Source organism: Rattus norvegicus, chromosome 2, assembly GCF_021556685.1.
Source record: "Rattus norvegicus strain SHRSP/BbbUtx chromosome 2, alternate assembly SHRSP_T2T, whole genome shotgun sequence".
Taxonomy (NCBI): domain Eukaryota; kingdom Metazoa; phylum Chordata; class Mammalia; order Rodentia; family Muridae; genus Rattus; species Rattus norvegicus.
The window spans coordinates 92874659-93018837 of record NC_141535.1 but is presented as its reverse complement, the minus strand read 5'-3'; the positions used below and the strand labels follow the sequence as shown (position 1 = coordinate 93018837).

Sequence of the window (144179 nt, the reverse complement as noted above, 5' to 3'; positions counted from 1 at the left end):
CATTACCTTTTAATCTAAAATAGCACTTATCTATCACAACACTTCTTCACTAAAGATTTCAGTCAAGAAAGTGCTTCCTAACCACAAAATGCCTGACATATTTAAGGAACACTTTTGCATACCACATGGAATGCATAGGAATAGTTCATTGAACACGAGCAAATTACTGGGAAAACAAGTTCATTCTGAGCCCAACTCCATGATAAAGGCTGAAGGCGGGTGCCTCTTTCCTGCTTCCCTGTCCCCATGACTTGCTGTACCTAACACAGCAGGTCCCAGTTCTGCTCCATAATCTCTCTGCTGTTTATGTTGTGATGTAGTGCTTAAGTATCACATATTGATACTGTGTGCCACTCAAGGATGCAACATTGCAAAAACACAATTATTCATTTACATACATTAGCATAATGCCAGTGTACAGACAAAAAAAAGTCTTAAGTCTACATCGCCACTGCAGATAAATAAATAAACCAGAGGAGAGATCTCTGAGAGGATCAGGAGGGGTTGGATAGCCACCCCATGTGGCATTGGCCAGGGAGGGAGCAACCCAGCCAAGCACTGGAAGACAAGTCCAGTGGGCTCTCTTGGTCAGTTTCCTTCCTTTGTTCACAGATAAAAATATTTTTTTAGAATTTCAGAAATCTATTCTTTAATGTTGATTTTCCCTTTAGCTCCCCTCTTTGTCGATGTGAAGAAGTTACTGCAGCCCCTGGCTGTGGAGAGGGGATAGAAAGCCCTGGGACTGAAATCTGAAGCTCCTTGCCCTGGCTGAGGAGCTCTTATTAGCTACCCCAGTGCCAGTTATATGGCTAAGTTCTTCAGAGGGGCCTCTTTAAATCCCAGCTCAAAACTCAGCCTGGCTGGATTCATTTCTCCAGTGCTAACCATGTGTCTGTACGTGTCTGTCTTAGTTAAGTTTCCACTGCTGTGACCTGTCTAAAACCACTGGGGCAGGAAAGGGGCTTATTGACCTTACACTTTCACAATACAGCACATCATCAAAAGGAGTTAGGTAGGAACTCAAGGTAGGGACTGGAGGCCGGAACTGAGGTGGTAGCCATGAGGAATGCTGCTTACTGGCTTGCTCAGTTTGCTTTCTTGAATACCCCAGGACCACCTGCCCAGAGTTGGCACTGCCCCTAGTGGGCTGGACCATCCCACATCAATCATCAAAATGCTTCCCCAGACTTGCCTACATCTTAGGGAGGCACTTTCCTCTCCTCTTCCCTGATAACTCTTAGCTTTTGCACAGATAACAAAGCTAAACAACACAGCCCATGGATTTGTCCAATCAGGGATGACCCAGACATGTCCATGGCTAAATAAAAACTAGTTCTCTACCACAGTTGACACCTTAATACCTGGGAGATGTTCCATCAATAGGTATTAAATATAGTTAAGGCAGAGGCTCCCATGTGCTTACTTAATTGAAATTTTATCTTCTTAGATCTAGAGAGTCTAAATTCTGATCCTGGAACCATAGAACAGCACCTCAATATTAGCACATGAAGTTTGGCTAAGGGGCGCGTCTACACATAGATGCTGGCCTGAAGAGCCGCTGGGCCTGGCTACAGTTTCCCAAGTTTCAGGAAGGGTATTATCTCAGACTTATAGACACTGGAGTCCAAGGACAAGATAGTGGCATTTCTTCCTTTCAAAGCATAATGAGGAAGAAAAGACTGGATTTTTCTGTCTGTTTAACAGGGAGCCTATGGGATGCTCTAACAGAGCTGTGACAGTGGGTGACAAACTCTCCTCTTTATTCAACAGGGCTCTGAATGCTTTTCAATCACATTTTTGTTGGTAATTACAAATTCCTCTTTGTATTCATCAGCAGCTTGTTTTCTGCTTGGGATGTTGTTGTTGTTGTTGCTGTTGTCGATGCTGCTGCTGCTGCTGCTGCTGCTGCTGCTGCTGCTGCTGCTGCTGCTGCTGCTGCTGTTCTGTTAACCAGGGCTGGGGGATTGGCCTGGGGCAGGAGAGAGGACACAGAGTCACAGTCTTTCCAAGGAACAGAAATGCCTAGCAAAGGGTTCTCATAGTTCATAGTTCAACATAGCCACACTATGTTGGGACTTGATGTGATTCAGCCTCATGCATGTTGTACACAGTCACCGTGTCCCTGTCGTGAACTTTCCGTTTTCACAAAGGCCCTACTGTGAAGTAATTTGGTTAGAGCCCACGTCTTAGCCAGGGCTACTAGAAGTAGTCCTGCAGAGTTTCTGCAGCATTCAGATGGGTGGGTATCTTCGGTTTCTATTGCTGTGATAAAACATGACCATAAATAAACTGGGATGTTAAGGATTTATTTCATCTTTAACACTCAAGTCTCTCCATTGTTGAGGGAAATCAGGACAGCACCCTGGAGACCAGAGCTGATGCACAGACCGTGGAGGGATGTTACTTACTAGCTTGCTCTGTATGGCTTGCTCAGCCTGCTCTCTTGTAGCACCCAGGACCTCTAGCCAGGGCTGGCACTCCCCATAGTTAGCTGGTCTCTCTCATATCAATCACCAATCAAGAAAATGTCCCTCAGGCTTTGCCACTGGCCATTCTGGTGGGGACATTTTCGCAGCTGAGGTTTCCTTTTCCAAAACCACACTAACTAATTTCATGTTGATGGAGGAAGATCATTCCAGTAGACACATTTTTGGCATCCACACTGTGAATGATAGGTAGGTCCGAGATATTAGAGCAAAGTTGGTGGAGTTTACCTCCCCCCCTTTTAATTGGGTATTTTATGTATTTACATATCTAATGCTATCCCCGTTACCAGTTTCCCCTCCAGAAGCCCCCTCTCCCATGCCCCTCCCCCTGCTTCTATGAGGGTGCTCCCCCTACCACCCACCCACCCACTCCCACCTTAATGCCCTGGCATTCCCCTACACTGGGGAGTGAAGCCTTCACAGAACCAAGGGCTTTCCCTCCTACTGATGCCCAACAAGGCCATCCTCTGCTACATATGCAGCTGGACCCATGGGTCACTCCATGTGTATACTTTTGTTGGTAGTTTAGTCCCTGGGAACTCTGGGGTGGGGGATCTGGTTGGTTGATATTGTTGTTCTTGCTATGGGGTTGCAGACCTCTTCAGATCCTTCATTCCTTTATCTAACTCTTCCATTGGGGTCTCCTTGCTTAGTTTGATGGTTAGCGGTGCACATCCTCATCTGTATCAGTAAGCCTCTGGCAGAGCCTCTCAGGAGACAACGATATCAGGCTCCTGTCAGCAAGCACTTCTTGGCATCAGCAATAGTGACTGGGTTTGGTGGCTGCATATGAGATGGATCCCCAGATGGGACAGTCTTTGGATGGCCTTTGCTTCAGTCCCTGCTCCACTCTTTGTCCCTATATTTTGTTTAGACAGGAGCAATTCTGGGTTAAAATTTTGAGAAGGGTGGGTGGCTCCATCCCCCAAGCAGGGACCTTGCCTAACCTGTGGATATGGTCTCTACAGATTCTCCCTCCCCTTTGTTGGGCATTTCAGCTAATGCCATCTCTGTTCCGTGCTGGGAGCCCCTTGCTTTCCTGGCGTCTGGGACTTGCTAGTGGCTATCCCCAGTTCCCTAACCCCCATTGCTACACACCTCTGTTCAAATTCCTGACCCTTTGTATATCATACCCATATTCTCTCATACCTGATCCTGTTCCCCCTTCCCCCCTTCTCTCTCCTCTCATTATCCAAAGTTCCCCCACCCTCTACCTCCTGTGAGTATTTTGTCCCCCCTTCTAAGAAGGACTGAAGGATCCACATTTTGGTCTTCCTTCTTGAGCTTCATAAGGTCTGTGGATTGCATCTTGGGTAATTCGAGCTTTTTTGGCTAATATCCACTAATCGATGAGTGCATACCAAGTGTGTTTTTCTGTGATTGAGTTACCTCACTCAGGATATTTTCTAGTTCCATGCATTTGCCTAAGAATTTCATGAGGTCATTGTTTTTGATAGCTGAGTAATATTCCATTGTGTAAATGTACCACATTTTCTGTATCCATTCCTCTGTTGAAGGACATCTGGGTTCTTTACAGCTTCTGACTATTATAAATAAGACTGCTATAAACATAGTGAAACATGTGTCCTTGTTACATGTTGGAGCATCTTTTGGGTCTATGCCTAGGAATGATATAGCTGGGCCCTCAGGCAGTGCAGTATCTGAGGATAATTTTCTGAGGAACTGGCAAACTGATTTCCACAGCTTGCAATCTCACCAACAGTGGAGGAGGGTGTGTTTCTCCTCACCCCGGCCAGCATCTGCTGTCACCTGAGTTTTTGATCTTAGCCGTCCTGACTGGTGTGAGGTGGAATCTCAGGGTTGTTTTGATTTGCATTTCCCTGATGACTAAGGATGTTGAACATTTCTTTGGGTGTTTCTCGGCCATTTGAGATTCCTTGGTTGAGAATTCTCTGTTTAACTCTGTACTCTACTTTTTAATAGGATTATTTGGTTCTCTGTAGCCTACCTTCTTGAGTTCTTTGTATATATTGTATATTAGCCATCTATTGGATGTAGGATCTTTTCCCAATCGGTTGGTTGCCATTTTGTCCTATTGACAGTGTCCTTTGCCTTAAAGAAGCTTTGCAATTTTATGAGGTCCCATTTGTTGATTCTTGATCTTAGAGCATAAGCCGTTGTTCTTTTCAGGAAAATTTCCCCAGTGCCCCATATGTTCCAGGTTCTTCCCTACTTTCTCTTCTATTAGTTTCAATGTATCTGATTTTAAGTGGAGGTCCTTAATCCACTTGGACTTGAGCTTTGTACAAGGAGGTAAGAATGGATCTATTTGTATTCTTCTATATGCTGACAACCAGTTGAACCAGCATCATTTGTTGAAAATGCTATCTTTTTTCCATTGGACGATTTTAGTGCATTTGTCAAAGATCAAGTGATCATAGGTGTGTGGGTTCATTTTTGGGTTTTCAGTTCTCTTCCCATGATCAACCTGCCTGTCTCTGCGTCAATACCATGCAGTTTTTTATCACTATTGCTCTGTACTATAGCTTGAGGTCAGGGATGGTGATTCCCCCAGAAGTTCTTTTATTGTTGAGAATAGGTTTCGCTATCCTGGGTTTTTAGTTATTCCAGATGAATTTTCAAATTGCTATTTCTAACTCCATGAAGAATTGATTGGGACTTTTGATGGTAATTGCATTGATTCTGTAAATTGCTTTAAAAAAGATGGTCATTTTTACTATATTAATCCTGCCAATGCATGAGCATGGGAGATCTTTCCATTTTCTGAGATCTTCTTTATTTCTTCAGAGACATGAAATTCTTGACACACAGATCTTTCACTGGCTTGGTTAGAGTCACACTGAGGTATTTTATATTACTTGACTATTGTGAAGGGTGTTGTTTCCTTAATTACTTTCTCAGCCTGTTTATCCTTTGAGTAGAGAAAGGATATTGATTTGTTTGAATTAATTTTATATTCAGCCATTTTGCTGAAGTTGTTTATCAGGTTTAGGAGTTCTTTGGTAGAATTTTTGAGGTCATTTAACTATACTGTTATGTCCTCTGCAAATTGTGATATTTTGACTTCTTCCTTTCCAATTTGTATCAATTTGTATCCCTTTCGCCTCCTTTTGTTGTCTAATTGCTCTGTCTAGGACTTTGAGTCCTATAATAAATAGGTAGGGAGAGAGTGGGCAGCCATGTCTAGTCCCTGATTTTAGTGAGATTGTTTCAAGTTTCTCTCCATTTGGTTTGATGTTAGCTACCGGTTTGCTGTATATGGCTTTTCCTATGTTTAGGTATGGGCCTTAAATTCTTGAACTTTCCAAGACTTTTACCATGAAGGGGTGTTCAATTTTGTCAAATGCTTTCTCAGCATTTCTTTAGGGATTTGGGGACTGTTTAGATGATTTATCTGATTCTGATTTAACTTTCATTCCTGGTATCTGTCTACAAAATTGTCCATTTCATCCAGATTTTCTAGTTTTGTTGAATATAGACTTTTGTAGTAGAATCTGATGAATTTTTGAATGTCCCTAGTTTCTTTCGTTATATCTCCCTTTTCATTTCTGGTTTTGTTAATTTGTATGTTGTCTCCGTGTCCTCTGGTTAGTCTGGCAAAGGGGCATCTCCTGGTTTTGTTGATTCTTTGTATATTTCTTTTTGTTTCTAATTGGCTGATTTCAGCCCCGAGTTTGGTTATTTCCTGCCATCTACTACTCTTGGGTATATTTGCTTCTTTTTGATCTTGAGATTTCAGGTGTGCTGTCAAGCTGCTAATGTATGCTGTGTCCAGTTTCTTTCTGGAGGCACTCAGAGCTATGTCATTTCCTCTTAGCACTGCTTTTATTGTGTCCCATAAGTTTGGGTATGTTGTGCCTTCACTGTCTTTAAATTTTAAAAAGTCTTAGCTTTCTTTCTTTATTTATTTCTTGACCAAGTTATCATTGAGTAGAGCATTGTTCAGCTTCCATGTGTATGTGGGCTTTCTTTTTATTTTTTTTCATTGTTGTTATTGAAGACCAGTCTTAGTCCATGGTGATCTGATAAGATGCATGCATTTATTTTTATTTTCTTGTATCTCTTGAGGCCTGTTTTGTGACCGATTACATGGTCAATCTTGGAGAAGGTATCATGAGGTGCTGAGAAGAAGGTATATTCTTTTGTTTTAGGATGAAATGTTCTATAGATATCTGTTAAATCCATTTGGTTCATAATTTCTGTTAGTTTCACTGTGTCTCTGTTTAGTTTCTGTTTTCATGATCTGTCCATTGATGAAAATGGAGTGCCGCACTCTTCCACTATTATTGTGTGTGGTACAATGCCTGCTTTGAACTCTAGTAAAGTTTCTTTTATGAATGTGGGTGCCTTGTATTTGAAGCACAGATGTTCAGAATTTTTTAAGGGATGGATTTCTATAGGTCAATATATCTTATCTACGTGGGCTGTTTATATCTTTATCTGAGTTTATGGTGTGGATGTTCTGTGAGGAGTGTAATTTGCTAAGTAAATCTGAGATAAAGTCATTGTTAAATTACAAGTTTCTGGAGTTTTGAATTTGTTACATGTGTCAGATTGTGGGCAGAGTTCATGGCTAGCAAAGAGGCAGCTGAGAGAGATACTAACCAGAGATAAATTGAGGTTAGCTCCATATGGTCCTCCAGTGCTGGAACTAACTGTAGGGAGCAGCGTGGCAAGGTGCCATGCTGAAACAGCTCGCAGACCACCTGGTCAAGAGAGGACTTGGAAGCAGCGTGGAGCCTCTGAGATAAATTATAATTTGTTCTATATGGCCCTACAGTGCTGGAGCTATCGCCTGAGATTACCGGGTGGCCAGTGTGGAGTGGTGACCTGCTGGAGCTGGGTGCCGCTGAAATGAAGGTACCCTGCAGATGCCATGTGGCCCTATGGTGTGGGCACTAGCGAGGAATAAAAGGTACCAATATTTAATAATTACTATAACATCTTTCCTTATCTTTTTTGATAACTTTTGGTTGAATATTGGTTTTATTAAGTATTAGAATGGCTACTCCAGCTTGTTTCTTGGGACCATTTGCTTGGAAAATTTTTCTAGCCTTTTACTCTGTGGTAGTGTCTGTCTGTGTCACTGAGGTGTGTTTCCTGTATGCAGCAAAATGCTGGGTCCTCTTTATGTATCCAATCTGTTAGTCGATGTCTTTTTGTTGGGGAGTTGAGTCCATTGATGTTAAGAGATATTAAGGAAGAGTGATTGTTGTTTCATGTTATTTTTGTTGTTAGAGGTGGAATTACGTTTGTGTGTCTCTCTTCTATTGGGTTTGTTTCTTGCTTTTTCTAGGGTGTAGTTATCCTCCTTGTGTTGGAGTTTTCCATCTATTATTCTTTGTAGGGCTGGATTTGTGGAAAGATATTGTGTAAATTTGCTTTTGTCATGGAATATCTTGGTTTCTTGATCTATGTTAATTGAGAGTTTTGCTGGATTCAGTAGCCTGGGCTGGCATTTGAGTTCTCTTAGGGTCTGTATGACATCTGTCTGGGATCTTCTAGCTTTCATAGTCTGTTGAGAAGTCTGGTGTAATTCTGACAGGTCTGCCTTTATATGTTACTTGACCTTTGTCCCTTACTGCTTTTAATATTCTTTCTTTGTTTTGTGCATTTGGTATTTCTACTATTATGTGATGGGAGGAGTTTCTTTTCTGGTCCAATCTGTTGGAGTTCTGTAGGCTTCTTGTATGTTCATGGGCATCTCTTTAGGTTTGGGAAGTTTTCTTCTATAATTTTGTTGAAGGTATTTACTGCCCTTTAACATGGGAATCTTCACTCTCTTCTATACCTGTTATCCTTAGTTTTGGTCTTCTCATTGTGTCCCGGATTTCCTGGATATTTTGGATTATGAGTTTTTTCGCATTTTGTATTTTCTTTGACTGTTGTGTCAATGTTTTCTATGGTATCTTATGCCACTGAGATTCGCTCTTCTCTCTTGTATTCTGTTGGTGATGCTTGCGTCTTTGACTCCTGATCTCTTTCCTAGATTTCTATTTCCAGGGTTGTCTCTCTTTGTGATTTCTTTATTGTTTTTATTCCCATTTTTAGGTCCTGGATGGTTTTGTTTAATTTCTTCACCTGTTTGGTTGTGTTTTCCTGTAATTCTTTAAGGGATTTTTGTGTTTCCTCTTTAAGGGCTTTCTACTTGTTTACCTGTGTTCTCCTGTATTTCTTTAAGGGGGTGATTTTTATCCTTCTTAAAGTACTCTAATGTCATCATGAGATGCAATTTTAAATCTGAATCTTGCTTTTTTGGTGTGTTGGGGTATCCAGGGCTTGCTGTGGTGGGAGAACTGAGTTCTGAAGATACCAAGTAGCCTTGGTTTCTGTTGCTTGGGTTCTTGCATTTGCCTCTCACTATCTGGTTATCTCTGGTGTTAATTGGTGTTGCTGTCTCCAACTGGAGCTTGTCCCTCCTGTGGGCCTGTGAGTCTGTGATCTTATGAGTGAGAACGCTCCTGTAGACCAGCTCTCTCCAGTTGAGATTTGGGTATGGAGGACTGTGGACAGCCTTAGCTTTGGGGCATAGATGGAGACTGGAAGCTGGTGAGTTTTACCTTTAACTTACTTGAAGAACTAAATCACAAGACTACAGGGCAAAATTAGGCCCCACACAGAAGTGTGTCTTCCTGTAAGGTATTTGTACTAATTTAGTCTAATTTAAGTACACTATTTGTAGATCGAACACGATAAGGAGCATGGTCAAAGTCAAGACTACCAAAAAGACACATGGTGCTAAGACAAGCCTTATGTGAGGTAAATTTCTCTTGTCCCATGGTGAGTGTCTATTCCCTAGATCACATGGACCATCCCAGATTTCCTGGAGCAGATGGAATAGAGAGCAGTATGGCCACTAGAGACCAGAGATATCTTTTGTTTCCTGTGCTAGAGTTACAACCCTCCCTCTGAAGAGCATAATGAAGATCCAATTCCTTCCATTTTCTTTCATGGACAATTACTTTGAATGCATGTAAGGCTTGATGTCATAGAATAAAAAAATATTTCTATACAAAATTTAATTACTTAAGGAAGGATGTTATTTCAGACTTGACCTACTAAACTTGAAAGTGATAGCCATTTGTAGCATTGCTCAGTGCCATGGCCACACCCAGGCAAAGTTCTCTCCAAATTGGACTGGTTCTGCCATCTAGTGGAACAGCTGGTGAACTACACTAGATGAGGCTCTTTATGGCCTGGCCTGCCCAAGGGGTGAGAATTAATTCTGCATTTAATGTTGTGGGATTAGTTTCTGCCTTCCCGTCCTTTTGTTCCATCTACTCACATGTGCGACTTTGGAGAAACTGTAGACTATCTCTCCATGCTGGTTAGCTGAACTGTAAAATGAGGATCAGGAGCTAACTGTATGGTTTTCATGAGGCACCTATGATATACACACGGGAAACAGCACTTCCTGACAGTTACATGGTTACACTTATAATTTTTATTCTCAAAATGCAAGTCTTGGGCTTATAAAAATCTTCTAAGGCATGAGAAATCAAGCTATGAAAATATGAATATTTTTGAATAGATGAAGTCCATAATACTGAATGCTTGGATAAAAATCAAGTTACTTAGGCTCTCTATGGACAGTGCCAACAAATGCATTATCTCCACTACGCTTGCCTCCAGTCAAGCCTTCCCTCCCCATCGAGAGTACCTGCACCCTGGGAAAACACTTACTATGTGTGTGCTAATGCACGTCTTCTTTCTATGCCTTCTGTCTCCCATTTAAAGAAGCTCGCTCAGTCTTTGTGTCTAACTAGGTGTTGGCTTCCTATACACACTCTCCAGTGCTGTCAAGCAGACTTTAATCCCGTGTAGTCCTTTACTCCAATATGGGTGAGAGCATTTGACACAGACAGGCTGTCAGTGAGGCTTGGGGGGGAAGTAGACTGGTGCAGAACTAGAGTGTGAAATGCCTGTCACGAGGCATTGAGTGTTACCCTCGTATATTCTCTCTGTCACCACAATGCCTGACGCAAAGACTTCATACAACAAAGGTGCCATCAAAGCTGAGAGGAGAGAAATGACTGTTGAGACAGGGCCTCACTGTGTAGCTGAACCTGGTCTTGAGTTTGCAGCCCTCCTGCCACAGCGCATCATGAGAAGGACGGATGTCTTCTCACAGAGCACTGGACTAGATTGGCCTGCTAGGCTGAATTGGCTGATTTGATTCCTAGAAGTAATGTTTTTAATAATAATAATAATAATAATAATAATAATAATAACAATAATAATAACAATAATAATACATTCTCCTAAGAAACATCCAAAGATTACTAAAACATAAAGGAAAGCCATTCCCCTACTCAAGTGACATTAAAATTTGATACATTTTAAAACTTTGATGAAGTTGCATATTCTTGATAACTGCTTCCAAGCAAACCTGTACCCTGACACCTTTCCTTTGTTGTTTAACTGCTTGGGGTCACATGGGTTACATAACTGAGTTTTATCCCCAGTCCCTCTCAATTTGAAGTATTGCTAAAATTTCCCCCATGTACTATAGGACAGAGATTATGGCTCTAGAGGCCCAGACTCTGCAGAGGGTGGGTGCCGTGCTTATCTCTACAGAGCCCATCTTCGGCCATAACTATTTCTTTCAGCTAGAAATATCTGCGTTCCCAACCTAGAGTACAACGTCTCCTGCCATCTTACCAGAGCGATGTAATGCTACATTTTTCTATAGGGAATGTTGTAATAAACACAGTGTCCTGCCATCTGAAAGGGCACGAGAGAATGGCTTTTGACTTTCAGTGGCTCTCCGCTGCCTTTATGAATTTGGTGCAGAAGTTACTGTAAGCAGCGGGGAAAGGCTTGGAAGATGACGTCAACGCCCTGTGCGGGCTGCTCTGAGAGCGCATTCTAAAATGTGCACATTCAATACACTTTATCTGACTTCATACTTTTCTCCAGAAACAGTAATTTCTACGGCCCACAGATTTATTCACTTACACGCTACATTTTCAAATCTTACACATGTTGATGGACATTTACTCTGACAATAATAAGGCACTTTCACTTCTTTATTTGAGACAAGGTTTTGCTTTATAGCCTAGGTGGGCCTGGAGCTCGCCACAAGGTCCTCGCCTCCACCTCTGAGTGCCAGGATTGCAGATGAGTATCGCCACGACTGACTACAGAATCCATTTTTTTTAATTGGGATTCTTTTTTTTTTTTTTATTAACTTGAGTATTTCTTATATACATTTCGAGTGTTATTCCTTTTCCCGGTATCCGGGCAAACATCCCCCTCCCCCTCCCCTTCCTTATGGGTGTTCCCCTCCCAACCCTCCCCCATTGCCGCCCTCCCCCCCATAGACTAGTTCACTGGGGGTTCAGTCTTAGCAGGACCCAGGGCTTCCCCTTCCACTGGTGCTCTTACTAGGATATTCATTGCTACTTATGGGGTCAGAGTCCAGGGTCAGTCCATGTATAGTCTTTAGGTAGTGGCTTAGTCCCTGGAAGCTCTGGTTGCTTGGCATTGTTGTACTTTTGGGGTCTCGAGCCCCTTCAAGCTCTTCCAGTTCTTTCTCTGATTCCTTCAACGGGGGTTCTATTCTCAGTTCAGTGGTTTGCTGCTGGTATTCGCCTCTGTATTTGCTGTATTCTGGCTGTGTCTCTCAGGAGCGATCTACATCCGGCTCCTGTAGGCCTGCACTTCTTTGCTTCGTCCATCTTGTCTAATTGGGTGGCTGTATATGTATGGGCCACATGTGGGGCAGGCTCTGAATGGGTGTTCCTTCAGTCTCTGTTTTAATCTTTGCCTCTCCCTTCCCTGCCAAGGGTATTCTTTTTCCTCATTTAAAAAAGGAGTGAAGCATTCACGTTTTGATCATCCGTCTTGAGTTTCTTTGGTCTAGGGATCTAGGGTAATTCAAGCATTTGGGCTAATAGCCACTTATCAATGAGTGCATACCATGTATGTCTTTCTGTGATTGGGTTACCTCACTCAGGATGATATTTTCCAGTTCCAACAATTTGCCTACGAATTTCATAAACTCATTGTTTTTGATAGCTGAGTAATATTCCATTGTGTAGATGTACCACATTTTCTGTATCCATTCCTCTGTTGAAGGGCATCTGGGTTCTTTCCATTTTCTGGCTATTATAAATAAGGCTGCGATGAACATAGTGGAGCACGTGTCTCTTTTATATGTTGAGGCATCTTTTGGGTATATGCCCAAGAGAGGTATAGCTGGATCCTCAGGCAGTTCAATGTCCAATTTTCTGAGGAACCTCCAGACTGATTTCCAGAATGGTTTTACCAGTCTGCAATCCCACCAACAATGGAGGAGTGTTCCTCTTTCTCCACATCCTCGCCAGCATCTGCTGTCACCTGAGTTTTTGATCTTAGCCATACTCACTGGTGTGAGGTGAAATCTCAGGGTTGTTTTGATTTGCATTTCCCTTATGACTAAAGATGTTGAACATTTCTTTAGGTGTTTCTCAGCCATTCGGCATTCCTCAGCTGTGAATTCTTTGTTTAGCTCTGAACCCCATTTTTTAATAGGGTTATTTGTCTCCCTGCGGTCTAACTTCTTGAGTTCTTTGTATATTTTGGATATAAGGCCTCTATCTGTTGTAGGATTGGTAAAGATCTTTTCCCAATCTGTTGGTTGCCGATTTGTCCTAACCACAGTGTCCTTTGCCTTACAGAAGCTTTGCAGTTTTATGAGATCCCATTTGTCGATTCTTGATCTTAGAGCGTAAGCCATTGGTGTTTTGTTCAGGAAATTTTTTCCAGTGCCCATGTGTTCCAGATGCTTCCCTAGTTTTTCTTCTATTAGTTTGAGTGTGTCTGGTTTGATGTGGAGGTCCTTGATCCACTTGGACTTAAGCTTTGTACAGGGTGATAAGCATGGATCGATCTGCATTCTTCTACATGTTGACCTCCAGTTGAGCCAGCACCATTTGCTGAAAATGCTATCTTTTTTCCATTGGATGGTTTTGGCTCCTTTGTCAAAAATCAAGTGACCATAGGTGTGTGGGTTCATTTCTGGGTCTTCAATTCTATTCCATTGGTCTATCTGTCTGTCTCTGTACCAATACCATGCAGTTTTTATCACTATTGCTCTGTAATACTGCTTGAGTTCAGGGATAGTGATTCCCCCTGAAGTCCTTTTATTGTTGAGGATAGCTTTAGCAATCCTGGGTTTTTTGTTATTCCAGGTGAATTTGCAAATTGTTCTGTCTAACTCTTTGAAGAATTGGATTGGTATTTTGATGGGGATTGCATTGAATCTGTAGATTGCTTTTGGTAAAATGGCCATTTTTACTATATTAATCCTGCCAATCCATGAGCATGGGAGATCTTTCCATCTTCTGAGGTCTTCTTCAATTTCTTTCCTCAGTGTCTTGAAGTTCTTATTGTACAGATCTTTTACTTGCTTGGTTAAAGTCACACCGAGGTACTTTATATTATTTGGGTCTATTATGAAGGGTGTCGTTTCCCTAATTTCTTTCTCGGCTTGTTTCTCTTTTGTGTAGAGGAAGGCTACTGATTTATTTGAGTTAATTTTATACCCAGCCACTTTGCTGAAGTTGTTTATCAGCTTTAGTAGTTCTCTGGTGGAACTTTTGGGATCACTTAAATATACTATCATATCATCTGCAAATAGTGATATTTTGACCTCTTCTTTTCCGATCTGTATCCCCTTGATCTCCTTTTGTTGTCTGATTGCTCTGGCTAGAACTTCAAGAACTATATTGAATAAGTAGGGAGAGAGTGGGCAGCCTTGTCTAGTCCCTGATTTTAGTGGGATTGCTTCAAGTTTCTCTCCATTTAGTTTAATGTTAGCAACTGGTTTGCTGTATATGGCTTTTACTATGTTTAGGTATGGGCCTTGAATTCCTATTCTTTCCAGGACTTTTATCATGAAGGGGTGTTGAATTTTGTCAAATGCTTTCTCAGCATCTAATGAAATGATCATGTGGTTCTGTTCTTTCAGTTTGTTTATATAATGGATCACGTTGATGGTTTTCCGTATATTAAACCATCCCTGCATGCCTGGGATGAAGCCTACTTGATCAGGGTGGATGATTGTTTTGATGTGCTCTTGGATGCGGTTTGCCAGAATTTTATTGAGTATTTTTGCGTCGATATTCATAAGGGAAATTGGTCTGAAGTTCTCTTTCTTTGTTGTGTCTTTGTGTGGTTTAGGTATAAGAGTAATTGTGGCTTCGTAGAAGGTATTCGGTAGTGCTCCATCTGTTTCAATTTTGTGGAATAGTTTGGATAATATTGGTATGAGGTCTTCTATGAAGGTCTGATAGAATTCTGCACTAAACCCGTCTGGACCTGGGCTCTTTTTGGTTGGGAGACCTTTAATGACTGCTTCTATTTCCTTAGGAGTTATGGGGTTGTTTAACTGGTTTATCTGTTCCTGATTTAACTTCGATACCTGGTATCTGTCTAGGAAATTGTCCATTTCCTGAAGATTTTCAAGTTTTGTTGAATATAGGTTTTTATAGTAAGATCTGATGATTTTTTTAATTTCCTCTGAATCTGTAATTATGTCTCCCTTTTCATTTCTGATTTTGTTAATTTGGACACACTCTCTGTGTCCTCTCCTTAGTCTGGCTAAGGGTTTATCTATCTTGTTGATTTTCTCAAAGAACCAACTTTTGGTTCTGTTGATTCTTTCTATGGTCCTTTTTGTTTCTACTTGGTTGATTTCAGCTCTGAGTTTGATTATTTCCTGCCTTCTACTCCTCCTGGGTGTATGTGCTTCTTTTTGTTCTAGAGCTTTTAGGTGTGCTGTCAAGCTGCTGACATATGCTCTTTCCTGTTTCTTTCTGCAGGCACTCAGCGCTATGAGTTTTCCTCTTAGCACAGCTTTCATTGTGTCCCATAAGTTTGGGTATGTTGTACCTTCATTTTCATTAAATTCTAAAAAGTTTTTAATTTCTTTCTTTATTTCTTCCTTGACCAGGTTATCATTGAGTAGAGCATTGTTCAATTTCCACGTATATGTGGGCATTCTTCCCTTATTGTTATTGAAGACCAGTTTTAGGCCGTGGTGGTCTGATAGCACGCATGGGATTATTTCTATCTTTCTGTACCTGTTGAGGCCCGTTCTTTGACCAATTATATGGTCAATTTTGGAGAAAGTACCATGAGGAGCTGAGAAGAAGGTATATCCTTTTGCTTTAGGATAGAATGTTCTATAAATATCTGTTAAGTCCATTTGGCTCATGACTTCTCTTAGTCTGTCGACATCACTGTTTAATTTCTGTTTCCATGATCTGTCCATTGATGAGAGTGGGGTGTTGAAATCTCCCACTATTATTGTGTGAGGTGCAATGTGTGTTTTGAGCTTTAGTAAGGTTTCTTTTACGTATGTAGGTGCCCTTGTATTTGGGGCATAGATATTTAGGATTGAGAGTTCATCTTGGTGGATTTTTCCTTTGATGAATATGAAGTGTCCTTCCTTATCTTTTTTGATGACTTTTAGTTGAAAATTGATTTTATTTGATATTAGAATGGCTACTCCAGCTTGCTTCTTCTGACCATTTGCTTGGAAAGTTGTTTTCCAGCCTTTCACTCTGAGGTAGTGTCTGTCTTTGTCTCTGAGGTGTGTTTCCTGTAGGCAGCAGAATGCAGGGTCCTCGTTGCGTATCCAGTTTGTTAATCTATTTCTTTTTATTGTGGAATTGAGGCCATTGATGTTGAGAGATATTAAGGAATAGTGATTATTGCTTCCCGTTATGTTCATATTTGGATGTGAGGTTATGTTTGTGTGCTTTCATTCTCTTTGTTTTGTTGCCAAGACGATTAGTTTCTTGCTTCTTCTAGGGTATAGCTTGCCTCCTTATGTTGGGCTTTACCATTTATTATCCTTTGTAGTGCTGGATTTGTAGAAAGATATTGTGTAAATTTGGTTTTGTCATGGAATATCTTGGTTTCTCCATCTATGTTAATTGAGAGTTTTGCAGGATACAGTAACCTGGGCTGGCATTTGTGTTCTCTTAGGGTCTGTATGACATCAGTCCAGGATCTTCTGGCCTTCATAGTTTCTGGCGAGAAGTCTGGTGTGATTCTGATAGGTCTGCCTTTATATGTTACTTGACCTTTGTCCCTTACTGCTTTTAATATTCTTTCTTTATTTTGTGCGTTTGGTGTTTTGACAATTATGTGACGGGAGGTGTTTCTTTTCTGGTCCAATCTATTTGGAGTTCTGTAGGCTTCTTGTATGCCTATGGGTATCTCTTTTTTTAGGTTAGGGAAGTTTTCTTCTACGATTTTGTTGAAGATATTTACTGGTCCTTTGAGCTGGGAGTCTTCACTCTCTTCTATACCTATTATCCTTAGGTTTGATCTTCTCATTGAGTCCTGGATTTCCTGTATGTTTTGGACCAGTAGCTTTTTCCGCTTTACATTGTCTTTGACAGTTGAGTCAATGATTTCTATGGAATCTTCTGCTCCTGAGATTCTCTCTTCCATCTCTTGTATTCTGTTGGTGAAGCTTGTATCTACAGCTCCTTGTCTCTTCTTTTGGTTTTCTATATCCAGGGTTGTTTCCATGTGTTCTTTCTTGATTGCTTCTATTTCCATTTTTAATTCCTTCAACTGTTTGATTGTGTTTTCCTGGAATTCTTTCAGGGATTTTTGTGTCTCCTCTCTATGGGCTTCTACTTGTTTATTTATGTTTTCCTGGAATTCTTTCAGGGATTTTTGTGTCTCCTCTCTATGGGCTTCTACTTGTTTATTTATGTTTTCCTGGAATTCTTTCAGGCATTTTTGCGATTCCTCTCTGTAGGCTTCTACTTGTTCTCTAAGGGAGTTCTTCATGTCTTTCTTGAAGTCCTCCAGCATCATGATCAAAAATGATTTTGAAACTAGATCTTGCTTTTCTGGTGTGTTTGGATATTCCATGTTTGTTTTGATGGGAGAATTGGGCTCCGATGGTGCCATGTAGTCTTGGTTTCTTTTGCTTGGGTTCCTGCGCTTGCCTCCTGCCATCAGATTATCTCTAGTGTTACTTTGTTCTGCTATTTCTGACAGTGGCTAGACTGTCCTATAAGCCTGTGTGTCAGGAGTGCTGTAGACCTGTTTTCCTCTCTTTCAGTCAGTTATGGGGACAGAGTGTTCTGCTTTCGGGCATGTAGTTTTTCCTCTCTACAGGTCTTCAGCTGTTCCTGTGGGCCTGTGTCTTGAGTTCACCAGGTAGGTCACTTGCAGCAGAAAAGTTGGTCTTACCTGTGGTCCTGAGGCTCAAGTTCGCTCGCGGGTGCTGCCCACGGGCTCTCTGCAGCGGCAGCAACCAGGAAGACCTGTGCCGCCCCTTCCGGGAGCTTCAGTGCACCAGGGTTCTAGATGGCCTTTGGTGTTTTCCTCTGGTGTCCGAGATGTGTGTGCAGAGAGCAGTCTCTTCTGGTTTCCCAGGTGTGTCTGCCTCTCTGAACGTTTAGCTCTCCCTCCCACGGGATTTGGGTGCAGAGAACTGTTTATCTGGTCTCTTTCCTTCAGGTCCCGGCGGTGTCTCAGGCAGGGGTCCTGCCGCTCCTGGGCCCTCCCCCACGGGAGCCCAGAGGCCTTATACAGTTTCCTCTTGGGCCAGGGATGTGGGCAGGGGTGGGCAGTGTTGGTGGTCTCTTCCGCTCTGCAGCCTCAGGAGTGCCCACCTGACCAGGCGGTTGGGTCTCTCCCAGAATCCATTCTTAACATGATCTTGTAACTTAAGGGAATAGCAACGCTGCTGAGGGAAATGTCTTTTCTCAGATGTAAGATCTGCTTCATTTGGGGGAAGAGAGTTCAGTCTGTCAGGTGGCCAGGCAGGCACCACAGAGCAGCTTATGATGGAATCTTGAACGATGATCAGAGTTTAGCAGATGAGCGTCAGAGGATGGCAGAGGCCAACACATCCATGGGTGTGAGGGGGTTGAGTGGAACATGGGGAAGCTGAAAATCTACAGGAAAGCTAAGGAAGGTCTTTCATGGAGGAGAGATAGAGCGAGGCTAGATTTTGAAGGCCCTAATATTTACACAAGCCACGTAAGATGTGTGTATTTTATACAGGAACCCACAGGAGCCATTTAGGGCATTTGTGCTATCTCTTTCTTTACTCCCAGAGGAATGGCCCCGAGCCATTAGCATTCAGTAACTGAGACATGTAGACATTGAGACGTGTTACTTGAGCATTTATCTGGGGGGTTGGAATCACAGTGAGACAATAGACGTGCTTCCCTACATCAAAAGAGGAACATGAGGCTTCTAGTGTGGTAACTTGTCTTGGCCACACTGTTAGTCAGTTGCCAGGCAGAAAGAAAACAATCCCTGAGCATCTAAGACAGTTGGTCTTGCCAGTTTTATGTGGTTTAGAGTTACCCAGGAGACACACATCCTGGATGCTTGTAGGGACATTTCCACAGAGCTTTAACTGAGAAAGGAGAGCCAAGTATGGGTAGTACTATTCCATAAGCTGGGGTCCTGGACTGAATAAGAAGTTTTTCCTTCTTATTATTAGGAATTTGGCAGAACATTGCATTCCTGCTTTCTGCGCTCTGAACACACTCCTGCCACATAAACCTGTTTGCTCCCATGCTTTTCCTCCACGGTGAACTGTGTTCCCTCAGTCCGTGAGCCAAAATAATCTTCAGTCTCTATTAGCTTGCTCTCTCCTTCTGTGTTAAAATACCATGGCCAGAGAAACCTGGGAAGGAAAGGGTTTCTTTGACTTGTAGGTTAGAGCCCCTCTCCAGAGGAAACCACGGCAGAAGCTCAAGGCAAGAACTTGGAGACAAGAACTGAAGCAGTGACCATGAAGGAGCATAGCTTGCTGGCTTGCTTTACATGGCTTGCTCAGTCTGCTTTCTTGTACCACCTGCCTAGGGACAGCCCCACCCACAGTGGGCTGGGCACTCCTACACCAATTGTTAATGAAGACAAAACCCCACAGATTTAACCCATAGGTAAATTTTTATCAAGATATTTTATCAACCAAGATGCCTTTGTTCAAGTTGACAAAACCCAGCCAGCAGCCTTGTCTTGAGTTGCTTCTTGTCAAGTATTTGGTTACAGCATTGAGAAAAGGGATCTAAACCAGTCTCACTGACAGCCCAGCTTATTGGTCCAATTGCTCCTTTGGAGAAATATTTTAGAATAGTTAGTCTCAGGGCGGGGTCACAGTAGGAAAGTTTGACAGCAAGCTCAAGAGGCTCATATCCAAGACAGGAAGCAAGAATATGAGCTAGGAGGAGGGAACAGAAGGCCAGAGTAAGAAAAAATACTAGTTCTTGGTACGTTTGCCCCCCTCCCAAATCACTGAAAATCTTAACAAGATGGGTAAGTTTCAGGAAGGAGACTGATAATGTCCCAATTAGCGGCACCTGCCCATTACGTCCAGCCATAATGTTCCACAGGGAGGTCTCCTGTCTCTGCTTGTTCCTGGGTAATGACATTCTTCCTTAAAATTGGGATAGTTTAGCTTTAAGTGGTAGGGTTTTCCACAGCGTGAAGAGTCTGTTGCAGGTAAGAGCGTCCACCCAGAACTAAACATGTTATCATATTTTAGGATGCAGAAAGACTGAATCAGGAAAGATCAGTAAGACCAGAATGAAGTGATTATAACTGATAGGCACACAGAAGTGTCTCCAGAAGTGAGGACAAACCTCCCGAAAGTTGTAAAGTGGGGAGGAGGGCTTTTCACAGCATGTGGGTGAAGGAGGAAGATGGGCGTGGGGCGGAAGCCTGCATTTCATCTGGACATGAAGGACTTGGGTGAGAGAGGTGGCTGCTGGGTACCCACAAGAGGTGGGGGCAGGGGATCTGTTTACACAAGGAGCCCGAGGCATGAGTGCATTGTTGAGGAGCCACCAAGCAGGACATCCCTCGCTACACTGGCAACCTACACGGAGCGTGAAAACCTACACCGAGCGTGAAAACCTACACGGAGCCAGAAAGGCAACTCTGGAGAACCAGGTGCTCATTTACTTACTAAGAGATTTCAGTTTTGCTGAAAATCACTGTGTTTCTGGAATATAGTGGCTCATGTTTGGAATCCTAAGATGTGGGAGACAGTCAAGAGGACTGCTTTGAGTCTGGGCACAGCCTGGGCTAATAATACAGCAAGGACTAGGGTAGCCAGGGCAACACATGGAGGCCCCACATCTTAACGTAGGATGCATTACCAAGCAGTTTCTCTCTTTGGACCACCATTTCTTTCTTTATAAATCAGAACAAGGCTGAGGAGGTGGCTCTGTTGAAGTGCTCCCTGTCTGAGCTTGAGGGCCCAGAGTTTAATCTCCAGAACCCACGTAAAGAAGCCAGGCTGGTGAGGTGGCAACAGAGGGGTTCTTGTGACTCATTGGCCAGCCATTCTAGCTGATTGGCAAGCTCCAGACCAATGAGGGTCCCTGTCTCAAAACAAACAAGCCAACAACAATAACAACAACAAAAAACTACATAAATAAAAACACATAGACACAGCTTGATAAAAGACATGCTACGCAAATGTACATGCGCACCCATGTACAACATGTCTACACACACACACACACACACACACACACACACACGCTGGAATGAAAGGATGAGAATCTGTCTCCAAAGCTAGGGCATTTGAAAACCATGCAAAGAAAACCCTGTACCAACATGAGCTGCTTTCTGGGCTCAGCCCGCGGAGCTCTTGGCTCAGGCTTCTGGCACCAGCAGCCTTATCTCAAGAGCTTACCCTACCTTCCCCTGCATCTGTCCTCCTGCCTTTTAATTTCGCTTTTTGAAACACACAAACTAAAGAATCATAACCACGGAAATCGTCCTTTCCTCTGGTCTAATTGATTGGAAGGCTTGTCTGCTGGCAGGCTTCTACTGGTGAATGCCGAGACCGCCTGCTGGCCGTCAGCTCGCACTGCATGCTGCTCAGGGCCATCTGCTGCTCCACGTGGGCCATATGGAAAGGGGCCCACACTTTCGAAAAGCCAAATTCTTTTCTTCTGTGTGTTCTCTTCTTTGCTGTACTTGCCAAATCTATGGATCAAACATGGGTGTGATTACAGCGTCTTAATCTGTTCTCTTTGAAAGCTAGCGACTCCAGTTTTATGATGAGGGCCTTTAAGAAGCACTCATTCGCTCACGAAATAGTGACCGCGTCACCTTCTGATATCAGTGGCACAGAAGAAATTAAGACATTACTTCTGTGGTCCAATTCCACAATGGTTCCTGTTCTCTACGAAGGGGATAAAGTCACACGCCATTAATCCCTACATTCGGGGCTCAGAGGCTGGTGGATCTCTATGAGTTCGAGCCTCCCCCAACCCTTCTACAGAGCATGTTCCAGGACAGCAGGGCTGTACAGAGAAACCCAGTCTCAAAAACAAAACCAAGAAACAAAACAAAACAAAAATCGCATTTTCTTCCCTCTAGACCTCTAAGCTGCCATCACGTCTCCCAGCCTACAGCAGCAGGCTCGGCCACACTGTAGTGCTGCTCAGTTCTTCACTGTTACAGCTTATTAGCAGCTCAGAAAATGACTGCAAAGTCCCAGGGTGGAGCTGGGCTCCTACTGTGAGTCTCAGCGGAAGTTTACAAATCTGATTCCCAAGCTGTCCTTGAAACTCCACAGTGGGGGCTTGAGTGAGGTCTTAATCAGTTCTGGAAAGTAAACTTTGGACAGTTTTGACTAAATAAAGGGGAGCACAGAACTGCTTGTTTAAAGATCTTAACAATCACGATTCTGAGCTTTTTTTAAGGACCCGGAAGGAGAGGAGGATGTGTCTCAGGTGACTTAGTGGAAATGGGATGAGTACATGCAGCTGCAGAGTAACAGCGCTTCTGCCCGCTCAGCTAATGCTGCACTATGGATCGCAGACCCTTCAAATCCTGTTTTAGCACCCTCTCTCCTGTGTGTGCGGAACCCAAATCAACCCACTAGCATGGTACTATAAATTAATTAAAAAGTGTCAGGCCCCTGAAGATAAAATATTAACAAGCATTACAATGCATCCCAGGGGAAGAAATAAGCAATTAATTTTCATTCTCACCATGTTGTGATTTCCGTCTTCCCTTCTCTTCCTTGGGTACTGATTGCTTCTATTACCATTTTTTGGTTTTGTTTTCCTTTATTGGATTTTTAAAATTTACATTTCAAATGTTATCTCCTTTCCCAGCTTCCCCTCCAGAAACCCGTTATCTCCCCCTGCTTCTATGAGGGTGCTCCCTCCTCCACCCACTCCCTCCCACCTCTGCACCCTGACATTCCCCTACACTGGCACATCGAGCCTTCACAGGACCAAAGGCCTCTCCTCCCATTGATGTTCAACAAGGCCATCCTCTGCTACATATGCAGCTGGAGCCATAGGTCTATCCCTGTGTACTCTTGGGATGGTGGTTTAGTCTCTAGGAGCTCTGGGGGTGGGTGGGTGGGTCTGGTTGGTTGATATTGTTGTTCTTGTTATGGGTTTACAAACCCCTTCGGCTCCTTCAGGCCTTTCTCTAACTCCTCCTTTGGAGACCCGGTACTCAGTTCAATGATTGGCGGTGAGCATTCGCCTCTGTATTTGTCAGGATTTGGCAGAGCCTCTCAGGTGACAGCTATATCAGGCTCTTGTCAGCAAGTACTTCTTGTCATCCACCATATTGTCTGGGTTTGGTGCCTGCATATGGGATGGATCCCAAAGTGGGGACTCTTATTTCCTTCAGTTTCTGCTCCACACTTTGTCTCCGTATTTCCTCCTGTGAGTATTTTTGTTCCCCCTTCTAAGAAGGACTGAGGCATCCACACTTCTGTCTTCCTTCTTGAGCTTTATGTGGTTTGTGGATTGTATCTTGGGTATTCTGAGTTTTGGGGCTAATATTCACTTATTAGTGAGTACATACCATGTGTGTTCTTTTGTGACTGGGTTACCTCACTCAGGATGATATTTTCTAGTTTCATCCATTTGCCTAAGAATTTCATGAAGTCATTGTTTTTAATAGATGAGTAGAACTCCATTGTGTAAATGTACCATATTTTCTGTATCCATTCCTCTGTTGGAGGACATCTGGGTTTTTTCCAGCTTCTGGGTATCATAAATAAGGCTGCTATGAACATAGTGCAACCTGTGTCCTTGTTATATGTTGGAGCATCTTTTGGGTATATGCCCAGGAAAGGTATAGCTGGGTCTTCTGGTAGTACTATGTCCAATTTTCTGAGGAACCTCCAGACTGATTTCCAGAATGGTTGTACCAGTTTGCAATACTACTAACAATGGAGTTCCTCCTTTTCCACATCCATGTCAGCATCTGCTGTTACTCGAAGTTTTGATCTTAGCCATTCTGACTGGTGTGAGGTGGGTTGTTTTGATTTGAGTTTCCATGATGACTAAGGATGTTGAACATTTCTTTAGGCGCTTCTCGGCCATTCAATATTCCTCATTTGAGAATTCTTTGATTAGCTTTGTACTCCATTTTAAATAGTGTTATTTGATTCTCTGGGGTCTACCTTCTTGAGTTCTTTGTATATATTGGATATTAGCCCTATATTGGTCATAGGATTGGTAAAGATCTTTTCCCAATCTGTTGGTTGCTGTTTTGTCCTGATTACAGTATCCTTTGCCCTACAGAAGCTTTGCAATTTTATGAGGTTCCATTTGTTGATTCTTGATCTTACAGCATAAGCCATTGGTGTTCTGTTCAGGAAAATTTCCCCTATGCCCATGTGTTTGAGGCTCTTGTCCACTTTCTCTTCTATTAGTTTGAGTGTATCTGGTTTTATGTGGAGGTCCTTGATCCACTTGGACTTGAGCTTTGAACAGGGTGATAAGAATGGGTTGATTTGTATTCTTCTACATGCTGACCTCCAGTTGAACCAGAACCATTTGTTGAAAATGCTGTCTTTTTTCTATTGGATGGTTTTAGCACTTTTATCAAAGATCAAGTGACCATAGGTGTGTGGGTTCATTTCTGGGTCTTCAAATCTATTCCATTGATCTACCTGCCTGTCTCTGTACCAATATCATACCATCTTTTTATATTTTTGGTTGTGAGCCTAGCCTTTAACGGCTGAGCCATCTCTCCAGCCCCATACCGTCTTTTTATCATGATTGCTCTGTAATACAGCTGAAGATTAGGGATGGTGATTACCCCAAAAATTCTTTTATTGTTGAGGATAATTTTTGCTATTCTGGGTTTTTGGTAATTCCAAATGAATTTTCAAATTGCTCTTTCTAACTCTGTGAAGAATTGAGTAGGAATCTTGATGGGGACTACATTGAATCTGTAGATTATTTTCAATAAGATGGCCATTTTTACTATATTAATCCTACCAATCCATGAGCATGGGAGATATGTCCAACTTCTGAGATCTTGTCATACAGATCTTTCACTTGCTTGGTTAAAGTCACACCGAGGTATTTTATATTACTTGTGACTATTGAGAGGGGTGTCATTTCCCTAATTTCTTTTTAAGCCTGTTTATCCTTTGAGTAGAGAAAGGCTTCTGATTTGTTTGAGTTAATTTTATATCCAGCCACTTTGCTGAAGTTGTTTATCAGCTGTAGAAGTTCTCTGGTGGAACTTTTGTGGTCACTTAAGTATATTATCATATCATCTGCAAATAGTGATATTTTGACTCCTTCCTTTCCAATTTGTATCCCTTTGGCCTCCTTTTGTTGTCTAATTACTTGGTCTAGGACCTCGAGTACTATACTGAATAGGTAGGGAAACAGTAGACAGCCTTGTCTAGTCACTGATTTTAGTGGGATTGCTTCAAGCTTTTCTTCATTTAGTTTGATGTTGGCTACTGGTTTGCTGTATATTGCTTTTACTATGTTTAGGTATGGGCCTTGAGTTCCTGATCTTTCCAAGACTTTTATCATGAAGGGGTGCTGAATTTTGTCAAATGCTTTCTCAGCATCTAATGAGATGATCATGTGGTTTTTTTTTCTTTGAGTATGCTTATATATAATGAATTATTTCATGGATTTACATGTATTGAACCATCCCTGTATCCCTGGGATGAAGCCTACTTGATCATGATTGATGATCCTTTTGAGGTGCTCTTGGATTTGGTTTGTGACAGTTTTATAGAGTATTTTAGCACTGATATTCATGAGGGAAATTGGTCTGAAGTTTTCTTTCTTTGTTGGGTCTTTGTGTGGTTTAGGTATAAGCATGGTTGTGGCTTCATAGAATGAATTGGGTAGTGTTCCTTCTTTTTCTATTTTGTGGAATAGTTTGGACAGTATTGGTATTAGGTCTTCTATGAGGGTCTTACAGAATTCTGAACTAAACCCATCTGTTCCTGGGCTTTTCCAGGTTGGGAGACTTTAAATGACACCTTCTATTTCTTTAGGGGTTATGAGACTGTTTAGATGGTTTATCTGATTCTGATTTAACTTTGGTGCCTGGTATCTGTCTAGAAAATTGTCTATTTCATCCAGATTTTCCAGTTTTGTTGAGTATAGGCTTTTGTAGTAGGATCTAATGAACTTTGAATTTCCTCATTTTCTCATTTTCTGTTGTTATGTCTCCCTTTTCATTTCTGATTTTGTTAATTTGGACGCACTCTCTGTGTCTTCTGGTTGGTCTGGCAAAGGGTTTATCTACCTTGTTGATTTTCTCAAAGAACCAGTTCCTGGTTTTGTTGATTCTTTGTATAGTTCGTTTTTGTTTCTACTTGGTTGATTTCAACTCTGAGTTTGATTATTTCCTGCCTTCTACTCCTCCTGGGTGTATTTGCTTCTTTTTGTTCTAGAGCTTTTAGGTGTGCTGTCAAGCTGCTGATATATGCTCTCTCCTATTTGTTTCTGCAGGCACTCAGAGCTATGAGTTTTCCTCTTAGCACAGCTTTCATTGTGTCCCATAAGTTTGGGTATGTTGTGCCTTCATCTTCATTAAATTCTAAGAAGACTTTAATTTCTTTTTTGACCAAGTTATCATTGAGTAGAACATTGTTCAGCATCTATGTGTATGTGGGATTTCTGCCATTATTGTTGTTATTGAAAACCAGCCTTAGTCTGTAGTGATCTGATAGGATGCATGGGATTATTTTGATCTTCTTCTGTCTGTTGAAGATTATATGGTCAATTTTGGAGAAATTACCATGAGGTGCTAAGATGAAGGTATATTTTTTTTTTGTTTTAGGATGAAATGTTCTATAGATATCTATTAAATCAATTTGGTTCATAACTTCTGTTAGTTTCATTGTGTCTCTGTTTAGTTTCTCTTTCCATGATCTGTCCATTGATGAGAGTGGGATGTTGAAGTCTCCCACTATTATTGTATGAGGTGCAATGTGTGCTTTGAGCTTTATTAAAGTTTCTTTTACGAATATTGGTACCCTTGCATCTAGAGCATACAAATTCAGAATTCATCTTGGTGGATTTTTCTTTCACGAGTATGAAGTTTTCTTCCTTATCTTTTTGATAACTTTTGGTTGAAAGTATTTTATTCTATATTAGAATGGCTACTTCAGCTTGTTTATTGGGACCATTTGCTAGGAAAACTTTTCCCCAGACTTTTACTCTGCAGAAGTGTCTGTTGTTGTCACTGAGGTGTGTTTCCTGTATGCAGCAAAATGCTGGGTCCTATTTACGTATCCAGTCTTTTAGACTATGTCTTTTATTGTTGAATTGAGTCCATTGATTTTGATAAATATTAGGGATAATTGTTGTTTCCTTTTACTTTTGTTGTTACAGGTAGAATTATGTTTGTGTGGCTATCTTCTTTTTGGTTTGTTGTAGGAAGATTACTTTCTTGCTTTTCATAGGGTGTAGTTTCTCCTCCTTGTGTTGGTGTTTTCAATCTATTTTCCTTTGTAGGGCTGGATTTGTGGAAAGATATTGTGTAAATTTGGTTTTGTCATGGAATATCTTGGTTTCTTGATCTATGTTAATTGAGAGTTTTGCTGGATATAGTAACCTAGACTGACATTTGTGTTCTCTTAGGGTCTGTATGACATGACATCTGCTCAGGATCTTCTGACTTTCATAGTCTTTGTTGAGAAGTCTGGTGTAATTCTGATAGGTCTGCCTTTATATGTCACTTGATCTTTGTCCCTTACTGCTTTTTAACATTCTTTCTTTGTTTTGTGCATTTGGTGTTTCTACTATTATGTGATGGGAGGAATTTGTTTTCTGGTCCAATCTATTTGGAGTTCTGTAGGTTTTGTTTTTGTTTTTGTTTTTGTTTTTTTTTTTGTTTTTTTTTGTATTTCATGGGCATCTATTTCTTTAGGTTAGGGAAGTTTCTTCTATAATTTTGTTGAAGATATTTACTCATCCTTTAAGTTGGGAATCTTTCTTCTATATCTATTATCCTTAGATTTGGTCTTCTCATTGTGTTCTGGATTTCTTGGATGTTTTGGGTTAGGAGTGTTTGCATTTTGCATTTTCTTCGACAGTTCTGTCAATGTATTCTATGGAATCTTTGCAACTGAGATTCTTTCTTCTATCTCTTGTATTCTGTTGGTGATGCTTGCAACTATGAGTCCTGTTCTCCTTCCTAGATTTTCTATTTCCAGGTTTGTCTCCCTTTGTGATTTCTTTATATTTTTATTTCCATTTTTAGGTCCTGGATGGTTTTGTTTAATTTCTTCACCTGTTTGGTTGTGTTTTCCTGTAATTCTTTAAAGGATTTTTGTGTTTACTCTTTAAGGGCTTCTACTTGTTTATCCGTGTTCTCCTGTATTTCTTTAAGGGAGTTATTTATGTCCTCCTTAAATTCTTCTAACATCATCCTGAGATACGACTTGCTGTGGTGGGAGAACTGGGTTCTAATGATGCCAGCTGGCTTTGGTTTCTGTTGCTTGGGTTCTTGTACTTGCCTCTCACCATTTGGTTATCTCTGGTGTTAGCTGGTCTTCCTGTCTCTGGAAGTGGCTTGACCGTCTTGTATGCCTGTGTGTCAGCACTGCTGGTAGACCAGCTTCCTCCCGGTGGGACTTGGGTACAGATTGCTGTGGCACAGCATCAGCTCCAGTGCCAATGGAAACAGGAAGGATCCTGTCCCAGACTGCTCCTCTGCTCCTGTGTCCTGAGGGCTCCAGGCATGTCCCTCCGAGTAGAAGTTGAGGTCTTAGCTGTGCTCTCAGGTGTGCCAATATTCTTGGGAGTCCAGCTCTCTTCCAGCAGGATCTGGATACAGTGAACTGTGGCCCAGGGTCAGCTCCTGTGCTCTCAGGTGTGCCAGGACCCCTAGGAGTCCAGTTCTCTCCCTTCGGGATCCAGGCACAGAGAGCTGTGGCACAGGATCAGCTCCAGGCACTGTTTTATTTTATTTTATTTTTTTTTAAGTGAGCCCGTTTTCCTCTGTGCCTTTCCAGATCAGAAGCATCATGTTTACCTTCTTTCTATTAGCCTTGTTCCTCCCAAAGCATTTTTCATATACTGTATATTAGAGAGCATTTGGGCTGTGTCAGTGACTTGTGCCTTGTTTTGTATGAGCTGGAGGTGCGGGGCCCCCACATGCACGTGCTGGTGTTTGCTGAAAGAGTTGTGTTCTACCATGTAAGGTGTGTGACTTACTACAGAAGGAACAGGGACTTCCATAAACCAAAGCCACCTCTGGAGACAGTGCTGCAAACAGATTTGCAATCTGTATTTGATATCCGAAGATTCCCTTTTAGTTTCATGGGCTGTTGCGTTTATGTACAGTTTAATGTTCTTAAGTTCCTTTTGAAGAACTAAGAAAGCAAGGGAGAAATGATTCATCAGTATATCCAGCATGTGTGCCATTCTTAGCAGAAAGGTGTCAACAGGCTGGGACGCCCATTCTTACGTTAGTGTTCCTATTGTCTTCGCAGCTGCAAGCCACCCCAAATGCCACATTGTACAATGAACGCTGCCCTGTGTATGCAAACTCAGCTCACACAGAAACCCACTGCAGTTTCAGAGCCATGCGTGTACTTCCCAAGCTGAGCACGGTGCTGCTCTGTCCTACTCAGGTGAGAAGTTCTCCTTGCAGCTCACTATTGCCTCTCCTGGATCCTTAGTGCTGTGCTAGCCCTGAACTTGCAGCCAACATCACTCCTACCGCACTGTGCTGCGAGCCTAGTGCAGTACTCAGGGTTTGCCAGTTGCCATCGCAATGTGAATAGCAAATACAAAGAAAAAAATAGAGAACCAGAGAAGGGCCACAATCATACACTGTCCCCAAGACACAGTCTCAGTGGGCAGGTGTGCCCAGAATCAGCTGGCACTGGGGAGTCTCCTTAGCATGGGAGAGCCATGATTTTTTTCCTTTTTATTCCTTCAGTAGTTTTTCTTTTTTTTTTTTTTTGAGATTACAATTACATAATTTCCCTCTTCCCTCTCTTCCCTGAAAACCCTTCTATATATCCTTCCTTGTTCTCTTTTGAATTCCTGGCTTCTTTTTTATGATTATTATTTGCTGTTACATGCATATATGTATATGTTCCTAATATGACCTGTTCATATTACCTACATCTATATTTTCAGGGCTGACCATTTGGCATTCGAGAGCTGGTTGGTGAGCTCTTCCTGGGGAAAACGACCTCTGAGTCATTTTCTCCTTTTGACCCATCCACTCTACCCGGGACCAGATTCAGATCTGGAAAACTTGACTCACAATGCAGACACTCTTCCCTGTGAAAAACAATAAAACTTACACATTCTACAGTGGCATCCACCAACTAAGTGTTTAGACTAGTAAAAGCCAATACAGTGTAAAATGTTTAAGACAGACGTGTATTTCCCAGATCACAAATGCAAAACTGTTACAGACTTCCCAGTTAATCAGTCCCTTCATTCAGTGCTGCAGAACTGTCCTAGTAGTTTTGGATGTGGAGTCAGAAGGCTTTTATAAGTAACAAATGTGTAAGATCTGAGATAACTGCCCAACAATGGCCAACTCCAGTGGGCAAGCCCAGCTCTCACGCACACTGCCAGCAAGGCCATCACAGGGCAGATCGGGTGTCATTTTATCTGAAGCAGTGTCGTGCTGTCTGTCACCTCAGCAGACATGTTTTAAATCTTGTATGCTTACATAACTGACTCCTTTATATTAACTTACCAAACAACTTAAAACCTCATTTGCTATTTCTTTTCAAAATGTTCCATTTTCTTTTAATTAACTATGGCTCTTCGAGTTATTTTATTTTATTATTTATTTATTTGTTCACTTGGAAAGGAGTTCTCCATTTGCATGTACACCTGCAAGCCAGAGGAGGGCATCAGATCTCATTACAGATGGTTGTGAGCCACCATGTGGTTGCTGGGAATTGAACTCAGGACCTCTGGAAGACCAAACTGCTCTTAACCACAGAGCCATCTCTCCAGCCCCTCTTGGAGTTATTTTAAGTTTTAAAAATTATAGCTTCAGATGTCAGAATAATACCACATTCTTACTACCCTGCTTCATATCCCATTAACTTTATATGACATTTTACTTCTTATTACATTTCTAATTTATATTATTTATTAATAAGTAAATATGAGTCTAATAAAAACTATTCTTCACATTCATCTAATTTAGAACTGTGGCATTTTACTACTTTAATGAAATGTTGTCCCACACTTCAGCTAAAATGGCACGTGCAAGCTTCATTGCTGTTTCTTGGAATTATTCTTCTAACTCTTTAAAGCTGCACCTTTTATCTGTGACGGCTGTTGTTCTGTCTCTCATCTCTACCAACTTTATGATGAGTGCATTGCCCCCCATTCGGCCTCACTAAAGGAACATTGTAAGAGAAAATCCTCGTCACATATCTTGAGAATGCTCATCTACAAAGAGGATAAACAGATTTAAAAGTTCTGAGATATTTAAAGTAGTCCATAATTTTGTGGAGTGTGGACAGACACACTGCCGTTTATCAGCGCTTCAAAGAGGGCTCACATCATTGGCCTTCCCCTTTGTCTGCTCCATACTGAGAAGTTTACATAGCTCTCACACACACATGCTGCGGAGGTCAGCATTCTTGCTCTTCTTATACCGATGAAAAAGTGAGTCCCAACTGTGTGTGTTGCTGGAAAATGGTCGAGTAGGATTCAGGCCCAGTGACTTTGAATCTAATTATTGGGTTCTTAATTACTACAAAAGAGTGCTCTCATTGATTTCAGTATTGAGAAGAGGATTTTAAAGGAGGAAATACTCAGCTTGGAGTACTTGAAATATTGACCTGGCCTTCACCTGTGGATACGTTTAACAAGAAAAATGCCTTCAGCAGACCAGAAGGGGCCCACCCCTGCCAAGCGCACTAAACCAGTGAGTTCTGCCACAGCCAGCAGAGGGGGCTATAGACTTTGAATGCTCACATTGTTCTGCTTGTTACAGGTTTAGACTACAGTACTGGTGACTTGGACCCTATTGTCACTGAGCAATTGTGACCTCTGCTGAACCGGATTCCCCTCTTGGTGGTGTGCTACTCCTCATCTGTCACCGGTTGCATTTTCCGGTCTCTGAGGTTCTTCTTTACTATGACCTGAGAAGTTCAGCTGTAGGGCCAGCTTACACAGCAGAATGAGCTCCACTCAGAACCCACAGCACCAGTTCATCTCTGGATGCTGAAGTGGTAACGGGGAAGTTACTGCTCTAGGAGGGACGGACAGTGAGAAGGAGCTCAAGCAAAGCGAGAGGAAGAAAGTCAGTATCTGTGTTTATATTCATATACATGTCGCCAGGTATAATGAACTCCATAAATCTAATTTACAAATCCCTCCATTGCCGAGAGTTGCTTACAAATAAATGTTCCTGACATAGTATTATAAAACATCAATAAGCTGTGAAAAAGTATTCACATTATCAAGAATGAAGGAAGTGGAAAATAAAGGGAAGAAATACAAGTTTTTCTCTCTTGTTCTCATAAGAATTGAAGGAAAGTATGACTTGGCATTTTTTAGAAAACATTCATGTATTTACTGCATGTGTGTATGTGTGTGCACGCTTGTGCCACAGAGTGTGCAGCGGTCAGAGATGATGTATGGAAATTGGCTCTCTTCTTCTGCTGCATAGATCCTAGGGATCAAACTCAGGTTGTCAGGCTAGAAATAAGTGTCTTTCCTCAGTGAGCCATTGCTCTAGACCCTGGGAAATTTGATGGGAAAATATTGGTTATATATTGAAGCTCTTGTACTCTTTGGTCCAATATTCTGATCTCCAGAAATTTATTTTATACAAATAATCACAGTGAATATAACAAGACATTTCTCCAGATGAGAAGAAAGCCTACATAAGAATAAATACGTTCATTACCCACCAACTGAGTACCCCAATACTAACGTCCACAATAGCTGGGAAATCTGTGCATTCAACACAACTCTTAACAAACGCCAGTGGTTATTTTGTCAAAATTAAAAACTTTATCCTTTAGCTCCTATGTGTGCCAGTTGTCAGGAGCTGTGGGAAAAGAAACTGGGGAGAAACTGTTCAATGGGTTAGAGATTTTCATTTGAATTCTGAAAGTTTCCTATTAAACAGAGGGCACGAGCTTTATGGGTACGCATAAAGCTCATGAACTATCTGTTCCATAGTTACCTCATGTTTCCAAAATTTTCCTTCTGAAAGGCAGTGGAGTTTTATGTGTGGTGAAGTTGTGCATGGCTTCTTCTGTTCTTTGTCAGCTTTTCTGGTGCCAATGAGCAGTATTATCCTAATTAATTAGAAAAGAATTATAAACAAATAAACCAACAAGAGAGTTACACTTCAAATTTTAGGGACACTGGAAAGAAAAATGCTTAAGTAAAAGGTCTAAGTCTAGAGAACTCCCAGAAGCAGGGAGGCTTGCCTAGGTTCTCCAAGACCATGGGATCCATCCTAGTTACTAGGGGGTGGGGAAGAGAAAAGAAGAGAAGAGAAGGAAAGAAGGAAGGGTGAAAAGACAAAAGGAGAAGGAGAAAAGAAAAGGTGACCTAGACACGCTTTGAACAGGTCAAGAACACCGTATTCCAAACAGATAATTCTTACGAGTAGGGATTTGTGTTCAATCACTATTACACATCTTGCTGTGCACTATTTTCCAGGACTACAGCAATCTAAAGGCTGTGGAGGGAAAGCGTTGTGGACTCATGCCTGGGGAAGAGAGACTGGCTGGTGAAAGTCACCAGTACTGTCCAGAGGAGAATTTAACTCTCACCTGTGTGGGAGAAACAACTTACGCCTAAAGAATGAGGGCCTCTTCCCAGCTCCTGTCCCCATCCCTCTCTCTGTCTGATAAAGACTTGAGAGAAAGAAATGAACAACACTAGCTTCTTTCCCCCACTGACCAAAAGCCGTTGCCTGAAGAGTACAGCTGCAGTAGAACTCAGGGTGTTTTTGTTTGTTTGTTTCTCTGTTTTGGGCTTGTTTTGGTGGGGGTGGGGTAGAACTCAGAGTGTTTTGGTTTTGTATTTGTTTTGGTGAGGTGTGGGTTAGAACTCAGGGTGTTTTGGTCTGTTTTGGTGGAGGAATTAGCAAGGTAACAGAGGACCAAGCTCTTACTTCTTGTTCCTCATTTTCCCCTGTGATTGATGAGTTTTTGCCTTATATGTGTGCAGTCTGATCTGGCCCTGTAGGAAAAAATGCAGCCAGTGGTGGCTGCTTTTCTTAGCCATATTTCCTGTGGTGTTCAGTTTTGTTTGTTGATAATGACCACCATGTGTCCTTTGGAGTGCCATAGTCATGATAGGATAGTATCTGGAAGATGAGGAGAGAGGTGTTGCTGAAAAAAAAAAAGTAGAGATTTTTAAGCTTTTCTTCCTATGCACTATTTAACAGGAAAGCATTAGCATCTAGTAAAACAATTAGATGTTGCCAAGAAGGACTGAAGTGGAAACGTAAGGGTTCTTTGGAGAGTCAGTCATGTTCGATGGTGTTTTGCTGGGACAAACATGTGAAGGAGTGTTTTCCTGAAGTGACACAGGGGAAAGACTAAGGCGGAGTCAGAAGGAAAGTTTCACTGAAGCAGACACAGGAGAGAGGATTTCTGCTAAAGCAAACACGTGAAAGGACACGTGATGAAGGCTTCTTTGCTAACAACACACATGTATTGATCTGCCGTGTATTGACTAGTTGAGTTCCATTTGTAGTGACTTTGAGGACTCAGGCTAATTGGATGCATGTGCTAAGGCAAGACCCGTGCTGAGGCAAGGCATGTGGAGGACTTGTGATGTTTGGAGGGTATAATAGGACAGCGGAGGGACAGAGACAGAGCTTGGCTTGCTGGTACAGATAGCTGCTGTGTAACGCTTGTGGGTCTTTTCGTCTTTGCTGATCTTCACTTCCCTGAGAGAGGCACAACTGAGAACTTCTGATGTCCCTGCTGGTCCCTCCAGCTGACTCGAGTCCAGGCTGAGGCCTGGCTGTCTCTGCTAGGTCAAGTCACCATTGTTGCTAACCTGACTCTACCAAACTGGGCCGCTGGCGTATCCATGAGGTGTTTGCCAGTGGACTGAGCTGCCTCTGCCTGCTGACCTGTGAACGGAACTGCCGATTTCCAGACAACGCAGATAGGAGTTGCTCCAAAGATTGTTTCTAAACAGGTCCGCTCCCTCCCAACCCCTCGCCCCACCCCATCCTTTCTTCTCCACTACCTCTGGTGGATGGTGGGATACAAGGGAAGTTAAAGCGTAAACTATCATTAAAAATAAGTTTTGAAAATATTAAAGTTACAAGGGAGAGTGGTTCAAGCAGGCATGGCCAGCTCACAGCTGCACAGCTGCACACAGCCTTCATACATGTATGCATGCAGCCCAACACAAACTTGTAAATGTATTCAAAATATTATCTTTAAAAAAAGGAAAACTAGATTTACCCATTTTCCCTCGTGAACTTTACAGACCGCAATGTCTTGTTGTAGTGTCAAGCAGGTTGGCCACACCTGGGAGTGTTTCTCTGACAGGCTCTAAATGTCCCCAAATGTTTGCTGAAGGTATAAATATGCGGGTGCAATCCTAGGCAGACTGGAAAGAGCTCCAGTAGGAGGCGAGGTAAGACTAAGATACACATAAGCGCACACACATCCTAAGCCAAAGGCGAAGTGGGAATTTCCGTTTGTGTCTTGCGTCAGCCAAACACCATGTGAGTCTGTCTTAGCAAAGCATCACGTGAGTCTGCATCACATGATGCACCCTTTTTGTTTAAAAAGTGTCTTTCCCCCTCACGTTGACAGTCTACATAAAACTAGGACTTTATACATCATATTTTAAATCAAGAACTTATGTATAATATAGTCTAACAAACTGCCTTAGTTTCTATTAATGTACAACAATTTAAACCCACCACCTTAGATGATAACAACAATAGCACATCAAACAACCAAAACCATCCATCCCACCTTATGGGGTCGGAGATGACAGTCTTCTTACAATTGCTTCATGCTAAATTGGGGCAAAGAACTCCTGTTTAGGGCCCAAATGAAGAAAATAGTTAATCTGAAAACACACACACACACACACACATACACACACACAAACACACACACAGACACACACCCTTAGATGTAGTATTTGTTGCTCAGTCTCTGTTTTTATCCAGTCTTTGTATCATTTGTCTGGTCTATGTGTTGTCTGCAAGTCTTTGTGTGGTCCATCCTTTGGGCTGGCCCCTTTGGTGTGTGTGCATAATTTGGAGAAGTCAGTACCTGAGACAATCTGCGAGAGTGAATCACCCGGGCTATTTGTTTTGTGAAGACATTCAGGTTTCAGGTGATAACAGGTTTTCCGTGGTCAGATCTAAGCTTTATAAGTTTTGTAGTAACCATAATTTTTCATCCCCTGTAGATGCATAAGCATAACCACATCTGGACCTTAAAACTATTGCAGGTTTCTATTCTAATGTCAACACTGCCTTATAGTGTATTGCTTGACCCAGTTCCTCAGTTTTTGCAATAACCCAGTGTCTCTCAGCTGCTACGGTTCCCTTCTCACCAACATTAAGAATATTTAGAGTTAACAAAGCATTATTTAGTCAGTCCCTGGGGCTTTTTATTCTCCATTTTTGTTTAATAAGCGTCTCTTTTAAGGCATGATTGGCTTTTTCCGTAGCTGCTTGCCCGGTGGGATTATATGGTAGACCAGTAACATACTGTGTATTGTGATATGAAGATAACAGTTTCATCTTATTGAATGCATATGTGGAGTCACTATCAGTTTTAATTTGTGCAAGCACCCCAATAATTGCCATTATGTCCAATAAGTGTGTAATACACAGTCTGCCTTTTCAGAACTTAGAGCAGTTACCCATTGAAACCCTGAGTACATGTCAATGGTATGGTGTATATACCTTTGTTTTCCAAATTCTGAAAAAAACGGAAAACATCCATTTGCCAGACAAAGGTCCGTGCATTTTTGTGTGTCAACTCTAGCTCGGGACTTGTTTCTGTAAATAAAGTTTTATTGGGGCAGAGCCACATTTGTCCTCTGGTCCTGTTGAGCCACCCTCCCAGAAGTCAGCAGTTGTGATGGTGACCGAGAGCCTTTGAAGCCTAAAGCACTCATTATCTGGTCACATTCCAGGAGAGCTGGCCCCCAACCTTGCAGTTTGTCCCTAGGTGTCATGAAAGAAGCCGATTCTGACTCATCGGCTCTGTGTCGAGTCAAGCATTTACCGCCTCTCAGGCCAAGCTGCCACCTTCGTCTTAGGGTCATGTGGGTGTTGACTGTCTAGCAAGGCGGTTCTCAGTGGATGAGAAATGTACATTTTCAGGTAGAACATATACTTATTAGATCAGAAACAACCTGCGTCTTCATGGAGGCTTCCAGTGATTCTTATGCAGGCCAAATCTTGAGAGCTACTATCTTTAGAGAGGTTGGAATTACACGTTCATGTAAGACTCTGCCATTGCTGATTCTCCTCTACAAGGTGTGCGTCCCTGGGCAGCATAACGAACAGGAACAGCAAGAAACTATGTCAGGGTTCGCTGAAAACCCATAGTCTTCACTCCTATACAACAAACTGTCCTCAAAGTTACAGAATTTCAAATGTTCCTTCGTTGATGTAATCTGTTTTAATTAATACTCCCTTTTGAAAAAAGATAATCTGACTTTTATGGCAGCTCAAGATCTGACATGCTCACACAGACATACACGCAGGCAAAAAACATCAACGCTCATAAAATAAAAGAAAAGGAAAAAATAGAAATAAATAAATAAAGCCTTGAGGGCCTTGCACGTTTGTGAAATGGCCAGCAGGAGGAGCTGCGTATTCAACCGACCCTTAAGTCTGCCTTTGGGTTCTCACTGGGAGAATAAAGAAGGAATGGATGCTGGACTCGTCCTTGAATAAAATTGTAGTTTTGATCCTAATTCCTCCTGCCTGTTTTATATAAAAAAGACCTCGGCTTCAGCCAGCGGAATATTCCAGTGAGTTTTTTGCATGTGATTGCTCTCCCAGTCACGTGTTCAAACTGACTCCAACCTGTCAGTTCCCCCATCCGACCGCCTCATGTCCTCAAACAATGATAAGGCGCTAGCAATTGCTAGGATATAAATTTTTATTGGACGTTTGAACAGATCACGTAACTAGATTATATATTGTGGAAATCCCTAAACCAGGACAAGAGAGAAACTGAGCCCAGCAGACAGGGGTTTGAGTGCTTTTCCTGGAAGTGGCATTTGGAGTCCTGCTATGTGCAGGCATGTGGTATTGGAGAAACTGTGCCCTGCAATGCTCAGGAGATGGTATCCCCTACCAGGGACATCAGAAGGAGAGCAAACTTCTGCGCATAACGGTTTGACTTGTCAGCAGGTGGTGTAGTGTTTATGAAATTCAAGGGGTGATATTTCCAGGGGTGAAGGACCAGCACAGACCTTCCTTTAGCCCTAGGAAGATTGAAATAGTTTGTGTGGGGTCCGGATTTGCCTTTGTGTATCTTACAAACTACGCTGCTAACCCAGTTAAAATGCTGAACAAAGCTCACTGTCTGTTTGGCCTTCCAAGGGAGACATCTTTTAATAAAGGAAAGCATTTATGAACCATTCTGAGCCATACGGGCTCATTTATGTGCTGTCTTTGCTTGCTACACAGAAGAGAGAGACACAGAATGTAATTGGAAGAATAAAGATGTGGCGGAGGCCCAAGGTGACGGTGTCTATGGAAATGAAAGTAGAGAAATATTAGTCACTAATCTGTCCAGGTGGGATAATTTTTGGCATTCAAAGATAGAGGAATCAGTGAGGGCAAAAGCAAATAGCGTCAAAAAGATGATGATATCTTGAGATTTAATAAAATAATTGGAAAGCGCCTTGAGCTCAGGAGAGATGAGCATCAAGACATGGACTTTACTTAGACTAAGTTGGTGTGAGACCAGCATGCAGGTGGAGACACACCAGAGACTGTCGTGTTTGCAGTGTTAACGCTGGGGATAGAAGTAGATGTTTTTGTGGAGATCTTAGGATAGTGTTTTATATAAATAATTAAGACTACTTGCTTCATTATTGATTAGTCCATTCCATGGGTGTTTTTAAGGCCCTCATTGCATCAGTCACTTGCTTCAGGCATTTTTTGACCACTTTTCTAGTACCATTGCATTGACGCTGATAATGACTCAGAGAACGGAGATGAAACTTAGATCCTAGTGGTGACAACAAAGGATAAAGCCAATAGATGGAATGGATGTGGTTAGATGGCATGATGTTACCCTTGAAGGTCAGTGGGACTGGACGTTTTTAATGTTATGTAAGCGCATCTGTAAGTGTGTGGCATTCTGTGGGTTTATGTCATGAAACTGGAAAGGGGAGAGACAGGGTTCTAGAGAGGGGTAGGGAGAGGATAAGAGAATATATGTGATGTTAAAAGAGAAGGAAGGTTTCCGGGGAGAAGGGAGGGCTTAGCAGGAGGTGCAGAGTGATTCAGGAAGTGAGGAGAGAGGAAGGTTTGCAAAAACAAAATATGTGTGGAAATGCCAAGACAAAACTCACTACTTTGTTAATTTAATCTTTTTTTATGTTTGTGTGTGTGTGTGTGTGTGTGTGTGTGTGTGTGTGTGTGTGTGCGCGTGTGTGTTCAGGTTTGTGCCTATAAGTCCAGTGTGTGTGCTGTGAATTTGGTTTGTTGCATATATTATGTTAACTGGGTCCCCAAATTACACGAGAATTCTCACATCTGTGTGATGCTGACAGTCCCTGCCCCCAGCTGGTTCTACTTGGTAAATAAAGTTGCCAGTGGCCATGGCTGGGCAGGGAGATAGAGGTGGGACTTTGAGGTTCCTAGGCAAGATATGGGAGGGAAGAGATCACCATCACTGGGGAGGAGAGGGTTCCAGCCTAATGAGTGTAGGACAGAGAGACAGAGACACTGTCAAGATGTAAGGGTCAGGGGCCATGGCCCACTAGGACTGCAGGCCTGGGTCTGTGGCAGCCAGGATGGAAAATGGGTTTTAGTAAGTAATACTTCAGGAATATTGGAGTGGAGAGTGTATTAGCTGTGGGGAGGTTTGGAAGTGCCCAGCCATTGTGTTGTTTAGGACATGTGAAAATAGAAGGTGGCATGTGTGTGCCTTTCATTCATGGATCCAAAATATTTAGATGGATAGCAAGGAGCACGTGCATACCTGCTGGGGAGTTTAGAATGGATTAACATCACACTGCTTCGTGTGTGTGTGTGTGTGTGTGTGTGTGTGTGTGTGTGTGTGTGTGTGTAGAGGCCAGATGAGGGTGACAGATCTCCTGGATCTGAGCTGGAGTTGCACATGATTATGCGCTGCTTATGGTGCAATGCCATATGGGTGTTGAGAATGGAGCTCATGTTCTCTTCTAGAGCAGCACATGCAGTTAACCACAACACCATTGATGTAGCTCCTTTTAAAACAATAAAGCAACAATAAACAAAAGAAACACCTAGGAGATTAGTGGCGTACACCTCCAGGTGTGTCGGTAAGAGCTTTGGAGCTCAGTGACCATTTAGGGGTCTGGAGAACAAACAGCTTAATCTCTTTATAAGCTCATGTTTGGTGACATTATTGGGGTGGGTTAGAGAGAAGTGGGGGCTAGGTGGATGAGGTGGGGCTATCTGTCACCCTGGCCTCTTCTCTCTGCTTTCTGTTGCTGTATGTATGCTGATGTGCCACAGTGAACTGACGTCTCTGGAACCGTGGGCTGAGCTACAATTCCTTTAAGCTCCTTGCTCAGGTATTTTGGTCACAATGCTAAAAGTTTTCTGACTGAAAAAAGATGGTATAACAGAAAACAAAGCTAGGAAGTAGCTTGGAGAGAAACAGAGTCACAGCCTTAGGGGCTTTGATTTTTAAACTATTTTTGCTAATTAGCCTGTAAAGGTGTGAGTTTTACTAATGTATTTTTCATGCATGTGTGGCATTATAGTTTCATTGTATACATGCAACACACCATGAAAGCAATAATTTGAACAAAGACTGATTTAGATAGAGGGGCAGGGCTGTCCAGGTACCACATGTTCTAGCTAGGGCAACAGGCACCAATGGAGACACTAAATCCCAAGCCTTGTGGTAGGATGTGCCTGAGCCTTAGCGGTATGGTAAGGCCAAGGCTTCTGTAGGAGTGAGGGAATAGGATGAGTGGAGGTGAGAGGGGCAGCCAGCTAGAACTAGCACCTGCAGAACTTATGGTGGCTGAAATGATTTGGACTTGTGTGATTTTAGAAGGGTGGTATGATGTCACATAGCCTAATTTTTTCATCCTTGTTGGCCTTTCATAGCACAAAACAAAAGAGGAGGAATAGATGGCATGGCAAGTCACATGTGGGGAGGAAATGATGGTGTTTGAGACCAGGTCAATAGCAGTGGCATGGGAAAGGGTCCTGTGTTTTGGAATTGTGGATACACTCTGCAGGCAGAGGCAGAGGCAGAGGCAGAGGCAGAGGCAGAGGCAGAGGCAGAGGCAGAGGCAGAGGCAGAGGCAGAGGCAGAGGCAGAGGCAGAGGCAGAGGCAGAGGCAGAGGCAGAGGCAGAGGCAGAGGCAGAGGCAGAGGCAGAGGCAGAGGCAGAGGCAGAGGCAGAGAGAGAGAAGCAGAGGCAGAGAGAGAGAAGCAGAGGCAGAGGCAGAGGCAGAGGCAGAGAGAGAGAAGCAGAGGCAGAGAGAGAGAAGCAGAGGCAGAGGCAGAGGCAGAGGCAGAGGCAGAGGCAGAGGCAGAGGCAGAGGCAGGGGCAGGGGCAGAGGCAGAGGCAGAGGCAGAGGCAGAGGCAGAGGCAGAGGCAGTGGCAGTGGCAGAGGCAGAGGCAGAGGCAGTGGCAGTGGCAGAGGCAGAGGCAGAGGCAGTGGCAGTGGCAGTGACAGTGTCCTGGGTGCTGGGTTATGGATATATTTTGAGAAATGGAATAGACTTATGAGTGGGTTGTGGGCCACAGGAGAAAAAGAAAGAATTTCTGAGCATTTTGCTGTGAGTTGTTAGAGGGTGACACAGAGACTGAGAGACTGAGCGGCAGCAAGGAAAGACATACTTAATTTGAGGAGTGATGGTTTGGAGGCTCCTGTAGGATTCTGGCTGGGGGAAGCTCATGAATGTCTGCGATCTCAGAAGAGGTCCCAGGACCTTGCTGGGCATGGAGATTCAGAAGTCCTTCTTGTGGACGACACTGTAAAAGTCATGTGATGTTACTGATGTTGGAAGATTGACCGGAATGAGAAACCCAAGTGTGAACCTGTAAATCTCAACCCTAGGAGACAAGGAGGCTAAGGAGACAAAAGTAATGTGGAAGTAGAAGATGCCACGAAAAGTGGGTTCTAAGGAGAATGGCTGGGGTATTTCCCATGGCTCCGCACTTACCCAGCATGCATAGGACCCTGGGTTCAATCATGAGAATGGGGTGGGGGGGGCTGGGGGGCAGAGAGAACAGAGCATTAGAGATTATAAGTTTCCAGCCATACACAAAGGTCACAGAGAGTGAGAACAGGGGGTGGGTAGCTTATTAGGCCTGCTAGTGAGCACAGTGCGCTCATAAATTTACTGAAGGAGTGAGAGCAAGCTGCTAATCACCGTGAGCCCCTGGCATGGCCTATGGCCATGGTGCCCTCCCTCTGGCACTGACTATCTGGGACCTGCTAATGGCTTTCAACATAAGCGGCTGCTCCTTTCCTTGTGGGATCTATCATTAGGAGGAGCTGGCTAAATGTGTTGGGAATTAGACACCCTCCTCCCATCAGCCTTCTGGAATTTAGGAGACTGCTGATTGCTAAACCTCCTGTTGTCCCAACCGTGAGATGGAAAATTGTAAGACAGCTTCCCTAAGGTGTCAATCAGACTCACTGCTCAGGCCCTTGAAGTCCCACGGTCTCCTGCCCATCCTTCCCAGGGCTCTCACCTCTTTCTCTTATCCTCTGTGTGAACTACTCATGTCTGCTTCATATCTGTCTGTCTGGGATGCCCAGGTTAAGATGCTAAGTGAGTCATACAAAAGAAACGGTGATGGAAATAGGATATTTAAGATTGCTTATGGGTGAGAGGTGATAGCTTTCATTTTGGGGAGCTAGTAGAACAATGTCCTTGGACAAGTGGAGGTCAGGTAACAAAACAAGGACAAGTTATAGCGGAAGAGGGACTTCCTTCCCTGAGTCGGGAGGAGAGAGAAAATGTAGAATCACACGAATGTGTTTCTGCGTGTGGGTGATCAGGGAGCACGGCCATTCCTGCAGAGGCCAAGCACAGTCTTCTGAGCAAGGAGGGTGACAAACCTTGCAGAAAGAAGCCTTCATCCTTGGTGATGCTTAACAGAGGAGGGCTCCGAGCACTGAAGTCACACGTAAGCACTGTTTCAAAACGGCAACTGAGAAGGGACAATTTTAAGGAGAGTGTGATCGACTGTAATTTCTGGATAGGAGGAGTTTCAATTGGGTCAAAGGATCGGAGACACTCACTAGGATAAACAGTAGAGTATTTGACAGAGAAGTCTGGGTCACAGGTAGTTCCAAATATATACTTATATCACTTTGGTGTGGAGGGAGACCACATGCCATTTCCAGACATGATCGTTAGATATTTGATTAAACCACCAGAAAGTGCTATTTAACCAACAAAAATGTTCAGTCTGTCTGATTCAGTTAGATATTTTAAAACATCGTGGAGAAGCTTGTGTGATTTCTGACCAGGTTCAGGTACTTGTCACTCAGTGCAGCCTGACAGCCTGAAATTTGTCCCTGGACCTCCCACCCCAAATAAATTAAAAAGTGAAAATGTTTTCAAACTTCATGGATCAAACGTCTTACTGAGTCTCAGGCCCTCTGTGAACCATCAACTCTAAGGCTATGAAAAGTTGGTGCCTAGAACCAGCAAGAAGCTGAGCGTTTCCTAAGACTTTGCTGAGGGATGGTAAGAAAACCAATGAAGTAGTCAACTTTTACTATTCCTATCAGCATGTGCTGTACCAAACGAGTAGCGATTCCTATGAGGGAATACCACAACTGAGCCACTGTTTAACTTCTCACAAATACCATGAAAATAGAAGCCTTTAGCTCCTTCGATCTTTAACCTAAGTGGGGTTTGTTTGTTTGTTGTTTGTTTGTTTGTTTTGGCACATGAAGCAGCCCTAGGAGATGACAACTAGGAATAGTGATCTTTATCTGCTAGAGACATCCTGAGCCAAAGTAACTTTATTACTTGGACCTTACGTCAGTGAAATACTTTTTTCTAAAATGTAATTGCTTTGAGGTCAGGGATGAAGGGCGTGTAAAATGCAATTAAAAGATGAGAACTGCCGCTTGTGATTTGCTATTGAGCAGGAGTGACAGAGTGTGACATTAAAGATGCCATCAGGAGCGCCCGCTCTGCATCTCACTTTAATTACATCAATTTCAGACTTTGGAACACAACAATTTCACACATGCTTAATTAAATTAGGCCAATGCCAATACTTTCGGCTGAAAAAATAGAGGATGACTGGGTAAGACAGGGGTAGTGGTTCCTTGGCTTTTCCAGTATAAGATTGGAGTTGAATCTTAGCGCCCCTCTCACCTGGGAAAATCTGCTGCTGAAACAGGCCTTGATCTAAGCAGAACCCCATGTGGCAGTCTTGAGTGTCTTTCCGGTCTGTGGGAGGGAAAGGGTCTGTGTGGGTCTCCAGCTCTCCAGTCTCCATAAACAGGTTCAAGTGAATGGAATTTTCTCAAGCAGTTTTTTCAAAAATATTGCAGTCCCTTCCTTCCCTTTCTTTCCCCTTCCATCCATCCTCCCTTCCTTCCCTCTTTCTTTCCTTCCTTTCCTCTCTCCCTGTTTCTCTTCCTCCCTTTTTTATTCCTTCTATTTCTTTTTTAGACAAGGTCTGGTTATGTGGCCTTATTATACTTGGACCTCATTATGTAGCTCAGGCTGGCCTCATACCCATAGTAATCCTCCTGCTTCAACTCCTGACTGAAGATATTACAAGTATGAGCCACAACACCTGGCACGATTTCCTTAAAAACAACAACAACAAAACCCAAAATGTTTTTCAATGAAAAAATGTCAAAAGTTCTACTTACACCTTTAATAGACTATTACAAGTATCTGTCTCACATAATATCTTTATACATCTCTTCATATAAATGTTTACCTTAGTGGATAGCACCAAGCAGAGTTCCAATTATAATATCACCCAGTCATGAGTGAAGGTTCCTCTTCTCTATCTGTCCCAGAAGGAAGCCACCTGTCTAACCAGCTCAGCATCAGATGCCAGATGCTTTAGTCAGAGTGACTCAGCTGTCTTCCTGTCACAAGGAGCTACCTGAAGCAATGTTAAACCCTCGCTCCAAGTGTCACTTGGGTCATGCTGTGACTGGAAGGACTTTAATTAAGTGAGTCAGGTGCTTGCTGTGATGACCACTTTAAAAATCAGTTTGTAACTGCGATTGACGTTGATGGCCTGTGTGTGAGGAACACTGTCACCAGAAGCCATTCTGACTGCCGGGTGTCTCGCTGTCACCTCGGTGAACATGATCACTGGGATTGTCCCTGTCTTTCTGTCATAACATCTCCTGTATAGACGATTTAGAGTTTGTGGTTCTAGAAAGTACTATTGATGGAACTCAAAACACCTGCCAGAAACACCTGTCTTTTTTCTTTTCTTTTCTTTTCTTTTTTTTTCAGAGCTGGGGACCGAACCCAGGGCCTTGCGCTTGCTAGGCAAACCATTGAGCTAAATCCCCAACCCCAAAGGACATCGGATCTCATTATAGATGTTTGTGAGCCACCATGTGGTTGCTGGGATTTGAACTCAGGACCTCTGGAAGAGCAGTCAGTGTTCTTAACCACTGAGCCATCTCTTCTGCCCCTCATTTCTTTTAAGTATGTCCAAAGGTCAGAATCATTCTTAAAGGTTCCCTTTAACGCCTGGTATTCTTTCTTTGGTTTTTGTTGTTCGTTCAGTTGTTTTTATTTTTGAAAGTCCATTTTACTTTGCAGCTCTGGCTGGCCTGGCACTTGATATGTAGATAAGGCTGCCCTGCAATTTATCGAGGTCTGCTTGCCTCTGCCTCCTGAGTGTTGGGATTAAAGGCATGTGCCACCCCCATTCACTGGGCTACCGGGCTTCTATTTCAGAACTTTGTATAAACTATTCCTACACTGCACTTGGTTAACAGAAATGGAGAGTGATGGCATTGTGTCGGGTAATCCTGGGCCAGTCCTGGAAATGTTTATAAAGTGAAATAGTTTACAACTCTGTAAAAAAAAGAGGGGGATGGAGATGCTATGAACCAGAAGAGAAGAAAATGGTGTCCCTGAATTTGACTCATAGAGATAATGCTCATGAGCCCTGCTCCCCTTCTGGGCTCTCTCTGCTGGATAGAAGCTTTCTCTGAATTGAGATATCTCTTCCAGGAAGGAGGGAAGGGCTCCTTCGATCCAGCAATAAACAGTCACATGCCTGGGAAAACTACATCTCACAAGATTCCAGAGAGTCTCTTCTTGGAGTTACAGACACTGCTAACAACTGCTGGGGGAGGCTACGTATCCCAGTGACTAACGGAGCTGCCAAGGGGAGGTTCTTGGTCCTGTCAAGCCTTCTGCAAGCTATGCAGAGCTCCAGAGATGCAGTTCTTATGCCCTGGCTTTTGTATGGGGTTGGCTTTTGCACAGTGTAGCTGTTTTTGTGCCATCCCTGCTGGTGCGAGTAACTCCTCACCCGTGCTTATCAAGTAACCGCAGAAACTCCCTGCTTCACAAAGGTGGATTTAGGTGCTGTCATTACTTCGGTCTGTTATTGGCTCCTAGCTGAGGGGAGTAGATGTTTGTTCACTTCTTCAAAGGAAAATTGTCACATATACCACAACACATTCCCGCGTGTGCGCGCACGCGCACACACACACACACACACACACACCACGCACACAAACATGTACTCACACACAAACATACATTCACACACACACACAGAGACATACCTTGATATTTTGATATTACTTTGATATCAACACTTTGATATTATGAAACATGTTCAAGGGGAAAGTGATAAGTGACATTATTTTATGGTTCTAGAAGCTGACTCATTCTAGGGCAGTATAAATAGCAGAATAGAAACTGAAGTTTAGTTTCAGGATTTCTTGTAAAACTGGCTTGCGTCTTTGTCATCTCAGAGGGTTTATTGTGATGTTTCCGTCTGTCTTTCTTGACTGACTGGAATTTTTACTTCCCTCTGTGATGTCCTGATAATATAGATGCAGAAATGACATCATTTTGTATTGTGAAACCTAACGCAAAACTTGTCACCACAGAACTTTGGTTGAAAAATAAGGGAAACTCTCCTGGGATCCAACTGCTAGATAAAGAACTACAGGCCAGGAATGGCTGCTGAGAAAGAGTGAGTTAGCCTTTTCTAGGAAAGAGCCCCCAATTGTTTATCCAATACAACATGGTCAGCCCTGAAATCATATACAAGCAAACAACAGAAACAGACTTGATGGTCGTGTTTACACACACACACACACACACACACACACACACACACACACACACACACACTCACTCCTAACAACAATAATCTAAAGGAAAGAGGATTACCAATTTGAGAAGAGGGAGACATGGGAGAGGGAAAAAAGAAATGGGGAAAGTAATATAATCATATCTCAATTAAAAATGTAAAAAAACACGCCTAAAATGACAAAAGAAACATCCAATTAGTAGCTCCGTGACTCTTGATCCTTTAGATCCCACCCATTCTGAATAGCATTGTGATTTTGATTTAATATCTTAGTTTTCATTTTCCTTTTTTTGCCTTTTTTTAAATGTATGTGCCTGTTTTCATAGACTGTTTTAAAATTTTTTATTCTAAGTTATCACAAATTCTTTGGGAAAAAGAGAAGGAATAGTGGTAGATCAGTGAATGCATTAATTGAAATCCAGTAAATGATACCATCAGTGCTAGAAATAATAATTAGCTTTGTTGAGTAGTTTATGCAAACGAATAGTAAGCACTTTCAAAAATGTGCCTAGGTGACTTGCTCCTATAGTAACCCTGCAAAGCCATGATCATTGTCTCCCTTATGTAAATAATGGAGCCTAATTTGAAAGGTTCCAAGCACCTTGCCCAAGACCTCCCAACTCTTAGGTAACCAAGCTGACCCACACATCATGAACTTGTAACACTAATTTTCTATGGTGCAAGTACTCTTAGTATGACCAATTTCAAATCAATTACAGTTTAAAACCAGAGAGAGAGAGAGAGAGAGAGAGAGAGAGAGAGAGAGAGAGAGAAAATCCCTGAATATAGGCTTAGATTTTTTTTCAAAACCTGCTTTAATAAAGGTTCTTGAATGCTTTAACTTCCTTCTAGTCCACACCCACCAGAGCTAGTCGAAAGGACAAGCTAATAGGGCAAAGGGGGAGGTGGACCTGTTTATTGTTCCTTGGGATGGTTCCCGTCTTCATCGTCAGGATATTAGCGGTTCAGTTCATTTGAATCGGCAGCGGTAGCCCCATCCACTCGCAAACACCCTTCCCAAATCAGCAACAGCAGTTCTATCCAGAGGAGCTGAGAGGCCAATCATCCTGCCAATCATCCTGAGTCCATGTGGTTAGAAGCCACCCAAATATCACACATTTCTTTCTATGAAGTCAGCAAGAAGGCAAGGCAAATCAATGCTGCAGTGACCTCAGCAAAGTCTAGCATCAGCAAAGCCCACTGAAGAGCAGCAAAGAGTGGCAAGGCGAACCAGTGACACACAGCATCATCCAGTGTCTGTTGGGTTCTACTTTAACCCTTTCCAAACAACACAGGTTCTCCTAAGCGTCTGCTCTGGCAAAACACCACATGCCCCTTTTCCAGGCAGCTTCCAGAAAAACACCACACGTCTGCCCTCAGCAAAATGTCCTCTCATAAAACAGCTTCCAGAAAATGTCTTCAGTAGAACATTACATGACACAACTGAGTCTCTGAAGAAACCAGAAATTTCCACTTCACCCGAATATTTAACAATTCACTCCTGCAAGCTCACAGGAGACAGTCTAGCATATTGCAGAGAGAAGTTACATTGACTGCCTCTGGGAACACTGTCTCCATGAGTCATATGGATCATAGACTGGTGTCAGATGATAGAAAAGAAATCGGAAAGGTGAGAGAATCACAGACAGAGAAAGAAAGAATAGAGCAAATCCACACGTGTATCAATTTATTTATGCTTGGTGTGTATTTTTCCACAAAGGCCTAGTGAGTCCCTGCTACTTCCCAGGGCTGTGATATGTACTCAGGATATGGAGTAGAAAGGACAAGTATCCAAGCAGGGAAAAAATAAAGAAATGAGAGAGAGAGAGAGAGAGAGAGAGAGAGAGAGAGAGAGAGAGAGAGAGAGAGAGGGAGAGAGAGAGAGAAGGAAGGAAGGAAGGAAGGAAGGAAGGAAGGAAGGAAGGAAGGAAGGAAGATGGGAGAATGATGTTTGGTAGAACTAATTACATTTGATTTGTGTTCTTCTCTTGAAAGAGGCTGTAATGCTATCAGAAAGGCAGTATGGCAGGGTTTTCTGGTCCTTGTTCAGTAAGTTTGCTGCGGTGGCAGGCGATTTCGGCTTTGACTTGTAACCTGACAGAGTTTACCATCCATGTTGCATATGCGAGTGTGCACCACAGCGGTAGGGAGAGTTGTTTTGTTCCCGTGTTGATGTCGTGCTGATACACTGGGGCTGAAGCACAGGAGAGGTGGGTGGTGACCTGGTTTCTTTTCAGACAAGGTCTTTCTTATCCAGGCAAAGATGACTTCAGATGGCTCGGTGATATTTGGCACACTGATGTTAAGTGGAATGTGTCCGTTTAGTAAGGCCATTTCACTTCGTAAGATAGATGACCTTTTGAGTTTTCCACTGGAGCCAACTAAGGGGAGCTTTATTAGGCTGTGCTTGGGCAGGTGGCCCTGTGCTTTGCTTGTCCTTGAGTAGACGTGTGGGTGTGGCTGGCAGTGCAGGGTGTAGGCCTGCTAGCATTTTAAGCAGATTGTCTTGTCTCATTTATGCTTGTAGGCGGTCTGGCACAAGGACAGCTCTGTAACGCCAATACGCAAGCATAGCACCAGGTAGACTGTTGCTGGGTGTTGTAGCTGGATGGAGTGTTGCCATGCTCCATCTGTTTGCCTCCAAATGTCAGCCACTGCTGGTTGGGCAGGGAGTCTTCCTTGTCTTGGATCTTGGCCTTCATATTCTCTGCAGTAACACTGGGCTTAGAAGGCATCAAGGTGATGGGATTGCCCATTGGAACCTTCATGAACACCTTCAGTCTGGTTTCTGCTGTTCAGTGCCTCCTTGAACTTTAAAGAGAAACACCATGACCATATATGTATATTAGAAGATATATATATATATCAGAATATATAGAGAGCATAGAGAATATATAGATAATATATTAGAAGTATTGTACATACATAAGCATACATTATATATATTATATATAATGCTCCTATGGCATTTCCAAGGAGTGGAGAACTCATGTGGAGAACACAAGGCTAAGTTGTGCTCCCAGACTAGCACTATCAAGCTCTCTCAATATAATTTCTAGATTCTGTTCATTGTTATCCAAAGTGTTTGAATGCTCTATGTTCTCTGTCTTATAGTAAATATATTCAATAATATATGCATCATTAACAAATGTATATCTGGGCACAGCATAACATGTAGAAAAGAGAAGAAAGGCTAAATCTTAGGAGATGAGGAAAGACTGGATGAAGGTAACAGATACAAGTTATAGAAAGATATAAAGCTAACTGTTCTTGTAGTTCTAACTGTGTTTTTGGTTTTGAAGGTGGATTAATCCTTAAAGTTATATTGAATAGTGAAATATAAATCCAACATGAAGCTCCAAAAGTTTATTCTGAATGGCTGTTGTCACTGTGTAGAAGTTCATTGAGGTTATCTGTGATTAGCACTGGAAAATTAAAATCCAGCTTTCAATTAAAGGCGATTTTCATGGCATATTGGTAGCTATATAAGCAGGAGGAAGTGGTCATTACGGGGAAGTGGCGGGGGGGAGAGTCTCTAAGTACTCAAGACTGGGATTATTCTGTCTGGTTTCATTTCTGTTGCTTTGATAAGTTATATTAACCCAATATAACTTAAAGGAGTGTGTGTAGTGGTTTGAATATGTTTGGCCCAGGGAGTGGCACTATTAGGAAGTGTGGCCTTGGAGGAAGTGTGTCACTGTGGGGGTAGGCTTTGAGGCTCCTTTGCTTAGGTTCTACTTAAGAGAAAGAGACCTCCTCTTGTTTGCCTTCTGAAGCCAGTCCATTTCTGGCTGCAGTTGGATCAAGATGTAGAACCCTCAGCTCATTCTCCAGCACTGTGTCTACCTGGATGCCTCCACGCTTCCTGGCATGATGATAATGGACTGAAACTCTGAAACTGTAAGCCAGCTCCAATTAAATGTTGTCCTTTATAAGAAAAAAAAAGAAGTTCATTGAGTTATATAGTGTTTGGGTCTGGTTAATTTCAATGTATGGTTTGTTTGTGGAATTTTTATTACAAAGTTCTTTAAAGAAAAATGTTATTAATATTTATATATCTTTCCAGGTGTGTGTCTGTGTGTGGTTGTACATGCGTACTGTGTGTGTGTGTGTGTGTGTGTGTGTGTGTGTGTGATTTAAATTAAGCTGCCCTCAAACTCAGTTTGTCAGGGTGGAAGAGGATGATCTTGAATTTCCAATCCTCCTGAGTGCTAGAGGCACAGGTCCACGTGTCACACTATTCCCAGGATCGTGCAACACTGGGCATGAAAGCCCTGGCTCCCTGTGTAGTAGGCAAGCATTTTATCCACTAGACTATGTCTTCAGTGATTTGCATTCACACTGTGCCATTTTGATTATCATGGCTTTGTAGTTTATTTTGAAAGAAAGGAATTAAGTGTCTCTAGCTTGATTCTTTTTGCCTAAGACTGTCGTAATCATTCAAGGTCTTTTCTAACTCCCCATGAAGGCTGGGGTTGTTTGTTCTTTTTGTGATAAATGCTACTGGAAATTTCATAAGGATTTTGAATCTATGGACTTTTTTGGCCATCATAGGCATGTTAACTATATTAATGCTTTTGGCCTATGAATGTAGGACATTTTCCCATTTGTTGATATTTTCTTTATAAATATTATATAGGTTTTTATTTTGTGTTTTGTGATTCTTCAAGCTATTCTTGCCTGTAGAAACCCACCCCCTCCTGTAACTGGTCATGTATCTCCTTGAGTTTCTTCCTGAATAGGCGAAGCATTATTTCTGAGACTCTTTTAGAAATACAGGTTTCAAAATTGTATCAGAGTTTATATCTACACAGGGTTGCTTCAACGCTGAGTAACTGGCTAACAATCATAGCTCATTCATAAAGTGATTAATGAAACTCATCCATCATGGCTACTGCCTGTGAGACTTGTTCTTCTTATTCTTCCACCTTAGGTACTGTCAGAAATAATTAACTTGTAGAAACATTAAAATCAAATAATAAAAAGCTAATATTGTAAAAATGGAAAGACAAGGCATGAGATTTTAAAATAACAAATGGTGACTTAAAATTTCCCATAAAAATGATGCACTTGAGTCTGCACGTTTGTGTGTGTGTGTGTGTGTGTGTGTGTGTGTGCGTGTGTGTGTGTGTGTGTGTGTGAAGGTCAGAGGTCAACATTAGAGATCTTCCTCAATCTCTCTTTATTTCCTGAGACAGGGTCTTGAATTGAACCTAGAATTTGCTGATTCCCCTAGATGGGCTAGTCTATAAACTCCAAGAATCCTCCTGTAGCTGCCTGCTAGCACTGAACTTACAAGTGTGCTGCTACACCCACGTTCAATACGTTCATCCTGGTAGATCAAGCTCAGCTCCTCGTGCTTTACAAACGGAGCATCACTCCAGCTCCAAAATGACGACCTTTCTTAAGGAAAACTAAGAAAGTGAATGGTAGCAAGCCTGAGGTCTTCTGTTTCACCTGGTATTTTTTAAGGCTTTTAATACTTGGGAATTTCAGATAAAACAATTTAAAATGATAGATTTAAAAGTTCAGTTTTTCATCTGGTGTAAGCGATACAAAACTCTGAGGACAAGTTATTATCCATGTGATTATTTGGTGATCTTAAAGCAGACTGACTTCAATTTAAGGAATCTATTGTGTAGAGTACCTTGTGGTACTTCATCTATGAACGCACAGAGAAGTCTACACATGCCGATGCTGTCTGTATGATGCTGTGTGTCAGTGAAGCATGAGTTAACATGTCCTTTCTTTTCCCTGTAATACAGCCTTTATAATCTTTATGGCATCCCACTGTTGAGGGAGAAGACATAGGGAAAAGGTTAGCAGCATGGAACTTGACTTGGATTGACTGCATATTATCCTTTCTCTGAAAAGTGTGCCTAAAAGGTGTTAGCAAGCTAGGTCTCCCACATGTCCCCAACTGTACACACTTCACTCAGAACAATGGATTAAGTTTTCCCTCCCCTAATGACCATCAAACCTGGACTGTTTCTCTTCAAATATATTTAGGTACAAGAGAATGAAGGCTGTTTGGGTCTAGATTGGTTCGGGGAACATGTTGATAAGGGAAAAATGGTTTCAGGCAAACTTTCAGAATCTATTATTTTCCACATTATGCCTATACATAATTGGGCATGCATATTATTAACATTAGGTACATTGTGGAAGAAACACAGTAAGGAAAGGATTATATAATTTAATCTGTCAATCAAAAAAGTGAATCACCCAAACAATACACCTTAGCAGTCAAACTCCTACTTTTCTTGCACCCCATAAAAATAGCCTTAAATGATAATTAGGGCCCTTGAGTAGCCTCACTCTGTATCCTGTTGTCAATCTTGACAGTGTATTTTGACAGCGTATTTCTAGTCTGTACTATTTCTGTGCTTTGAATCAAATTTCCTTGCTGTGTTTGCAAATCTCCATATGTGTAATTTTGGTCCTTTGAACAAGTGTCCAAGAAGCTGTAATCATCTGGCCAAAACCCAACTACAGACAGCAACTTCATATCTCATTAGGAATTTAGAGTTTGGGGTTATCTGATAGGTGAGAATTAATTGTCCAGTTTCTTATGTTTTTAATCCTTTTTTTCCCCGATTCATGGACTGGAAATGGGCTCTTCCCATAATTCACTGTCATAAAAATATTTTTACTATAAAATATTATAAAATTATACAAATAACTGAGAACTGCCTCAGCCAAGCCAGAGGGTAGCCACTATATCTTTCGATAATGCAAAAAACAGAAAATAGACCAGGGTACATGGATTCTTAGGAGCCCTTCTGCTGACTTTGGTTGATCTTAGACTTAATATTGTCACTATGATGTAGTATATAATATCTGGATGGGGGACAAGTTGAAGATAAAAACCACGTGACAGTTTTTGTGGTACTCTTACAATTAGACGATTTGCCTAGGTCTTGTGAAGGCGGGCACCTAGACGCCATTCTCTTGCAAGGGTAACTCTGGATTGGAAGAATTGGTCAGAACACCACTATCATCTACCCCATGTAGTCAAGCCCGACTCCAGTCCTCTAGCTCCCAGGTCTCAGCAGCTCCCCTTGATTCCCTGTTACCCTCAGATCGTGACCCACATTAGCTCAAGTGCCTGTGGATTAGATAGGGTGAGTGATATGACACCCTTTCCTCAGCCAAAAGGGTCAATCCGATAGAATGTGAAGAAAGAAAAAGACGTAGGAAGGGGGAAAAGGGACCAAAGATTGAAGGGATTACAGACATATAGCGAAGATTATTTCAACTTTTGAAGTCATTTTACCGATTTGTTGACTAAACTATGTAACAGAGAACAACTTAAGGAAGTCTCAATGTAAATCTCCATTCTATAAAGACACTGGAAGCTCACTCAAGCAGTAAGTGCTGATCAGAAGTGGCTGATCAGAGATTTCGGGCTGCAGTTAGGAGCCGTTTAAGAACTCTCCTTTCTGGCCCTGAGCATTGAAAAGGAAGGTGAACGTAAGTCTTGGTACTTGATACCCCTGCAAAGAAGTAGCAAGATTCCATGATACCATTATCATGGTCTGGAGGTGTAGATAAGAGTACAGTGCTTGCCTCACATGCTCAAGACTTTGACCCCAAGAAATGTACAAAAATTTATCCATTGAGCCAGGCTGCACATACGGCCAACTTTCTGCAGCAGTGGTTTCTCAAATAAGTGACCCACTGTGAATCACACAAAACCAATTTGAATATTTAATGAATCATATTTGCTTTCTAAGTAGACTGATATCTATAGTCTCATGTTTAAGGCAGAAATGGTTGTTACCACTGAGAAAGTTTTAAGTCTATTTAAGTCTAATTTGGAAGGGAGGATAAAAATATCTGTCTCCAAATTCAAACGCTGTCTTCTCTCTCTCTCTCTCTCTCTCTCTCTCTCTCTCTCTCTCTCTCTCTCTCTCTCTCTCTCTTTCTCTCCCGTGTGTGCGTGTGTGTGTGAGTGCATACATGTGCATGCTATTCTGAGACAGGTTCTTGCTATGTTTCCTTGGCTGAGCTTGATACTGATTACATAGCCCAGGAAGATTCTGAATGCTAAGCTGTCTTCCTGTCTCACTCTCAAGAGTGATGTGATTACAGGTGTGTGTAGGAATAGAAGAGTTGAGTTGACCTAGGTAATGCAGAGGAGAGCCAAGCATACCTGTTTCCAAGTCCTGATGAATATGTATCTGTGGGTTTGGTAGAGGTGAACAGGAGACTAAGAAGTATCTTGGAATATGCATGCCGAAGGAAAGAAAAAGATCTACCAATCTCCTGGTTTGTTCAGAGGAGCACAGAATCATCTTATGTATTGGTTATGTAGCTCTGAGCATGCCTCTAAGAGCTTATGGGATAGTCATCCCACTGCCAATTTAAAAAGATTAGAGATAGGACTTAAGTAAGTTATGAAGTATTCATGACTCTTCCTTCACTAATAAAATAAAAAGGGAACAGTGGGCCTGACCCATCAGGATTAATACTAGGAGCAAGAAGACTTCTGGGTATAGTGGATCTGATTTGAGAAATTATTAGTTATTATAGAGATCTATCAAAGCAATTATTTAATAGTGTATCTGGGTAATAAGTTTTCTGGGTAAAATCAGTAGCTCATAGGATAATAGACAGGTGGTGGTGCTGAAATATGGGGAAGGTGTAATTGGCAAGAAAAGACTTGGCTTCTTCTGATACAGAAATACTATAGAGGGTGTGTGTGTGTGTGTGTGTGTATGTGTGTGTATATGTGTGTGTGTGGTGTGTGTGTATGTGTATGTGTATACGTGTGTGTATACGTGTGTGTATATGTGTGTGGTGTATGTGTGTGTATATGTGTGTGTATGTTTGTGTGTATATGTGTGTGCATGTGTGTATGTGTGTGTGGTGTGTGTATACATGTGTGTGTATGTGTATACATGTGTGTGTATGTGTGTGTGGTGTGTGTATACATGTGTGTGTATGTGTTTGTGTGGTGTGTGTATACATGTGTGTATGTGTGTGTGTGTGGTATGTGTATATGTGTGTGTATGTGTGTGTATATGTGTGGTGTGTGTGTGTGTGTGTGTGTGTGTGTGTGTGTGTGTGTATTTGCAAGTTTTAAAGAGCAAAGGTGTCCCGCATAGGTCATATATACCAAGGTTTAGAATTGGTGATTTAGTTGGAAGCTGGGGTGAGGGAGTTAGAGGTGTTGGAGAGATTGAGATGAAGTTATCTTGCTTGGTTGCACTGTTTTTAACACTTTGAACACTGTCCATATGGAATGAAACAATTATCAGGACTATGTATTTTTTGCAATCCAGAGCCATGAGCAAGTAATAAATGTAATATCCACGAATACACATGTCTTGTTTATATGGGTTTATGTGTAAGTGAGGGAGTGTATTCATCTCATGCAGAAAGCTTTCATTCGGGACTGTTATGGCATCTGCGTTGTCTTGAAACCACTCATCCTTTGCTATCCTGACCCTTGCAACGCTTCCCTTTCCTTCTGGCCACTGCCCAGTCCAGTTCATTTAGCAACCATTTGTTCATGACCTATTATTTAAGCAATTGGTAAGTTTTAATGAGGAGCCATGCTAGCCATGTGGTAAAGGAGTAAGACTGCTTTATGGAAAACGAGAGAAGTTCTTATGTCTATTATTTTTAAAGTTCCTTAAATAGGAACAACCTTCTGACAATTAAATCAAGAGTCTTTGTTTGATGAATGGTGGTTTGTCAGGGGTCTTGGACGTGATACATTGACACACATGGGGTTTGATGTTTTGGGTGTGCCTGAGGCTGTCTGATTTCCGAACCTTGGTCTCAGCCAAGGATCTCTGCTGCTAAAGACAACTGCAGGTCTATCATCTGTCTGCCCCTAGTATTTCCCTCTGGAAGCAGCTCTAGTGGTTTTTCTTAGGGAAGCCCTGGCTGGAAGCTAGGTAAACAAAGCAAGTCAACAGCAGAACACGCCAGACTTAGGAGAGTTCACAGACTTGCTATCAAACTTCAGGAAGGCTTTAAGCTTCAACAAACACAAGCTCCAACCTTCTCACCTCCACCTTCTACTCGAAGCTTTGCTCGTGCTTTCTGGAAAGCAGGCAGATGGACAACTGCCTCTGGCAGATCAGAAAAAGTCCAATGATTAAATCAGGTAAATTTAGTGAACTTGATTCATTTCTTGCTTGTCTCCTGGACTCTTCAAAGGATGAGTTACACAAACAGATAGACGGACAGACAGAGGGACAGACCCAATCAGCTGATACTCAGTTCTCATACATGAGGTAGTATTTGAATATGACCCATGGATAAGCCCTCATAGACTCTGTCTCTAAGTTAAAGACCCAACACAATGCAAACCCAATGTGAAGATTTACATATAATATCACCATGAAGTTTGCAGGAAAATGGTGCACCTGGAAAGTGTAACATTGATCGAGGTGACCCAAACTCAGAAAGAAAAATCTCAAGTTTTCTTCCTCATATGCAGGTTCCTAGCCTATAATGTATACATGAACGTATAGAAACAGTAGTAAGTGAAGTGCAGTATTAAAATGAGGAAGGGGACAAAAAGAAGCTCATGATGAAGAAGGTACAAAGCAGGCGTGTCCGCGAGGCATCAAGGAAGAGAGGAAGCTAACTGAATTTTATAGTTTTGACTCCACCATGTTTTTTTATTTTTTAATTTGTGGTGGATATTGAAATTCAGCTTTCTGGGTATTAAAGTAGTAAGAGCTGTTGTTACACTCTGAAAGCATCCAACGTGTGTTATCAGAACTGGGATTTCAGTTCTGTTGATTGTGTGTACTGTGGGAATCAGTCATAATTAGCTAGCTGTTGAGTATGTGTGTCCCATTGACCCACTTAGAAAAGGCAACTTTTAAAAATTTGGTTTAGGGGATGGATTTTTGTAATCTGAAAATTCTCCCTTTCCCCACCTATTTAAAACTCTTCAAATCATTCTGTTATAGTGCTATTTAAAGTGTAAACTATGTTGTTATACCTAAAATAAAGTATGATGTTTAAATATAAACACAAGAATTATACTGTGTTGTTTAGGGAATAGTAAAAAGAGAAAAATCTATATATAAAGCCACCAAAACTAGATAAGATGGATGAGCTAAGAAGTGGATGCTGACAGGAACTGGATGTAGATTTCTCCTGAGAGACACAGCCAGAACATGTCAAATACAGAGGCGAATGCCAGTAGCAAACCACTGATCTCAGAACGGGACCCCCGTTGGAGGAATTAGAGAAAGGACTGAAAGAGCTGAAGGGGCTTGAGACCCCATATGAACAACAATGCCAAGCAACCAGAGCTTCCAGGGACTAAGCCACTACCCAAAGACTGTACATGGACTGACCCTGCATAGGTAGCAATGAATAGCCTAGTAAGAGCACCAGTGGAAGGGGAAGCCCTTGGTTCTGCCAAGGCTGAACCCCCAGTGTAGGGGATTGTTGGGGGTGGTGGTAAGGAGGGCAGATGGGGAGGGGAACACCCTTATAGAAGGGGAGAGAGAGGGGTTAGGGGACTGATAGACAGGAAACCAGGCAAGGGAATAACATTTGAAATGTAAATAAGAAATACCCAATTAATAAAAATGGGAAAAAAGAAGATATTTATTTTGATTATTATAGTTTAATACATCAAATTGGTCATGAACTTTGGCATCTTGTAAATAATGATATGTTACATCATGATAAACAGTTTTGAGAATTGTAAATACCCGTGAATAAAATTTCTTCTTTATTTTGTATGATTAAAAAAAAGAAAAAATCATTATAAATTGACTAGAGACTCATTTTTCCTCAAATGCTTTTTATCTACAGTCGGTCAAATATCTACATGTAGAATGCAGAGATGGAGAGAGCTAATACTGTTCTCACATAAGGATACAATCAGAAACCATTGTAAGAATAGTACAAAAATATTGAATGTGCTGAAATGAGAGTGGCCTCTTGTGGAAAGGTCACGTGTGTGGATTTGGGCATCTATCTGAAGCATGGTCCTTGGACTAGTAGTATTAACACCAGGAAGGAATTCGTAGATGAGAGTAACCGCAGGCCCTGTTCTGCACCTACTGGAGCTGAATATGCAGTCTTACAACTGTAGACTTGTCCAGACACTAAAACATGAGAAGTGTCTCTTTAGACAGATCCCACTTTACACTTAGCTCTTCTGCCTTTTAAATTTACCTTGCCGGGTACTTAGAGAATACTTAGCTATCTAAACCTGAATTACTTTGGGTGTTCTGTGCCATGATTTCTTCAATGTGGCATTCCTTCTTTTTTCTTACCAGCTGCTTTCCTGGGCCACTGATACTTACTGCCCTTAGGAGTGGTTATGGAGGAGGAGGGATCGTATGAGAGGTGCATCTGCCTACACCACAGTCACTAGGGTGTCGGAAATGAAATCACACGCTGTCTTCTAAAGCTACCTACTTGTGTCCATGAATGAGAATACCACAGGCCATCCGTGATAGTCAAATAAGGCCCAGGAGAAATATTTCACTACCACCACTAGGTGGAAATAGAGTGACTTTGAGCCTCTCGGATCAGGGCCATGAGCTATGTCTGAGTAGTCTAAGGGCTCAGAAACTTGGCACCACCATCCTCATCTGTTCCCAGGTGGGGAGAGGAAAAGCTGCAAGGAATTCTTGAGCCTTCGTTTCTTTCTACCCATAGAGATCTGAAAGTTGAAGGTCAGTCTGGGCAACTTGGTGAAACTCTCTCAAAATTGAAACAGTCAAAAGAGGGGCCATGGCTATAGCTCTGTACAGAGTCCTTCCTCACCTAGTGTATATGAGGCCCCAAATTAAGTCCCCAGGACTGCAAAAAGGAGAAAAGTTAGGTTTTAAGTAACACCCGAGGATTCAAACTATTTTTAACTACTGCCTCCCTGCTTTTTCTGTGACTTGGTTTATTATGAGAATCTAAGAATTAATATATTGGTACTGAGTCTTGGCTATCATCACCACGTTGGATCCAACACTGTATAAAACGTATCGAGACAGCACTTGGTGAGGGGGAGTCTAGACACACAGGAGGTGACCTGACTGGGACTGCTAATCTATGTGCTCTATGTCTTTCAGAACACCCTTGCTTTCTGAGATTGGAGTCTCAGGTGTGGGCATGCAGGCCTTTCCTGGGACAGTCACATGGCTAAGTCAGTGTGTAAATGGTACTGTGGGAACACTGGGGTTCCAGCCCAAAATGTGTAGTAGAAACTTGTAATAAAGGAGATACAGGCTGTGGGTCTGCTTCTCGGATTTTAATTGTGTGAGGGATTATACAATAATTAGTGTCTTGGCAGAGCGGTTGTGGCCTCTGCTCTCGCCTCCCTTACAAGCATCACGAACAAAGAACAGGCAGGTGCGGTCCTGTTTCACAAGTTATTTCGTGAGAAAGTTCTCGGTGCAGATTCCAGTTCTACTACTCGACAGCACCACCTTTCCCTAGCCTCGTTTCCTCTCCTCAGAAACTGGGATAACCTCCTCGGTAACTGCCAGGCATTAAAGTTCATTGGCATAAAGGAAGGAGCCACGTAGTGCATAGTGGAAACTCGGTAAACTGACGTTGTCTCCATGGTAATAGCCCGTCTGGGTGGTGACATTTTTCATTTCAGCCCCTGTTACCTCCAATGAGGAGTAAGATTCTGTAAAAATGACGCTTTGAGAAGCCATTCCACACAGAAGAGAACCGATGGGTTCAGTCAGTGGGATGTCAGAGCTCAGGACACATCAATAGATGACCTTAGTAGATGAAACTACGGCACCCTCTTGTATGTCTGGTATATTTGGAGCTGGTCTGAGAAGCTGCTGGTCTTTGGATAGCTTTGAAAAGATGTTCTTAAGCCAAAAAAATTTTTTAAGTATAAATTGTCGTGTGTGTGTGTGTGTATGTGTGTGTGTGTGTGTGTGTGTGTTTTCACAGGCTTGCATGCACGCAAATGTATGTGGACTGGAGGTTGACATCTTGTCTGCCACCTTGCCTTTTTAAACCACAGGGTCTCTGACTGAACGTGAAGCTTGCCCAATGGCTGGCCTGGCTGCACCAGTGAGCTCCGGTGATCTGCCCATCTATCCCTCAGTTCTAGGGTTGCAGACACTTGCACCCAGCCTTTGTGTGGGTGCTGGGGATCTGAAGTAACTTTTCACTCCTGGGGTCATTTCCTCAGCTCGGAGTTCAGCAGTACTGAAGTAAGATGCCCCTCTATTAAGAGGAGCTTGTGTGTGAATAAATTCATCTGGAGTCATTGCATATACCCAAGCGAGAGATATGGCTCAGCTGCCCTCAGACTCAGGACATTTACATGAGCCTGTAGTTGGGCGAAATTACCTAATACGTACCTGAGCCCTAACGACGCACAGGTAACTTTTTAAAAGTGACACTGAAAGTGAGAATCAGTAACTATGCGATAGGCCTTCACTCCTGGTGGATATTTTATTCTTGACTCTCACTGTGTTTTTTTTTTTTTTTTTTTTTTGGTTCTTTTTTTTTTTTTTTTTCCCCGGAGCTGGAGACCGAACCCAGGGCCTTGCGCTTCCTAGGCAAGCGCTCTGCCACTGAGCCAAATCCCCAACCTACATTTTTTTTTTTTTTTTGGTTTTTTTTTTTTTTTTTTTTTTTTTTTTTTTGGTTGACTCTCACTGTGTAATGACAACTTCAGCAGGGCATTTTGGCCACACCTGTAATGCCAGCCATTGGTAGCTGGAGACTGATGAGCAGGAGCTCAAGGTCCCTTTTGCTACATGAAGTTTGAGACTAGCCTGGGCTATATGAATTAAGTCCAGGCTTAATTCTGCCTCTCCATAACCTGTACTCACCGTACAATTCCTTGTCTCACTCTCTCATAAAATATGGCCCCTTTGTCTCCCTGTATCCGCCCCACACACCCACACTCAGGTTCTGTGGCTGGGAATGCCATCTGTCAGTGCCAGTCACCTGACTATCCTTGGAGCCTTATGTGTTGTAGGACATAAGTGCATATTGAAGTGATAAAATATGATTTTTATAGTCAATGTATTATTCTAGGCAATTTACTAATTCATAGCTGGGCCAGAAATCCTCAAAGGATGGAGGGAAATAATAGCTTTGATCCCTAACTGGGGAATTTAGTAAGGTTTTTCAGGAAATGGCAGTTACCTAAGCTCAAACTTGCTAGTTTAGTGGAGAAGACGAATTCGTAGAGCTATCTAATCTCACCTACAGGCAGACAACCAAGAGGCCCTGGTGAGGCCCTAGGAGGCGGGAGGGTGGGGTCAGAAGGTTCTTTCATGAGGGAGTTGGATGTAGGGTTGTCAAGGTTAAGGAGATTGCAGTTTATTAATTAACTCAGTAACCAGCCATTCAATTCCTATAGCGCCAGGCGATGGCTAATTAGTTCCTCCCAGGTACTTAGCAAAAGCAAAGGGGAGGCGGCAGGACGGTTGGACCACGCACGCAGGCTGTCCGCGATGGCGGTAGGGGAGGATTCCTGGGCCCGCAGGACTGTCACTAAGGGAGGCATAGGGCGCGCCAGGCGAGTCGCAGCTTGCAGGAGCTGCGGGAGACACGTGGCGTCTCAGTCCGGCGCAGACAGGGTGGCACCATCAGACCCCCGGCACAGCCCGAGGCGCAGGAGTCGGGGCGTGGCGAGAGGCGGGACCAGGCTGAGGCGCGCCTCCTATTGGCTGCCCTACACCACCCCCACAGCAAGGACGATATAAGAGCAGATGGCGCCAGGAGCCGAACAGCGCCCCCGCCACCGCGTCTCCTTGCTGCTTTTGTGCTCTCCCGCTCGCCATGGCCAGCCTTAAGGACCTGGAAGGGAAGTGGCGTCTGGTGGAAAGCCACGGGTTTGAGGACTACATGAAGGAACTAGGTGAGACTTTATCGCCGAACCCCTCCCTGGATCCTCATCCTTCTGGGGATTCGTTGGTTCCCTTTCACCACGCGGCCCCGGGAGCTGCGCGGAGCACCACGCGGTGGGTAGGATGGAGTGCCCGCCTTTGCCGCCGGCTCTGGACCTGGTGGGTCACCGCGCTTCTCTTCTTTTCTGCTTCTTGCCTCCAAGGCAGCATCTCATTGCTTCTGGTCCTTCACCGGTGCGTGCTAGCTGTACTGCTGTGAACCCCCTACAAACAGCCTCTCAGTTGCTCCTTAATATTATCCCCACTCCTTTTCCTATCTTCACCTGGTGTCAGCGTCCTGCCCCATCACCCTCTTCCGTAGTGGCAGCACTCACTCCTCTTTCCCACCTTGCCGCATCTTTTGTTCCTCGATGGATGGCGCCAGTCCCCTTCCCCCAGTCTCTGAGAGGACACGGCGTGGTAGGGCGTGGTTTCTGCAGAAGCTCTTTAGAGGCTATGAATGAGGATGCTGCTTGGATCTCATTCGCCGCAGCATCTCTCAGGTTCTCTGCTAGCCGCTGGCTGGGCGTGGCGCCCGCGGAGCTGGACAGGCGACAGCTGGTTTCATGTGGGCAAAGCGAGGAGACACCAGTCTCGAGACCGTTCTGTTCTGGTTCTTTCTCTTGATTCTGGAGGGTGAGGAGCAAGGAGAGTTGGGCTTGGCTGGAAAACTATAATCCAACTGACACAAGATGGGTGTGGCTTTGCAGCAGGCACTTGCTCCTTAAAGCCTAACCAGAGAGTGGGCAAGGTTCAAGTTCCCCCCGCACTGGAAATAGTGCTTCGTTTTTCTGTTGCCAGACGTGGACCTTTGTCATAGATGCTAGGGTTAACTGAGCAGGGATTCTCTCTGAAGAGGTACTGCTGGTAGTAAGAGGCGGCCTCAGGGGTTGCTGTTCCCAGTCTCTCTTTGACTCTGCTGATAACTCCCATGATGTTCAGAACCAGCCTTCATTCTTTCAAACATCCAACATACTATGCGGCTAAGTCTGGCTCCTGATGAACCATGTTTGGGTTTATACGATTGTCAGAATGTGAGTGTATCGGGTTTTTTGTCTTTCCTTGTCCACACTGGAAGACTAAATCATGATGAGTCTGGAAAGTGCTATTTGCTGGCCTCACCCCAGACCCGTGTGTGTGTGTGTGTGTGTGTGTGTGTGTGTGTGTGTGTGTGTGTGTGTGTGTGTGTCTGTGTGTGTGTCTGAAAGCAGCTGGGTGCTTGTGCTTGAGTGGCTAGTTCTGAGTGAGTGGCTAGTCCTTTGGATTCTGGAGTTAGGAAGGTTGTAGGCCTTACCCATAGATATTGGGCAACATGGGAAGGAGCACAGCAGGAAACTCCATGGGGACACGGAAGCCAGGCTGAGCATCCTGATAAGTTGTTCTGCTTGGGTCAGAGTCTCCTTTCTTGTGAAAATATCCTATGAATGTTACCCCTAACGACAAGTACATTAACGACTGCACAACTCAGTAATGTGGAATTTCATACCTTTGTAGCTACTGCGAATAGACAAAGTACACAAAGTCAAAATCAACTAGATAGTCAGATAGTACAGCACAGTCAGGTTCCTAATGCACAGAAAGAAAAGAACCTTACCATGGAAAATGTTGCACTGTCACACAGCTTTGAAATGGTCTTTCCCAGGGTGCATTGCCCCCTACTTACTAGCATCAGAGCCATGTTACTCACTTAAAATACTGTGCTGTCTGAACTGAAAGCTTATTTTTAAAACAGCAACTGTTTTTGTACTTATATTGTTTTGGGAACGTGGTCTCTAAGCAGCTTAGGCTGACCTTGAACTCTTGGCCCTCTTACCTCCATGCCTTGAATGCTGGAATTATATGTATGTGTCACCCTGCTGGGCCTATGTCAGCTGCCTTAGTTAAAGTTAAGGAGTAAAGTCTTGCCTGGCTTTCTGAGGACCAGTAGCTCAGTGGCTGGTAGCCGAGATTTCAAGTCATGTTGTCAGTACTGTTGACTTCGAGTTCTGTCACTTCTGGCTAAAGGTGCTTGCCCGTCTCCCGTCTGTCCAGTGGAGACGTCACCTCTGCTCGCCCCCATGAGCTCAGGGTCCCATGTGGCTCACCTGTGTGATGTGAGCAACACAGTAGATATGGACATGTCGGTGAGGGAGTGAGAACAGGCCGGCAGGTGAAGTGATTGGGAATGAGTCCTGGCTGATACTGTGCAAATGATAACCGACCCTTATGCTTTCTCCCGTCCTGCAGGAGTAGGGCTGGCTCTTAGGAAGATGGGTGCCATGGCCAAACCAGACTGCATCATTACCCTCGACGGCAACAACCTCACCGTCAAAACTGAGAGCACGGTGAAGACGACCGTGTTTTCTTGCACCTTGGGAGAGAAGTTTGATGAAACCACAGCTGATGGCAGGAAAACTGAGGTCAGCTACAACATAACTGTGAAATGACAGAGCTTCTAGAATTACAGATTACGTTGCATTAACCATGTCTGTACTTATTGCTGAGGGCTGAGGGAAAGAAAGTACTTTATGGAGTTGAATTTTGATAAATCAGTAAAAGTCCCAGGACTATGAAATGAAGACATGAGTCTCTAGATCGGAAAGTTGTATTGTGAATTAAGTCAGTATAGGGGATGGAGTACAGTGAGGGCCAGGTGAAGACATGTTGGGGTGGTGTGGGTGGTAAGGCTCCTGCACTTTGGAGATTATAAATACCTTGCATTTTTGCAGACGGTCTGCACCTTCACAGACGGTGCCCTGGTCCAGCACCAGAAGTGGGAAGGGAAAGAAAGCACGATAACGAGAAAACTGAAGGACGGGAAGATGGTGGTGGTAAGTGTTGAAGTGTTTATCATGCTGGCATTCTGGCTTGCAGCCACTTGTCACAACCATGAGAAGGAGACTTAGGAAGAAAGTATTTGAGACGCGATGTGATTCCCAGGATGTGGCTGGAGCAGTGTCTTCCTGGGCTGTGGCAGTGCTGTGAGAGCTGGCAGGCTATCAAGCAGCCCTCTCCTGGTACATATGTTTTCCCCCGTTTATCTAAAGGAAGGGCTATTTGCCAAAACCACATGAGTAATTTAGGGATCATTTCCAGTGCTGTAGTCTCCAGGATAGCAAACGTTCGTATAAACAAAACAGCAGCTCTCAGGTTGTTTCCAGTCCAGAAATCCTGATGTGTGTTCTTTCTGTTAGCAAGGTCCGCCACAAGATTTTATAGGATTCTGCCCATAACACAGGCTCTGACACCAGCCTGAGTCTGTATCTTTCTTCTTGCAGGAGTGCGTCATGAACAATGCCATCTGTACTCGGGTCTATGAGAAGGTACAATGAGGACTGGCTAACTCGTCATCCTGGACAGCAGTCAGCTGGCTGAGGGAATAAGCTCAATTCAATGAGCAGGTCGTACAGAACCACACTGCTTCACTTCTTTGGTTTTATTTTTCATGACTTTTCATCATAGACACTTTACCCGAAACCCATGTCAGACCGTTGGTTTACCCAGGATCATTCCTTTGGTTAGTAAATAAATGCGTTTGTGCTAATTCATGATATGTGCGTGGGTTCTTCCAGGAACTGGAAATTGGTGATACATTATAACAATTAGGAGTTAAAAAACTCTCCAATGTTCTTCAGGGTCATTATGGCTGATTCCTAACAGACTGTAGGTGTGGCCAACTTCTTTCTCGCAGTGAATACATGCCCAGTCATTTAAGCTTGCCCTATATCATTTGAGCTTTGTCAGCTCAAGAATTTGAGACTATTCCTATGGAAAGATAGCTACATAGATTTTATAGAATAAAAAAAGATCCAAGCTTGTATGGTGCGATTATAACATCCATAAACCCCAATGGAACTTTGATTTAGACTGTGGAGGACGTGCTGTGTTCTTGAGATCTGCTGGGTTGAGAAGATCTGAACCCTGGACAAGTGCAACACTCCCAGCTTTGCAGCGTGATGTACCACTCGTCACGAGTTATTCAGGCCCTTCAGCTCTCTGCCTGTCTGTGTGCATTTCCATTCGGAGGGACATAATGCACTACTATGTAGAGTTGAGTTTTAGTGAAACTCTCTCGCATTTACCGGTCTCAAACACGAAATACCCACAATCGACAGTTGAGAAATAGGTTATAGGTACAGATCTTTGTGTACACATTCCCCAGCACAGCATCAGAGGGTCTTGACACTGTTATCTGCATTCTGCAAATATGGGGAAGGGTGTTTGACTAGCTAACTTATTCAAGGACACAGGAAGTAGAGCTGGGTTGCAAAACTCACTTTGCTATGTGCACTTAATGTATTTGGTCACTCTCAGCATGACCTCTTCCTGGAGTTTCAGTGACCCTGAGGTTAAAAAGTCTCTTAGTGAATTCGGATTTTTCTGTGACCACCTCCCATGTGCTGGCATCTCAGATATTGCCTAAAGCTAGTCAGTCCTGTATTCCCAGTACTCAGCAGCTGGACCATGAGCTTCAGGTTAACCTGGGCTACATAACAGGACCCAGTCTCAAAAAGAAGTCCTTGCAGCTAGTTGGTAGTGTAAGTGATTTCTTGGTCACCTTAGCCCCATGCCGGCCAGTTTGGGCCCATGAGTCATAGGCACCTAGTGGGCTCTAGAAATGTGGCAACTCCGAGTTCAGCTGTACGTAATGGGATTGCAGAACTTTGGAATGAAAAGTAGACTGTCTCAATGGCTTTTCTTTGGAACAAGGGAGATAGACTTTCACCTGGGAACCAGCAACCCAGCCTCATTCTGAACGCTGGAATTGCAGTGTGCTACCACATCCAGAGCATAGGTATTTGTTTTCGATTGGACGATGCTTTGTGTCTGTGTCCCTACATTTTCCCGTTTTCTGATAACCAGGCATTTGACATTCACCCTGACCCAAACACTGGGCTAAGCCCTTGAAGTATTTGCGATTCTCACACGCAGCTGAACTGAGTTATACGGAATTGGTGTTCAGTGTTAAAGATGAGCAAACACAGGGTTTGAGTTTGAAGTCAGAATGGTGAGGAGTGGGTGCATGTCACAGACTGCCACCCCGCCCTGTGTTTTAGCACCCATGCTGATGTCCACAGCTGTAGTGTCACCCCAGGCCCACATTTCAAATGTGGTGGAACAGTTGGGAACTTAGGGGTACAGCTACACAATGCCCGAGGCACCTACCCACGTGACCCAAGCACTCCATCTGTTTCTAGATGCCTTCTAAGGCTCCATTTACCAAGCTGCAGATCACAAAGAAAAACATATCTCAGCTTTAGGGGACCTCTGTTGTGTTTCTCCATTAGTTGGGAAACTAAAAACCAAAGGCTCATCCATGGCGTTGAGTTCTTTAAATGACTGAGTGCTCACTACACTAGGTTTAGTCTCAGAACATGGGGACCCTCTTGGGAGACGTGCTTCCACCCCTGCTCCACCAGACCTGATGTCCTTGCTACCTTCAGTGCTTCACTGATAGTAATTGTATAAACAGTGTCTCATTCCACACTGGTCTAGCGTTTCTCAATTACAGTGTGGTGGGGAAAGTGCTTGGGCAGATAGTCCTGGAGTCCAGCTCTTTGGTTTACCCCTTAGCAATCTTGTGACTTAAGGCAAATGACTTAACTCCTGTTACATTCTGCATCGAAGGAGGAAACACTCTCCGGCTCACGCAACGTTCTTAAACATTAGAACACAGTGTGCATGAAGCTACACAGGATCTGGAATGATGATAAAGGCTTAAAGCCCTACCTATACTTCCCCATAGGATTTCCTATAATGGTGATGGCAAAAATGCTCTCTAAGGTCTTTTCTGGCCACGATGGCAGGTGGATACCACATCTGGAAGAGTAAGCACAGTGGAACTGAGCAGTACCTTAATAATCGAAAGACAAATTTAAATGCCTGCATGTGGCTAGTGGTTCTGATCTGGACAACACAAGATGCTAGCCTGATATAGTTCCAAAGTCAAATTTGTATTTATTCCAAACTCGTTTTTCTTGCAGCGTTCTCCATCAAAATCCTTAGGAATGCAACCTTTAGAGTTCCTGGGTAAAACTCTTTGAGGTTCTCTTTATTTTTGTCTTTAAAACTGCCTATTTAATAACCTTATCTGTTTCACCTTCAACATATACTTCAATAGACTTCAATTACTTCTCAGTGTCTCCACATACTCTACTGTGGGTAAGACCCTACCTGCATCTCTCTACTTCTCTGTCTTCTTGTCTTTGTCCTCCCGGTCACCATTTGAAAAACAGATGTTCACCAGCTGTAACAGGCCTGTATCTCCATAGCCCAGCACGAGTCATCAGTAAGAACGAATTTGATGGCTCGAGGAGGTGGTCCGGTGTGTAAGACTGTTCACTCTGATACGGTATAAGGACCAGCCAGACACAGCTGAGCATGCCTGTAATTTCAACACCAGGATCAGAGATGGGTGACTGCACCTCCATCCAAAGCAGGGGTCTTCTGACTCAGTGACTGTGTCTAGAGAGATTAAGGTGGAGGATGGCAGAAGACACTTGATGTTCAGCTTTGACCCTGCATGGGCATTCATAGTAACATGCACCCGTCAATCATTTTTGTGAACTGTACACGTGTGCATGCATGCATGCACAAGCATTTGTGCACACATGCTCACACATAGCCACACACAGACACAAGCACAAACACAGGAAACACACACACACACACACACACACACACACACACACACACACACACACTCTACCCTGGGAACTGGGGAGAATGTTCAGTGTATAAAAATGCTTACAGTGCAAGCATGAGTGCCGGAGTTCAAATCCCCAGCAACTTTATAAAGGATGGGGAGGTTCACACATGTGCTTGTCATGCCCCTGTTTTGTGGATTCAAGTGGGCAGTCGATGCAGGAGAATTACTGGGGTTTTCTAATTACCAGCCTAGCTTCAGACTCAGTGATAGACTCCCTGTCTCAAGGAAATAGGCAAAGAATGATCAAGAAAGACATTCAATGTTTTGCTTTTGACTCTGCTTGGGCACACATATAAACCACATATATACACCACATACACACAAATAAAAGGAGAGCAAAATTAAAACTGCATACAATACACTTGAACTGCAGACTCCACAGAGAACAGCACAGAGCACTGCAAGGTCTGCCTCAAAGAGAGCAGAGCTCACACTGCAGGGTCTGACCCCACAGGGAGCAGAGCACAGTGCAGGGTCTGACCCCACAGAGAACAGAGCTCACACTGCAGGGTCTGACCCCACAGAGAGCAGAGCACAGTGCAGGGTCTGACCCCACAGAGAGCAGAGCTCACACTGCAGGGTCTGACCCCACAGAGAGCAGAGCTCACACTGCAGGGTCTGACCCCACAGAGAGCAGAGCTCACACTGCAGGGTCTGACCCCACAGAGAGCAGAGCTCACACTGCAGGGTCTGACCCCACAGAGAGCAGAGCTCACACTGCAGGGTCTGACCCCACAGAGAGCAGAGCACAGTGCAGGGTCTGACCCCACAGAGAGCAGAGCTCACACTGCAGGGTCTGACCCCACAGGGAGCAGAGCACACACTGCAGGGTCTGACCCCACAGGGAGCAGAGATCACACTGCAGGGTCTGACCCCACAGGGAGCAGAGCTCACACTGCAGGGTCTGACCCCACAGGGAGCAGAGCTCACACTGCAGGGTCTGACCTCACAGAGAGCAGAGCTCACAGTGCAGGGTCTGACCCCACAGAGAGCAGAGCTCACAGTGCAGGGTCTGACCCCACAGAGAGCAGAGCACAGTGCAGGGTCTGACCCCACAGGGAGCAGAGCTCACACTGCAGGGTCTGACCCCACAGAGAGCAGAGCTCACACTGCAGGGTCTGACCCCACAGAGAGCAGAGCACAGTGCAGGGTCTGACCCCACAGAGAGCAGAGCACACACTGCAGGGTCTGACCCCACAGGGAGCAGAGCTCACACTGCAGGGTCTGACCCCACAGAGAGCAACACACTGCAGGTTTCTCTCTGGATCACCAGGCTGACCAGGAGATTTCACTTTCTGCCCTGCCCAGCATCATGAGAACTGGGAGAACGTCAAGATTCTAGTGTGACATATGCTCTGAACTGGAGATGGAATGATACCGTTATTATATAAAACAATAAGGTATCTCCAGGGACTACCCAACACCACTTCTCTGATGATCACTCTCTGACCTTGGCTTTCACTTAGGCGTCGAGCCGAGATCTTTATAGTGTTACATCTGATTTGCTGTGTCAACTTCCTGGTTCACCTACTGTCATCCACATGTCAACCTCCCCTCTCAGCCCTCTGGCCACCAATGGAAACAACTATGTCTCTGACTCAAGGCCTTCGGCGGCGTTTATCCCCACAGCCTTCCCCGATTTACTATTTATTTTCTGGGTTAGTTGTGAGATTGTTTTTGCTATTATCTATCTCCCCAGCTGTGCAAAGTAAGCTTCACAGAGAAGGGGCTGTTTTTACAGCACACTTTCCTCACACTCAACGACAGGGAAGTCTGAACCTAGAAGGCACAGAAGTTATTGCAAAAAAAAAACCAAAAAAAAAAAAAAACCAAAAAAAAAAAACACCAAAAAACAAAACAAAACAAAGAACAAAACAAAAACAAAAAAACAAAACAAAACAAAAAACCCCAAAAAACCAAAACCAGTCCAATAATAAACCAATTGCTTCTCGTCTCTTAAGTGCTTATTTAACACATTTTAGTGTCATTTATGACCATTCATGATGTTGTTTAATTCATTTTTAAAAATCAGAGTTGTACCTTTATGTAAATTTTCTGAGGTCCTTTACCTACCCAGAGGTGTACTTGCTGACTAGGCTACACATGTCTGAAACAAGAAGCAAGGAACTCCACCTTGGCCTTTGCTCGTGAGCTGGTATGTGGCAGCCATCAGCGTAGGCTAGCCATCGGTAGCCTGCTCTGTGTGGAAACAGGCTGTCCTGGGCCTGTGTGAGAGGTGAGTACCTCTAACACAGTGTCTGCTCACACGAATGGAGCCCAGGTTGTCTGTGGGGCACAGAGCCACTTCGATGTGGATCATCACCAGGAAGATGGCATAGCATGCTAACACTTCACCCCCAAAGGGAATGTGTAAGGGATTAGGTAACTGCATAACGTTTGGATTGTACCTTTCTTCCCTTGAGCCTTGCTATAGAAAATAGGATGAGCGTGGCCTCCTGCTCCTCCGTCCCATCTCAAGTGCCACAGTTATGAGACATGCACCACCACACGCCCGGCGTGGTGTGGTGACCGAGTCAGGGCTTCCTGCAAGCCGGGCGAGTATTGCGTCAGTTAAACCACACCCTGAGCTCTTTTTGGCTTTGCTTTACTATTAGCATTTTCAGTCAATAATAGAGTGCATAGAGTGCCTGCTGACCTGGTGGGCTTTGTTACAGTCTCTCATCGGTGCACACTCTTACTCTTTGTGATGACCACCCCTCTCCCTTCTCTTGTCTTCCCTTTCTGGGCCCCTTCATTCTCCCCCTTTTTGCTTTTATGTCTGTATTTAACTATAGACTCCACACAGAAGAAAAAACATGCAATATTTGTCTTCCCTTTAACCTCTGATTACCCTGCCTTGCTCCCTCCCGTCCCTTCCATACCTTTGGACCCCTTTGTCCCCTCACATAGTTCCTCGTTTACTTTTGTGTCACATACACAGAGACACACAGGCACACCACACACACACACACACACACACACACACACACACACATACCACACCACATACACACAGACATACACACATACCCACACATACATATATATACACATACACACACATACAAACATACACACCACACACACACAGACACACCATACACATACACCACACACACACACACAAACATATACATACAAACATACACACACACCACAGACACACCACACACATATATACACACACATACACATACACACATACACACACAAACACACACATACAAACATACACACCACACACACAGACACACACACCACACATACACACACCATACCACACACACACATAGACATATACACACACAATACACACATACCCACACACACATATATACACACATACACACACATACACACAGACACCACACACACACACCACACACACACACACACACACACCACACACACACACACACACACACACACATCTCAATGATAACTTTCTTCATCTGGCTTCTTTTGCTTAACTTCAGTCCCACTCCCCTCCCCACCCCCCCACCCCCCGCAGATTGGATTATGCCCTTGAACATTGACAGTATCCATCTGAAAGTGAATGTAGATGCCCAAGGAGACGGAGACATGGCGAATCATGACAGTGAAACCCTTGCGGGATTGGAAACACTGTTGTATTTATATACAGAGTTCTATTTCATTCATTGCTAACAAGCTTTCTTGATTCTTAAAGTCATCAGCTGTTTTCTCAAAAGCCCGGTGCTTGCTGTTTTAAAATCAGTGACTGCCTCTTGCACTGTGGGTTGATCTAGGAGAATAATTACAGCTTTCTCCTAGGTTTTTTCCTTTCGTTCTCTCTCAGCCTCGTCCTCTTGGAGTTGACTGCTGCTCAGACGCTCTTGTGTGCTGGGCCGATGAGGCTGACAAACTGGTTTAGAGAGCTGAGTGACGTGTCTCTGCAAGGTTGTGAAAGGCAGGGTGGTATGACTGGCCGCTGGTCACACCACTGCCACACCAGGCTGGAAAATAACTGGAGTCTTATGACATCTGCTCTGTCGGGCTGTGTCACCAGATCACAAGGAATCATTTTCTTACAGTCCGGTCTCTTCTTCCTCCCAGTCTCATCCTGCACTGCACACTTTGAAAATTTCTGGAAAGAAGAGTCTTTGGAAATGATTCTTTTTTTAAAAGGCACAGCCGCGTATAACACAAAGAGCAGGTTAAAGGCGCTTGGAAGCAGAGCAGGAAAGGGGTGGAGCCTTTCTCCTGGAGCTGCCGCCCGAGTGAAGAGGTAGCACATACACAGGTCAAAGGACCAGCCCAGAGGGGTGCACACAGCAGGGAACAAGCAAACCCAAGCCGCGCGACTGACTCAGGAAGAGGGCATAGGGAAGAAGCCACCTAATGCGGTGGTTAGGGAAGGCTCCCTCAAAGGTTATATTTGAGCCAGCCCTGAACATAGGACTCTAATGATGAACAGGGAGTCAGGCAAATATCTGGGTCCCGTGTATTGCAGGTGAAAAGACACGAAGGGCAGGAGCCCCAGATGGGGACAGGGAGCCACAGATGATAAATTTGGAAGGGGCCTGGAGGGAGGGGAGGAGAGGGGAGAGGGAGGGACAGGGAGAAGAGAAAGGAGGAGAAGCTTCATTCGGATGTAAAGTAGTAAATAAATTAATGGGGAAAAAAGAGAAAGCCATGCAGGGCAAACTGTGTAAGACTTGAGCAGGGAGCACAGCACGTGGTGCTCTGTACTTGCTCAGGAGAAACATGGATGAATCTGAAGGTCACTGACACCACCGGGATATCAAAGTGAGAGGTGCCTGACCAAATAAAATAAAATAAAATAAAATAATATAAAATAAAATAAAATAAAATAAAATAAAATAGAGCCTGGTTTCATTTTCAGTGGTGACAGTTGACAGACTGATATTTGGAATAACTTCCTAGAAACGTTCTTTGAAAGTAACTGGACAGAGTAGTTTTTAAGCTCTCCTCAAAGTACCGGTGCTTTAACAACACTGGGCTGTCCCTTGGCTCACATCTGGGAACTGAGAGCAGCAAGCCCAGCTCCTAGGTTCTCCATGGACAGTCACTTGTGGAGGTGGGCGGGGCTGAGAGAGGCTCCACTGACTTCCTGCAACACAGGAAGCAATTGGGCCTTTAATGGCAGACAAACAACAAATGTCTCTATCCTCAGTGTATGTCTCAGAGACAGGTCTCCCAGCGGGCGGTGAGCACTGCAGAGAATTAGAAAACACAACGGACATCCTAGAAAGGGGATTGGTTACATAATAAAGTTCTGTGTATACAGTAAAACTCCAGCAGGCATTAAAAAGATAACAACACTAATCATAAATACTAACAGTAGTGGAAAAATCACCCCCAAAAGAATATGTTATAAAGTGAAAAAAACTTGACTATCAAATACCATATATACCATTGGCCCATTTGTATATCAATACAGGCATATATGTAGAAGACTACAGAACATGTATGTAGGAGACTTTAAACAATGTTGATATTGCTTGTCTCTTGAGGATGGGGTGATACTGAATTTCTTGCTTTTCTTATGTACTTAGAAAATGCACATATTGTAATGTAAAAAGCTTGATTCATATTTTAATAATACATTATACTAGGAAATACTGCAGAAAAATACAGAGAATGAAATACGCATCCTTGGAAGTCTTGTGCCAATAGAATATTCATGTCAATCCTTTACTCTGAGGTTCTAGAACAGTTCTGTATGCACTAATATGAAAGCACAGCTAAACATTTTATACCTGAGATTACCATGCCATTGTCTTGGCATTTCTTGCTTTCTTTTAAACTCATGAAAGTGTGTGTAGACTCTGTGTTCCTCTCACTTCAGACCACTTAATCCATGCCCACTCAGTGCTTGCTCAGTTTCCCACTGACAGATGTTTAAGATTCTGGCATGGATTCAGAATACTCACTGGTTTGAAGAACATCCAATAACAATGTTGCAATGAAATCGTTCTAGGTCACTTAGAGTTTTTACTTTTCAGTTAGACCCCCTAAAACGCTTACTCGGTGTTTTACACACAGTGGCGGCAGTGGCAGCAGACAGAGGTGGCCTCGTGACACCGAACGTATTGGTCACCTAGTTAGGGAAGCGTCTGTGCTGCACAATGTTTGCCCCAGCAGGCAGTTTAACTACAGTCACAGGGGTCACAGCTTTCCCTCTTTGCATTAAATATCTGAATCAGGGACTCATTCGTTCTACGATGAAAGAACTGGTGTGTGATTTACAGTGGAGACCTGCTTTCTTTCTCGTTGATAGTTACGTAAAGCCTTGAATTTGCTTAGGCACAAAGCCAGTGCCTTCTTCTCTGTCTTCCACATGCACAGCCATGCCAGGTTGTGGGTACCCACATGTGTAGGTCTCTAAAACCCTGGCACTTCGTTTTGTGGTTATTGTTTGTTTTCTATTCTGTTTTGTGGTTTCTTGATTTTTTTAAACTAGACTATTACTGAAAGAAAAAAAAATACAAGGAAGAAAATTCCTGAGATGTGTTTCATAGCTTCAAACTAGTAGTAACGAAAATGGCATTCATGCAGAAGTTTGGGAAAGCACCATAGGAGACCAAAGGCTTCTCTTATGACAAACAGCTGGTTTGACCACAATTTCAGTAAGTTACACAGCCAAATACAGAAGTGAAGCTTGCTAATTCAGTCTGCCCTACTCAGTTCCTCCCTCAGCGATGCAGGGCAAACACCCAGCAAATGCTGCCTTTTCTGGAATAGGCAGCTTCCTGGAAATTGGCCAGTTCTGGAAGCTGCCCTGTACAACTCATCATTTTACCAGGTGAGAGGCACACCCAGGCACCTTGGAGTGATTAGCATGATAGAAATGAGGTCATCTCAAACCTTGATATTCCACTCGCCAATGAAAGGCTCTTATGGGGAACTGAATGCTTTATTCTTATTTTAAAAATATCTTACTTAGTTTCTTCCTGCCCCCATATCTACGAATGACTCTAAAGAAACTAGAGAGACTTCTTATTAACCCAGTAACTATAGTAAATTAGCACAGCTCTGTGCATTTACTAACCACCCCCCCCAATTGACTACAAGTCATCACGTACCCGCTTATGCAGGCCTAATGTTGTTTGCCCTCAAATGCATTTCCCATTGTTGCTACTGATATCAGTTATGGGAACAATGGATATTATGATACTGTCGTCTCTCTGTTATAGCACATTGGGATTATATCCACCTCCTGGTTCCCTTTCCCATCCCCCCCCCCAATCTGATCTCCTCTCTCTCCCTTTCAACTTCACGCCTCTTTTTTCCCCAAACATATGATGGATGACTCAAAGCATTTATCTTTCTGGTTTATCTTATTTCACTCAATACGATGATCCTTAATTTCATCCATTTCTGGGGGGCGGTGGGGGTGATGTGAGTTGCTCTTCTGTGTGGATGAATCACACTCAGCTGTGAATGTACACTTCTGCTATTCATTCGTCTTGATGAGCTCTCAGCCTGAGGCCACGGCTTAGCTACTGTGAGTAGCCCTGTGATGAATAGGGCCATGCAAAGGTCTCTGCAGCTTTACTGATTCGGATTGTTTCATATGTGAGTCCAGAAGTGTCATAGCTGGATCACACGGTAGCTCAATATTTGGTTCTGAGGACCTTCCACAGTGATTTCCATACAATAGGCTGTAATTTACATCCCCCCAAAAGGTAAAAAGAATGGGCCTCCAATGGCCTCACCAGCGTTTGTGATTTTCGTGATGTCACTGTTGGTGGGGATGAGGTGGAATCTCATTTTACTTTTGATTTGTATCTCCCTGGTGGCCAAGGCTCTTGGCTCTTCTCTCTCTTGTTTTCTTTGCCAGGCAGGAATATTTAATTTCATGCAGTTCCGCTGGTAAATGATGAATATTATTTCATGAGCTACTGGTGTCCTTAGGAGAAAGTCATTTCCATCTGGGTTGATGGTACATCCCTGTGATCACAGCACTCAGAAAGCCGATGCAGGAAGTTCACAAGTTCAAGACTTACCTGGGACACATAGTGAGGCTGTCTCAAAAAACAAAAGTTAGAGGGACAGAGAGGTTAAGAGCCTCAGAGATCAAGAACATACACTACTCTTGCAGAGGACGCAAGTTCAATTCCTACCACTGGGCAGCTCACAATTGCTTGTCCCTCTAGCTCCAAGGGGATCCAATGTGTCTGGACTTTCTGGACACCTGCATTCATGTACACATGCTTTTACACACATACATGGAATACTTCTGCCCATGCTGATGTAGAAGATGAATTCTTTCTGGGATCAACCCCTGCATGAAGAGCTCCAAGCCACTATCAGCTGCTGGGAGAGGAGAAGAGGAATTAGCCATTTCCAGAGATGAGAACTCTGGCTGCTCAGCACCAAGTGGGCGGTCCTAAATCATGTTTCTACAGGCACCACTAAGCAGGCTCAGCACGTTGTATTCACGTGTGTGTGTGTGTGTGTGTGTGTGTGTGTGTGTGTGTGTGTAAAACAATTACAATTAAAGGAAAAGAGGCCATAGCTCCAGGAGAAATGATCCAATTAAATCTTAATTCAATTTAATTAAATAAATCAGAAAAATGCAAAAACAAATCCAAATTTAAAGGCTGGAATTGCCTCAGTCTATTTCATCATTTCCCCTAGCAGCTTTGGAGTTTCAGCTCTTAGGTTAAGCGTTTTGGTTGATTTTGGACTGGCTTTTGTTGAGGAGGAAAGCCAAGGATCTGATTTCATTCTTCTGAGGCATAAATTCTTCTTATACATAAATCGTCCTTCCTAGCACTATCTCTTGAAGAGGCCGTCCTTTCTCCAACTAATGCTTTCGGCTCTTCGCTGAGACTCAGGTTGGTATCCAGTGTGGGCTTATTTCTGGCTCCTCTATTCCACTGCATTGATCTCCATGTCTGTTTTTGTGAAAGTACAATGCTATTTTGTTACTGCGGCTGTACAGTCTGGAGTCTTACTCTTTCTGTTCAGGATGGTGTTGGCTTGTAGGAGTCTATCGTGCTTCCATACGAGTTTTAGTGTTGTTTTCTCTCTCTATGGAGAATGCTGCTGGGATTTAGATTCAAATGGCATTGAACTTATAGATGGTTTAGGCAACATGGCCTCCTTCACAGCATCAATTTGGCTGGCCTATGGACAGAGGAACAGTTTTTCATCTTTTGGTATGCTCGACTTCTTTGATGCTTTGTGCGTTTACTTGCATAGATTTTTTTCCTCCTTTTTATTCTGCCTACATATTTTTTGAGACTTGTATTAGTTACTTTTGTGTTCCTGTGACCAGAAATACCTGACGGGATAACTCAAGATGGAGAAGGACCCATTCGGTTCATGGTTTCAGAACAGTCAGTCAGTTGCTTGGAGCCACGCATCAGGACACAGCATCATGGAAGGATCTTGTGGCATAATAGGTTTGTTTGTTTGTTTATTGTTCTCATGGCAAATATAAAGAAAAAGAAGGTTGAAGGGGGAGGGGGAGAGAGGGGAGGGGGAGGGGAGGGGAGGGGGGAGGTGTGTGGAGGGGGTGAGAATAGTAAAGTCTGAGCCCAAGGCCCCCCTTAGCGGCCTACTTCCTCCAACCTCTTAAAATTTTCAGGTCTTCCCAAAATAGCTCCAGCAGCGGGGGACAAAGCTCTCAATATAGGAACCTTTTGGAAGTTACACTCTAAATCCAAACCATAGCATTCTGCTTTCGATGCCCCTCGCCCCTCAGCCATGATGATTTTGGCAAAAAATACTTTATTGTTTGAGAATTCCAGGCATTTGTGTAATCTGGGGTGATAAAGTCCACATTCCATCCTTTCCCTCCAATTGTTTCCCACCCCATCATGTTTTCTCTCAGTTTTATGTCCTTCTTAAAAAAACCCACTGAATCTATGTAGTGCTGTGCATATGTGCATGGGTGAACCACCATTTCCTAGGTCAGAGATAGCCTTTTATGGGCTACATCTACGAAGGAGACCTACTCCTGCACCCCAACAGCAGGCACTTGCCAACAGTCTCACTGCTACCAGTGGAACTCTGTAGGCCCTCCTCTCTGCCCATGGTTGACTTCATCTTGTACATGTGCACATAGGATGTGTGCATGCAGTCACAGCTGCTGTGAGCTCTTATGTGTAACAGCCCTGTTGTAGTCAGCAAACGTTTCACTGTAGACGTCTGCTACTTCTATCCCTTACAGTCCTTCTAGTCCTCTCTTCTGGAATGGTCCTTGAGCCTTGGAGTGAGGGGTTCCATGATACAGGTGTTCTGTTTAGAGCTGAGCATTCCAAACTCTCTTACTCCCTGCATGACGAGGCTTCTGCCTGATGAGGGTTCAGAAATGCACTAATCTATTAGCATAAAGATTAGAACATAAGGTTAATGCTCATTGGGCAGAAGAATATAGTATTAGATTCTTCTATGACCTAACCAGTCTCAGGTTAACAGTGATGGGATGAGGTCCATCTCCTCCAAGGATAGGTTTTAAATCCAATTAAAAAGATTGGTTGCTCCCATAACACTTGTGACAATATTGTATTGCACCATATCTCGCCATGCTAGTCGCTATTGTAGCTCACAGGGTTCACAGCTGGTGTGACTGTTAACTACTTTCTCATCCAGCGACACACATAGAGTATGGGGGGGCATTTGTCCCTCCAATATATGGTACTCTTCCATTTAATCTCTCTCTCTCTCTCTCTCTCTCTCTCTCTCTCTCTCTCTCTCCCCCCCTCCCTCTCTCTTTTCCTCTCCTCCCCCTCTCTCATACACACATTTTTAGCGTCAGTTACCTTTCTCTAGACTCTCCCCTACTCAAGGGATCTCCCATCCCTTGTCCTGGCCCCTGTTAACCCTTTTGTTCCATTTTTCTCCTTTCTCCACTTCTGACCACCTGTGTTTTATCTGCCTTCCCTTCATGGTTTCTTACTAGTTTTCTAGCCTCTATGTATACTCCAATTTAAACACTCACATAGCTAAACATTCAAATATATTGTCCACATAGTAGAGAATACCTATGTTTGTCTTTCTGGGTCCTGGTTACCTCACTCAAAAAATATTTTTTTCTAGGTCCATTTGTTTACATATGAACTTTGTAATTTCATTTTTCTTTACAGCTGAATAATATCCAGTATCCATTTATCAGTTAATGACCATGTAGGTTGTTTCTGTTTTCTGGCTTTACGTACAGAATCACAGTGTGTTCAAATACGGCCACTTTAATTAGTTTTCCTCCTTTCTGTACTCCCTTTATCCCCTCTTGTCTAACTGCACTGCTAAGACTTTAAGCACTAAACTGAACAAGAGTGGAAAGAGTGGACACCATTGTCTTATTCCTGGTTGTAGAGGAAGTATTTGGAGTTTCTCTCCATTTGATATAATGTTGACCGTGGGCCTCTGCATGTTTCCTTTGTTATTTTGAGATATGTTCCTGCCATCCTTAGTCTCTCCAAGATTTTAATCACAGGGGTTGCTGGATGTTGTCAAAGGCTTTTCTGCATCTGATGAGATGATCGTGAGGTTTCTATCCTTTGATTAATTTATACAGTAGGTTGCATTGATTTACATCTGTGGCGTCATATCACATCTATGAGATGAAGCCAACTTGATCCTGGTAGACTGACTTGATCTTTTTGGTGCATTGCTTCATTCCCTTTGCTAGACTTTTACTGAGAATTTTTGCATCTATATCCATCAGAGAGTAGTTCCCAACCTCAAGCATTTTTATAGTGACAATGAATTCATTTTGTGTAAAAAGTCAGTTTATCGGGATAAAAACTGAAGTTATAAAACACTTCATAGTGATTCTCTGGATTTTGTTGTTATTTGTTATAATGCTCTTCCTTTCTCCAAATTTCAATTTTGTTAATTTGTGGTTTGGGCTGGGAGGTGTTGGGAGAATCTCAACAATAGGATTATTCTTTATCTATATTCTCCAAATTCTCATGTAGATCTTTTTCCTTGTTTATATTTAATGTATTTTTTCTTATTAACTTTACATCCTGCTCACTGCTCCCCTCCCGGTCACCCCCTCCCACAGTCCTTCCCCCTTCCCCCCCATCCTCTTTTTCTCTGAGCAGTGGGCCTCCCTGAGTATCCCTGCATCCTGGCACTTCAAGTCTCTGTGAGGCTCAGTGCAACCTCTCCCACTGAGGCCAGGCCAGGTAGCCCAGCTAAAAGAACATGCCCCATGGACAGGCAACAGCTTTTGGGATAGCCTTTGCTCCAGTTGTTCAGGACCCACATGAAGACCAAGCTGCACATCTGCTACATATGTGCAGGGAGGCCTAGGTCCAGCCCCTGTATGTTCTTTGGTTGGTGGTTCAAAACTTAGAAAATTTCAGACATGTTTGTTTATTGTTTGAGACAGTCTTCCCACTAGCCATGCCCGTGGTTCAGATGCTTACGTCCTGAGAGAAGATTGGGAGCATCCAGACTCACACTGGCTTCGTCTCTGTGGTGTTCTTTATGGTGTACAATCCTCCTTTCTCTCCTTCTCAGTTTGGATACGAGTTTGTCAGTTTCGATTATCATTTAAAAGAATAGATTTCTTGCTTCATTGGTTCTGTAAGTGCTTTCAGTTTTCATTAATTTCCACTTTGGTCCTTATTATGTTTTCCTGAGTACTGATTTTATGATTGGCGGTTTTTCTTAGACCTTGAGGTACATCGTTAAATTGTTTATTTTAGTTCCCTCTCTCCCTCTCCTCTTCCCCCTCCCTCCGTCTCTGTCTCTCTCCTGGGGTTATTTTATTACTAGATGATGTTGATGTTAATGATGATAACAGTAGTATTCAGCCACTCTGGGTCCCTTGGCTATTTAGTCTCCGGTTGTTGGATCCCTAAGCAATGTATGGTATGGGTTATATCTAGTGAAGTAGGCCTTAGGTCAAATCAGATCTTGTTTGGTTACTCCCATAAGCTTTGTGCCATCATTGTCCTAGCGTGTCTCTCAAGCAAGACACCATTGAAGATCCAGTATTTTGTGGACAGTTTGGCTTTATGCTTCTCTTTTGGTAGCCTGCGGAGTACCTTTCTTCACCAAAGACCCTAGAACATGGGAGTGAAGGCTCCGTGTAGGCACCAACTCGACTTCTCCATGTTTATTATGTTTTAGGGGTGTTGTCTTCTGCAGTGGGGCTTGGCTGTCTGTTTGTGAAGAGCAACCTTTTAGTCTTTCCAACAGTCTGGGTTGTTTGGGGCTTTCCACTGGTCCCTTTGGCTGACAACTCAATTAGTTGTATCCAAGTTCCAGAATTAGAAGTGTTATTTGTTGATAAGAGATGCCCAGTTGGGGCCCCCTCCTCTCTCTCTCTCTCTCTCTCTCTATATATATATATATATATATATATATGTATATATATATATATATATATATATATATATATATGATGGTGATGCCTCTACTGTATTAGGTTTCTAGACTACTCCTCAAATGGTCCTTAATTTTAGCTGTCTCTTCCTATATTCCCTCTTTTGTCCTTTTCTTTCCCCCACTTTATTATCTTGTTCCAGCCACTCTCATCCATCCATAACTAAATATTCCATTTCCTTCCCAAGTGATATCTGTCACCCCTAGTCCTTTACTCTATGCCCACCCTCTGTGGTTCTATAGAGTACATCTTGGTTACTATTGACCTAACAGCTAATATGCACATGTAAGGACATATACATTGTTTGTCTTTCTGTATCGGAGATTACTCTCCCAGGATTCTTTTCCTAGTTACATCCATTTACCTCCAATTTTATGATTTCCTGTTTTAACATATGAATAATACTCCATTGTGTAAAAGTACCACATTTTTTTAACCACTTCATCTAGGTTGTTTCCAATTTCTGGCTATAATGAACAGAGCAGCAATGAACATGGTTGAGTAAGTGTCTTTGTGGATGGAACATCTGTTGGATGTATGCCCGAGGGTAGTATGACTCGATTGTGAGATAGACTATTTTCCATTTTCCAGAGGAACCACCACACTGATTCCTATAGTGGTTGTATAAGTTTGTACTCCCGCCAGCAATGGGGGAGTGCTCCCCTTACTCCAAATCTTCACCAGCAGGAGATGTCACTTGTGTTGTTGATCTTAACTATTCTGACAAGTGGAAGATGGAATCTCAAAGTAGATTTGATTATTTCCCTGATGGCTAAGGATGTTTCATTAAGTGTTTCTCAGCCATTTGAGATTCTTCTGTTGGGAATTCTGTTCAGATCTGTACCCCATTTTTAACTGGGTTGTTTTCATGATACCTAGCTTATATTATTATTAATTATTATTGTTATTATCATTATTAATAAGATATTTTTGATAGTAGTCCTTTATCAGATGTGTAGTTGCTAAAAATCTTTTGCAACTTTGTCCAAATGACAGTGTCCTTTGCCATTCAGAAGCTTTTCAGTTTCGTGAGGTTCCATTTCTTAGTTGTTGATCTTAGTGCCCATGCTATAGGCATTCTGTTTAGAAATTCATCTCCTGTGCCAATGTATTCTCAGGTTCAGTGGACCTGGTTTTCTGTTGAGGTTTTGTATCCACCTGGACTTGAGTTTTGTGTAGGGTAATAAATACGGATCATTTTATAGTCTTCTTCATACACACATCCAGTTTGACCAGCACCATTTGTTGAAGATGCTGTATTATTTCCCCATGTGTATTTCTAGCTTCTTTATAAAAATATCATTTGTCCACTTATAGATATGTGGACTTATACCTGGGTCTCTGATTCTATGACATTAATCAATGCATCCTTTTTAATGCCAATACCGTGCTGTTTTTATTATTGCCCTGTAGTACTACTTGAAACTGGGGATGATGACTCCTCCAGCATTCTTTTATTATCCCGGGTTTATTGTGTTTTGATACAAATTTGCCCTTTCAAGATCTGTGAAAATTTGTGGTAGAATTTTGATGGTGATTGCATTAAACCTGTAAATTGTTTTTGGTATGATGGCCATTTATATTATGTTTATCCTACTGATACATGAGCATGAGAGATCTTTCCATCTTCTGAAAACGTTTTCAGTTGCTTTCTTCAAAGTCTTAAAGTTTTTATCATATAATTTTTTCACTTGCTTGGTTAAGCTTACCTCCAAGATATTTTATATTATTTGAGGCTATTATGAAATGTATTGTTCCACTAATTTCCTTCTCGGTCCATTTCTTCTATTGTGTCTTTAATGCCTGAGATTCTTTTCTTCCATATCTTGGATTCTGGTGAGGTTTGCCTCTGAGGCGACTGTTCAATTTACTAAGGTTTGGATTTCCAGATTTTCTGTAAGGTACTTTTTGCTACCTTCCTTTCGGATCCATGGAAAACACACACACACACACACACACACACACACACACATTGCTCAATTTCAACCTGCTTTCTTGACTCAATTCTCAATTGCTGGACTCTACTAATCTCTAGTGGCTACTGTGCCCTTCTCAATAGCTCAACACCTCTCAGTCTGCCCTCAGCTTCAGTTGATCAGTTACCTTTAGTCCCAGCTTGACATCCTAACCTCCTGTCTGGAGAAGTGGCCTATATCCACTCTACCTGAAATCTCACATGGCTGGTCACCTTTTGACCCTCTGAAGACTGGCAAAAGATCCTTTCTTCCTCTGTGTCTCCTTGCCTCCCCTGTGGGGACCTGGAAGTCCCACCTGTTTACTTTCACCCAACAATTGAGTTTTTATGCTGGCATCTAAGTTTGAGATGTTGTAATCCTAGGTGCTGGTACCCGCTCTTGTCTTTGTTGGTTGGGTGTTTTGTTCCTTGGTTTCTCGTGCCCTCTCTGGTCTGTAGGAGCATGTGGTCTCTGTGTAGCCTGCTAGCAAATTCTTCTGAAATCCTGCCAGCTGTAGCTACTGCTTCCTGGCTGGAATGCTTTTTCATTTTTTAAGTGTAGTCACTCAGAGCTATAGACATCTGCCTTTGATTTGCTTTTCTATAAAGGTTAAGGAATTGTTAAATTTCCTGTCCGATTCTTTGTGGATCCCCTGATCACTCAAATGTTCATTGTTCACCTTTGTATCTTTAAATAGCTTTTTTTGTACTACTATTTTCTGCTTTCATTCTATTGTTGATATGATTTTTTGATACTTGATTAACGACCTAGGATGACCTAAAATGGTGATTTATTTTGGAGAAAGTTTCAACGGCTAACGAAAAGCATGTATATATTGATCATTGGATGGAATATTCTGTAGAAGTCTGTAAAGTCCATTTGATGTATTGTCCAAGTTACTACTTATTATGAAGATAATCTATTCCCTTTAATATGTAGTGGCCCCTCCTTTAGCTCTTCTGACTAATTTTGATTTAATCTCTGCTTGGTCAGGTAAATGCCTTTCACTTGCTAAGTACATCGTATTCCTTTCTTTTCATCTCTGCATGTCTTTGCTCATGAGGCGAGAATCTGCAAAGAACATGGAATTGTATCTTGTTTTTTAATCCAATCAGTTAGTCTGCATTTTTTATTGCTGAGCTAAGGCCATTTGTACTTAGGGTTGTAATGAATAGATATTTGTTGATTTCTGTAATGTCTTCTTTTGGCTACAATACTATTTCTTCTTTTCCCCTGTTCCCTATTCATTGTAAGGGGTTTGCTGGATTTACTGAGTCGGGTTTCCTGGAGCCTTCCCTGATTCTCATTGTTTGTTCTTCTCATGAAATTCATCCTGTCGTGAGCACTCATATTTGCAAAGTCTTTCTTCTTCTGTGTGTTGGATTTTTTTCTTTTACTGTTTAGAAAAAAATAATTTAATTTTTCTCTCTGGTCTTCCTGTCTGTCTGCCTGCCTGTTTCTCTCACATGTGGGGTGTGTGTGTGTGTGTGTGTGTGTGTGTGTGTGTGTGTGTGTGTGTGTAATCATGCATGTGTAAGTTCTCATGGATGTCTTTGGAGCTGGATTTACACGTTGTCAGTCAGCTGACTGGGTGCTAACAATCAAATTAGGGTCTTCTGCAAGAACAACAAGCTTGTTTTACTACAGAGTCAGTCCCATGTGTGCGGGACTTTTGAAGGTACCTTCATCAACCCTGGCTTACTAGTCGTGGATTGCTTTGGTTTGTGCTTACGTTAGAGCATCTTTATTTTTCCATTAGTTTAAAGAGACAACTTCCCTGGATTGTGTCCATCTGATCCATTGGATTGTTTATAATATTTCTATAAAAAGAAATCCACTTCAGTCTCTGTGATGAATTTATTGCCTATGCTGTTCACTTTCTTGTTGGGTTTTGAAGTCACCCGGTAAGTAGGAGAGCTAGGAGTTAGCCATCTCTGGCCATACCCTTTGGGTCTATCAGTGTCTTTAACAGATGGCATGGCCTGAGATCACTGTGTGATCAGTGCCTGAGCACTCCCTCTCCCCACTGCCTAACCTCAGCCTGTCCATGCCTAGCCTTCTCCCCTCCACAACTGCCTCTTACGGTAGTCTTTTACCTAGATGGAATGCCAGGGCGTTTCCAGACTCCCCATCTTATGACTAATCTTTGTCTCCTGATCCTTAGAGTAACTCAGTCTTAAACAATCAGCTCCCCCCCAAAACTCTGTCTGTCTGTCTCATTTGGAGATATGAGAAGCAACAAAATGAATTTATTCTCTAATGCTGGCCTGGTACACAGAAAGACTATTCCATCAAATCTCCTGAGTAGAGCTTTACTTACTTACTAGTTACTAGGATTGTCTCATTACTGGACTGTCAGTTCATTTCAAAGGATCATGTGTCTTTATTTCCCTCTCCCTCTTCAGGAGCGGGAAGGGGAGCTACTTGTCTCTGAATAAGTTTCCTGTTTCCCTACACTTTTAAGTTGTCATATCAGCTCTCTCTCTCTCTCTCTCTCTCTCTCTCTCTCTCTCTCTCTCTGCAATAAAGTCTTCATAACTTAGACTCTTCTCGTTCATACAGTCACATGGAAACAGCTTCTAAAACACCACTGTGATTTATTACCAGGGTGAGAGCCGCTGGGCATGCCTCTGAGAGATATTGTTGATCACGGTGACTTAAGTGAAGAGACCTAGCACTGTGGGTGGCAGCACTTCTCTCTGCTGGGATCTGGATTATATTTGGAGAAAGCCAGATGAGCAGAAGTATTCACTGGTCTCTGCCTCTTGAGTGTGAATGCAATGGAACTTGCTGCCTTGATTGTCTCACTGTGACAGGCTGCACCTCGAACTGTGAGCCAAAGTGAGACCCTTCTCCCTTAAGTTGCTTTTGTCACAGCAACAGGAAAAGAAACTAAGTCAATTAACTTACTACAGAATCTCTGATCTTTGAGAGATGCCTTTATGCCAAGAACAAATATATCTATAATCTGCATATCATATATGATTAGTCAGGTCTCCTTATTGTGTTACCATTCATCAATTAGCTCATGATTCCCTATGAGTCAGGCTTCAGTGTGACCATGTCTGAGATGGAAAAGATATATTCAATTTAGAAAATATGGGTGAGTAGGGTTTTTGTGTTCAGTCATGCACACAAAATTAAATAAGACAAAAGTCTTTATCTTTCTAGATCTTGGAGTACGGAGAAAGGGAAAAATTATTAACAGAACTAAAATTATAATCAGATCTGAGCTAAATCCTGTAAAGTAAGTAAAGAGAGTATTTGATCACTACTGAGAGGAGGGATCATGGAGATGGGCTTAGGAGAGTCTCTCAGGGAGATACTCGAGTTGAAATCTGAAGGGAGAAAATGGGTCAGCAGCAATATTCCAGCAGACATTTCCAGAGGCAGAGAGGACAAGGAGTGGGTCTCAGCAGAACCCTGGAGAGAAAAGGGCAGGAGGAGTGATGCTAGAGAGGACAGGCATTGCCTGGGGTCTGTGTCTTGAGCAAGAGTGGGAGCGAATGCAAGTCCATGGAGGAGTCCATGGAGGGTTCGATGCAAGGCTGAAATAAATAGAAGACAGGTGCACAAATGTTGTTCCCTCAGTCCACATATTTTAGAATTCAGAATTTGTTCTGCTTTAGAAAGTTAATGCAGGTTGACATTAACTGAGAAATCTGAATTGCAAAATGCTCCAGAATTGAAAATTTCTTGACGGTCACAAGGAAAGACTTTCGTACCTGCCATGGAAACAGAGGCATACTAAAAACGTTGTACGTCATTACCTCCATGCTGTATGCAGAAGAGGAGTAAAAACATCCAGAAAACTTCCTGTTTAGATTCCATTTCTACCGAAAGATATCTCATTATGTTTATGGGAAAAATTCCAAATCCTTCATTCCCCTAAGTTTGGAATTCTAGAACATTTGATTCCAAATATTTCAGATTAGGAATAACTAGCCTGTAACGATATGCCTATATCCATATATGGATATGTAACTTACATAACCTACCTACCTACGTGTGGGTACACGTGCCTGAAGTGCCTGAAATCAAGCATTCACATACCTACTGTGAAATATGTAAATGTCCACATCAGGTGTGATGAGGAAAAATGTTAACCTCTGTCCCTCCATTCACCTTCCGCTTTACGGCGTTCTCTATCAACTAAGGTATGGGGAAGGAGCCCCCCTTTTTTAGTTTTCAGGATTTTGGCCACATATGTAGGCTTTAATTATCTTCCCCTTTCCCAGTTGCTGTTTTATTTGTTCATTTTGCACTGCTGTGACAGAAAGCCTGGCTCAAACAACCTAGACAAGGAGATCTTTGCTTACACCACAGTTTCAGATGTTTCAATCCCTTGGGCTTCCAACATCCACAGATTCTAGGGCTATGTGGCGCTGCCGATCAAGGTGATGGGGCGTGTGGGAAAAGCTCCTTTAAGAGAGGGGCTTACAAGAAAGTGTGCAGGCAATATGTAAGCCCCAGGGGCGTGCCCCACAGAGCCACTTCCTTTAACTGGACTCTGCTCCTCCATTACCCTCACTGCCCAATAATGCTACCCTATTAGTACTCCATCAAGGAAATGGATTAGTTGATTCAGTAAGAGGCCACAGAAGAAGTGGACCTCAGAGCTGGAAACCAAGCTCACCAATCCATGAGCTCGTAGCAGACGTTTCACACTCAAACCAAGGCACATAAGAATAACATTAATTCATTGATTTATTAATTCATTGATTTAATAAATAAATTTAAAATTCACCTGTGCTCCAGGTAGTGTTCTGAAGTTTAGAAATAGATTAGACATGAATATAGCTGACACTTCTATTTTAAGTCTTTCTTTTTTCCTCTTCGTCCCCGCCCACACTCCTCACTTTTTGTTTGTTTTGTTTGTTTGTTTGTTTGTCTGTTTGTTTGTTTTTGTTCTGTGCTGCTGGGGAAAGAGCTCAGGCCTTACACCAGGGCAGTACTCAGTCACTTAGCTGTGTTCCAAGCATCTTTCATATTTTATTTACATTAATAAAAGTTGTACATTTTTATGATGTGCAGCATGAAGTGTTGATATTTTTAGTCATGATGGCTAAATCAAATTAACTTTTGCGCTATAGCAGATACGTATTTAAGGAGATGGTATGAGAATATATATTTATGTCAGCTTGTTTGCGTTGTGTGATTACTACCATGATAATAAAACAAATAAAAAGATAGCATTAGAAACAACAAACAGAGGAAAAAAGAATCAATCCTAATGGGCTATCACAAAGCATTCTGATACATGGGCTGACTTAGAAGTTTGCACCGTTCAGTTTTTAGTAAGATGCCAGGGAGGTGCTGGCTCCTACCACAGGCTTCCCCCAAACTCTTTAAGTGTATTGATATTGACCAAGCCCTCTCAGGAGTTTCCAAAACTCGCATTTGCTCTTGATTACAAAGGGGGCTTTATCACTCATTTGATCTATTTGAAGGATAAGACTTAGAAGACATAAAAATAGCAGCATATTTTGGATACTTTCTGCTGCAAAGAATGGTTACAATGCTGTTCATCCCAAGTACTAGGGCAAAGTCTTTCTATGCATAATTTTACTAAACCCTCAAAAGCAAGGCATATACAAATGTGGTTTCCCTTTTGCAAACCAAGAAGCGTGCCTGAAGGATACCATAGTCTGTGGAGCTGTGCAGAGTTAGGCCTGCTGGGATTCCCCAGGCTGTAGTACTCCCATGTGTCTGCTGGCAAAGAAGCAGACCAAGTGGACAAGTGCAAATGCTCCGGTTCCTCCTTTCCAGCTAGGAGAGCTGGCACAAAGTCGGCCATCTGAGCTGCCCGAGGTCCTGCAGAACTCTTGCTTTATTTCTTCTTTTGCCCTTGCCTGTTTCCCTATCTCCCGGAGCACTCACTCCCTACAGCAAATCACTTGCACAAAAAATTCTTGCGTCAGAGTTTGCTCCTGTACACTTGGAAACTCCTGACCCACAGAAACCTTTAGGGAGATAAGGACGTGATTGCTGTTTACCCACAGCATGGGGTGACTGTGGTGCAGAAGTAGGTAGGCAGAAGTCCCAGAAGACAGTGTGGGTGTATACAGCAGGATTCTCTCCAGTTTGTTGTGTATCTTAGAGTGATCCATGTCTCAATGTAACCTGGCCGTGCCGATGCACTCCAAATAGGAACTTCTCTTGCTGCACTTCCACAGACAACGGCCTGGTCAGAGTCCCCTGCCAGAGAGGTGTCTGGTCCTACTGCAGACCATATAACTCCAAGTGTTTGGCTGATAGGCCTTGGGAACATGGTTTGTAGGTAAAGCTGGGCCAGGGGTGCAGTCTTTTGGGACAGGGCAAGTACCACAGAGTGGTTGGACAGCTACATAAAAATTTTACATAGGCTCGAGAACCAGAGGCGAGGCCTAAAAAATGGCCTCCTCAGTTCTCCAGGGGCCCCCTTGTTCCTTAGAATAGGAAATACCCTTTCGGTCCTTGGCCCCTCTGCTTTGTCGTGGAGCATCTTAGGAAGGTCGTCCTGACACTACTAGAGGACTGACTCTGAGATGCCATGTTCTCATTCTCACCTCTCCAGGGCTGCCTGGTGCCACCTGTCAGTAAAAACAGCCCCCTGCCTGCAGACAGACCGAGTTTACACTTCAGGTGCTCCTGAGGGACCTAGCCAGGCCCCAGCTCTCCTCAATCCCTGGCTTCTCTCCTTTCTACCTCAGAATCTGACTTTTTCTCACCCTCCCAGGGCCACAAACAGATGAAACAGAGAGAACAACAGAGAGCTTTGTTATTTGGACCAAAGAAAAGTCTCCCGTTAAACACAGATTTCAAAGAAACCAAAGTTTTTTAGCGTAACTCCGTTAAAGCCAATTCTTGAGACACATTTCCGTTTGACCTTATTCGTTGATGAGCTGAGTTCCCATGCCCTGTCTTGTTGCTGATAGGTTCGGGACACTGATTCAAGGGTATCTAATCTTGCTGTCAATACTAAAGTTAACAAACCAGTTTGAACCTGTAACTTCAATGCAAATACAGAAGCTTACTTGGTAAAGGGCAAGTCTCTGGACCACGCCTGCACTTGGTCGCTCAAGGTACCGTTTCAGAGGTAACCACCACAGGTTTTCTTAGTCGTTCTCTAGTGTTGGTTGCACACACACAGGTGTGCTAGCATGCTGTCCCTTTAATGCCACCCTAGGACATGGTGTTGCTTCGTGGTTTTTGTCTGTTTGTTTTTTGATGATTGCACATTCCCTGAAAATGGGCTCAGTCAGTCATCAATCATTTCCTTTTGATAACCAAACTCCAGGCCGTGCCACTTGAGTTTATAGAGATTCTGGAGTGCTGCAGACTTCCCAGGATGGACGTGCTAGACGCTGCTGATGTCAAGGAGAGAAGATGGGGCAGAAGGCAGTGCAAGGCCTTAGTTGATGCCATCTGTTGAGAGCAATTTCCTCCAGGTCTGACGTGACCATGGGCCATCATGGATCAGAGACGGCTATGGTGACTGCACAGTCCTGGGCCTCACCGTCATGACAGTGAGATGGGCAAAGAGTTTAATAGTGGCCTAATCACTGCAGTGAGACTGTTAATACTCTGGAGCAAAAGGAGAGTAAAATCATTATGGAATTCCACTATCGACTGCCTCGTGGCTCCAGCTGCATAGTTGTCTTAGCAACAGTTAGTGTTTAGAGGACATGGAAGGTTAATGATGGAGGGGCTCTACACATGTGGCTTCTGTGAGTCACTGGGGTTGGGACTTTTCAGTGATACACTTTTTTTTTTTTTTTGGTTCTTTTTTTTCGGAGCTGGGGACCGAACCCAGGGCCTTGCGCTTCCTAGGTAAGCGCTCTACCACTGAGCTAAATCCCCAGCCCCGATACACTTGTTTTTAAGTTACCTATGTTCCTGTAACAACCCATCATGTGCCTTTAAGGAAGCCCCCAAACTCACTGGCTCACTAAACTGGATTATAATGGAATTAGTTCTTTTTCTGTCATCAGTTCCCTATCTGAGGTGAATAGGTATTTGTTTACATCTCCACAGGAAAATCCACACAATAGTATCTGACATTTAAAATGGTTGTATCCCCCAGACAAGTATATGGGAAGTCCCTGAGGGGATATGAACAGTTTGAACCTCATTCTTTACACGAGGACTCCTCCCTCCCAGGAAACTAATGACATTTTAATAACCAAGAAACTAATAACATTTTACTAAGAAAAACATTAGCATGGGGACTGAGGAAGTGCTAGCTAATGTTCGGCATTGGTGTACTTTCTATAAGTAAGCTTGATGCTTAAATTCACAAAGAAAAGTGTGTTCTGAAAGGGCTGGCACTCAGATCAGCGGAAAGGTCATAATAAATCAACACCACTTCCTGTTGTGGAGGAAGTAGGATGGCAGGGTGAGTTCCTGAAAGTTTGCGTGGCCAGTTTGTAGCCATAGGGGAGATTTGATACACAAAGGACGCACCCTGCTCCGGGTGGTGATGTGGGATTTTTGTGGAATGGGTGTGGAAGGTTGGCGACGAAGGAGATAAAATGAATCGACCAACGGCATAAACCAACAAAGAAGAGTTTCACAAAACACATTGCCGGAAAGAAAGCAGTATGAAGATTTTAAGAGAGTGGTCTGTGCATCAGAGAAAGGCAGACACACCATTTTACAGCAGCCGAGGAAGCTTGTTTGGTCTTGTCATTACGTGCATCCTATGTGGACCTTTACTTCGGTGGACAGTCAGACATTTTGGTATTTTGCTGAGTAGTAAATTTGCAGGGTAGTTGTTTTTATGAAACCTGGCCATTGTCTGAAGCACAGTGGGCTGTTGGGTGTGGCTATAGATGACCAAGTAAGACATTCTGAGCTAGGCTTCACATGACTGGGGCCTGATGATTAAAGAATAGACATTTTTGTTTTTACTTTGGCTCTTTTGGTGTTATATTTCCCCATGACAGACTGCAAGGTAAAGTATTGGCAAAGATGAGAATTTTTTTTCCCTTCCGGAGCTGCTTCAGAGTTTGGTAGGCACCTGGGGAGAGTAGTTGACATTGGTCATCTGACAAGGGCTATAGGACTTTAAGGTATAGAAGGCTTGAGGGACATGTTAGAGGGGGAGGTAGTGGCTGTTGCAAGAGGTTGAAGCTCAGATGTGACGTTGTTTAAAAGGTCTTGGGTGATGGCAGAAAGGTGTTGGTTGTGATGGTAATGGCTGCCATCCTACAGACGATACCACCTTGAGTGCAATGGCCTATAGTGGCCTGCCCACTGTACCAGAAGGTTGAGAAAACAAGAGCCAAAAACACAAAGCAGCATAAAAACAAATCAAGCAAGGGACTATGAAAGTCAGGAGGGAAGCTCATCCGGAGAAGTTATTTAAGAGTCAGCTCAGACAAAAGTCTGTTTAATTACACACACACACACACACACACACACACACACACACACACACACACACACATATTGATTAGCCATTGAAGAGGCAGAGTTGGAAAACAGAGCATAATAAATTCTACTTGAGAGATAAGAGTGGCCCTCGCTTCTATTCAAACAATAACTAGAAATACTGGCAAGGAACAGCAAACCTGGCGTGAAGGGGAAGGGGAAGTTCTAACCAACAAGGAAGACAGCAGGAAGCCAAGAACCTGTTGTGCCTTAAGACTTTCCCTGGACTGATCAGGTGGCAGGGGTGGGGGGTGGCGAGCAGCATTTCCCACTTAATGTCTTGCCCCTTTGCAGGAAGTTCACCATTACGAATCTAACCAACAGGGTCTCTGTGGCCTCTTTGATCCACAGAGTAAGTGACCTAATGATGGAGTATAAGGCTCTTTTAGGGGAGTCTTGTCACCCTCAGGGTTCTGGCCAGTCATGAAGGGCAATGGCTGCAGCAATGCCTTTTTTGTTTTATTTTTTTCTCTTTTTACCCTTTAGGCCCTCAAATTTTGATGGTGACTAGCCAAAAAAGTAGTGTCCTCAGTCTTGAAGAGGAAGTAACAGAGTTTAGTTTTAACTTCTCTGTAACCTTTGGACAGAGCTTAGAAAAAGAAAGGGCAGATTCTTGAATAAAACTCAGTTATTTAAATAAGAAAAAAAATCCAAAAATGTATCTTAAATATAACTACTTTTGCTAAACAGAAAATTGTGTTTCATATGTATACATGTGCATATGTGCATGCATGTGTAATAAGTGTCTGTGTATGTGTATGTACATTTGTGTGTATGTGCATTCGTGTATCACATGTATATATGTCAGTGTTTGTGTGAGTTTATATGTACATGTGTATGTGCGAGAGTGCATTGTATGTATATGTGTGTGTGAGTGCATATGTGTGTGTAGTGTATGCATGTGTGTATAGCTACATATGTGGAGGCCAGTGGATGTTAGATGCCCTTCACAATTACTCTCTGCCTCGTTCTGCTGCGACAGGCTCTACCAGCTAATCTGAAGTTCAGTGTTTCAGCCATTCAGTATTCACAGGATAGCCAGTGAACTCCCAGGACTCTCCTGCCTCCACCCTCCAAAGGTGGAGTTATAAACACACAAGGCCATGGCTGACCTTTAAATCAGAGGTGGGGATTTGAAGTTGGGTCCTGGTCCTTGCACAGCAAGTCGAGTCGTCCCCCTCACTCCACACGTCTTGTTTCGAAAGACAGGTCTTTTGTGAGTGATCCAAGAACAGTTTACTAGCCGAAGGGAATTTTATTGTCTTAAACACAGGACCAGGTTTGACTTCACATCAGTGTTTTGAACTTTTACCTTAGGGGTTTCAATAACATTTGGTTATCATAAATGTGTTATCTTTAAGGTTCATCTTCTGTAAGTCTTTTATCTTACTTGGATCTTTTATGATTGCTTAAGCTTTCTACTTTTGGTTTTATCCTAATTTTTCTTCTTCCTCTCTCTCTCTCTCTCTCTCTCTCTCTCTCTCTCTCTCTCTCTCTCTCTCTCTGTCTTTCTCTCTCTCTCTCCCTCTCTCTCTGAGACAGGGTCTCACTATGTAGCTTTGGCTGGCCTAGGACTCATAGAGATCCACATGCCTCTGTCTCCTGTGTGCTGCCATTAAAGGTGTGCATTAATTTCTCCTTTTTATTTTGGAAATATCTAGTCATTTTATCTTAGCATAAAGTCTTATTTAACTATGTAAAGTCCCTTTGTATCTAAAAGATTGTACTTTCACTGTTTGTCATTTCCTTTCCTACTTTGTTTTTCCTAACATAGCATAGCAATATAACAAATTTGTCATTTTAATAAAGTGCAATCTAGAGTTCAGTGTGATCTCAGGACGAATGCCGCAGAGGAAGATGGCCCACGTGTACCTTGCTAAACTGTGGAGTTTAGTCTGATGTGGACATTACACAGACCTGTCAGAAGACTTCAAAAGCTCTTTTTTTCTGTATTTGCCCCTTGGTCTCAAATGAGCATGAGAGTTACAGAACATTATATTTTAGCAAGAGCTGATTAAGGTAACAAAACCTCTAAGCAAACAACATTGAACTTGTTGAAATTATCTTTGCAAGAAAAGTTAGGAGGGAAAGATAACACAGAGACACAAAAATCTTCACGTTGACCTTGTAACTATAGTTTTGGATAAAAAGACATCTATTTCCTGGAATAATTGTGGAGATAGTGAATTACTTTTCCTGGAGGAGACTGGGGACTTGCTGGCAAATTCAGCAATGGCAGGCCAGACCCAGAGAGAACTTCATATTTTCTTTTAATCAGACAGAGTTCTAGCCAAAAGTAACCCATGGCCTATGAGCCTGTGGATCTCAACACTTTCAGATTGTTGGTCCCATTGTCCTCGGTCCTGGGAACCAGGGCTATCACAAAATGTGAAGGTCCTCTAACATTACCCCTAGACTTAGCATCTGCTTGACAGCCTGCTCTCTCCTTTGGGGAATCTCTAGTGAGAAGGAAGGAACAGCTGCCGGGGGGAAGGCTGGGTTTTGAAAGGGCTCGAAGTTCCCACAGGGAACACAGAGAGTACGATCTTAGTTTCCCAAGGAGCTAGGGGTTGCCCCTCTTTTAAAAGTATTTATTTATCTATATATGTCTCTCTCTCTCCGTGTGTGTGTGTGTGTGTGTGTGTGTGTGTGTGTGTGTGTGTGTGTGTGTGTGTGTACTGAAAGCGAGTCCTGTTTTCATTCTGAAACTATAGTACTAAGTCCAGAATGATCCACTGCTTAGGCAGGACAGAACTCTCGGGCAGGTTCACAATCTAAAACTTGGTCGTGGATTGATTTTGAGGGGAACAGGGACCCACTTTCTTAGAGAAGGGAAAATCTAGCCCCCTATAAGTCTCTGAGATTGAACAGTCTGGCCAGGAGGGGTGCATGGAGGTTGGGAACCAGGAATGCGAATGCTTGCCCCATGAGCTTTGCCCCCTCTTGCTCCAAGGAGAGCAAATTCTAGAGAGACAAAAGAGTGAGGGGCAAGAAACGTGAGGGTGTTCATAGTATGCATAGATCCAGCCCAGAGAAGCTGTTGCAGTGCATGAAGGAATTTGCTTCAGAAAGAACAAACTAGCCCCTTATTCCCATCGAAGATAAGAGGCTATTCTTTATCCATTGCCCCCAGCTACCATCAGAGAGTTGCCTTGGGCAACTCACAGTTGCAAACAGTACACTTTCCCAGGGCCAAAAGAACTTGGCTTGTATCCAGATAGGCACCAGAAAACAGGAGTCACAGTTCAGTAGCCTTCAGGCCATGGCACGGTATTGTCTGAGGCAGAGACCCTCAGAGGTCTCTGAATATCTCAGCTAAACCACCACAAGCATCAGAATAAATAGTCAGGAGGAACGAGGTAAACATGTTTCCTTGTATGGGCCATTAAAATGCCATGTAAAATGGCTTATGGAAAAGACCAGTGACACTGTTGTTGAGTTTAAGGTTCATAGCCTGTGCCTCAACTCAGGTCCAGCCATTCACCCTCTATAGGCTAATAATGAGAAACAAACCAATAGCAGAAATCAGAAAAGGTGGATTTATTCAGTGTGGCCACAGTGGAAGGGGTACTAAAGAGATCCAGCAAAGTCTTCAAGTGTAGTCTTCAGGGTCCTAGGGGAGATTAAAGTTTTAATAGAGGGCCAAGGATGTGTGCATCTTAGTAGTCCTGGCCAACGCGAGGTCCTGTCCTTGCCGAGCTGTCACTTTCAGGGTTTCAGCCTCATCATGGATCTCTGTGAAATATCTTTCCTGGAGACAAATCCCCCTCTGGCTGGCACTCCTGCCTTCTCTCAGCAGGAAAAGCCCTGGGAAATTCCTATTTCTTTGGGGTTCATTGATTCAATAACACGACAGTCAGGTTCAGAGACACAGAGCCTCTTTAGAATATCTTCATTTCTGTCAGACCACTTGCAACAAATACTCTAAAAAGAATTTACTAAAAGCTCACAAAGAGCAAGCGAGTTTAGCAAAGTGTGCTTTCGGAAAGTGGTGAGCAAATTCCTGAGCAGAGACTTCCTGTGTCCAGAGAGGTGAGTGCGTCCCTGGGTCGTGTCTCTCTGTCCATGGCCAGGGAGGTGGGAGAGCTTCTGCAGCCATTGTTGGGGAATGTGGAACTCCTGTGGGGACCTGTATCTGGGTAGCAGGCTGATGTCTGGTTATCTTGCTGATAATAAAGTTTACAGTGTCTGTGATTTTCTTGAGACCTGTCATTTATTTAAGGCACAAGGATCATTAAGAGTTAGGTTCCAGATCGCAGTGAGCCAAGCTCCAAACGATCATGGCCTGAAAGTTAAGGTACATTCACTTGCTTTTATTTTAAAGAATTACTTAGTGTGTGTGACGTGTACCATGCGTAGTACAGGGTTAGAGGTCCGAGGGCATCTTTGTGTGAGGAGGATAGGTTTGTGGAGTTGGTTTCTCCTTCTACCTCTATGTGGTTCCAGGGACGGAGCACAGGTCATCAGGCACATAGACTATATTCTACATGATAGACTAGTATAACATATTCTAGTCCCCACTGCATTCTTTCTATTCTATTCCATTCTAATTATAGAACATCTACCTTTGCCCACCGACAGAGACACATTAAGGGTCCCATTTTTTAGCCTTTCTCTCTACAGACACGTTTGTCGGTTATGGAAGATGGACACACGCATCTAGCCTATCATGGGGTGAGGCAGAAGGCTGTTCTTGCTGCCTGAGAAGGTGGGAAGAACCACGGGCAGGTGGGCGCGTTCTCCACGAAAATATCGTTCTAGATGTTTATTTAAGGTGATGTTTACTAGATTACACGGTTCCCTTCCCAAACTTTAAAATACAAAAGAGTGGCATGGAGGCATTATCTGAACCAACAGGAAGATTTATGACTATAACGCATGTTACCATCTGTATTACCTATCTACTATGCATCACTTAGATCTTTAAAATGCCTGTAATTCTCTGCTAGTCACGTGTCTGAATTAGTCCCTCAAATAATCCTCAGTGAAGGCAGGCTGAGGTAACAAACTGAGATAGCGAGGATGGCCACAGACCTTTAATCAAAGTACATTCTGCAGTCCTCACTTCCCACGGTCTTTCCACTGCCCTTAAAGCACCTTTAAGACTCAAGGGAGAAGAGCATTGAAGCATTAGATGAACGTGCAGCCACTTAAATCGAGTTTCCTGGTACTCGGGCAGTGGAGGCGCCTGCGTTCTGCCTGTGTGCATGGCGTGCATGCCCTCACTGTCAGCACATAAGCTAAATAAACAGCAGAAACCAACCTCGGTCCCCCAAGTGCGTGAAGTGTCTCTCAGCAGCATTTACTTTAGCACGTCCTTGAGAAGTGCACTGTAAACACAGGGCTTGCTCATCCACCACAGAGCTTGCAGTCCAGCAGGGGGGTCTCCTGAGTGGAGGGAGGGCAGGATATGAAGAGGGCATTGCTTCTAGAAACCGGTAGCAGAGACAGACACATTCGCCAGCCCCTGGTAACCAGAGCCCACAGCTCCTGTCTCCTGGCTGCTGGCTGTTTCCAGGCTTCCTGCTCTTTAGCATTTCCTCATCAGGTAAATTTTAGAAATTTAAAAGGGTAAAAATAATGAGCATTTTCTTTGTTCTTAGAGTCCATTGCTTCCTCATCTTCGTTACTCCACTAGTGTTATTCGTGTCTCGTGGGGCATGGAATCAAGTAAACCAAGCCCAGAGTGGAGGGACTTGGAAAGATTATTTAGTAAAAATAAGTATGTCTCAAACTCAGGACAAATGGTTGACTCAGGGGCCTATTGAACACATCACAGTGACTCTGGCTGTGAATTGTCCCTCCTCAGTGGTACCTATTAGGAGTCATCCGGGCTGACATGCCCTACCCACTGCCCCTAAACCCTCCAGCCCAGGGACTAGCTTGGGCTTCCTTCCCCACAGTCTTGGATCCCTATAAAACCTTACCAGCGATCCTCAACCTTCCTAACACTGTGGCCCTTTAATATAGCTCCTCAAGTTGTAGTGACCCCAACCATAAAATTATTTTTTTTGCTACATCATAACTGTAATTTTCCTACTGTTATGAATTGTACTGTAAATATCTGGTGTTTGAATTACTGATATGTGGCCTCTGGTAAAGGGTGTTTCAAACCCCAAGTGGGTTGGAACCCACAGGCTGAGAACCACTGCTAGACGTTTAGTCTATCTCTTGGTTCATTAGGTCTCTGGGTTTCCAGTTACTCTCTTTGGTCCTTCTCTCTTCTCTTCCTCTCTTGCTACAATCCCTCCCCTTTATGATGTGGTTCAGTCTGGATCCTTCCACATACCTCTCTCGCTGCATTATGCCTTTATCACAATAAACTTCTCCTCCACCGTAACTAGGAGTTGTCAGATCCGCATGTTTTTTTATCGTCTGGTGAGATAAGTACAACATCTTGGGTTTTGAGGGCTGGAAAGAACCTTTAAAAAGGGTGTATCAAATAACATATTTGAATTATTCTTGAAATATGTAGGGCTATTAAAAAATAATTTTTTTGCACCAGATGGTGATGGTGCACCCCTTTAATCCCAGTGCTCTGAGACAGAGGCAGGTGGCTTAGTGAGTCTGAGACCAGCCTGGAGTACAGAAAGAGAGTTGCAGGACAGTCAGGGTTACACAGAAAAACCCTGCCTCGAGAAAATCAATCAATCAATAAAGAAATTTAATAATGATATCAATTATATTTTAAGTTTTTATAAATATTAATATATTTATATTATAAATAGAAATGTGCTTATAAATATATTGGCAATATATTTATAAATAATAAAATATAAAGAAGAATAATAATAATTATAATGTTTTGTGAATCCTTACATCTGTAAGCCTGCCTTTGGTTACTAACTTTCAAGCCAATAATGATTAAAATGTGATAAAATAGTGAACAAAGCTCCATATGATGCTAACCATGGTTTTTTAAATTGAAATAGTAAGTTTGTTTGTTTGTTTATTTAATAACTCACAGCTGTGTCTTTCTGTTTGCTGGGCTCACATACCTGAAGGCAAACAACTGTCATCTCTGGGTTCTGTTGTCTTCTTGTGGCCTTGGAAACAATCTTAGTAGAAACAATCAAACAAGAAAAAGTAGATGTAAGAAGCCACTTTAAAAACGAGGGATTCGGGCTGGAGAGATGGCTCAGTGGTTAAGAGCACCCGACTGCTCTTCCAGAGGTCATGAGTTCAATTCCCAGCAACCACATGGTGGCTCACAACCATCTGTAAGGAGATCCGATGCCCTCTTCTGGTGTGTCTGAAGACAGCTACAGTGTACTTATATATAATAAATGAATAAATAAATCTTAAAAAAAAAACAAAAAAAAACGAGGGATTCCAGGTCTGGCCAGGTGACTCAGAAGGTAAAGAGCTAAGCCTGATTGCTGGGACTCCTGGGGAAGGAGAGGATGAGCTCCCGTGGCTGTCCTCTGACCCCCACACACAAGTGATGGTGGAGTGCCGATGTACCTTATGTAAACTATATAAAGGAAAAAAAATAAAACCTCAGACTCTTAAGAGCAGAATACCTTCATCTTAGAAGAGGAAGATTGGAAGACATAAGAAGCCATGTGGCTTGCCCGATGGCACACGGAGGGCCGATGGTGGAATCTGATGGTGGAGTCAGCACAGATTTCAAGAAAAACCTGATGTAAGAAGGTATTTTCTGGGTTGGGGATTTAGCTCAGTGGTAGAGCGCTCGCCTAGCAAGCGCAAGACCCTGGGTTCGGTCCTCAGCTCTGAAAAAACAAAACAACAACAACAACAACAAAAAACCCAAACAAACAAAAAAAAAAGAAGTTATTTTCTGCCTGGTTATGGAAGCCTGCTTACCAGGCATTTGGGGTCTGAGAACTTGATTTCAGTTTGTTTGTTTGTTTGTTTGTTTGTTTGTTTGTTGATGGAGTAGCTCCAGAGTTCTGAGAGAGGTATGTGTATCCACTGAGCCTGTTCAATTCTCTGACAGCCCTCAATGTCTGAAGTGGATCCCCAAGTCTCCCACATCAGACCAGGTCCACATGGATGAAGGAGGGCAACAGCATGAGTAATCTGAGCTAGACAGCAAATAGTTCCGGAGAGCTTCTAAACTGGTTCAACTACGGAACAAGACCACTTTGGGTAGACACGCTTGCAACAATGTATCCGTGTATTTACAAACAGTGACTCACCTAACCCCCCCATCACTATTCCTGTAGATTGTAAGAGACATGTCGATGACAGTCCTGTGTGCTCTGTAACAGTCATCAGGTAGAAAGTCTAATCGTAGATCATGGTGTTTCAAAGGATGGAATACCCAATACTCGCAGGGAAGCAGACAACAGAGTTAGTAGGTCTGTGGTTTAAAGTTTTATCTACAATGATCTACGGAATGCAAAGAAGTTGAGGCATGACCCAAAGGATCCTCTCAGGGATCCTCTGGGAACACTGTTAAAGCTCCTTCTCTGGTTCGCAGGCCTGACCCTTCTCGCTCACCCCAGCCTATTGTCTTGGAGGGCCATTTGATCACTGTGTATCCTTTTTACATTTGAGTAACTTTTTGATTCTCACCATTTTTGGAGAGATAATAAGTTGTTTTTTCTCAAAAGGACTCTGGACACATGCACATGCATGGGTTCACATGCGCATCATCACCACAGGCAGTAAGACTTTTACCTTTAAAATGGAGTCACTTGAGCCACAGGTCATGCCAGTGTCTCTCAGTTGTTCCAAGAAGCCCTGCCTCCAGCCTTCAGAGATAAGGCTTTGTAAGAGCGATTTTTTCCAACCATGTCTCGCATTGCAAATTCAGAGGCAGGGTATCTCTGCACCGTGTTGCATTGCATATATAAATGGTACGGTTTGTCCAGCACTGCCCACATGGCACAGGCTGACAGTTATTTTATTCTTAAAAGTATAAAGGGTAGCACCTTGTGAATTTATCAAAGTAATTTGGGGCTGATGGGCATATTAAAACTGCATCAGAAAGACCAGGCTTGAGAACGTATTGAACACGCCAGACCAAGGAAATGGTCTGACACTTTTACCTAGACCCAACAAGAGGAGGCCACCTAGCACGTTGATGTCAGCAGCTCCCAACAACCTGTCCTCTGACCATTTCGTGGGTGCAAGGGATCCACAAACAGACGGCCGTGACTGTGCCACACATGCTAATTTGGTTCGGCTCTCACTGACTGAGCAGCTTACGTCTGCTGCTGTCTGTCTTCTCCAGCCGGGGCTCCTGTGCATCAACAGCCTGTACTGTTCTTCACCTCACTGGAGTGGCAGAGCTCGACCCCCATGTCCAGCTTTACTCTGGCCTTGCGGTTTGCTCCCCTCCCTCAAGAACAGAAATTTGTGATCTTTGCATCTGTATTAGCTTCCTCTCCCAATCTCTCAGTAAGGCCTCTCTGCGAGCTCTGCTGTAATCTCTTGGTAGCCATTTTCTAACCTACACAGATGTGCCTACACATACGTAAGTCCACGTATATAGACAGACCCAATTACTGGGTGATGCGTAATGTGAGATCAGAGAGTTAACATTAATAATGTAATTTGGAATAAAACATTACGTTTGCCAGTGGCTAGTTCTCAAGAAAATTGGGACGGATTGGCAAACGCAGCCAATGAAGTTGTGCTTTACTATCATTCAATACTTCTGACATTATTGAAAGACAGAAACAGGTCTACCTGCTTCTGGCAAGGAATGCTCATGGCACTGTCTTTCCTAAAACATTTCCTAAGACTGTGTTAGCACACAGGAAATTGGAAGATGCTGACGACCCTGGTGGAGATGGCCTTAGTTCTGCACATCTCTGGGCTGTGCTGGGTCACAGTTCTCCAGTAGTTGTTCTCTATCCTTTAGTTAGGTGAGCAAAATATTTAGGAATGAGCAAAATATTACGTACATGAATTTCCTCCTTCTCAGTAGGTAGCTAGTTTCCGGGCTCAGTTGATTGCTTGTATGCTCTATCCTTTCTAATTGCTTCTTTTCACATGAAGACAGCCTGTATGGACGAGTGTTCTTCTAAAATGCTCTTCCTTCACTGTAGCCTTTTCTCCATCAGGCCCATTCCTTTTTCATTTTCCTTGAGAGTTCCATTGCCCAATCTTTCACCACTAGGTGTCACATGTATTCACATAAATGCCTCCAGGGTGTAAAAACAAGCACTCATGCTCTGGTTCCTTGAGCTCGGTGGGGAGGGGCTTGACGACGCCCACTTCTGGCTGAGTGTTCCAAGGTCTCTCACTCTGCGTAAAGTCTGGCTGAGTGGGTCTCTCTATTTGCTCCCTGTAGTATTTGTTCTCTGTATTTGTGTAGGGAAATGTGATCAGGAGTTATGTATCACTACATTATTACCATTATCATATTATTATTATGTCTCTAGATTTTTGGTCTCTAATTGAAAGAGTATAAAAGCCAGAGGGGATGGAGGACACCAAGAACACAAGGCCTTCTAAATCCGAATGAGCAAGGCTCCTATGAAATCACAGAGACTGAAGCAGTGTACACGGGGCCTGCACGGGTCTGCACCAGGTCCACTGTGTTCGTAGTATGGCTTCCGGTTTAGTGTTTTATGAGATTCCTGAATGTGTGAATGAGTGGGTCTCTATTTCTTGTGCCTTTTCTTGGGTGTTTTTTTCTTCTGTTGGTTTGTCCTGTCCCACTTTGATGTGATAGTTTTTGTTTTATCTTATTATATTTCAATATTATCTCTTAGAAGCCAGTTCTTCTCTAATGAGAGACAAAGAAGGAGTGCATCAGCATGAAAGGAGTGGATCGGGGGAAACTGGGAGGAGTAGAGGAGAGGAAAACCATAGTCAGGGTCTATCATGTGGGAATGAGAAAATAATCTAAATAATCACTAAAAGGAAAAAATGAAATATGTTCTGGTTATCGTGGCTCACTATACAAAATCTTATACTGAATGCACTTACATTTTAGCTCACTTTTACCTAAGAGTCTCTCTCAGAATAGAAACAAAAACAAAACAAGAAGAAAAAAAACTAAAAAGAAGTCTTAAAATCAAGAAAAAAAAGCCCTGTTGGAAGTGTGTTGCATTGCATTTGAGCAACTGGAGACTTTAAGACACCATCTATTCTGTTCCCAGAGGTACCCTGCCACCTCTGTCACCCGTCTCCTCTGTCACCTCACTCTGTGCAGTTGCCAGGCAGCTTCTCCTATTAGCTGAGGCTCTGGGGGAGCACAGGAAACAGTGAGAGGCACCTACGCACTGGCTGCCATGAGGAAGCACGAGCCACTCTAATTCTACAGTTTTGTTTTTCAGGTAAAGGTGATGAGCTGTTAAAAATACTTCTCGGTTACGGCTTCCAGGCATGATCGATCCCACCCTTCGTTTGTGTTCGCGAAATGAGGCTTGGCGTGGCTTGCTCATTGTTCAAAGTGCATAACAGAAACAGACCTTTGACAAACATCTCCCGGGCTGCTGGACACAGCATGTTCTCGCTACATTCATTATTAGCAGTAAATCTATTCTGCGACTTTGAGAATGTAGTTACAGACTCTCATGAGATCATGTTTGATACTTTAGGAGTATTAGCTTCATAAAGTTCCTTGGCTCATTAGAATTAGACTTCAGACTGACCCAGCTGCTGAAAGACTAAATTGGAAACTAATTTGTTGGAACTTGGAAGGTGGCTAAACTATTTGAGATGTTCCACTGACAGACAAAAACAAAAAAGCAAATTAAAAGGTTGTAAAATCAAGTAAATTAGAGAGATAGGGTTGAATGCTTAACATCTAGTCCATGTTTGTAATGTTGTTTAGAATGTTGCAGACTGAAAACCCTGTGGTTAATAAACTTGATCACTTGTAGTTAAACTAACACTTTCTAAGTACGGTTGACCAGAAACCGTAAAACCACAAACAACATTCAGTGGAAAGCAGATTGTGAAATCTTGATTGCCAAAGTGGGAGAAGGTACTCACTGCATGTGTTAGCAGGATGTGACTCCCCTGTTGGAGTTTTAGCTCATATATGGTCAACATCTTAGTTATGTCCTTGTTGCTCATAGAATCGCTTTCTGACCAACAGCAAGATTCATGACTTCATCATCAGAGATGTGAGGTCTGACAAATTTCACTATGACTTCTTAGCCATTAAGTCTCGACAGCTGGCCCATTTAAAAATTGGCAAAGAGGAAATAAAGGTATCACTATTTGCAGATGATATGATACTATATGCGAGCAACCCCAAAAATTCTACCAGAGAACTTCTCCAGCTGATAAACAACTTCACCAAAGTGGCCAGATATAAATTAACTCAAATAAATCAGTATCCTTCCTTCATACAAATGATAAACAGGCTGAAAAAGAATTAAGTAAATGATACCTTTCACAATAGGCACAAATAATATAAAATATCTTGGGGTAACTCTAACCAAACAAATGAAAGATCTTTATGATAAGAACTTCAAATCTCTCAAGAAAGAAATTGAAGAAGATCTCAGAAAATTGAGAGATCTCCCATGCTCGTGGATTGGCAGAATTAACATAGTAAAAATGGCCATCCCACCAAAGGCCATCTACAGATTCAATGCAATCTCCATCAAAATCCCAACACAAGGGGTTGGGGATTTAGCTCAGTGGTAGAGCGCTTGCCTAGGAAGCGCAAGGCCCTGGGTTCGGTCCCCAGCTCCAAAAAAAAAAAAAAAAAAAAAGAACCAAAAAAAAAAAATCCCAACACAATTCTTCAAAGACATGGAAAGAGCAATTCTCAAATTCATCTCAATGGAAAAAAAAACCAAAAAAAAAAAAAAAAACAACCAAAAAACAAAAACAAACCCAGAATAGAGAAAATAATTTTTAACAGTATAAGAAGGCTAGGGGAATCACCATCCCTGACCTCAAACTATACTACAGAGAAATAGTGATAAAAACTGCATGGTATTGGTACAGAGACAGACTGGGAAAAATTTCACTAACTCCACATCTGATAGAGGGCTAGTAACCAAAATATAAAGAAATCAAGAAGCTAACCACCAAAAAACCAAACCAAAACAAGACAAAAAAAAATAAAAAAACAAAAAAAAACGAACAAAACAAAACAAACAAACAAAAAAAACCAACCCAAAACCCAACAACCCAATCAAACAATGGGATTTAGAACTAACTAGAATTTACAGCAGAGGAATCTTTAAAGGCTGAGAAGCACATAAAGAAATGTTCAAAGTCTTTAGTGATCTGGGAAATGCAAATCAAAAAGATCTTACACCAATCAGAATGGCTAAGATCAAAAACTTAGGTGACAGCAGATGCTGGTGAGGATGTGGAGAAAGAGGAACACTCCTTTGTTGTTGTTGGGATTGCAAACTGGTACAGCCACTCTGTAAATCAATCTGGAGGTTCCTCAGAAAACTGGAAATAGACCTACCTGAAGACCCAGCAATACCACTCTTGGGGAATATACCCAAAGGATGCCCCACCAGGCCACAGGGGCATGTGTTTTACTATGTTCATCTGTGATAGCCAAAAGCTGGAAACAACCCAGATGTCTCATGACAGAAGAATGGATGCAGAAAATGTGGTTCATTTACACAATGGAATACTCCTCAGCTATTAAGAATGAGAACATCCTGAGTTTTGCAGGCAAATAGATGGAACTAGAAAATGTCATCCTGAGTGAAGTAACTCAGACCCAAAAGGACATGCATGGTATGTACTTACTAATAAGTGGATATTAGCCCAAAAAAGTGCAGAATATCCAACATACAGTCCACAGAACTCAAAGAGTCAAAAAGCTGAAGGGCCCAAGTAAGGACACCTCAATTCCACTTGGGAGACAGAAGAAAGCAATCACAGGAGGGGGGAAGGTGGGAGGGACCTGGGTGGAAAAGTGGACAGTGGGAGAAAGAGGGGAACATGATCTGGTATTGGGTGGAAGAAAAGGACTGAAGTCCCGAGAGCTAGCAGAAAGAATGGAAACGGGCAACCCCGTAGGAGGTAGGAGGTTGGAAGGACACTCCATAATGCACCAGAGACCTGGAGGTGAAAGACCTCAGGACACAAAGGGGGAAACTCTAGATAAAATGCCCTTCAGTGGGGAGAGGGAACTTGTAGAGATCAGATCCAGCAGAATGTGAGGGATGGGGTTGCTGTCCTACAGTCAAAAACTCTGACCCACAATTGTTCCTGTCTGAAAGAACTGCAGGGATGGAAATGGCAAGGAGCCTGAGGAAAAGGAGGTCCAGCCACAGGCCCAAAGTGGGATCCAGCTCAAGGGGAGGCCCCAAGGCCTGACACTATTACTGAGGCTATGGAGTATTTACAAAAAGGGACCTATCATGACTACACTCTGAAAAACCCAACAAGCAGCTGAAAGAGGCAGATATTTACACACAACCAATGGACAGAAGCTGGTGAACCCTGTGGTTGAATCCGGTTAAAGCTGGAAGAAGCTGAGGAGGAGGGTAACCCTGTAGGAGGACCAGCGGTCTCAACTAACCTGAACCCCTGAGATCTCTCAGACACTGGATTACCAACCAGGCAGCATACACCACTGAGATGAAGCCTCCAACACATACACAGCAGAGGACACTCGGGTCTGGGTTCAGTCAGAGAAGATGCTCCTAACCCTTAAGAGACTGGAGGCCTCAGGAATTTTAGAGGTCTGGTGGGGTGGGGGGTGGGAGGATGGGGACATCCTTGTTGGGAGAGGAAGTGGGGAGGAGGTATGAGATGGGGAACAGTCAGAGGATAGACTGAGAGGGGTATAAAATTGGGAATGTAAAAAAAATTAAATAAAAATTTTTAAGAAAGATGAAAAACTATAAAAATGTAACATGTGTTATAAGACAATATTTTCACTGATTTTCTCCAACTATTTGTTTCCTTTGGTTACTATAAAAATTTTCAGTGTTACAGAGTCCAAGGCCAAATAAAATCAGACTAGAAAGGCAATGGTCCCATTTCCTGGATATTGGCATTATGGTTGTTACCAGGTGGTAGGAGCAGGTAATATATTCAAGATTAAAATACTATTAAGCATGATATAAAAGGTTGGATGTGCTTGTTTCTAAGGTTGCACGGAAGCAGTACACCCACGGACCTGCTGGCCATAGGTGTTTGCAAAGGAAAGCAACATCAGGCAGAACTTAGGGTACCATTTCACATGGTGAAGTTACCTAATTTGTGGTTACTTAAACACTTGGGCTATCCATAAAGCCTGTGGATAATCGTGACTATTTTACATGGTTTTGAATGTAGCTTAAGCTTAAGTGATTACTCTTCCTATGCACAGTGATTCCTTTTGACTAAATGCCACCATCCTGTAGGAAGAAATTTGGGGGGGGGATAGTTCATACATAGGCTGCTGACTACCCTTAAACTCACATGCAGTGTGGAGCCTCCTGCATTTGAAACTAGCCTCATCCCCAACTCTGTCAATCATGAAGACATGTATATCTCCTGTCACACATCAGAAAGGCTAGACAAAACAAAACAGAACAAACTAGAAAGAATGACCTGATCTTCCCTATCCTCAGAAGGTAACATGACAGAAGTTGCTTTCTTGTGAGCTGCTTCCTTTGCCCTATCTCAACCCACCAATTTTCCCAGACTTCTTCACTGTTGTCCATTCAAATTATTCTCACATAAATTTGGTTCAACAATAAACATTCTTAGGGTATCTTTCACGTACATTCTGAAGCTCAAAAAAAGAGTACAAGCATGAAAAGTATTGTGATAAGAGATTATAATAGTATGTTACTTTGGGTAGGTGTGGATACTATAACATATTTTACCTCAAATATAACAGTTCAGGTGTGATAGTTTACTAGTCAGCCATGTAAGAGAGATTTCAGATCCGTGAATAACTCTCTTCAAAGACAGACAAAAGATTGGACCTTGTGGGTTCAACTTCCTGGTACTGCTTGTCTGTACAATGTGAGTAGAAGAGTGTGAAGGCAATAGAGTCCTTCTCAATAGTTTTGATATGGAATATATATATATATGTATATATATATACACACACACATATATATACACATATATATGCACATTCTTATTTACTTTAGAAATAAGAGTTCATGTATGGCCTACTTTGGGTACATTGAGTTTGAGATGTGTTTTCTCTTTCTTCCCCCCAGCCTCTATATTTTTATTCTTTTATTGATCTAAAACATCTTTTCTAATTATTCACTTTACATCCCCTTCACTATCCCCTTCCCAGTCACCCCGCCCACAGTTCTTCCCCTTTTCTTCTGAGTGGGTAGGGTCCCACCTGGGTACCCCTCCACCCTAGCGCTTCAAGTCTCTGCAAGGCTGGGTGCTTCCTCTTCCACTGAGGCCAGGCAAAGTAGCCCAGTTAAAAGAACTTATCCCACATATAGACAACAGCTTGTTTAGGACCCACATGAGGACCAACCTCACATCTGCTACCTATGTGCAGGGAGGCCTAGGTCCAGCCTGTGTATGTTCTTTGGTTGGTGGTTCAGACTCTGAGAGCACCAAGGGTCCAGGTTAGTTGATTCTATTGGTCTTCCTGTGGAGTTCCTATCTCCTTCAGGACCTGCAATCCTTCCTCCTATTCCTCCATAAGAGTCCTGAAGTTCCACCTCCTGTTTGGCTGTGGGTTGTCTGTATCTGTCTGAGTCAGCTGCTGGGTGGAGCCTCTCAGGGGACAACATGCTCCTGTCTGCAGGTATAACACAGTGTCATTAATAGTGTCAGGGACTAGTGTGTGACTATGGGATGAGTCTTAAGTTGCTTGTCCCTCAGTCTCTGCTCTATCCCCCATGCCTGCAATTTTTATAGCTAGGATAAATTTTGGATTGAAAGTTTTGTGGGTGTCCCTATTGCTCTACTGGGGTTCCTGCCTAGCTACAGGAGATGGCCTCTTCAGGTACCATATCCCTAGTGTTGTAAGTTACAGCCATGGTGATCCCCATTGATTCTTGGGTGCCTTCCTTGTCCCAGGCCAGGTCTCATGCTGGAGATGTCCCCCACCTCCTTACTCCCATCAGTTGCAGATTTCCATTCATTTCCACAGTCTTCTAGCTATCTTTCCTGAGGCTTGTGGTTTCTAACCTGACTAGTTTTCTGGGGACAATTCTTACTGTGAAAGGAAATACATATATTTTGGAATGATTGCCACATTTGTCATAACTAATATCTAGTGCTTACAAATCTTTTACTTGCTTTGTTAAAGTCACACCGAGGTACTTTATATTACTTGGGTCTATTATGAAGGGTGTCGTTTCCCTAATTTCTTTCTCGGCTTGTTTCTCTTTTGTGTAGAGGAAGGCTACTGATTTATTTGAGTTAATTTTATACCCAGCCACTTTGCTGAAGTTGTTTATCAGCTTTAGTAGTTCTCTGGTGGAACTTTTGGGATCACTTAAATAAACTATCATATCATCTGCAAATAGTGATATTTTGACTTCTTCTTTTCCGATCTGTATCCCCTTGACCTCCTTTTGTTGTCTGATTGCTCTGGCTAGAACTTCAAGAACTATATTGAATAAGTAGGGAGAGAGTGGGCAGCCTTGTCTAGTCCCTGATTTTAGTGGGATTGCTTCAAGTTTCTCTCCATTTAGTTTAATGTTAGCAACTGGTTTGCTGTATATGGCTTTTACTATGTTTAGGTATGGGCCTTGAATACCTATTCTTTCCAGGACTTTTATCATGAAGGGGTGTTGAATTTTGTCAAATGCTTTCTCAGCATCTAATGAAATGATCATGTGGTTCTGTTCTTTCAGTTTGTTTATATGATGGATCACGTTGATGGTTTTCCTTATATTAAACCATCCCTGCATGCCTGGGATGAAGCCTACTTGATCATGGTGGATGATTGTTTTGATGTGCTCTTGAATTCGGTTTGCCAGAATTTTATTGAGTATTTTTGCGTCGATATTCATAAGGGAAATTGGTCTGAAGTTCTCTTTCTTTGTTGGGTCTTTGTGTGGTAAATGCTGTCCTTATCAGCGTTGCCTTGGACATGGTGCCTCTTCACAGCAACAAAAGCCTAAGATACTGTCTTACAAAACTCTGTTTAGTTGATTCTCAAAATCCTCGATGATCATCAGGAGTTAGGTTTTGCAAATGCTTGTCAGCCCATGAACTTTTTTCATCATGCAGAGTATGTTGTTTTAGTTTCTGGTGGTTCTATGACATCAAAGTAAAATCTTTAGAGTTGGGGTCACTGAGGGACTTCAGATGTGGGGACCTGGAGACAAAGCACCACGTGACAATCTTTTATTAATTGGAGGGTTGTTAACTTTCTCTTTTCCTGTTGCAGAAGATTGCAGTCACAGTGAAGCCCCTGACTCAGTATTTACTGAGTTCAAAGGAATCTGAGAATGTGTGTTATATATAAAAATTCCAGAGACGGTCTCAGGCCAATTGACTTGTGTTTTTCCCCTGTGGCTCCTGTGAAGAAGCCCTCTGCCTGGCTAATCCTGGATGCTCAAAACAGCTAAGGCTGTGGCAGGTGCTTTAAAAAGCTTATCAATAGAGAGGCTGTTGTTTGCTTCTCCAAAGAAACAGATAAGCTGCTATTGGCAAAAGAAACAGCCACGATTTTCTAGGTAGGAGAAAATACCAAAGCTAGATGAAAGCAAAGACCTATTAAGAGATAGTGTTTTATCAAAAGGACAATGAATTGAACTTCTAAAATGTTCTGAGATTTTATTCTAAAGGCCAATCATCCTAACGCCTCCATAACTTCAGGGGTGGGAAGATGACTCTATCATAACAGTTACACCAAGAAAAATTCATAGTGTTTCATTTGGTTGCAAAGCTTCCTTTCAGTTTCCCTTTCTCTTCAACACAGCCCAGGACTTTCTTAAAAGTCATGAGGTAGAATCAAGACCAAAGAATGTCCATCCATTCCTCTATGTGTGTGAATCAGCTGTGCGTATGCTAAAGCTTGACCTGTCTAGTTTTGTTTTATACTTGTCTCTGAATATGAGAAGGTTTACAAAAGTACAGCACGTCCCAAAGTGCCCCCACTCTTCTTTGTCTCCTTCAGTTGCCTTTGCTCAAAAAACGAATCCCGGGACTTCCATAGAGAGAAAAAGTTTTCCCCATTTCCTTGTACTATTGAATTCCGTCTGGCATGATCCATATACTTTACAGAAGGCTACTCCTGACACATTTAGCAAAAGCAAAAGTGAGAGGGCCTGTGGATGAGCTGAAGGAAGAGGAGCAAAGTGCTAGCAATTAAAAGTGTGTCATTAGTGCAGTGAGAATGTTGGTTTCGTTAAAAACCCAGTTACGTGATTATGTTTTTGTTTTTTTTTTTTTTTTTTTTTGGTTCTTTTTTTCGGAGCTGGGGACCGAACCCAGGGCCTTGCGCTTCCTAGGTAAGCGCTCTACCACTGAGCTAAATCCCCAGCCCCATGTTTTTGTTTTAATCCCACCTGCGGAATACAGGCCTGCTTCAGATTGTCCATAGCCTTTAACTTTGATTGCCTCATGCTCTGAGAGGGGCAGAATTTTTACCAGCTGCAGATAGTTTACATTTGGAGTTATGGAGACTCTTGAGAGGGCATAAATGTGAGAGCCCTGAGAGGGCCTGTGGGGGCTGCTGCTCCCCCGGCTGCTGCTGGTTCCTGCTGTTGCATTTGCTCTTTGGCTGCTTTGGCTGAGTTGCTGGATTGCTGGTTGAAGATATTGTGATGGTGAGACTGGACTTGCCCCTAGTCCTCGATGTCACTAGCCATCGAGTGGTCAAATAGATCTATGCTCCCTTCTCTCTAACCTGCTTTCTAGTGTTGGGGGATTGGAAGGGACTGGAGTGGAGCGGTAGATATAGGAACCCAACAAAGTAGCCAAAAGTGTGTTTATACATCAGAGCAGCCGTTGTCCATTATATAAATAACATATACATAAGTGGAGTCTTGCCTCTATTCTAGTATTATCTCTAATCTGGTTGCATTTCCTCTTATGGGTAATGCGTATGAGAAATCAGGTGCTCTAGAACAACAGTTTATGGTGGGTGTCTATTTAACAGCAGGCACATTTCTGTTACCGGGAAGGCAGCAGTAGAAATAGTTGTCTGCCTTCACATCCACTCAGAGCGCAGCTTAGGGGAGAAGGCAATTAAGCAGTAAACCAAACACAGTACCAACAGAAGATAACAGCTCTGAAGAAAACACAAAGCTGCACTTAGTACAGATCACCTTTCTCTCTTTTAAGTTGACCGCAGTGGGATTCAATTACAGGTTAAGGAGTGGTTTCAAATTCTAATACATTGGTTTTTGAGAGGTGGGACTATTTGTAAAAGTATGACGAGATTTCCTGTGCATGAGATCTAAGGCTTACAGAAAAAAACCAAATCCTAGGGAAAGCATATCGGGATGGTTTCTGGCTGCTCAGGAAGCTGTGTGTTGTGTCTGAGTCTTGACTGGGACCAGCCACAGCAGGCCAGAGGTGGAATCTTTTACTTGTAGCAAGATGTCGATGTTCAAAGTTTTAGATTTTGTACTGTATGGGTTTGAAATGTTCTTTCATTAACGTTGTGCTCCTTTGTACTTACAACCCAATAATTAACAATTAGATCTTAGAAGCTCTTAGCCCCTATAACAGATCACTGGCTTATATGAGCAGCCACAACTGTGAATACGGTTGGAGAATGGTCAAAAGGGAAGTGGTGTAGATTGAGGTCTAATTATTAAGACTGTAATTATTTTAAGTGAGCCTGTGAGGGCTATTCTGGAAAGCATTAATTAAAGGGGAAGACCTGCCTTTTGTGTGTGTGGTACTATCTTGGCGGGGGGGGGGGGGGCAGTGATGGGATGGAAGAGAAGGGGAAAGCCTACTACAGACATTGTCTCTCTGTCTGCTTTGTGAGTGCAGTCCCTGCTTACCACAGTGGACTGAAGGCGTGAGGGTAAATCAGTCCCCTCCCTAACTTGCCCACCTTAGGCATTTGGCAGATCAACCACAAAGCATGAGTCACACCTAACCGCAGTTGGAAGAGCACCAGGCCAGTAGTCAGCGCTGTAACCCCAAGCCCCTCTGCCACCACCCTTCTCCCGAATGCTGGAAAATGATCTCCTCCCATCTCTCTCCCTGTGGCTCATGTCACATACATGTTGGACTTATTTTCAGCACCAAGCCATAAGAGAACAATATCTATTAGATTTCTGCAACCTCTGTATCTTTAGTCCTACATACAAGACACAATTAAAACACGCTCCATCATCTTGAATGTTGGAAGAGTGCAACGATCTTTTAACAATACTCTCTGGAGACAATGACAGACAATTGTTGTTTGGAGAATTTTTAGCCCTCAAAACTTCAATATTATTTCTTTAAAAATCTTCTGAAATATCAGATTATGACAGTATCCAAAAGACTGTCACTTTGGAGCAAATTAGACCTTTTGATCTGGCATCTTCTTGACTAGTAGGCTGGGAAAGAAGAGCAATTCCTAAGATTTTTTTGACTAAAATTAAAATAAAATAAAAACATGTACATCTGGCCGGTACCTGCAGCCCTGGGCATTGATCTGAAGTTTATCTACGATCGCTCAGTTCAACATTTGTCTTTCAGAGAGATGTGGGAAGTTATGGATGACATGAAACAGTGGTCCATTTCAAGAATAAACCATGTTTGCAGTAGATGTGAACACACGACAACATTCAGTGGCCCCCAGTACTCCTGCTACTCAGGATAGACCCTCAGACCCTGGGCACTAGTGAGATGGGCTGGGCTGATGGGAAGAAGCCAGCCTCAGACGATTATAGACTTCAGTTTTCAGGAGAATGCGCTTCCTACATTCTGGAAACAGAAGAAGTACATACAATCCAGTTAGTGTGTATGTCTTATTTTACTGCCATTCCAATCACTTGTGTATGTACAACATATGTGTCACATGTCACAGATACAACATATTACATACAATATGTCCAACAGGAGCAGTGGGCTCAGCCCCATCATTATACAAGCTTTTATAATTTTAGTACAAAAGCCACTATGACTAAATGAAGAATAGTATAAATTAGAAGAGCGGATACAATTTAGGGACCTGGCTAAAGCAAGTGCATCCCAATCGTCATGGGGAATAGAAGTGGGCTGGCTGGCTTTTAGCACTGTAGCTGATGTTAGAACCCACGAAACTCTTACCTTATGCACTGCTGTGTTCTGAGTCCTGCCACCACCATGTCATGTTGTCCCTTGTTTAAAAGTGATCCCCAAACTAGGATTTTGAACTTGCTTGTTAGTAATATGATATGCTAGCTATCCTGAAAGCCTTCAACATTTTAAACAGCCACTGCATACATATGCTGGATAAAAGGGGAAAATACGTTTAATGCTGTGGCTAAGAGACAAGAATCTGGGTACTTTCAAAGTACCAGAGTAAACTCTGGCACCCTCTGTGCCGCTGAGCCATTGCTGGCCCATGTCACTGCCTCAAAGGCTTGCATGTGCATGCTGCCCCAAATCTCAGGAAATAAACATGTGGCCCAAGCAGGGTGGGGGAGTGTATCAATAAGTTAACTTTGGGCTCTTCAAATAGCCTTGGGGAAGTGGTGAGTGGGACTGAAACTGACTTATATGTGTCACACTGTTGTTCCTATCCTGGTCTCATAAAGAATAATAAGAGTGAACCTCAAAGCAGGTGCTCCGATGTGAGAACACTTTAGTCTTTCTGTTAACATCCTGGACGGATCTCAACTTTGATTTCGCTGAGAAAACAGTTTGAGGAAACAGTGAAAACTCCTGAAAACAGTGGTGAGGATTTCATCCAATAATTCTGGAACCCAGATTTGCTGGGGATGGGAGTTCACAGGACCCTCAGATTCTGATATTATCCCCTGTCTCCTTCCTCCTGAGAGTGGGGTAAATAGCATAATACCGGAGAAAATCACCTCCAGCCCCAGGCAGACCACAGTTTCATGAGTAATTAGACATTCTGAATCCTTTGATGAAAATGACTTTAATTTTTTAATTGTTAAATATTTAAGTATTCAGATTTAAATGAGCAATAGACATCCAGATGCCATGTGAGCTCACTAGCAGCATTGAACTTCGGAAAGTCCAAGGGGTTCTCAACTGTCTGCTTGTCTTTTCACTTCTCACCCTACTTGATAACCACTTAAACTTTCCTCCTCCATATCTGTTAGGGAACCCTGAGCAAATTTAATACCCCAGATATTCTAGATATCTGCGCCATTCTGTTAATTTTTTCAAGAGCTATAAACCACAGAATATTGTTTTAAAAATTCACTCCCTCTATCCAAGTTTGCCTTTCTCTTGTAATGGTAACACACCGATCAAAACCAACTCAAGCTGTTGGTGGGATTGCAAGCTGGTACAGTCACTCTGGAAATAAGTTTGGTGGTTCCTCAGAAAATTGGACATTGAATTACCTGAAGGCCAAGCTATACCACTCCTGCGCATATACCCAAAAGATGTTCCAACATATAACAAGGACACATGCTCCACTATGTTCACAGCAGCCTTATTTATAATAGCCCAAACCTGGAAAGAACCCAGATGTCCTTCAACAGAGAAATACATACAGAAAACAATGACTTCATGAAATTCTCAGGCAAATGGAAGGAACTGGAAAATATCATCCTGAGTGAGGTAACCCAGTCACAAAACAACACACATGGTATGTACTCATTGATAAGTGGATATTAGCCCAAAATATCGGAATACCCAAGACATAATTCACAGACACATGAAGCTCAAGAAGAAGGAAGACCAACGTGTGGATGCTTCAGTCCTTCTTAGAAGGGGGAAAATACTCAAGGGAGGAAATACAGAGACAAAGTGTGGAGCAGAGACTGAAGGAAAGGCCACCCAGAGACTGCCCCACCTCGGGATTCACCCCTTATACAGACACAAACCCTTACACTATAGTAGATGCCAAGAAGTGCTTGCTGGCAGGATCGTGATATATCTGTCTCCTGAGACACTCTGCTAGTGTCTGAGAAATACAGAGGCAGAGAGACTCAGAGCCAAATATTGGACTGAGCATGGGGTCCCCAATGGAGGAGTTAGAGAAAGACTCTAGGAGCTGAAAGGGTTTGCAACCCGATAGGAAGAACAACAATATCAACCAACCAGACCCCCAAAGAGCACCCAGGGACTAAACTACCAACCAAAGAGTACACATGGAGTGACCCATGGTTCCAGCTGCATATGTAGCAGAGGATGGCTTGTCTGACATCAATGGGAAGAAGGTCCTTGGTCCTGTGAAGGCTTGATGCCCCAGTGTAGGGGAATGCTAGGGGGTGTGGGGGGGGAGGCAGGATGGAATGGGTGGGTGTGGGTGGGAGCACTCTCATAGAAAGAGGGGGAAACAAAAGTTCCACCAGAGAACTACTAAAGCTGATAAACAACTTCAGCAAAGTGGCTGGGTATAAAATTAACTCAAATAAATCAGTAGCCTTCCTCTACACAAAAGAGAAACAAGCCGAGAAAGAAATTAGGGAAACGACACCCTTCATAATAGACCCAAATAATATAAAGTACCTCGGTGTGACTTTAACAAAGCAAGTAAAAGATTTGTACAATAAGAACTTCAAGACTCTGAAGAAAGAAATTGAAGAAGTCCTCAGAAGATGGAAAGATCTCCCATGCTCATGGATTGGCAGGATTAATATAGTAAAAATGGCCATTTTACCAAAAGCGATTTACAGATTCAATGCAATCCCCATCAAAATACCAAGCCAATTCTTCAAAGAGTTAGAAAGAACAATTTGCAAATTCATCTGGAATAACAAAAAACCCAGGATAGCTAAAAATATCCTCAACAATAAAAGGACTTCAGGGGGAATCACTATCCCTGAACTCAAGCAGTATTACAGAGCAATAGTGATAAAAACTGCATGGTATTGGTACAGAGACAGACAGATAGACCAATGGAATAGAATTGAAGACCCAGAAATGAACCCACACACCTATGGTCACTTGATTTTTGACAAAGGACCCAAAACCATCCAATGGAAAAAAGATAGTATTTTCAGCAAATGGTGCTGGTTCAACTGGAGGTCAACATATAGAAGAATGCAGATCGATCCATGCTTATCACCCTGTACAAAGCTTACGTCCAAGTGGATCAAGGACCTCCACATCAAACCAGATACACTCAAACTAATAGAAGAAAAACTAGGGAAGCATCTGGAACACATGGGCACTGGAAAAAATTTCCTGAACAAAACACCAATGGCTTATGCTCTAAGATCAAGAATCGACAAATGGGATATCATAAAACTGCAAAGCTTCTGTAAGGCAAAGGACACTGTGGTTAGGACAAAACGGCAACCAACAGATTGGGAAAAGATCTTTACCAATCCTACAACAGATAGAGGCCTTATATCCAAAATATACAAAGAACTCAAGAAGTTAGACCGCAGGGAGACAAATAACCCTATTAAAAATGGGGTTCAGAGCTAAACAAAGAATTCACAGCTGAGGAATGCCGAATGGCTGAGAAACACCTAAAGAAATGTTCAACATCTTTAGTCATAAGGGAAATGCAAATCAAAACAACTCTGAGATTTCACCTCACACCAGTGAGAATGGCTAAGATCAAAAACTCAGGTGACAGCAGATGCTGGCGAGGATGCGGAGAAAGAGGAACACTCCTCCATTGTTGGTGGGATTGCAGACTGGTACAACCATTCTGGAAATCAGTCTGGAGGTTCCTCAGAAAATTGGACATTGAACTGCCTGAGGATCCAGCTATACCTCTCTTGGGCATATACCCACAAGATGCCCCAACATATAAAAAAGACATGTGCTCCACTATGTTCATAGCAGCCTTATGTATAATAGCCAGAAGCTGGAAAGACCCAGATGCCCTTCAACAGAGGAATGGATACAGAAAATGTGGTACATCTACACAATGGAATATTACTCAGCTATCAAAAACAACGACTTTATGAAATTCGTAGGCAAATGGTCGGAACTGGAAAATATCATCCTGAGTGAGCTAACCCAATCACAGAAAGACATACATGGTATGCACTCATTGATAAGTGGCTATTAGCCCAAATGCTTGAATTACCCTAGATCCCTAGAACAAACGAAACTCAAGACGGATGATCAAAATGTGAATGCTTCACTCCTTCTTTAAAAGGGGAACAAGAATACCCTTGGCAGGGAATAGAGAGGCAAAGATTAAAACAGACACAGAAGGAACACCCATTCAGAGCCTGCCCCACATGTGGCCCATGCATATACAGCCATCCAATTAGACAAGATGGATGAAGCAAAGAAGTGCAGGCCGACAGGAGCTGGATTCAGATCGCTCCTGAGAGACACAGCCAGAATACAGCAAACACAGAGGCGAATGCCAGCAGCAAACCACTGAATTGAGAATAGGACCCCCGTTGAAAGAATCAGAGAAAGAACTGGAAGAGCTTGAAGGGGCTCGAGACCCCATATGTACAACAATGCCAAGCAACCAGAGCTTCCAGGGACTAAGCCACTACCTAAAGACTATACATGGACTGACCCTGGACTCTGACCTCATATGTAGCCATGAATATCCTAGTAAGAGCACCAGTGGAAGGGGAAGCCCTGGGTCCTGCTAAGACTGAACCCCCAGTGAACTAGATTGTTGGAGGGAGGGCGATAAGGGGGGAAGGATGGGGAGGGGAACACCCATAAAGAAGGGGAGAGGGGAGGGGGATGTTTGCCCGGAAACCGGGAAAGGGAATAACACTCGAAATGTATATAAGAAATACTCAAGTTAATAAAAAAATAAATAAAATGTGGAGGGATAGTAGGACACATGTGAAGAGAAAGGAGGAATACTGAATTGAAAAATTAAGCAGGGATGGGGTTATGGAACAGGAGAGACAATAATAGGTGGGCTAACCAAAACCAAGGATGTATGAAGAAGTATTACAGAAACTGTAGTGAGAATTTTGGCTTTTTTGAAATCCCAGTTGTGTTATGTATGTTTCTGTTTCAATCCCAGGTGTGGGATGTTGGGCTGCTTCAGAATGTCCACAGACACTAACTATGATTGTCTTGTGCTGCAGATGGGGGGCAAGGTTTTTGCCAGCTACCGATGCTTTAATTCTGGAGACTCTGGAGAAAGTATAAATGAGAGTGCCCTTAGAGGGAGGGACTGTGGCAGCTGCTGCCTCAACTGCTGCCCATCTGCTGCTGCTTTTACTGGGTTGCTGGGTTGCTGGGTTGCTGGTTGCAGATTACCTGATGATAGAGACTGGAGATTGGACTTGCACTTAGGAACCCAATGGCCCTAATCAGCAGGAAGTAGTCTAAAGAAGTCTATGCCCCCTTTCCCCTCTAACCTTCTTTCTCTCCTACCTTGTGTTGGGGAGTTGAAAGGGTGGTAGATATACAAAAGTCAATAAAGAAGTTTAAAAAAAAAAGGTATGCCAACAGGAGACACACTGGTTAGTAAGCTAATTTCGAAATACAACTTCAAAACAATAAGAATTCAAATGGAATGAGTCTGCAAGGATGGACAATGTCACCCCCAGAAGAAATGGGTTACTACATGTACTTTTCAATAGAAAGCATGAGATACCTTCCTACAAGTTATTGGTCAAGGAGGACCAAGTGGTCTCCAAAACAACCCAAGCTACTGCTGCTGCTCTTAATTACCACTGTAAGCACATGGTAAGGCCCTATTGTTGAAGGTACCAAATAACCTGGTTGTAGATCCACAAAAATCAATGTCAAAGTAACCAGGAGACTTCCTTGTGGCCTGGCTAACATTCATAGTGCCCGAAGGTACAATGGTCTTTTGAACCCTGGGCCATGGACCCTGCATAAAACAACAGAGACCTGTCAGAGAAACTACACTCTGGCACAATAAAGGCATGAGTGTTATGGGGCAATTAATTGTTTTGTTACTGGCTTGAGGCCTTCTCCACAAGAGAAAGTCCCTGGTCAAAAGCCCATGGCTGGAGAGGTCATGGACCCTAGAGCAGAACTTGCTATTGTTATTTTGCTAAATAACCATGCTGTCAAATTTCCTCTGTGGTGGTTTGAATAAAAAAGGTTCTCAGAGAGAAAAAAAAAAAAAGAAAGAGGGGGAAAGAGGTGGTAGAGGGGGTTTCTGGAAGGGAAACTTGGAAAGGGTATAACATTTGAAATGTAAATAAAGAAATATCTATAATAAAAAATAAATCAAAGAAAGGAAAAAATGTAATGGGCCTCCAGAGGCCCATAGGGAATGGCACTATTAGGAGGTGTGGCCTTGCTGAAGTAGGTGTGGCTTTGCTGGAGGAAGTGTGTCTCTGTGTGTGTGGGCTTTGACGTTTCATATGCCCAAGCCATACCCACTGCAGCACACAGTCTCTTCTGTTGCCTGTGGATCAAGATGTAGAACTCCCAGTTCCTTCGCTAGCATCATGTCAGCTTGAATGCTGCCATGCTTCCTGCCCTGATGATAATGGAATAAACCCCAATTAATGTTGTCTCTTATAGTAGTTGCCATGGTGCTGATGTCTCTTTACAGCAACAGGAACTGTAACTAAGATACCATCCCAGTAAATAAAAATAAAACAACTACAACAACAAATAACTCCGGAGGATTTCTGTTCTTCTACACTTTGTAGTTCATTCTTGAGGGAAGCAGAGGCCTTAATGGAGGTGGGGATCTGGAGGTGGGGATGTTAGCAGAAACCACAGAGCAATGCTGCCTCCCGGCTTGCTGAGACTGCTTTTCTGTAAGCTCTAAGACTAGCTGCCCAGATATGGCAAGGCCCACAGCAAGCTCAACCCTCCCACATCACTAGTAAATAAAAAAAAATGCCCCGCAGACCGAAGACATTGCCCACAGGCCAATCTGATCGGCACAGTTCATCAGCGTAGGTTCCTTCTCCTTAAGCAACTCAGTGCATTCTGTTCCATTGAGGCCACATGAGGTGAGTGAGTAGCTCTGCTCCCCAACCAGCACCATAGCTGCTGAGCATTTATTGGCCCGTGGAACATTCTAGCACTAACACTATGCTGCCGATGTTATTTTAGAACATTGCTTGATTTCCTTGAATGTCAATCAAATATTAGGGGAGATGAAGAATAAATTAATGAATAAGCAGATAAACAACTCTAAAATAGTTACCCATCTACATCATGTAGTGATCACAAAGATACCGCTTCCTTAGACAAAGTTCACAAGACTTCTTCAGACCAGAGGCTTGGTCTTGATGCAGACAGAAGCCACTGGCTTGCATGGTCATAATGGGAATGGAGCAATGAGCTCTGCTGCTTTAGTTGAGCAAATGGGCAACTTCTTTCTTTAGTGGGGACTTGGTGTAGGCAGAGAGGGAGGAAAGGTTGTGTTTGATAAAAAAGAAGATCACAAAGGAAAATCCTCCGATGTTTTCCCCCAGGAACCCTGAAAACAATACACATTTCTATCTGCAAGTGAGAGTTTGTCTAGGCAGTTGGAAATTGTGTTTTTGTTTGACTATTTTGTTTCTTGGCTTTTTGCAAAAAAAATCTGTTTTCAGATAACCTAAGATTGCAGTATTAGCCTTAATTTCATTTACTTTGTTTTTTATTTATTGGCAAGATCTTTGTGTATGAGGAAGGAGAGTGAGTGCCTATGAGTTGCATTACCCATGGACATGCATGCAGATGCCAGAGAGGGATGTCGATGTCTCTTCTAGTGCTCTCCATCTTCTCTACTTGAGGCAGTCACTGACTAACCTGTAGCCTGCTTACTCGTCAAGGCCAGCGAATCTTCAATCTCAGGTCCCTCTTGTCTCTGTACCCTGACACTGAGATTAGAGGCACATTCAGTCATGACGTTGCTGTTGTTGTTGTTGTTGTTGTTGTTGCTGCTGTTGTTGTTGTTTGTATGTGGTTCTGGGGATTTGAATCCAGTCCTCATGTTTGCACAGTTGATGGTCTTACTCACTGAGCTATCTCACTAATCCGGGAGCCAAGGTGCTTCTATTGTTCCTGAGGCTGTCCTTAAGTTTGAGATCCCCTTGCCTCAGTGCTGTCAGTGCTAAGCTGGGGCTATAGGCACTACCACACTGCGGGGTAAACTCTAATTTCTAATTCTGGCTCATTAAGTATAACATCCGTATGTTGGTTGTACAAAGTGAATTTAATGTGCAACTCCCAACATCTTCAAAAATATGTAGTTGGCTGAAGGATCACAGGGTGTGTAGCTTCTATGGAACACAGTTGAATAGACAGACAAACTTGGTGCATATCCAGCGGACATCATGGCAATGGAGTCACGTGAACCCCAAGAGCTACAGAAACTGTTTGCAAAGTGAAACAGCATGTAATCCACTTCTGTAAAGTTCAAACATAGGAAAAATAAGTTAGCTGAGTAACATAGCCCAGCCGAGGAGAACTCTGAGGTTGAAGCAGGAGGATGATGAGTTCTGTGCTAACATGTGGGCTACATGGTAAGAACATGTTTCTAAATAAGCAAGCAAGCAAACAAGCGCATCAGCTGTGGACAGGCTGCCGGGACACAAATGTTAAAGACGACAACACAGGAGGATTATGAGTTGATGTGGGCTTAGGTTACAGTTTTATGGCCCTGAGGCAATTGCTCAGTTTGTAAAGTGCATGCTGAGCAAGCATGACAATCTGAGGTCACGTAGAAGAGTGGCAGGTACCCATGATTCCAGTGCCGACTGAGTTGAGATAGGAGGATCCCTGGAGTTGCTGGTTAAGCAGCCTAGCCCATCTGCGAGTTCCACCCTGACTGAAAGACCAGGTCTGAAGAACTAAGATGGAGACTTTGGATCTCCACATTACATGCACACGCACACACACATGAACACAGACACATGTACAAAATTTGGTAACAGGGTTAGAGAGATAGCTCACTCAGTAAGTAAGTACCTTGGAAGCATACGAACCTGCTTTTGATCCCTAGAACCTACATAGAAAACCACCAGGTGTGGTGGTATGTCATTGTCATCCCAGCTCTGGGAATGGGGGAGGAGTGGATCTTGAGTCCACTGGCCGACCTGCTTAGCCTACTTGTCAAGGTCTAGGCCTTTGGCTCTCGTGAGCAAGCACACATGCATGCTTGCAAGTGCATGTGTTCAAGCACACACACACATGTATAAGGACACACACACACACACACACACACACACACACACACAAATACTTGCACACATTCAGTTGTTATCTTTGAGAAGAGAGAGGAGACACAGGAATGTTTCCTGCTCCTTCCCGGCGATGTTCAGTTTCTTGGTGTCACTGGTGTTTATAAGGCAGGGTCTCTTCAGATACCACTAGGTGCACCCTACAGTTGTCTTGGTGTATTATTAGAGTACATGACTTTCAAACATTTTTTTTCTAATACTCAGGAAGAAATCTCCTGTGTGGTCTTAAAGCAGATAACTGTTCTACCTTCTACCCCTCTCTGTGTCCCACTCCCTACATGTTTTTCTTACACTGAGCTTTGTACTGGGTTGACAGAGACAGAGAGCTTTCTCTGTGACTATACTAAAATTCCTAGGAATAAAGAGTGAGAGTGTTGGGCCTGTTCAGCCTCTAGCGTCACTCAGGTGGCTCACAACAGCCTGTCACTCGGCTTTTACACTCTACTGTCATCTCCACAGGCCATGAAGTCATGTGCACACCTCCCGTAGCCACATAAATAGGTTTGTTAAAAGGCAAACCATTAAGCCAACTTTGGTTTAAATGTGTCTCCTTGATTTGGTTCCACGCAGCCTCTGTACATTGTGCACCGTAACCTAGCTTGGTGTGTAACTAAGTTGTAACCTAACCTAAGATTAGACCTTTGTAACCAAGCAACCGAGTCTCAGTCAGTCATAGCAGCTGCCAAAACATGACCCTAAGGGACAAATGTCAGTTGTAGCTGATCCGGTTATTTCTGTCCTCGCTTCTTTTCTCTGGCTATGGAGTAGGGCACTTCTGGGCGGGGCTGTCATCTTGAACATCTTTCAGTTGGAATGCTGCTTGATGTTAGAAATCTTTTTTCCTTGTTCACCTACTCTGCTAAATCCCCTCCCCCTCTCTTGCTTTCTTCTGAACATAGCAGCCTCACACCCTAAATGAAGAAGCCATTTTCCTCAGGCCTCCCTGTTCACGGGAAGCAGGCATGTATCATAGCCTTACACTCTCTGCAGAGGCCTTTCCAGGCTTCTTGGTTGCAAATCTCAGAGCAACCGTCCATCCTAAGGTCTGGAAGGATGCAAGGAAATGTGAGATGAGAGCAGAATGGAGAACGGAGCCACCCAAGGCACAGCAGCAAAACAGAGCCACCAAGGGCACAGCAGCAGCTCGGTATCAACAAGAAGCTGACACACCCATCTTAGACAACTAGCTGCTGTAGGCAGGTCAGTCGCAGAAGCTTGACAGAAAGAACTCTGCCACAATGTCCTCAGGATCACTCCCCAAACAAGGAAACAAATGAAAAAGGCTGTTTTCCTTCTTAGAATTACAAGTCCAGGAGAAGAAGCTTTATGGTTGGAATTTGAATTTCCTGCCCACTCCGTGGCTGTACTAAGGAACACTGAATGTGAAGGTCTTTAATTTTTAAATTGTATTTATGTGTATGTGTGTATGCCTGCTTGTCTGTACATGCATTATGTACACCCAGAGGCCAGAAGAAGCTATTGATTCCCCGGAACTGGAGTTCTAGGCAGTTGCAAGCTGCCCAGTGTGGGTACCTGCAGGGGCAGGAAGTGTCCTGACTGCTGAGCCACATCTCCAGGTATTTCCGAAGATGTTTTCATTGCTGGACTAAAGTGGCAGATTAGGGAAATTCCCCCAACACTGTAGTAGAATCAGGGACTTCCTCAGAGAGCAGCTATGGCACCATTTCGAGTGAGTCATTGAATACTGAGCAGCTAGAACCTAGTATCTTCTCAAATGCAGCCACTCTCACTGCAGGCAGGGGCTTCTCTTGTTAGCTGCTGAAGGGCTGAGCATGGTGAGCGTCTGCAGACTCTCTAACGCGCTCTTGAACTTGGCCTCTGAGTACACTCAAGGTTCAGACACCTGGTGTTCCTTATGCTCTGGCAGCTCTCCCGGATGTTGGCAGCTGTGCTGCTTGGAAGCAGGGCTCAAACTTGCTTCCCAAAGAAAGCAGACTGGGCATCTAGAAGGCCATCTTACGGGCAGGGATAGTGACCAGAGAGGTCAGAAGCTGCAGCGAGGCTGTGGGAATAGGTTAGAAAAACAGGAAGGTATTTGACTACATTGGTTACGTTGTGCGCGCGCGCGCGCGCGTGTGTGTGTGTGTGTGTGTGTGTGTGTGTGTGTCTGAGAGAGAGAGAGAGAGAGAGAGAGAGAGAGAGAGAGAGAGAGAGAGAGAACAGTGTGGAGTCATTTTCCACCATGTTGGACATTGGAGTTGGACACAGGTTTTCAGCCTCGGTGGCAAGCACCTTTACCGTCTCAGCCATCTTGCTGATCCAACAGGAAGAGTCTAAGAGCATTACATTGCTAAGATGGCCACAGCAAAGACCTTATTCTTTTGAAACTTTTTAAAGTCAGTGGGTCACCGGGGTTGCTTTCTAGTGTGAATAACATGGGAGAGAATCTGTCCTGGTACCTCCACTGGCTTCTGGGACCATGCCTGCCCGGTGGTAATTTTGGTAGTCCTTAGTAGTCCTTAGTTTGTAGATTTATGTCCCCGACTTCCACTACCACGGCCACACGCTATTCTCTCTGTGTGTCAAGCTCTGTGTCCAAACTTCAACTTTGTGTAAGAGCAGAAGTCCTATAGAATTAGGGCCCAAGATGGTGACTTCGTTTTAACTATCTCTACCAAGGCCCTATGTCCAAAAGAGGTCTTATTTGCCAGTACTAAAGAGTAGATTTCAATCACAGTGACACACTTCAACCAATTAAAAGAACTAAACTTGCTAGACAAGGGCCATACTTGGTAGTGCTTTATCCGTATGCCCCAAAGCATGATCAAAACCACCACATGTGCAGGAACGTCTTGGCTTATGAGACTGTCAGTGGTGGCCTTAGGCCAATGACAATGTCAAGGCTATAGACACTTTGTCCTAATGTCCAGCTTCCTTTCTTTCTGATAAGCCCTAATTTCTTGTCCCTGGTTTCTTGACAGTTATAAACCCCTTGCCTAGGAAGATTTTGATTGTTCTGTGGGCTACTCAGCATGGTACTTTTATTTAGTGTTTTCATTTCTTCCATTTAAACTTACGTTTTTAAAATTTGTCAAGATTTTGCTGTAATAATGACTTTTCACTCTTAGATAGGCTATTGCTACAAGGGGCTTGAGATAAGTTTTCAATTTAGCAATATCTAGCACGTATAAGGCAATTATTTTGTGCCAGGAACATGATGTTTATAAAGAGTGTCTGACTTAATCCTCAAAATTCTCATCTTTATCTGAGAAAGCTGTGTCTGTAGAAGATTCCATGGCTTTCTTGGTCAACAGTTTATATGATCTTACAAAGGGAGGGCTTCTGATTGTTTGATGTTTTTAACTTGCTCTTGCAATTTTATGAGGAGGTCAAACATGTAATGAAAGAACTAATGCTCTCCCAATCAAGCTAACCTTTAGGGAAAGCCAAGCAGTGGTAATGGCAGTTGCAGCAGATGAGGACTCTGGTTTGATAACATGTCAGCAAGAAACCCCAATTTGTCACTGTTACACTGTGAACACAATTTAAATTCAATTCTCGTGTGATGAGTGGGTAAATCTAAAGTTGTCAGCTTTCACAGACATGGGAAACTGAGTTTTAAGAAATTCAGACTTCTTCCTTCCTTCCTTCCTTCCTTCCTTCCTTCCTTCCTTCCTTCCTTCCTTCTTTCTTTCTTTCTTTCTTTGTTTTCTTTGCTCTATTTTGTCAAGTGAAACCTGGAAGACTGTTGAAATTGTCCTTTTGGATGTCCAAGCATCAAAGCTTGGAGACCTATGCCAGTGAGGTCAGAGGGACAAAAAGATCAAGCAACTTGTACTCAATGGATAATGAGACCCTTCTGAAAGTCATCTATTACTCTAGGAATTTTACCTGCCCTGTTGACCACAGAACCCATGGGGACCTGGAAGATTTGGCCTTAACCAGTGCACACTGAGCAGAGAAGAAAGTCAGCGGAGAAGGAAATGTTTCCTAGGATTCTAAGAGAAGTCACATGGCCTGACCACACTAACAGGTGCCACTATTAGTAGGGGAAGACTAGAAAAGCTCTGGGCTCCTCCAGGTCACCAGAAGTGATCTGGGTTGACCTGATCAGCAAAGCGTTTTTAAGCCGAAACTGATAATTAAAGTGTCTCCCTGTTGTATGCATGGTGCCCTTCTCCCCACACTTGTGGAGGAGGGTAGACAAGAGCCTGGCTGGAGATAGGACCATTTCAGTTAGGGTAGAGTTGGACTCAGTGGCTGGACGTGCAGAGCTGCTGCTTGGCAAACAGCTTCACTACACTGAGATTTGGGCTAAAAATTTACCTCTTGGCACCTAGCTTCCAATCCAGGATCTTTCAAAATAAGTGACTAAAACTTGGATGAAATGCTTTCTGTGGATAAAAAAGCTTCATTGCATGAAACTGTTTTGTGTGTCTTCTAGAGAAACCTGTCAGCAGGGGAAAGTGGAGGAAGCCGCCATCTTTTTGTTATAGAATCACTTCTCCTTGGAGCAGGCTGGTGTCATCTGTGTAATTTCCAATAAGACACTCTGTACTAAGTAACAAATTTGTCTCCACTTGTTTCTGCCCTGCATGGCATTTGGCTGTTGATGCAAATGGGAAGAAATGGCTACGAAAGTAAGGAACCTTTGAGAGCTAGCAAGGAGTGAGCAGAAGTACTGTATTTGTTTCTTTAAGTTGTGGGGACACGGGGACGGGGAGGGGCAGGCTAAGAAAGGGTATAAGATCCTTTGATAAGCTTTAGCTTCTGAGTTCCTAGGCTTTAGACAAGATATGTTCCCAGGAGTGCAAGAAGAAACTGCCCTTGCCACTGGTGCCACCTGTTTGGACATGCTCTGTCTCGTGCCTCAGGCCCAGAGAGGTCCACCTGCTCCTTCATGGCTTTTGGAACCCACTGGCTACTTTCCGTCCTGTTTGTGAGGGGAACTAATACGATTCCTCTGCAGTTCTGCACACACGGTGGCTGTTAGCAATGCTCTGCATGGTGTGAAAGCTATAAAAACGAATCCATCGTCTTTGAAACACAGTTACTTCTTTCAGGAATGTGCTGACAGGGCCACAGCGCATGCTGTGTCAGACTGCGAAAGTGGTGTGAGGGGGATCTCACTGTATGGCGCACGGAGGATTCTGGACACTAGGTCCTGCCCAGCCAACAAGGCACTGGCTTGTTCCATGGCAGCAGATGGGTGCTCTGTGAGCCAATAGCAAGGCTGAAAGATGATCCGATGCGGAGTCAGTCCTGACCATGCCTCCCCCTGCTCTGCCTGCCTGCTTAGGCAGGAGGCAGGCGTTGTCCTTGCTGAAGCTATAGAGCTAGCTCTTGCTCACAAAGCACTCCTTGTTAGTCCTGGACACAGGACGCCCTGCCCCCACAGATAAAACGGAGCTTAACGGGCCTTTGGACCAGGAGGAAGAGATGCGAATGTAAATGTGCCCCTCTGTCTACATCCTCATCTTTGTTCATTCTGCTTCATACTAAGGTAAATGTCAAAGCAGGAAATATTTTCTGGTCCTTTGCAGTGTTTGTTTTTACATGAGTTATGCTTAGCCACTAACCCAATTAGCAGGAAGTGTCCGTTACAGTATTGAGGAGAGGAGGGATGGAGCCATGACTATGCAGGTGATGAGCGTGTGATGGATGACCGTTCACATGCTGAGATGGCATGCCCTGCTCATGACCAGTCACTGACCTTATGCAAGTCTGCAGGGCAAGTTACATCACAGCACAAGCCAAGATAAGCCACCCAAAGCAGCATTTCTGGTGCCCTTCCCGTGGATCTTGCTTGATTCTAGATAGGATCTCACTATGTAGCTCAAGCTGGAATCAAGCTCGCAATCCTCCTGCCTCAGCCTCACTCAGCATTGCTGGGTATATAGGCACAAACCTCTCCCCACAGAGCAGAGTACGTCTTACAAATTGTCATCTTTGTTTTTCTTTCTTTTTTTTTCTTTTTTTTTTCTTTTTCTTTTTTTTTTTTTTTTTCGGAGCTGGGGACCGAACCCAGGGCCTTGCGCTTGCTAGGCAAGCGCTCTACCACTGAGCTAAATCCCCAACCCTATCTTTGTTTTTCTTAAAGTTGTAAATTCCTATTCTGTTAGAATAGCAGAAGAATGTCAGGCATTTATGCTGTGACAGTCAAAAAAAAAGTATTGTGGAGCTTTTTGGTCATAGGTGTCAAAAACTTAGCCAGTCAGCAATGGCTACTAACTTTTCCAGTGAAGTCTTTGCTGATTTTATCTTATGACTTCATCTCAATTCCAGAAAGAACAATAAAGAAAAGACAAAGACAACCCCCAAATTATCAAGTCACTGTCGTCTCACACTTGGGCTCTTAAGTATTGGTGCAATTCCCTGTGCTGTGAATTGTTAGTCAGGCAAGCACAGCCCCGGCAGACCTTCACTTACAAAGGGACATAGTGACAACACAGTGACACAGTGACGCACTGAAGCCACTCTGGAAACAGACAGAGAGAAATGATCTTCACAGGTTAGAAAGTACAAGACCAAGTTCACTTTCTCTGGGAAATGAGAATACTTTGAACAGACCAAAGGGACAGCTCTTCCAATGTCCCCTCTTGACTTTACCTAAGTTTCTGTTCCGATTGGGAAGCCACAGGGCTCCCAGAGTGAAGAAGTGCTGGGACAGATAGGTCTAAATGTGAAATGCTGATGTCATAGCATAGTCTCTGTTCTCTCTCTCTCTCTCTCTCTCTCTCTCTCTCTCTTTCTGTGTGTGTGTGTGTGTGTGTGTGTGTGTGTGTGTGTGTGTGTGTGTCCCCGGCAGAGGACCAAGCTTGGCTCTCAGCTCATGCTGGGCAGCTCCTCCTAACAGCCTGAAATTCTAGTTTCAGGGATCTGAAGCCTTCTTTTGGCCTCTGTATACATGTGCACGCGCACGCGCACACACACACACACACACACACACACACACACACACACACACACAAATAAATAAAAACTTTTAAAACATGTAAAGCAATTAGATCGCCTTTTCTATCTGCCCCATAAAGTGTTTCTCCCATAATGATTTACAGGTGGCATCTTAGACACAAGATGTTCAAATCCTCTGTGCAAGCACCCAAAGAACAGGCGCGCTGATCCTTCATTCTCTAAGCAAGGGTTTCTAATGGTCTTGGCAGTTTCTGGCCTCTTTGCATGGGGGTGCTGGCTGTTGGGCAATTGCTTCCAGGGTGCAGCACTGGGGAACAATCTCGTGCCACAGCCTTTGGTACACATTACTTAACACGGTTTGCCTTGGGCACATGGGGACAGGAATATTGATGCTGGCTTGGGAAAATGCCGCAGAGATAAAATAGGGAACCGTGTGTGCTTTCTCACATGTAAGTGCCTCGGTAGAAGGCAGAAAGCCACACAGGCACAACCCTCAGAGAGCTCTTTAGGAACTCCTGCAGGGTTAGCTGTGAAATTCATAGTGTTGTCATCCTGAAGTTCAACCCCCTTCCCTGGCAGGACGCGGGGAGCTAGTTTTTAAGTGTCTCCTCAAATGCAAGAGTTTGCCTTAGTGCTTCCCCTTCCTCCCTCCCCTGCTTCCTGAGCCCCTTTCCCCTCCCTAACCCCAGTCTCCTGCCTCCCAGGTCTGAGATCCCGGAAGACCCCCTCTGAGAAGAGCCTCTAGAAGTGTGACCCCCTGCAGATGGCCATCACACAAGGCAGAATGCTACGGGCCTGGGCAGTGGGCAGAGACCCAGTACTTTCTTGCTTCTTGCCCACATGAGGTGCATTGCCAGAGGCGAACGCTGTCCGTCTTCCATGTCTCTCAAAGTTGACCTTGATACAGTTCTTAGTATTATACCTGGGGTGATGAGCCAGCATATCTGTGCTAAAAATCAGGATAAATTATAATTTTTTAATGCGATGCCATACAAGCCCTGAACTCATGGATACTGAGCGTTTATTGAGGTTAGCTATGTGACAGATTGGATGAGATGTTAGAAGTGGCACTGGTATGCTCATACACACTTGTAATCCCAGCATCCAGGAAGCCGAGGAGAACGATGGTGGTAGCCGTCGGTAGAAAAAGCAACGGTAAGGCCCAGGATAGCTTCAACACAAAACAAAACAAAGTCTTACGGGAAGATGCTTTAAAACATGGACTCACCAAATCAGTAGGAAAGATGGCAGAACGGAGGCCTGCTTGGGCAATGGTGAATCCTTGTACCCTTAGCTGCTGACTCTCAGCCAACAGGCTGCAAGCACAAAAGTCACTCCTACCCTGCCAACACCAACTGGATGAGCCGGCCCCTGGAGCTCCCACATAAACAGGTTACTGTGGAATAGGGCCAGCCTTGGGTGCTCTGGCACCCAGGATGGGGCCCTGCAGCTACAGCCAGTACTGCTTTGCCATACTGGGAGACAAGGAGCTCAGGGCCCCATGCTACAAAGCACAAAGGGCAAGCCTAGTGAGCCGTGGGGTGGCAGACATGGAGGACAGGCAGGGAGGTGGGTGGCAGCCAGGAGCTCACATGGAACCTGCCTCCAGAAGCCCTGCTCCCTTGCAACATGTGAACAGCAGCATCTCAGCAGTGGTCCAGTATGTATGGTGCTTCAGAGCCAGGAACCCTGAACTTTGACTAATCACAATGAAGATTTGCATGCAAAGCTGTCTAACTTTCCAATGCTACTCAACAAATGAATATTTGATGCAGAGATGAGACAGATAGTGGGGTGGAGCGATAGTTAGCAGTGAAGATGCAACAGAGGTAATAGTTGTGACCCTCTGTGCCCCCAGGGATTGTCAGACAACATCCGTCCACAAGAGCAAATAGACACACTGGGGTTCAGAAGCCCTGTGAGTATGTAGTCATAACAACACCCCAGGATCAGCTTTGGGGAGACAGATCAACTTTACTGGGGTGATTCAAGGGTTATATAATTTTAGTGAAGTGGTAGGAATATTCAGGGTAGGCAACGGTCATTGGCTGAATTGAAGGCTTGAGGTACCGAGGCACCTCATTAGCATGGAGAAGTATTTCAGGGGCAAGCTGAATGGGCTCTTTTTTTAAAAATTATTATTGCTTTTGGGTATTTTTAATTTATATTTAAAATGTTATCCACTTTCCCAATTTCCCATCCATAAACCCCCTATCCCATCCTCCCTCCCCCTTCTTCTCTGAGGGTGTTCCCCCACTCACCTACCCCACCCTGCCTCCCCACCCTGACTTTTCCTTACTCTAGGGGGTGGGGGAGTCGAGCCTTGGCAGGACCAAGGCCATCCTCTGTTACGTAAGCAGCTGGAGCCATGGGTATGTCCATGTGTGGTCTTTGGATGGTGGTTTAGTTCCTGGGAGCTCTGGTTGGTTGGTGGTGTTGTTCTCATGGGGTTGCAAACCCCATGGGGTTGCTCCTTCAATCCTTTCTCTAATTCCTCCAATGGGGACCCCATTGTGACATTCTACAGATATAGACTGTGGTGTCTGGGGTCCCTCAGGTTGAGAAGAGGAGACCTCATTGACAGAGGGACTCTGCATTTTGCACTGAGGTCAGGGCGTCCCAGTAACTTCAGACTTTACCTTAGCATCGGTGCAACATCAGTGTGGCAGAAAGCTGTGGTGGAGGCCATGCCTCAGTCTGTGTCCTACTGAAACTACAGCCTGGGTTCACGTCCATGGCCCATGTTACCACTGAAGACCATTTGGATGACTGTGGTCTGGGCTGCCGCCTGAAGCCATGATGATGTCCTTGACCTGTGCTGGTGCGTAGGGCTGTGATGGTATGCCTGGCAGTGCAGTGGCAGAGGAGACCATGATGAGGACAGTGGCACACGCTGACACTGAGGACCACATGGATGGCTCAAGTTCCTGGTGTCACCAGAAAACACATTTAAGTCCATGATCCATGCTCTTGCTAACTGTACAGGGCAAAGAAGCTACTTTTGCTATGATATTGATGATTGCAGGTTCACAGTTGAGAAAGAGGAACATAGAGGCTTCTGTGACAACCCTTACACACACACACACACACACACACACACACACACACACACACACACACACAGTAACAGCCTAGACAGAAATCCAGTGGAGAGAACTTTTAAAAGCTCTGATAAGCATGTGGAAGTGTAGCTCTCCACAATGGATGGCTTGGGGGATGCTGTGGGATAGAGGACGACACTCAGTTTTCTTTAAGGTGCTGACCACAGGGAGTTTGGCCATGCCCGTGAGTATGTATGCAATACAAGTTGGACTTTTTTTCCATCTTCTTTTGTTGGTAGGAGGTCCTAAGGGTCAGAGAGAGAGGCCCTGGGAGAATTGGGAAGTGAGGCAGCTCAGAGATGTGAAATTATCAAATGATCAATAAAATGCTATGGGAAAGAGTTTGCCATGGCTACAAACTATAGAAAAAGGCCAGTTAAGTGGAGATGGTTATGAAAGAACAAATCATGAATTGTTTTTTTTACAAAACTGTAAAAACAAGAAAGGAAGGAAAATTTGAGCAAAGTTTAATTTAATCCACGCTTCCCAGAGCAGTGGAATATCTTAATATACAGGACTCCGTAATCAGTTCGGCTCTCAACTCTATAGTCTCACTTCTTGCTTTGGGGACATGTGGCTTCTTGGGAAAGGTGTGAAGACTGTCTGTGTGGAGCAAAGGCATCTCAGGGTGTAGTTCTGTGGGTGGAATTCTCTGCATTTCCCATCTCTACTACTAGTGTTCTGCACGTCTGATCTCATATCTGTTTCAGAAGGTTCACACCACCGGTGGAAGTGAATGTTGGGAAGTCTCAGTGAGCAAGTTCAGAGCCCTAGGCACTCTGACTCACGTCGTCTCTGCCTTCTGGCTCGGGTGGAGATCCACCCAATAAGAGAAAGTGGAATCCCAGGGGACTGCCCTGCAGATCTGTGAATGGAGGAAGGGGCATATCAATCTACAGCCTGATGTTAAGCCAGCCCAGTTCTCTGTGGTGCACCCCTCTATCCTAAGTGAGGCTTACTCTGCCTCATCTAGTAGCTCCCCTTGTTGATGGCTTCTTAGAGCTCCCCGTCTTGGCTTCCTGTCCGTACCTTATGCCACCTTCTCATCCAGGCCTCTGTGGTGGACACTTGCTTGTTTTTCTCCTGTGTCTTCCCTTGGTCAGGATTCCATGGTCCTCTGACTTTTTCTTGTACCTGTGAGGCTGCTGGGCTGGGCCAGTTCACCATGAGCTCTGTCACAGGAAGGATAGAAATTGCCATGTACAGAAAGCATCTTTAATCACCAGTAGCAGTGTTAAGACATCATTTTTAAAGCTTCAAAAGCCTCTTCACAGGTTTTTGTTTCTTTTTCTAAATAAATAATTTTGTCTCTTTGTTCATTTGGCAAAGCCCTACCCCTCCAATCCCCAGTTTCTCATTGGAGCTGAGAAATTATGGCTAAACCAGGATTGAGCCTAGCAGCTGAGCCTCCTTTAATGGGCTTTCCCTTCACTTCCCGAGAGCAGGGTAGAATTGTAGAGAATTGGAACCAGGCATTGGAGCTGCTGACATGGCCTGGACAGTCTTGGGTGGAAGGAAGGGATTCTGCTCTCTACTTTCTGCCATTATTGTAGCAACTTCCTCTGGTCCGGCCTCTGTGCAGGGCTGGGGTGCACAGCTTTCACAACCTGTCTAAAACTTGCAGCTCTGTTTTCTCTGACAAATGTCCTAGAACAGTGGTTCTTAGCCTATGGGTCGTGACCCTTTGGAGTCAATGACCCTTCCACAGGGTACTCCTAAAAGAATTGGCAAACACAGACATTTATGTTAGGATTCATAGCAGTAGCAAAATTGCAGTCATAAAATGCCAGTGAAAATAATTTTATGGCTGGGGTCACTACAGCATGAGGAACTGTATTAAAGGGTTTCAGCACTGGGAAGGGTGAGGACCACTGTCTTAGAGTAATATGCTGAGAGTAGACAGTTTTAAGGTGAGTGACTCAACAGCTTAGAAAGTTGTTCAGATAGAGTTGTGACAGTTAAAGCACATTTTTCTCAATGTAATTTAGCATTTGAAGTGTAAAAATTTCAGTATATGCTAATTTTCGTTCTCAACTCTTAAACCATGCTAACATGTTAACATTCAAATTTTTATATTTTTCAGATTCCATTTTAATCTTTCATTTACAATTTAGAGTTGACTGAATAACAATCAATGACTCAGGCATAAAATATCTAGTTTGTTAAAGTATTGATTTCTAAACATCAATTCCTGTTTATAGAGCAGTGTTGTACTTTGAAACTTTCTTCAAATTGTGTCTCACTTTTCCGATTTTGAATTGCTTATTAGAAACCAAAATCACAGCATCTGCTCTTTGATAGATCCTTGGCCAATTCTGATTTATTTCTGTTTTAAATTTAAAATTTTAATTTAATTAAAATTAAATTTGATTTAAATTGTAAATGAACTTTAATTAAATTTAAATTTTGTTTTAAAAGCTAGATTAAATTTAAAAAACACTTCCCGAAATGGAATTAAGGTTAAAGTGTTGAAAAGTTTGTGAAAATAATGTTAAATGTCTTTAAATTTTGGAAAAAGTTTTAGTTTTATCTTGGAAAAATCAAAAGAAAAATGCCAAATGCCAAAGTTTTGCATGCAAAGAAGTGTGTCATATGGGCCTTTGTAGTAAATTTGCTAGCGTTTACTATGCTGTTACCAATTCCCTAAGGAGCCAGAGTCTCAAAGACCAGGCTACCCAAGTGCTCATGCAGATTCCCACCCTTGCGTGGGTCCTAAAGGCTGAGATGAGGAAGCCTGGTCCTGCTTTGATTGACAGCACTGGGGGAGGGGAATCACTGCCGACAATCACTTAGGAACAGGTGTGGTTGGAGAGGTGGCCCAAGTGATGGGTCAATCTGGGTGTGTGCTGGCAGGTAGATTATATGCAGTCGGTCAGTGACTGTGGCTCTGCAGTCAGCATAATAAGCCACCTCCTGCCCTTGAAGTGATTACACAGGAAACAGGGTCGCCTGGTGCCAGTTGCTTCCTGGAATAATGTGTCATCCCTGCCTAGGCATGATAGAAAGTCAAGGAGGATGTCTTGACTTTTTCATAGGAATGTAGAACTCAAGGGTTGTCATAGAGGTAGAAGAGTGCTCTTGAAATGCTTTCACTGGGTATAATGGTTAATACTTTACTGTGAACTTGACACCTAACAAGCCTGTGTGAGTTTCTACATTAACTGAGATGGGAAAACTCACTCTGACTGTGGAGGGCACCATTCCTAAGTTGGGTTCCTGACTGCAGAAACAACATGAGCAGCCTTGAGCTCCTGCCTGTCATGATGGACTATGATTTCCAATAAAATCGAAACAAACCTTTCCTTCCTTATGTTGCCTTGGTCATACTTTTTTAAAAGCAGTGAGATAAGTAGCTGCATACTAGGTGCTGGTGAGCTCTAGTGTGGGCTCACTGGAACGAGATATTTCTATACTGACATGCTGTGTGAGCCTTAGATAATTATTTAACAAAAACATTTGTCAAATACATTTGTCTTCCATTTCCTGACACCTTCTGTGGCTGTCCCCACCAGTTTGGAGTGATTATGGGGAGTTTCCATCCTGCAGTGATCCATCTGGGAAGCAACAGGCAGTTGTGTATGCACTCAGTCACGTTCCCCATGACACGCTATTTCCCCTACCCCAGTGGGGAAGAATGGATATGCTAACAACATAAGGGGAAGGGAGGCAGGGAGGCTTCGTCTACTTTATACTGAGGCTGGCCAGATTGTCTACCTGTTAGATTGTTCATCGGCTCCTGTCATTCTCTCATGTCCCTCTCAGGTTCTCAGGCCAATGTCCCTAGTGAGACATTGGAGAGGGAGAAGTGTGTGTGTGTGTGTGTGTGTGTGTGTGTGTGTGTGTGTGTGTGTGAGAGAGAGAGAGAGAGAGAGAGAGAGAGAGAGAGAGAGAGAGAGAGAGAGAGAAAGAGAGAGATTCTATGTGCGTTCATGTATTTGTTTAGTTTATATGTCTGTGTGTGTTCCTGTGTTTGTCTATATGTCTGTGGCATGTGCATTTGTCTCTCTATGTGTTTGTGTTTTAGAGGCCAGAGGTTGACACAGTATATCTTTTTAATGTCTCCCCACTTTATAGTTTGAGATAAGATTCTCACTGAACCTAGAACTTACCTATTCTCTAGGAAGACTAGCCAGGGAGCCACAGAGATCCTCCTGTCTTCACTGCCTCAGAGTCAGGTTTACAGGCTTGCACGTGGCTGGACCTAGATTTTAAAAACTGGCTTCTGAGGAATCCAACTCAGATCCACCTGCTTGCAAGGCAAGCACTTTACTAAATGAGCTCCCATCCCAGTTCCCAACTATGTTCATACACAGTTTACTTTCAACCTACAATCTAGAGACCCCCCAATATACCTGCTAAGCTGTACAACTACTGCTTACTACCAGAGCATGGAACGACACCTAAATAGAGCCTCCTTCTCATTAGTGGTCACCTCCTTCTCAAGCCCATAGCAGCAGCCTGCCTCCTGTCTCGTCACTTTCCTGCTCTCTGCTCTAATCTACTTTCCCTTTTTTTACATTCACTTATTCTGGAAACTTCATAAAAATGGAATCAGAGTATTTGGGCTTTCATTTTCTGGCTTCTTTCACTTAACATTGCCAGCATTCATTGTGTTGTAGCTAACGTCAGGACTCCATTCCTTGTGTCTGAGGATTAGGCCATTGGATCAAATAAATCTCATTTGTTTGTGCATATGTTTCTTAAAATACGTGACAGTTGTTTCTATTTTTAGGCTATTCTGGATAAGTCCAGTATAAGAATTCATATACAGAGTTTGGGGACTTACGTTTTAGTTTTTGTAGGTTATTTTAAGGTAGAATTGACACTCATATGGTAACACTTCACCTCCTGTCCAGTTATTTTCCAAGGAATACCATTTTGCTGTGTGAAGGTTCCTGTTTCTCTCTGTCCCCTCCAATACTTGCTAGTGTTCTTGCTTCTGACTTGATTTCCATAAAGACAAAGGATTTGACATCTTTGCACATCTCCATTGAGCATTTATCTTCTCTGGAGAAATGTTTGTTCAAACATTTGCTCATTTAAGAATTTAGTTTATTGTTGATTTTCATGACTTCTTTAAATGTTCTGAATGTATATGCCTTAGCAGATGTGCAATTTATAACATTTTCTAATTTATGGATTTGTTTTCACTGTAATGAAATTGAGAGCCACGAGGTAATTGTTTCTCAAGAAGGGAACAACTTCATCCAGATGAAGGACAGGGAAGTCTTCATGCAGAAGATGGAAACTTAGTTATCGAAAGAAGTCACATAAATAGGCAAAGACATGGTCTGCAGCATGGAGGTGGAGTCATGAGGGGTGGAGCGCACCTCACTCATTTGATACCTTCATTTCTATCTGTGGCTATACAACCTGCATGCATTCAGCTGGAATTACCAATCAGAGCTGAAAACATGTACCCCTCAGACCCTGGATCCTATAACACAAAGTCAAAATGCTACAATTTGCTTCAGTGGCTTCTTGACCCTAGGAACCTCAGGTTGATGTCAATCAGCACATGGTTTCAAGAATGTCTATCGTGTTGTGCAAAATTTGTTACTCATTCAAGAACTCTTGAATTTCATGTGGACTTTGTCCCGTAGTCATACCAGTTAACTAAAGCTTTCTTCCTAAGTAAACAAATGCATGTTGAAAGGCATCTATTCAAAAACATCTTTACTCCACGGTTTTGTTTGTGAAGCTTGGTAGGTAGCACTCTTGTTTCTATTCCTCATTTATTGTCATTTAAAGATAAGGTCACATAACACAAGCTATGTATTCCTGGCCCTACTGTCTCCACATTATGCTACCACTAGAGGCGACCAAAGGAACAGAAATCTCTCTTCCAATGTCCACGTGTCCTCCAGGAGCAGTCATTGATCTATGCAGCCAGTTATATAAGGATAAATAACAGAAATCGCGTCTTCCTGAATTTCTTGGAAATAGTTTTCAGAGATGTCAGGTAAACATAATGATGGAAATTTGCTTTCCTTTGTAAAATTTGGACATGTAGAGATATACAAACTGATATCCTCCTGTATATCAACATACACATGTACAGGATTACAGAACCAGCACATATAATTCTTAGTGATTTTGAGCCTGTGATTTCTAATGATCTGATACAGGTCTGAATGAAGTAAGATGACTAATGCTAAGTTCATCAAATAAGTTTGTGACATTTAAAAAGACAAGTCATGATGTGGAAGATTGAAAGGAGAAATATTTTCGTTTGTGGCCAAAAGGTCAAAAACTGAGATGGCATTGTCTAAATGAAGAAAGAAGAAAGCATCCGGATTCATCAGGGCAGTGACAGGTAGGATCTGAATTGTGCTTAGACTCTCAGTACTGAGGTGGGAAGGTGACATCTACATACAAGGACAAGAAGCCCGGAGAGGAGAGGATATCCTGAAATATTCAATGCAGCTTCCCTTTTCTGTCAACCTGGGACATAAAAATAGGAGGCTGTGAGGAAGAGAGATTTTAATCCATTGCATACTGTTCTATTTTTCTCAAAAAATCTCTTGAGGGTGGGTAGACAAAGGAAATCAATATAAACAATGGAGGATTCTGATACACTTAGGAAATGGAAAACAATGTTCAACACTAAGAGTTGGATGGAGCCAAACTGATATGTAAGTAGTGGAAAATTCCATGACCTTTTGAATATTTATCTGCTTTGAGGATACAATATCTACTGCTAATAATCAAGTGATTTAATTAAATACACCCACTTTACACTATGGACCAAAGCTACTTCCAATTCTAGGAGAGGACATCTTGGATAGTTGCTCTGTTCTCGTGAAGGAGCTCATGGTACAGAGACATGTTCTAGATCCAGAGCAGAATTATGTCTCTAAAGAAGAGCATGGAGGTGGATTGAACACTAACAGGGTTATCCGCTGTGCAAGTTAGAAACATGCAAGAACTCTTTACACAAACCATTTACAAAATTCCATTTGTATTTTGGTTTGCAATATATGAATGGTAGATTTCTTTTTCTCCCATGACTCCAGAGGTAAACAAGGCAGTTTTGATTTGGTTGCCATGGTCAGTATCCTTGGGGGACTCGTCTTATCTCAGTCCATCACACTGTCTCCACAATAGTGTCTTAATCACAACTGTGTTCCGGGTGTAGACAATAACAAGAGGTGAAGAGCAGCCACAAGGGTATTCTAGCTCATTTATGAAGAATCTGACAGAGGAAATGTCCACCTACATCTTATTGTCCACGGAACAATCTTATGATCACACGAAACAAGGCCGGGGGAAGGATCAAAAGCTTGAAATAAATAAAGAACAAATATTGAGGACAGACCACAGCACTCAGTATTAGCAAAACTACATTTCACAAGTGAAATGTGAGTCTCGGTTTTCAGAAATTCTCCCCTTTGCAGTTGTCTTGTTCTTGAGTGTTGACTCCCTCCACAGTAACTTGCTGGTATGCATTTTAGGAGAGAACCAGACTTGTCTGAGAGATTGGGCTGTCCAGATGAGTACTTGATAGGGTGGGTACACTCCTGTGGGGCAAATGGTACCCTGTCATCAGACAGAAAAGCTGGTAAAATGGAGCAGATTAAGGCATCCTAGAAATTTTCATAATTGAGAACAGTAGGCATTTGAATCTGTTCCCAACCAGATTCCTGTCCTGGAGCATGAGACCCCAATACCCTACTAAGAGAACCATGACAACTAATCACATAATGTAGAAACCCAGAGTTCTCGATGCTGATGAGATATCTAGATGGGTCCTGAGGGTTCAGCCAATGAGCTTCCCTTCCTAGGCCTTCCTTCTAGCAAAAGGTATTTAATCCATGGTCCACCCTGAGGAAGTCGTCTGCACCCAGTTTTCACCATGAATCAACAGTTTGGACAAGCAAGGACTGTTTCCTTCTTCAAGGACTGCTGTGAGGGAAAGCCTTCGTCATACAGATGCACATCTAAGTCTCCTGCAGAAGGCCTCTCTGCCCTCCTGGAACGTACCCTGAGCTAAGCTGGATCATCCCTTCCCCTCTCTGGCTCCGGCTCTCAATTCTTTAAGGTTCCCAGCGTCATCTGGGTGTCCAGAAGTCTGAAAACTGCATCCTACTGATAATGTTCCAGCAACACCGAGGTTGTGCTACCCTCTGTGGACTCTTCTTGTCATGACAAGCTTTACTTGGTTTTACTGGCTTTTTAAAACCTTTTATAGTTGATTACATTGGACCACTGTGCAGAGAAATTCATGGGCTTTTCTTCCTGTGTTAGCCCGGCAGCTGTCACCACATCTGAGCACATTGTGTCCTTTCCTCTTTGCCTTCTGAAGCTTGGTGTTTTGTTGACAAATGCAGAATGGAGTGAAGATGTATTTGACTCAATGGACAGAGACTTTTTTGAGAAATCAAATGGCATCAAACATTTGATCAACTTACTGATGATCATTAAAAAGTTGTTATATGCATGACTAAAGAGAACTAATCAGATGTGTTTGAAATGTGGGACTATAGAAGCTGGAAAGAACCCAGATGCCCTTCAACAGAGGAATGGATACAGAAAATGTGGTACATCTACACAATGGAATATTACTCAGCTACCAAAAACAATGACTTTATGAAATTCATAGACAAATGGTTGGAACTGGAAAATATCATCCTGAGTGAGGTAACCCAATCACAGAAAAATACACATGGTATGCACTCATTGATAAGTGGCTATTAGCCCAAATGCTTGAATTACCCTAGATGCCTAGAACAAATGAAACTCAAGACGG

The 144179-nt window shown here is 43.1% G+C and overlaps 1 protein-coding gene and 1 long non-coding RNA gene across 3 annotated transcripts; both read left to right on the top strand.

Annotated features, from left to right (window-relative positions):
* Positions 1-62897: 62897 nt before the first annotated feature.
* On the top strand, positions 62898-66568 carry Fabp5 (fatty acid binding protein 5). The gene is made up of 4 exons (NM_145878.2): positions 62898-63013; positions 65268-65440; positions 65750-65851; positions 66299-66568. The coding sequence occupies exons 1-4, from the start codon at positions 62935-62937 to the stop codon at positions 66350-66352; spliced, it is 408 nt and encodes a 135-aa protein (NP_665885.2). The 5' UTR covers positions 62898-62934; the 3' UTR covers positions 66353-66568.
* An 11817-nt stretch (positions 66569-78385) lies between these two features.
* LOC134485881 (uncharacterized) lies at positions 78386-109321 on the top strand. 2 transcript variants are annotated; one of them, XR_015671293.1, is made up of 3 exons: positions 78386-78554; positions 78998-79124; positions 105693-107407. It is a non-coding gene; the product is annotated as an uncharacterized LOC134485881 (long non-coding RNA). The 2 variants fall into 2 exon arrangements; XR_015671291.1 differs by lacking the exons at positions 78386-78554; positions 78998-79124 and adding exons at positions 99795-99982; positions 108567-109321 and having other exon boundaries at positions 105693-108078.
* Positions 109322-144179: the final 34858 nt, after the last annotated feature.

What these genes read in the sequence shown, in the direction of transcription:
- Fabp5 (NM_145878.2), top strand. Translation starts at nt 62,935, where the DNA reads ATGGCCAGCCTTAAGGACCTGGAAGGGAAGTGGCGTCTGGTGGAAAGC. An exon ending in GGACTACATGAAGGAACTAG is followed by an intron (nt 63,014 to 65,267) that starts GTGAGACTTTAT and finishes CCCGTCCTGCAG; the next exon opens with GAGTAGGGCTGGCTCTTAGG. An exon ending in AGGACGGGAAGATGGTGGTG is followed by an intron (nt 65,852 to 66,298) that starts GTAAGTGTTGAA and finishes TTCTTCTTGCAG; the next exon opens with GAGTGCGTCATGAACAATGC.